The sequence below is a fragment of the Fundulus heteroclitus genome, chromosome 1 (genome assembly GCF_011125445.2).
Source record: "Fundulus heteroclitus isolate FHET01 chromosome 1, MU-UCD_Fhet_4.1, whole genome shotgun sequence".
Taxonomy (NCBI): domain Eukaryota; kingdom Metazoa; phylum Chordata; class Actinopteri; order Cyprinodontiformes; family Fundulidae; genus Fundulus; species Fundulus heteroclitus.
This window is the reverse complement of record NC_046361.1, coordinates 43373556-43495451: the sequence shown is the minus strand read 5'-3', so window position 1 is coordinate 43495451 and position 121896 is coordinate 43373556. Positions and strand designations below refer to the sequence as shown.

Genomic DNA, 121896 nt, shown 5'->3' with positions numbered 1-121896 from the left:
AGGAGCCAACGAGGAGCCTAACGAGCAGCCTAACGAGGAGCCTAACGAGGAGCCTAACGAGGAGCCTAACGACTCTCCATGGTTGGGGCGACCAGCTCCAGGTGAATCTACAGGTGAGTCTAAGCTCTAAGGAGGCCTGCAGGTCTATAAAGCTGGAACTTCTCACTACTGCAGACATTTTGGACTGAGAAAGTTTCCTGGATGGAAGAGAAACGTCTTCAGCTTCGGAACAGAAGTCCAGTTTTATTTTTTAACCTTTAGGATTTGTAAAGATATAGCTGTGCTTTGGTCTACAAATTTAAGTGATGTCCAACCAATTAGATCATAAAGAATGCAGTTATGGGTGAGGGATGTTGAATTTGTTATAAACTCTAGTGATGCATGATAAAGTGAATCAACATGACGTAAGATGGAAGATGCAGCATGCATGTACAACATAATCAATTACAGGCAGAAACGTAGCTCCACCAAGTTTCTTCTTAGCACTAAAAGTAAAACAAGATTTGTTTCTGAAATGAAAGTCAGGTTTGACTTTAAGTTTCTTAACCAAAGCAGTAATATGTCTATTGAAGGAGAGCTTATCATGTATCCATATCCTCAAGTACTTGTATGAAGAGACTGTCTCATTCTTTGTAGTCCAGGCTAAAGACGCTGGAAGTAGAAACTACTCCAGGGGCAGAAGAAGAGCTGTTGCCCAACAATAACAAGGAATTCAGACCAAAGTGTTGCTGTTCCACTTTAGACCAACAACTAGATGCTTTCAATGAGAAAAAGAAGAACTGATGTTGATCTGAAGCATGATATGTGTGTGACACTGACTGGTGCAAAGCCACAGGTTCCTACCTGGATGATTTAAAAGCTCTTTCCTCCGGACTCATTAAACAGGCTTTAACGCTCAGGAGGCTGATTTTTGGCATTAACGGCTTGCCATACCCACATCCAGCATTCACGTTCTGTCCTCCGCGCAGATCCCGTCCATGGTGACGTCAGCCCCTTACCCTAAATACCCCCCCCCCCCCAGCCATCGCACCGGCCCCGCCCACCGGAGGCGGGGCTCTACTACACACGTGCACGTTCTCACACGCATTACAGTCAGTGTAGTAAAGCCGCCACTGTACCTGCAGGCTACGCGCACGCGCGCGCACGCATGAGTGCTTTGGAAAAAAGACGTCCACACGCAGAGCTGAGGGCGCGCATGCGTGTGTGTGGTCTTCCACCTTTCAACGCTTTGCATTTTTTACCTGCAGTGGACAATTACGCACAGTCAGACGCGCACGCTGGCGCATGCACGCCGCAGCAGCAGCGCGCGGCAGCAGCAGAGGGAAGAGGAGGCGCGCGCATCCGGACCGCACGCGGCAGGCATTATGAAGGTAAGGAGCAGCTTTGTGTGTCTGTTTATCTGCTGCTTCTCTTTTTCACCTGTTCACCTGCTGTTTGTGCGGCACGCGGCGCCGCGGCGCGCGCTGCCGGCCGTTTTTTTTTTTTTGGTTTTTCCGCTGGTTCTCGTGCGCGAGGAAACGGCTCCGTCAGCAGATTTGTAGCCGACACATGCAGCCCGCAGCCCGGGCTGAGGGGGCAGCGGAGGGTCGGTCACCTCCTCCATCAGAGCATCGCGTGCGCGTGCGTTCCGACGTGGAACGGCAGCGCAGTGAGAAGCGCGTGCGCGTGTTTCCATGGTGTCCGTGCAGCAGCTGGATGTGCTGCTCTTTGTCTGCTGTGAGGTGAATGGCAGCAGGAGTAACAGGAGGAGGAGGAGGTGGTGCGTTCAGGTGTGTTCAGCCTCATCAGGCGCAGATAGGTAAGCACACCTGAGCGCCTGTCACGTGACTGTGAGGGAATAAAAGCGTGTATTTACCTCAGCAGGATAATTGTGCATCAGACACCTGGTCAGGTAGGTAAACCTACCTGAGGAGCTGCCTGATGGGTTATAGAATTTCAGCGGAGTCTGCAGACAGCAGGAGGTCTGCAGGTCTTCTGGTTGGTCACCAGAACCTCTGGCAGCCGCAGAACTTCCTGTCCTGGGAGATCCAAACCACAAAAGACCTTCAGCCCACGGATTAAAGCTGATGGAGATGGTGGGAAGAACTAACGCTGCTTTCCCTCCTGATCTCCATCCGCCTCAGAGTCAGAGTCATCAAAGTTCCCAGAACCTTCCAGGTAATCATCCGACCTCCAGAACCGACTCGTTTGAGCTTCAGTGGATATATCCAGCGCCAGTCCATCGCAGAGCTGCTTTACGTCTTTAAAGGAAATTCTGATATTCTCACCAAAAACAAGACGCTCCACCTGCTGCACCTGCTCCACCTGCTCCACCTGCTGCACCTGCTGCACCTGCTGGCGGTGGTCAGAGGTCCGGTGGCGCCGATGTCTGGCAGTCACAGGGCAGCTGTGGCTGCTAGCAGCTCACCACCGGCAGGGTGGGACTGATTCACCGTTTACGGTGATTTGTGCCGTCGTGCTTATCTTGTCCAACGTTGAAACGTTATAAATGAGGATCAGCTGATTTATAACTCTGTGATTCTGGTTCTGAGGAACTCTTTGGATTCTTCTTATTTCAGACGGATGTGGAATGAAATAAAACCATCAAACCCTAAAGAAACATGAGTGATAAACAAGTGAAGGTTCTGTTTGGGTCGGTCCTCCATGCTGCTGGTATCTGTGCTCTGAGGATCATATAAAATATGTGAAGTAATAACTAAACATGAGCACAAATAACTGAAGAAGATCCTTTAGAATATTCTCTAACTCTCAGGTCTCAGACACAGAGGTGGTTCTGGTTCCACAGAGTCTGAATCTGGACCGTGAGCTGCGGATTCTGTTGGACCTCCAAGGTGAAGCTAACTGGAGATGCTGCTGCTCCTCAGTTAGAAACAGAACCAGTGGGACTTCTGCTGCGGTTTATGAGCAGGAAACAGGAAGTGACGTCATTCCAAACTGCTGGTTGTCACCAACAGGACTCTGCAGAACCTCATGAAGAGGTGGAGAAGATCTTTGATCCGTGTGAGCTGGATGTGCCGACCCGGATCAGTGGTTAAAGACCCAGACCCAAACACCACGACGATCCACTAACATCAACCACTAGATTAGGAAAACATTGTTAAATCAGATTTTTTTATTGGTTCATAAAATATTTTCTGGTTGTGCTCCATCTGGACTTCATCGGGTCATTCAGAATAATCCAGTAAACGGTTCTGAGTAGAACCTACGTTCTCTCGTCCCCGGAGAACAGCAGCTCCTCGTTTCCTCCAGGAAATAATCTTAAATATGTCCCTCAGGCTTTCTGATCTTTATGCATTTTATGCTTCTCTTCCTGGTTATTATCTGTCTCTGACACCAAGCTGCCAGCAGGACGACAGACGCAAATCAGAGATTAGAAATGGGCTAAAGTCTCATTTACATCCTAATCTTCATTCATTTGGATGAGCTGCCGTCAAAATTCAGTTAAATTATATTTATATGGCACCAACTCTATCAAAAGGTGAACTTGGAGCCTGTGGCTGTCCAGACAGCAGGAGAAGCAGCAGAGCTCACCTGTTCAGGTAACAGTGAAGGGGCGGGGTCAGTACGAGTTCAGGGAGCTGCGGTTCTTTAGGGTCCTAGGTCCAGGGAGGGAAACACCTTGGTGGTCTGGCTGCTGACTCCCTGCTCCACTGATCTGGCTGGTGAGGAGGAGTCTGCCTCCTGCTGCTGACTTGAGGCTCACGCTGAGGTTCCCTGCATGGAGGATCCTGGAGAACAGCAGGAATGCTCACGTTCTCTGTGGCCAATAAGCTTTCACAGCTGCAGGCCACATGTTCCTGCCAGAAAGTCCACTCTTCTGTTTGAACCAACCAGCAGTTGAGCTCATATGTCCTTATCCATATATAGACGTGCTTCCTGTTCTAGAGGGCGTGGCTAGAAGCTCTTTATGGGTCACGGGGCTTTAAGTGAAACTTTGAATTAGTCACGTTTCAAACACTGGATTTAAAAGATGAAGATGATGATGATGATGACTACGTGTCCCTTTAAGATCCGTATGGAGCAGGTAGAGTCACCTGTGCAGGTGTCGGTTCCAGGATGATGTGCCCGTTAACTCTGCAGTGATGCTGCAGGACCACCCAGGTCTCAGGTTCATGACGTGGTTCTGATCCTCCGTCTCCATGGTAACCGATCCTGGATCAGCGTCCTCTGTGACCTCTGACCCCGCAGCTGAAGCCAGAATGCACCGACGACTCCATCTCCATGGCAACCGTTTGCTGATGAGGTCATCAGCGTGTGTCGGCGCAGGGCTGATGAGGTCATCAGCGTGTGCCGGCGCAGGGCTGATGAGGTCATCAGCGTGTGCCGGCGCAGGGCTGATGACATCATCAGCGTGTGCCGGCGCAGGGCTGATGAGGTCATCAGCGTGTGCCGGCGCAGGGCTGATGACATCATCAGCGTGTGCCGGCGCAGCGCTGCAGATTCAGACTGACGGCTCCTGTCAGAGTCGCTCTTTGTCTGCAGGGAGAGACGCTGAACCTCCTCCTCCTCCTCCTCCTCCTCCATGTTCTTCATCATCTGTAACCTTTCACCTAATTCCTGAAGGAGCAGTTTGACCCGGTAGAACCTGAACAGAACCTAGTGTGTCGTTCTGAGATCCAGTTTGCTTCCTAAAGACAAACTGAACACTGGAGGTTCTGGTTCTGGTTCTCTCTGACATCCTGATGTCAGTTTATTTCTGTAGAGATGAGCAGCGGGTTGGACCTGATGGTCGGTTCTGGTTCTGTGACCCGGTCCAGCCCTCTTAGTTTGTTCTTTAGAGGTCACTGCAGGTCGGGTCCGGTTGTTGGTTCTGGTTCTAGAGAACAGAACCAGTGGTGTTGATCAGGGGACGGGTCCATCACCTGGTGAGGGAACCGAACAGAATGAGCTTTAATGGGTCAGAGGAGGTCTTTACCATCAGAACAGAACTTTCTCTGATCAGAATGGGTCAGAGTGGCTTTCTGGATGAAAACATCTGGATGTTTGTTCTGCTGACAGAACGCCGTTAACGTCTGAGGATGAAGCAGAGCGAGCTGTCAGCAGGATGAAGATGAGAGGAGAGCTAGAGGCGCCGCTCTGCGTCTGTCAGCGCTCAGCATCCCGTTCCTGGAAGGACTACAGAGCTTTGATGCTAAAGACTACAACTCCCAGGAGGGAGCGAGGCTGGAGCTGAATGAGAGGAGGCAAACATCTGAAGGAGAGGAACGGGTTGTTCTGGTGTTCTGGTCCAGTCTGGGCTGACATCTGTAATGCCGGGTCAGTTCTGGAAAAGCAGCGGTTCTGGTTCTAGAAGGCAGGTTTAGTTCTGGGTACCGACCGTGGAGCGGCGCCTGAAGATGGATGGATCTGCTCCCAGCAGTGGTCAGAACCTGTGGAGGTCCCGCTGGTTCCCTTTGACCCGGTTCCTGCTGGTTCTGTGAAACCTGAGCTTTGGAGGTGAGGCTGTAACATCTCCATGATGGATAGCTGCTGGTTCCCAGCAGAACCAGCAGGAGAACCAGAGCAGATGGGTCTGTGCTGGTTCCCAGCAGAACCAGGGTAGACGGATCTGTGCTGGTTCCCAGCACCCGGCAGGAGAACCAGAGCAGACGGAGCAGGACAGAACCACAAGATGATGAGGCCACCGAGGAGAGGCGCTGACCCACTGGGCCACTCTCAGCGGGGGTTCTGAACCAGCCGTCCTCTGGGCTCCCTGGAGTTCTGTTAGAACCTGCTTTGCCTCTGAGCTGCGGATCATTCCAGCAGAGATTAAACTCGATGGATGAGCCAGCATCCGTCCACCTTTATCTCCTTGTTCCCTTTATTACTTCCTTATTTCCCCACCTTTACCTTTCTACGTCACATTTATGCGTTTATTAGGTTATTGTGAGAGGCAGAATCAGCCACATTTGGCCATAATTATTATTTGATTAGGTATAAATACACAAACATTATGTTTTTTTATGGAAAAACAATAAAGGAGGTGTGAGTTGTGCAAATTTACTTCCTTTGTCTCACAGCTGAGTAGCCGACCACTCAGGTGTCCATCGTGTTGACGGGCAGCTGAACGGGCCAATCAGAGGGCGGCGGGGTTTGTGTCAGTCCCGCCCTAAACACACATTGACTGAACTCTGACCGCCTTATCTGTGGGCGAGGGAAAGTGGAAGAGAGACCAGAGTAAGAACGGACATGACTGCTGCACACACACCGAGGAGAAGACTTCTTCTACAGGTAAGACACACCTGAGGCTCCTCCGGTAAGGTAAGACACACCTGAGGAGGCTCAGGTAAGGTAGGACACACCTGAGGCTCCTCAGGTAAGGTAGGACACACCTGAGGCTCCTCAGGTAAGGTAGGACACACCTGAGGCTCCTCAGGTAAGGTAAGACACACCTGAGGCTCCTCAGGTAAGGTAAGACACACCTGAGGAGCCTCAGGTAAGGTAGGACACACCTGAGGAGCCTCAGGTAAGGTAAGACACACCTGAGGAGCCTCAGTGCCTCCACACAGGAAGTGACAGCGACAGTCAGAGGAAACACGTTAACAGCTGAGACACTACAGCATCAGGAGAACCGCCTCCTGCTGGCCTCCTTCACCTCCTGCTGGCCTCCTACAGATGTTCTGCAGAGATGGTTGTGAGTTAAAATCCCGGTGACGCTGTCGTGAGGAGGAGTAAAGGGACGTGATCGGGTCTCTGGCCGTCTGAGGTGATAAATAGCGAGCAGAACCGGGCCAAGCGTGGAACCCTGTGGTACTCCATCACTGCTCTGGTTCAGGAGGATTTACCTTTAATCTGGGAGCGCTGAGTCCCGCTCTGCTCTCTGCGACGCCTCACAGCTTCCTGTCTCCTGCGGCCAGAAGCAGCCGAGCGCGTTCCCCGTGGGTTCTGTTTGTGTTCTCTCTGACTCCACATATGCTCGTCCATGCTGAGTGTGTGTCTGGGCTCACGCTGCCCACCATCTGCTGCGCCATGGAGCCACGGAGCTTCTGCCTCCTCACAGGAAGCTCCTCTCTACCAACCAACCCATCATGATGTCAGGAGCCCAGAATAAAATCCACCGTCAGCCACATTCACAGGAATCTCTGCTGGGCAGGAAGTGAGGAGGAAGCTAAGCCGTGTTTGTGGGAATTAAACATTTAAATGTTTTACAGAGCAGCCCTTCATGTGCTCTGACCCACAGACTGGTCCTGGTTCTGGCTCTGGTTCCTGTAACCTCACCTGGTCTGAGTCGTGATGCTTGAGGTGTCAGAGATGGATGAGATCCACCTGCAGAACGTTGTTCTCTTTGTTCTCTTTGTTCTCTTTGTTCTCGCTGTTAATGATCCAGAAGTAAACCTGCTGAGTCAACAGAACCTGAAGACTGATGGACGTGTTAAAGTTCAACAACAGCTCTGATGTTTACTCAAACACTCTGCTGGTTCTGTTTCTATGTTTGCATTCCTCCAGCCAGGTGAGGGCCCAGGTGAGGGCCCAGGTGAGGGGGACGTGTCAGTCAGTTGCTCCTCATACTAACAGGCATTCTGAATTAGAAACTGGATCAGAACCAGAACTGGAACTGGTTAAGGAGTCTGGCTGCGTTGATGTGACTCTAACTCAGGGATGGGCAACTTCCATGATAAAGAGGGCCACATTTTTTTCAGCACGACCATTGGAGGGCCACATGACCACGCACTTCAAATAATTGGATATGAAAGACGCTACAAATTATTCTCAATAAGAACAAATTTTAGATGAATTTATATCTGTATGTTTACTGCACCAACATATAACTATTTTCTGCATATAAATGCATTTTAATATGTCCTTAAGCAAAAGACAAACCATTTGCTTTAAAAAAAAATTGCAAAAAAGGAATTTAAACTCCATATCAATGCATTCAGGAGCATGGGTCATTTCAAATTTACAAGGAAAGAGGCATAAAACGGAACAGAACTTAACTCAAACAGTAATGGATTTATCCAGAAACAGTGTGGGCTTTCTTACAATACTGAATGCTCTATAATTGTATTTCTGTTACTTTTTGATTATGCACATCTGTTAGCTTTTTATTCTGAAAAATCTAATGTCCCATGCTCCTGAATGCACCATAGCTTTCTGACGCTCACGAATGCATCACACTGGTCTGTGAATGCTGTGCTGTGTAGATGCACGTCTGATCGTCCGCTTAAGACAAAGCTTTGCAGTTTCAAAACTCACGTCGGCTCTCGCTGTTTATTGTTGTGTCTGAATGACAAGAGACCAAAAAAAAATTCCCCATGTCCATACTTCTTCCCATTTTGTCTGAAAAATGTGACTTTCTCATCAAGTTTTCCCTTTATTCCACTGCTAGTGGCCAGGGCTCTTGACTTTCTTCCTCGCTGTTGCAAAGCGGCCCATGCACGCTATTGTTTGGGTACAGCCCCCTATCGGTCAAAAGTATAATTACAAGTTTTTTGTTTTTTTTTTTGTTTTTTTTTAATTATCATTATTAAATTATTATTGATCTATTCGCGGGCCGCACAGAGTGATGACGAGGGCCGTCTGCGGCCCCCGGGCCGCCAGTTGCCCATCCCTGCTCTAACTCTTACCTGTTGGATTCAGGCTCTGTGACACACCCACAGGTGAGGTGGAGGACAGGTGAACTCTTGGAACCGGTCACCTGGTCTGACCTGGAGATTTTAGACTTTTCACCTGCTGTTTGTATGTCAGTCTGAAGGTCCTAACTGAGCATGCTCAGTAACCACCTGCTCCTTTGTCTGCAGCACAGCGGCCATGTCTAAAGCCACGGTGAAGAAGCTGCACTGGCGCTCCAAGGTACGGACTCACCTGTGATCCCGGGCTCACCTGTGACCAGCCACATCATCAGAGCGTCCTGAGTAAAGCTCCTCCTTCCTGTTGTCTGCAGGTCCAGGAGAGCTTCGTCCCGCTGGGCGGCGGCACCGGCTCAGGAGAACTGGGTCTGGCCATTGGAGGCGGAGCTGATTATGGCGAGTTTCCATTCGTCACTGCAGCCCCAGGGGGCGGGGCTACGGTGGGTGACATCATCTTAGAGATCGGGGGGACGCCCGTGTTGGGGATGACGCTGGGTGACGTCAGAGGAGTCCTGAACTCCTGTCCTCATCCAATCAGGATCAAGACTGTGTCCCCAGGTGAGACGTGCATGCTCAGGTGCAGGTCAGGCCTAAAAGCCGTCGAACCAGCAACCCCAGACCATTTGTAGCATTGCTGAGGATCCCAGTCCATAAAGCCTCCAGGTTTCTGTTCTGTCTCCAGGTGTCCAGCCGTCTTCGTCCTGTGTTCAGTCCAGCGGTCAGGCAGGTTTACCTGTAGAACGTTTCAGTAACAAGACGCTCAAAGAGAGCAGAGATCTCAGAGGAACCTCAGTGGCATGAGGCAGGTCAGGCAAAGGTGGACTACAGACTTGATCTGATGATGCGTCCCTGTAGTTCCCAGCTATCAGCCTCCTGAAGAACCTCATGACTCCTCAGAACTTTAAAGCCGTCTCTCACTCAGACATGTCTGCACCCTCCTCTTCCTCAGCCAGGCCACTGGACTGTGTTTTTCCATTGTCTTGGTGAAGAATTCATGGAGGTCGCTGGAGAAGATGTGGTCCAGAAGCTAGCAGATGTTGCTCTAGGCTGACTGCTCCTTGTTCCACCATAAATCTGGAGAACCATCCATCTTCCTGCTGACCGGCGGTTCTTCCAGGCCTCTGAGCCAGAGAAGCTGATTCCTCCTCTGAGGGAACATCAGGCTTCTGCTCATTAAAGGCGCTGAACTCTGTACTGTAGAGCTGAACAAAGGTTCTCCTGAGTCCAACAAAGGTTCTTGATGCAGAACCATCTGAGGGATCATAGTTGGTGTGAAACTGGAGAACCTTTGAGCTTCAGAGCTTCACTGAGACTTCTTGAGGACCAGAGCAGGATCGCTGCTCCTAGAGAGTCAACCCTTCCTCAAAGTGTTGCAGACTGAAACAGAAACACAAAACCAAACTGAAACTAATGAACAGGAAGTGTTTTGGCTTTGTATGACATCACTGTGACATCATATCATGTGTCTGTGTGTCAGGTTCCTCTCTGTGTAAAGACCTCAGGTTGTACCTCAGCAAGTGTTTTACCCCGGGCTCCATGGACAGTCAGCTTCAGCAGCTCATCAGGGAGAACCTGTACCTGCGCGCCGTTCCGTGTAAGATGCACCTGAACGACCGTCAAACACATCTGGACACAGCTAAACACGTACCTGAACACATGAACACACCTGGACACACCTGAAAATGATCAAACACACCTAAACATGCAAGACAACACCTGGATACAGCACAACATCAATGTTTCCTGGTAAAAAGCCAGACATAGAGGATATTTTAAAATGTGTGAAGATTTCATGTGAATCAGACAGAGTCCACCATGACAGCAGCTCAGGGTTCCCCGTCTCTGACTGATGACATCATGCCGTCCTGTGGGCAGGTACGACCAGGCTGCCGCGGGACGGAGAGATTTCAGGTGTGGACTACAACTTTGTTTCTATCGAGGAGTTTTTCTCTCTGGAAGAGTCTGGAGCTCTGCTGGAGAGCGGCAAGTTCAAAGGTATGAAAATCTAACGCACCCACACCCTGTAATAGGTGTTAAAAAGGAGCGTACTGGCCCTTTAAGAACCCAGGTTCACCCAGCATGAATGATTTCTCACGGAGCGGGGGGGCCTTGTTGCTGCTGCTTCATTTCTTTTTAACTGCGTTCCAGTTAAATCACAAGAAGAAGATTTAGTCTCTAATCCTGCAAACCTGCAGAACCAAACCTGCCCCCCCCCCCCCCATCAGAACCACCACCGCTGCGTATTAATCTGTCAGGATTAAACAAACTAAAATAGAAACATAATTCACACACCAGGATTTACTGAGCTCAGAAATCTGAGGCAGAATCATTTCTTTTCATATGAGACTAAGCTGAGCTACTTTTATACCGGCGCTGTTAGGTGGCGCTGTCAGCACTGCAGCCGTTTTGTACTGAATAAAGAAGAACATCCAAGACATGACAGTTAAAACGTGTCCCGGGTTTTCCTGGTCCTGTCCAAAGAACTGGGGGTGGGAAACCCATCAATGAAAAACAATGAGATCACAGCTCAACTATGAAAGACAAACGGGTCCAGTTGAGTCGTGTTCAGTTTATTCCTAGAGCTCCAATTAACATCATCACATTGACCCAGGAGTACTTTCTATGGTAGATGGTAATAGAGGATGATCTGCCTCCCCTGATGATGTCACAGCTAACAGAACACCAGACCAGGTGTACCTTCTATGAAGAGAAAAATGACAGAGAGCAAAAAGTTAAAAGCTGAAATAACAACAATAAATGCAGATTGGAGAGCAGTAGGAGAACTCAGCAGAGAGAGAGAAATAGACCCTGATGTCCTCCAGCAGCCTAAGCCTATAGCAGCATAACTATAGAGGTAGCTCAGGGTAACATGAGCCACTCTGACTAGAAGCTTTGTCACAAAGGAAAGTTTTAAGATTAGTCTTAAAAGTAGACAGGGTGTCTGCCTCACGGACCAAAACTGGGAGTTGGTTCCACAGGAGAGGAGCCTGATAGCTAAAGGATCTGCCTCCCATTCTACTTTTAGAGACTCTAGGAACCACCAGCAGACCTGCAGTCTGAGAGCGAAGTGCTCTGTTAGGAACATACGGGGTAATCAGAGCTCTGATATATGATGGAGCTTGATTAATAAACCTAAACCCTGCCTGACGCCATAATTCACTTTGTTTTGGTCTGATCATAGGGAATTACTACGGAACGCCCCGCCCCGTCCACATCGGACCAGAGAGTCCACCAATCACGTACCAAGAGCACCGCAACCTGCTGAGGAACTTCAGGACAAGGAGCAAGTCTCTGAGTAACCTGGAGAAAGCCGTGGAGGAAGGGGACAACAGCGAGGAGGACAATGGGCCATCAGGTAGAAACCTTCTGCTCCACCCCTTACACCTGCTCAGGTGAGGTTGAGTCATAACGAGGCTGTTTTCTGCAGGTTCAGCCCCACCCACAACGCTGCCACTCAGCCAGTCATGGGACTTACCAGTCGGGAGTCGGGAGGGAATGGAGAACGGAGCAGGAGGCAGAGGAGCGGGTAGAGGAAGAGGAGGAGGTCCACTTCCTGAAAACTGGGAGTTGGCCTACAGTGACTCAGGGGAGCCGTACTACATCAAGTGAGAACTGAATTAATCAAACCTGGTTTTATAGGTACTGGCAGAATTAGACAGTTTGATTCTGACTGAAATCAGATTTATCTCAGATCTGAGACGGTTTACCTGAGCACACCTGAGCCTGAGGCTGCAGAACATTGATGTGGGTTCATTACTGGAACCAAACATGGCGGCTTCTACTAAACTGGGCAGAACAATGATGAAGGCGATAATGGAGCCCAGTCCCTCTTTTTGCTTTATCTGCTGCTAGTGTGCCCCCCCCCCCCATTGATGCCACCCTGGGCAATTGCCCATCTGGCCACATTTAACACCCTCAGGCTGGACATGCTGCCCCCCTAATATCACAGCAACCACCCATTAGAACATAAAACTGATTCTGTGGCTTTAAACTGTGGGTGTCAACCACTTGGGGGCGCTCCTGCGCCATCGGATCCTGTTTGGAGATAGTTGATCCTTAAAGGAGCATAGCCATGTTATTTGACTTTTTTTATTTAGACGTCAGCAGCTCACTCTGGTTGCATACAAAGTTTTTTATGAAAGATTATCACGTCCTGCAGGCGAATTATTGTTATTTTACACTTTGTTTTTGCTCAGTTTGTTGGCAAATAAAGCCGTTGTGTTTATTTATAATAACAATGGAAGTATGATACTGCGTGTGTGCAGCACGGGATAAACTAAGAAGCAGCTAACGGCTATTAGCGTCTCCCAGCCAAGTGTTGAAACAATGAACAAAGGTGTAAAAACCAGAGGGAAAATGCTGGAATGTCTCTGGGAATACAGTACGACCGGACTGCAGAGTTGACCTGAGTAAATGTTCTTATTAATATGGTGATAATGATAGCAATGCCTCTACAGTCTGACGTACAAACATTACACATAGATCGATTGATCGGTTCGTACCTTCATGCAGTGTCCCTGTTTATGTATTTCCGTAATGTTCTGATATGAGGCTCTTAGAGTTTCTGCAGATCGCTTTATTTAGTTAACGTTGGTCTTCATCACGCAGAGCTGCTGCTTTACTGCGAGGAGTTGCAGAGGGTCAGGCTCAGTCCGCCATTATTCAGAAGTAATTCATTAGTCGCCTTCGGCTTTCTAATAGTTCTGTGGTACTGCTGGTAGATGGCGCCACGTCTGTTTATATCGGCTCATTGCGCCCCCTGCTGGGGTTATTTTTAGCCTCAAAAAGGATCAAAACACTCTCAGGATGGACGCTTGTGTATGTAAGCTTATTTAATCATGATCAAACGGTTTTTGGTCTTTGTTATAAGCATATCCCGTGGCTTTGTACCTTTAAACCTGGACAACATCTAAATCCAGACGGTGGTGTGATGGCAGCAGTCCTGAGCCCAGCAAACTGTTCAGGGACCCAAAGCTCAGGCTGTAGACCTGTGAAACACATGTTTCAGTATCCCAGCACTCATGATGGTGAATAAAGTGACAGAGGCCTTAACATGGAATGATGCTGGAGATCTTTTTCTGTTTTTCAGTCACATCTCAAAGACGACCAGCTGGACGGATCCTCGAACGCAGAGCAAAGAGACGACGCCCTGCACTGAACGTAATCTAACTTCTCATGTTTCAGTCAACTGCCAGCAGGGGGCAGCGTTGTCCTAAAACCACTATTCTGCTGCTTCTATTTTTAGTTTCTCATTAGTCCACTTTCTGCCAGCAGAACGTTGTTTTCATCGTTATTAGTGGCAGGCAGAGTAGCCCTGTCAGCTGCTCATCAGCGTCTGCAGACGTTAAATCACGTCTGAATCAAAGCTTTCTGCTTCCTGGCAGTTCCAGAGTTCACGGACCAGCCGAGCCAGCTGAGGGGCTACTCCATCCACACCAGGCTCTCTAAAGGTCCTCGAGGTTTTGGCTTCAACATCGTCGGGGGAAGTCGCCCTCAAGAGTTTCTGCAGGTGTACAGCGTCACACCTGGAGGACCACCTACTCTGAGTACAGGTATGGATACAGAAATGGAATCAGGCTAAAAAAGGCCTTCCACAGATGTTCTGTGTGTTAAAACAGTACGAGCATTGTGGGTTCCTCAGCAGCTCCTCTGCTGATCAGTGATCATGCATCACTGTAACAGGACTTTCTGCAGTTTGCTCCTGCGCAGCGTTACAGGTGTGTCTTAACACCTCAGCAATCACCTCAGCAGCTGCTGCTGCACATCTACCTGGGTGAGGAGAACATCTCCCCAGCAGGAGAACATCTCCCCAGCAGGAGAACATCTCGCCAGCAGGAGAACATCTCCCCAGCAGCTGAACTGGGTCATCAACAGAACATTGATCCTAAACTCAGCAGCTGGTTTAGAACAGGGTGGCTGGAAGAGAAAAGGTATTTCAGTGGTCTAGTCAAAGTCCAGACCTCAGCTTGATTGAGATGTTGTAGTGTCTCCTTCAGGCAGCTGAGCAGGAACCTCATAGGCCTTTTCCACCAACGTGGCTCAGGGCCCATGGCGGTTCCACGGCGGATGTACCGGTGTTCACGCACAAGAGGGAATAAAGGTTTTGTTGACCTCAACACAAAGTGGCGTTCTCTCTGTGTTCACCTTGGAGCCAGAGGATGGAACCTAACCAGTTCCACCAACATCTGGAGATGGAAACGCTATGAAAGCTGGAGGAATGAAGTCAGTATTTGGACGAGAGTCACCAACCTGGAGAAGGAAGACCAGCTCTCTCCGTCCCCTGGTGCTATGCAGGAGAGCGAGACACGGCGCTGACAACCTGAATAAAGACGCTGGAACGGTGACGTTGCTGAATATGTTGATAATTTGCTCATCAAGATGCATTTCTGGGATTCAAGCTTCTGGAAACTTCATGCTTGGATGTGACAGGCAGGCAGTTAGCTTTAACAGCTAGCTCCCATGTGACATTCGAAGAGAACATTTGGTGCTGAGAAAGGATCAGCAGAGCACCAACCAGGAGTCAGTGTCTGCAGGACTCCACAATGCAGCCTGGAACCGGCCCACCGGACAGGTGTGGAGAACCAGCTAAATCCTGACCAGATGCCCGAGCCACCTCAACTGGCTCCTCTGGACGTGGAGGAGCAGCGGCTCTACTCTGAGTCCTCCCCGGATGACTGAGCTCCTCACCCTATCTCTAAGGGAGAGCCCAGACACACTACGGAGAAAACTCATTTCAGCCGCTTGTATCCAGGATCTCGTTCTTTCGGTCACGACCCAAAGCTCGTGACCATAGATGAGGGTAGGAACGTAGATCGACCGGTAAATCGAGAGCTTGGCCTTTTGGCTCAGCTCTCTCTTCACCACAACGGATCGGTACAGCGCCCGCTTCACAGCAGACGCTGCACCAATCCGCCTGTCGATCTCCCGCTCCATCTTCCCCTCATTCGTGAACAAGACCCCAAGATACTTGAACTCCTCCACTAGGGGCAGCACATCCTCCCCAACCCGGAGAAGGCACTCTACCCTTTTCCGGTTCAAGACCATGGTCTCGGATTTGGAGGCACTAATTTTCATCCCGGCCGCTTCACACTCGGCTGCGAACCGCTCCAGTGAGAGCTGTAGATCACGTCCTGATGAAGCCAATAGGACCACGTCATCCGCGAATAGCAGAGACGCAATCCTAAGGCCACCAAAACGGAGCCCCTCAACACCTTGGCTGCACCTAGAAATTCTGTCCATAAAAGTTATGAACAGAATCGGTGACAAAGGGCAACCTTGGCGGAGTCCAACTCTCACCGGAAACGAGTCCGACTTACTGCCGGCAATGCGGACCAGACTCTGACACCGGTCGTACAGAGACCTGACAGCCCTTATTAAAGGGTCCGGTACTCCATACTCCCGGAGTACCCCCCACAGGATCCCCCGGGGGACACGGTCGAATGCCTTCTCCAGATCCACAAAACACATGTAGACTGGTTGGGCAAACTCCCATGCCCCCTCCAGAATCCTGCTGAGGGTATAGAGCTGGTCCAGTGTTCCATGGCCAGGACCAAAACCACACTGCTCTTCCTGAATCCGAGATTCGACTATCCGACGGACCCTCCTTTCCAGAACCCCTGAATAGACCTTACCAGGGAGGCTTAAGAGTGTGATTCCTCTGTAGTTGGAACACACCCTCCGGTCCCCCTTTTTAAATATTGAGCTTTAATTTGTGAAATACAGTTATAACAGATTAATAAACAGAAAATTATGGTCCATCTGTTGGGCTTCTGCATTGTTCTCACCAAATAAAAACTAATCTGCACCACGTGATCTACTTTCAGTGGTTTCGCCGGTTATTATAACCATAGGCTGCAGATATAAATGAGGAGCTGCTCAGTTTGGGTCAGAAACGAGCTGGACCATGACCAGGTCCAGGTTCTGACCTGATTGGACCCGGTCATGGACCGGCAGTGAGCTCTTGGTGTAATGTGGTGTCCAAAGTAACTGGAACATGTGCAGCAGTGTTGGGTGGAGAGGAATAAAGCTGTTTAAACGGTCCGCTCCAACCAGCACCTGTAGTCAGAACATTTCACAGCTGCTTGTGTCTTCTGGTCCTGCAGCGGACATCCTGGTCTACATCAACGACTCCTGTGTGCTGGGCCGCTCTCACAAAGAGGTGGTGGAGATGCTGAAGTCGGTGCCGATGGGTCAGAGCGTGGATGTGGTGCTGAGGAGAGGATACCCGATGCTTTACAACCCAGACGGCTGTCCCAAACAGAACCTGGAGGTGGTACCACTAGAATTACTGAACTTTTTATGTTCCTGCAATAATCAGACCTTAGAAACATGATCGGTGCTAGCAGCAAATAATCCGTACCTGAATGCAACAGTCATCCAGCGCAGTGGCCTAGTGGTTAGGGAGCCGGCCAACCAGGTTGGTGGTTCAAAACTCAGCCTGAAATGTCCAGAAGCTTCACCAAAGGCTGGTGTGAAGAACAGGGTCTAGTAACAATATAAACATGTATTATCAACTGTACTTTATGTCATTACGACAGTCAGGCTCTTTCCCTGATCTCAGTTCAGCAGCAACAGAAAGAATATTGTGTCAAAAACAGAAACCAGAGAGAGGCTGAAAGAAGAAAACACCTGATCCTGGGTCTGTTGATGATGCTCTAACACCTTACCTGACCTCCTCATGCAGCCTCAGACTCCCAGCGAGTCCTCCATCCACACCAGAGCCCTGACGCACCTCACCTACAGCCGCACGCTGGACGCCAACGGCATCACGCCAGGTCAGAGCAGTCCACCCAGACTTTACGACCTCAGGACAAAAAACATCCGCTGATGCTGCGTTGCCTTTGCTCCGGAGCTGGAAATGGGGTACACCTGCGTAAAAGGCGTTTCCATTAACAGTCGGGATTATAAAATAAAAACAAATGGTCAGGATTCCAATAGGCGACAGCCAGGAAAGCTGTTATTTCCTTCATAATACCTCTTATAAATATCGTTTAAAGCTTTGCTTTCCACATCTATACACCACTTTGAATTTGTTGGGCTCAGAGCTGCAGCTGCTACATGTAACAGTGATTTTAGACGCACTCCTACAGCTGTGTCTTTTAAATTAAACATGTTTTATCACAGCTTCCTGTTGTTGATGCTAGGAGCCTCCATATTGGATCCGACAATCAGCCTTAAAAACGTTCTCCAACTTTCCAAAAGGGAAAGTCCGACTTTATCGGCCATTCCAGTTGATCTTTCTGATCCGAGTGCAACTGGAACGCAGCATTAGTTCTGGTTCTTTCCCAAGAAATGCTTAAACACCCAAACTGGGGAAAGAAAGATAACCAGAGATGGTGTCCATATAATCTGTGTGCGTTACTCCTCAGTTTCAGCTCTTAAAATCAACCCAGATACCTTCAATGAATCAGGTAATCATTTTATCCCTTCATTTTCTCAAGGTCCCACTCAAACCCCACCCTCCTACAACTCTCAGCCAATGACAAATGGTCTGACTGGACCTCCCACCCCCACATCCTCAGAGGTGTCGCAGCTCCCCCCTCCCTCTGCAGAGAGGACTCCAACCAGTCACAGCGACTCTGAGGGCGGCCAATCCAGCGCTGGAACCCGCAGGTCAGTCTGCGCTAGCTTAGGCCACACCATATCCCAGAGTGTTGTCATGGCGATAATATGGGTAAATATAGCGATGAAGATATTAATTGTGATATATTTTCTGATTTTCTGCTTTCCTCTTTTTCCCGCCTGTACTTCAGTCACTCTTTAACCGTCAGCAGATTTCATCTGCTGCCATTAGACTCAGTCCAACTGGAGAAACTTTATATTAACATAAAAATCCAAGTTCATAACATTTGAAATGGCCACAATTATTGCTCTCTAAACAGTTCTTCACAGTCCCTTAGTAAAAAGTTAATTTTAAGTATACTTAAGTATAAGCTTAAGTCTTAACACCTATTTATACTTTTCAATACAAGTCAAGTATAATAATAACTGCATTATACTACTGAGTATATTAAAAATAGTTTATTAAAAGTAGGGCTGAACGATTTTGTAAAATATTCTAATTGCGATTTTTTTTCTTAATATTGTGATTTAATGCGATTTTTTTTTTCCAGTTTAATTTATCATGTGTTTCAAAATATATACAAACAACAAATCAATTTGTTTCCTCGATGTGCAGATTAGTTGCTAAAAGACCCGCAGCATTTAAACTCGGAGCAGAAATGATTGCGTTCTAACTACAATATATTTCAATCAAAACTGCAATTTTGACTTTTCTCCGCATTAACCACAACAAAAATGGCCTCTAAATAAAGTTGTTTGTAAACAAGGACTATTTTAAATATGAACTTTTAATGTTTCTATTGATCAGAATATTATTCAAGAGAACAGCTTTTAATTTAATTAGACATCAATCCTTGTTGAAGATAAAGTCCAACCAACAAGCAAGTCTATGTATTAAACTGATTGACCAGTACTTAATGCTTTGTATGATTATACAAACTCTAAAACAAGTAATAAAATTAGATTATCTCACTGTTGCAACTGTCTTCCCTTCCATGTGGAGGCAAACCCACTTTAAAACATTTTACTGACACCTAATGGACGCGTCTGATTCCCTGATTGTTACATAGCCAAAAATTGCAGACCTCTGCGATTTGGAAATTGCGTTATTTTAAATCACGATTATATTGAAAATGCGATTAATAGTTCAGCCCTAATAAAAAGTTCTAGTACACTGCCTCATTTTAAGTATGAAATAAGTATACTAGTAGTACACTTGAATAAACTATGTTTTGCTAAGGGATACGAATGTTGCACACAGATATAATTGGCTGGACATTGTGCTTTTCAACTGCACTCCTGGGAAAGACTGCATGCTATTTTAACAGGACATTAATTATTTCTAATTTCCTCTTTCCTTCAATATTGCAATGATGATATATTTGTGATACATTCTGCAGCAACAGCAATGTTACCTAAGTAATGTCAGGTATTTCAGTTGTTGGCATTGCAGTGTTTAACAATAGCAATTTAGCTGTGTTATCATTAGCAGTGTTCTATAATAGCAGTTTTAGCAGTGTTATCATTAGCAGTGTTTAAAAATAGCAGAATTAGCAGTGCTGGTATTAGCAGTGTTGGTATTTGGAAATGTTTAAGCAGTGTTTGCTTTAACAGCTTCAGTGATTATCATCAATAGCAATGTTGCCATTAGCAGTTTCATTTGTTAGCATTAGTAACATTAGCAGTGTCAGCATCAAGAGCACAAGCAGTATTTACATTTTCAGTTTTTGCTTTAACAGTGTTAACATTAGTAACGTTGGCTAAATTAGCATTAGGGCTAACTATGTTTAGCCGTAGCAGTATTTGGTTACAGCACTTTTAGCATAAGTACTGTTCTACATAAGAATTGTTAGCATTAGCCTTGTTTGACATAACCAACATTTAGTTTTATCAGGGTTAGCATAAGAAATGTTAACAGAGCTAAGCACTAAGTGTTAACATAAGCCTTAGTTAGCATTAGCGGTTGTAGCATTAGTAGCTTCAACAACTAAGTGAGCACAACTAGAACTTGAATTAACCATGTAGCTTTAGCAGCATTGGGTGTAAGCGGTGTTATTAGTGTTTAGCAGGACTAGCAGTTATTCTTTGGAGCGTTAGCAGAGAAGGCTGGTGTTAGCTTTGTTAGCTAGCCTTGTTCAGTATTAATATTAGTTCATATTAGTAGTTGTATTAGACAAAGCATTGTCGGTGTTGTTATTTCCAGTGTTTGCACTAAAAGTGTCACAGATGAGGCCGTCTCTTTGTTTTCTCGGCTCCTCTTTTATATAATTAATCTAGTTCCTTCACTGCTGACTTGTTCTCTCTGTTCTTTTTCTTGCTCCTCCTGCTGTTTCTCACAGGTCTTCTTTGATTCGCTACAACAGTAGTACCCTCCCCGCCTTCTCCTCCTCCTCGCTCCTCCTTCATCAGAGCTCCAAGTCTTCAGAGAGCGACCTGTCCACATCCACACTCCCCAACGTGTCCTCGTCCTCCCATGTGTTGTCCAAACTGCCCCTCTCTCAGCTTGATATGGGCCGTGTCCAAAACCTCAGTGCCACCACCAGCGACAACCCCCCCGCCGCCGCCGCAGCCCCCCCTGCTGCCACGCAGCGCCAACCGATGCCTCAGACGTCTCTCGCTGCGACGCCACCCAGAGACATCCCTCCATGTGGCTTTAACGGGTGTCCAGCTAACCATGCGCTGACCCCTCTGTCCTCCAGAGGAACCGCAGGTCTGCTGCTGCCTCTTGGTGCCGGGTCACCAGGGGCGGCGCATGGAGGAGAGCTGGTCCCCGTGGCTCTGGGACACAGGGAGAGCGGCGGGTTGGGCTTCAGCATAACAGTGGGAGGACAGGGAGGCCAGCAGGCTGTGGTGAGGCGGGTTTGGGATCGGAGGCAGTGTCCTTCGCTGCAGGCTGGAGATGTTATTGTGAAGATCAACGGAGCCGACGTGCAGAGCCTCAGCTTCACTCAGGTGATGATACGCTTAGGTCAGACTTAGACTCAGTGTCCTAGTTCAAACCAGAGCCTGCTGGAAAAAAAGACCTTTTCAGGATTGATAGAGATGTGAGGAGATCTTATAGGAGATCTTACCAGATAGGTTACAGATCAGACACTGGGCCACAAAAACACCATCTGTGTTGTGCTTTTGATCTGCTTTTGATGGACGTAGAACCTACCAGAATGAGAACGGTTTAGATTGCCGGCTGCAGAGAAACTAGACATCGCCTCTCAAAGTAACCCTGGAACAACGTCCTGAGGAACCTGAGGAACCACGTTCTCTCCTCAGTTTTAGCTAATTGACAGAGCGCTATGATGCAGTCAAATAAAGCGCCGCCGCTCCAGAGAAACTAGTCTGAAAGTGATACGCATCCAAAGGATTATAGATCAGACTTGGCCTGAAGACTACTGGCCAGTTTTTAACAGAAGACACTAAGCTGTTGATGTAAATCCTCTGAGCAGGTTCCTCATCTGAACCTTTCCATCCCCCTGAAGACGTGTCCAGTAACCAGACCTACTTTGTTCCTCAGGTCCAGAGGGTCTTGCAGGAACACACCAAACAGGGAGAGGTGGTGCTGCTGGTGCACAGAGGAGGTAGGAGGAACTTCTAATGAAAACCTTGGTCCTGCACTATTAAAGGTGCAATGCGTGGTCCAGGGTCCTGATGCTGCTGCAGTGCACTCGTCCTGTAATAGTCTGTACCGTTGGCCCCGTGTCAGGACATCTGGGTCCCAGCTGTGTCTCTGTCCTCTTCAGGTCCGCTCTCCTCTCCGCTCGTCACGCCAAACCTCTACAAGCCCCTCTCCTCCCCTCACATCCTCACCACGCCTTCCTCCTCTTCCTCCACCGAACTGCCTTCCCCGTCCACGGATGCCTCTCTGGGGGGCGTCCCCCCGCTCAGCCAGGCTGGCGTGGCCCTGGAGGGGCCGCAGGAGGGCCAGCTGCCCTCTGCAGGGACCCATCAAGGTAAACGTTCCTCCATCCACAGCTCCCAGGTTCCAACGTTAAGCTGCAGAACATTTTAGAACCTGCAGAATTTGGGTGAAGCCGGTGTTTTGTTCTCCTCCTGCTCCTGCTGGGACCTCCTCCTCCTCAGTCTGACTCCTCCTTGTTCTCCAGGGACCCCTCCTGCTCAGACCCCTAACGGCCCCTCGGCCTCCAGCCTCATCCAGAGCACCAGCTTCCTGGATTCGGTTCCGGTGACGCTGACCTTGGAGCCCCGTGACCTGCAGGGCGTGGAGGACAGCGCCGGTCCGGTGCGTGGAGGCGGAGCTCTGGGAGCCGTCACCAAAGATGGAAGAGGGGGGGCGAAGACGGTGGAGGTGGAGCTGAGGAGGCGGCCGGGGGAAGGCTTTGGGTTCGTCATCGCCTCTCAGGAAGTGAGCGGAGGTGAGTGATGACCTAAAATCATTATCTGTTAAGAAAAGTGTCCAACGAGGCGTTTAAGATTCTGGAGAACCCAGAAATGAGGCTGGTGCTGAATAATGAGGATGTGGTGTTCAGATTTACTGACTGATGCTGGTTCCTACAGCTTAAAGGGTTCTGAACAGGGTTCTGTTTGTGGACCTGTGATGTTCTGAACTTCTTCAAACCTTGATTCTCAGAACATGGGATCTGGACTCCTGGAGCAGGACCTTTCAGCTGGTTCTGGCTTTGGGGATTTAAAATAAACTAAAATGTGTTAAAGCCAAATAAACCAGTAAATAGATTAGAATAAATGACAAAATGGAGCCGTTGGTTCTGGACCGTATCCTGAAGAACCTTTAAACCCGATCAGTTCCTCAGCGGCACTAGCCAGCGCGGCCACCAGGAGGCAGCGTTCTCACAGTCACAGCACCTGAACTCAGCAGTCACCTCCACTGCCCCTCTGGCTGTGGCTCCGCCCCCAGCTGCTGTGGCTCCGCCCCCAGCTGCTGTGGCTCCGCCCCCAGCTGCTGTGGCTCCGCCCCCAGCTGCTGTGGCCCCGCCCCCTCCGGCTGCCTCCGCTCTGCAGCTCAGGTCCGCCTCAGTGTGACTCCCACAGCTGGAGCTGCAGCCTGCCTCAGAGAGGCAGAGACGGCGCTCACGCAGGACGTGTCGGGTTGTTGGTTCTCCCTCCTGGCTGGGTTCTGGACTTTGGACCATGTTGGACCGGCTCCAGTTGGCTCTGAGGTCCATCAGAGACTCCAAACGTAAGTTGTGAACTGTTTCTCTGTAGGACAGCCTGCAGTTATCCAGACGGTTCAAAGTGCAGACGCCCTGCAGAGGGAAGCTGCAGCAGAACCACATGTGAGACGAGCTGCTGGGCTCAGTTGGACCCGGGTTCTTTTGGTTCTGTCTGTTCTAATGACAAAGTCCAGGATGTCTGGGTTGGTGTCTCAGCGAGTCCGGCTTCCTGTCAGGGTTCAGTACCAGGCAGGAACATCTGGAACTGCAGGAGGTTCTGCTCAGAACACAGGTGGTTCTGGTTCGTTAGAACCCAACGACCCACATCACTGAAAACCTCCCTGACCGAGACTGGCTGTGATGTCATTATTCTTCTTGGCTCGGCCTGTTCGTTCCTAAAGTGGGTTCTAAATAAAGTTTACAGAACTGGGCTCATCGCGTTTGGGTTCTGCTGCCATGATGATGATGATGATGATGATGATGATGATGGTGAGGATGATGATGGTGATGGTGAGGATGATGGTGATGATGATGATGATGATGATGATGATGATGGTGAGGATGATGATGATGATGATGACGGTAATGATGACGACGGTGGTGGTGAGGATGATGATGATGATGGTGGTGATGATGATGATGATGACGGTAATGATGCATCAAACAGCCTTTTTATGAACAGTTGATTTCTTTGAGCTTTCCTCTGATGCGGTCGGGCTCAGATGTTTACATACACGCCGGTGAAGTGGGTCAGCGTGGGAGTGGGTGGGTCATGGCGGGTCTGGGCGGGTCTGGAGCGCCGCTCCACCATGACGCTCAGCGTTTAGCCTCTAAACCAGTCTGGGTCTGTGTTCTGCTCATCCAGCTGGGTCTAAGCTTAGACTGACTGATGCCAGCGTTATAATGTTTTATGCTTCTGTTATAGTTTTGCCTTGATAGACATGAGAGAGGCTCGTTTAACCTGCAGGTGAGATGACTGGCCAATCATGATGAGCGTTGCTTCACGCCGGACCAATCAGAGCAGCCAGGCGCGCTAACGGCTAATGTTGTGCAGCTGTAGCCTCTTCAGGTAACGGAGGAGAAGAGATGAGCGCCCTGAAGGTCCATGACACGTTCTACCTTCTGGTGGAAGTTCACCTGATCCAGATCAGCCCTGCTGTCCACGTCTACCTGCTGGCTCCAGGTGAGCGCTGGAGGCTGGGCGGCCACACCTGAGAACCCGTGGGCAGACTTTGCCCAGGTGGACCAGGACCTGGACTCGGGCTGGAACACGATCAGGTCAAAACAGAACCAGGTTCAGAACCTTTCTGGGCTCAGTCAGACGTTCTGCTGGTCAGAGCCGTTCAGTTTTATTCATCTAGAGCCAGAGGTCCGGTCCATCGGATCATCCAGAACGGTTCTTCACTGTTCATCAGGAATGTTCTGGATCAATCCTAGAACCTCTCCTAGAACCTGTGTTCCTACGACAGGACCTCTGATCAAACATCTACTGATGGTTCTGGCTGGTTCCTCAGCTAGAACCAGCAGAACTCTCCAGGTTCAGTCTGGGAACCCGTTGACCTCCAGCTGCAGAGAAAACATTCTGGTTCTTCTTTCTTTCTAATCAGACTCCTCCCAGCCCCCCCTCCTCCTTCTCCTCCCCCTCCTCCTCCTCCTCTTCCTCCTCCTCCTCCTCCTCCTCCTCCTCCTCCTCCTCAGTCTTCATCAGCTCCCAGGAATGTATCCCTGAAGCAGCTCAGTGTGTGCTAGTCAGGCAGCTGCTCTCAGGTGTGTTCACCTGTGGTGCTGCTCTCAGGTGTGTTCACCTGTGGTGCTGCTCTCAGGTGTGTTCACCTGTGGTGCTGCTCTCAGGTGTGTTCACCTGTGGTGCTGCACCTGGTCTCACTGACACCGTGGCTCTGATCCGGCCTGACAGGACGGCCTGATGACCTGCAGACGGTCACCTGGAGCCGAGCGGTGAACACGCTAACTACACGTATGTTTGAGCGTGTGGGTGTGACCGCAGCAGCGGCTGCAGGTGAGGGTTACCTGAGCTCGCTGGTTCTGTGCTGGGTTTAAATGAAGAGCTGCAGCGTCATAAAGCCAGGGACCAGGGCTGGAGGAGAACCGCCTCCATTCTGGATGCTGAGCCTGGATCGGGTCAGAACACGTTTAATATTTCAGGGGTTCTGCTCTCACAGCAACAAACTGTTTCACCACATGTTCCTCTGCATGATTTATGGAGTCCTCTGCAGAGAACCGTGAAGGCTGAGCGCTGCAGCAAAAGTCCAGTAAGCTGCAGCCAGAACCAGCAGAACCCGACTCTCCTGCAGCACCACGGCTCAGAACTGTCTCTGATGGCTGTTGTAAAGAACCCGGTTCCATTCTGAGACTCGGTGTTGTCAGCAGAACCTCCTGCAGCAGAACCTCCTTCAGCAGAACCTCCTGCAGCAGAACCTCATCCTGGATCCTGCAGCAGAACCTCCTGCAGCAGAACCTCATCCTGGATCCTGCAGCAGAACCTTCTGCATCCTGCAGCAGAACCTCCTGCAGCAGAACCTCATCCTGGATCCTGCAGCAGAACCTCCTGCAGCAGAACCTCAAGGATCCTGCAGCAGAACCTCCTGCAGCAGAACCTCCTGCAGCAGAACCTCATCCTGGATCCTGCAGCAGAACCTCCTGCAGCAGAACCTCCTCCTGGATCCTGCAGCAGAACCTCCTGCAGCAGAACCTCATCCTGCCTCCTGCAGCAGAACCTCCTGCAGCAGAACCTCATCCTGCCTCCTGCAGCAGAACCTCCTGCAGCAGAACCTCCTGCCTCATGCAGCAGAACCTCATCCTGGATCCTGCAGCAGAACCTCCTGCAGCAGAACCTCATCCTGGATCCTGCAGCAGAACCTCCTGCCGGATGGATGAGACGTTGACACAGCTGCAGCTTTAGAACATTTCTAGGAGCAAGAAGGAAGCTTTATTGTTCTGCTGCATTTCCCTGGCAGTCGAGGATTGTCCACGTCGTAACGTTCTCATCTCCACCAGCACTGAGAAGACCTTCTGGTGCTGAGGTCACCGGATGGTGGAGCTGGACCAAGCTTCTAGAGAACAGTCCCTGCTTCATGAGGTTCTACCAGGTGGTGCTGGACGATGGTTCTGGGATCAGAGAACATGGCTGTCCAGCTGAAAGTCATCTAGACTTCTTCAATGGTTTCATGAAGTTCTGCTCTGCAGAGGGAGCAGAACTTCATGAAACCCAGACTGACCAGATCAGGAGTACTATCAGATGTTTGGAAACTCCCAGTTCTTCCCTCACTAATCAGTTCTGGCTTAGTTGTCCTGGAATGTGCTGGAGCCTGAAAGGTGGTGAGAAACCAGATGAAGCTGAGGAGATAAAACTTGGAGGTTTCAGACTGACTGCAGCAGAAGGAAGACGCGGTTTGTTCCTCAGATCTGACTGGTTGTTCTCCTGATTAAACTGCTTTCTGATTGTGGGGTTCTGTGTCACAGCTTTGTTATCTCAGCTGTCAGCAGGACAACCTGCTCCTCCTCCACTCGCTGTATCTTCATGCTTCCTCCTCCTCTGGCTGAACATGTTGATCTCACCGTCTTATCAGCGCTCTGCAGCCTCCCGCTGCTGTTTGAACAGCGCTGAACTCAGACTTTGGCTCTTTGAAAGCTTTAAAGCTGCTTTATTCTCTGCCTCGCTCTGTTCTCCATGGATCCTGTTTGTTCTGCAGACCTGCTGAGATGGTTTGTTTGCTCAGCCGCCGTCTCTCAGGACCACATGAGCTGCATCAACACACGTTTCCTCCCGTTTCCACGTCTGCGGCTGATTGAAGCTCGGTTCTGTTGCAGAACACCGGATCCAGTCGGTTCTTTGTGTTTTCCTTCTGTGCAGCCACATCTTCTGTAGTTGTCCCATTGCTTAAAGATCTTTGACTATTTTCAAAGGGTTTATTCAGCCGTTTGATTTATGAATCATTCAGGTGGAAAAGGGCCAAATAGAGAAAGCTAAATTTGCTTTATCTACTTTTTGCTGATCTAATCTTAGTATACTTTTCATCAGTTTGACAATAGATTTTTAGCTTACCTCTTTTTTATTTTATTATCAGTTTACTTTGTCTTAGCTTAACGCAGCTTACCCTTGTTAGCATACTGTTAGCTTAGCACATTTCCCCTTTCTTAAATTTCTTATTTATGTTTTGGTAGTCTAGTTTACCTTTGCTAACATCATCTTAATTTAGCTTAGCATGGTTAGATGTAGCTTTGTTTACCTTATTTTAGTTTATCTGGACTTACATTTGTTTGCTTGGTTTACCTTAGCATAGCGTACTTCAGGTTAGCCTAAAGCTAGGGTCTGCGATCTTTACACAAGTTTCCTAAAGTCCCTTTTTGTAAAGCGTGCATGCGTAGAGCGTCTGACCTCAGATTAAACTGCTGTGGGGCTTCAGGGCCTGACGCTGAGCGGCTCTGCAGATGAGCGCTGCTGGTTTCAGGCTCAGCTGCTGGTCATGTGACGCCGCTGCCCGCCGGAGCTCAAACACGCGCTCCTTTCTCCGCTTGGGCCTTTCTAGTTTCTTTGTTCTCAGCAGTTCAGAGATTAGCGTCTCTGAGGAAACGTTCCTCCCCGCTGGTCCGTCCAGGTTGGCCTGTCTGGATGTAAACCTGGTGTGAGGCAGGAAGCTGCACGCTGGAGTCAGGCTGGAAACGGACCCAAGATGATGAATGTCTGTGGGAACCTGCCAGCTTCGCTCAGAGGAACAAACTGCCAGAAATGTTTCTCTGAGCAGAAACAAGCCGATCAAACTGAACCCAGGAGGATTTACAGCTTGGTCCGAATCCAGGGGGTTAAAATGTTTCCCAGGATAAAGCAGAACATGTTTGTTTAAAACGCTGCAGCTAAGAGTCAGCTCCAGAACTCTGGATCCTTTATGTCCTGCAGACCAAGAGATGGCGTCTCCAAAGGTTAGATCACTGAGAATCTGACCAACAACCCTCAGTTTAAGGTTTAAACGTCCTGCACAACATTATGACCACCTGCTTAATATCAGTCCTCAACGATCCGTCCACCATGGACGCCTGACAGGACCTCGAGAAGAACGCCTCAACCAGGCTGCTGGAAGGCTGGAGGGGAAAGAACCAAGATGGAGGAACCATGATGGACAGAACCATGATGGACAGAACCATGATGGACTGAACCGTGATGGATAGAACCGTGATGGACAGAACCGTGATGGATAGAACCGTGATGGACAGAAACGTGATGGACAGAAACGTGATGGACAGAACCATGATGGACAGAACCATGGTGGACAGAACCAGGATGGAGGAACCCAAACACAGCGGATCTAAGACCTGGCATCAAGTGTCGGTGGCGGAGGGCTGATGTTGGCCGGGTATCTGTCCATCAGCTGAATCTTGGTCCAAACTGGGTCCAGACCAGAACCAGGATGGAGGAACCAGGATGAAGGAACCCAAACACAGCACTCAATCTGGAACAGCTGAAGTTTTTATGCTATCAAAATATTAAAGAATATTAATTTCTATTCTATTTAATAGAATATAATATGGTTATAATAGACATTTTCTATTCTAGCCACAGACTGCCAAGTGAAATCAAAACTAGCAGAGAGCGTTTTACAATAGGAAATGTTCTGGACCACAAATCTCTGCTAGTTTTACCATGTCTGAGTTATTGTGTGGAGCAATAAATACTAAACAAACCTGCAGAGAAAACAGAACGGTACATAAAGACGCATATGGGGAACATACAGATCTGCTGTTTTTAAAATCAAATATATTTATATTCCATGTCAAACTTAAAACTGCACTTCATGTTCAAAGTAAGAAATGATCAACCTTTAAAAGATGTTGAGTGATGGAGAACAGCCGAGTGTGAGGCTGATCTATGGAATGGATTAGACGATGGACTTCAACAAAATACGCCGTATAACAAATAAAAATATGTTCTGCAGTGTGGGACGCTCAAAGGACGTTAAATGCTGCTGCTGGTGTGTAAATGGAGATTATTTCAGGGTTTGACTGGTGCGGTTAGACCTGAATGACTGAGGCTCTAACCTTCTGCCTGCTCCTGTTTCTACAGTTTATGCTTAGTTCATTCTAATGTTTGAAATAAATAAACCAGGAAATAAGCGGTGCGGCTGTGGCCTAGTCAAAGTCCAAACGTCTACCTGACTGAAATGCTGGTGTTGGAGAGCTGAGCAGGAACCTCAATGAAATTCTGTGAGAATAAAGCTGAGAGCGTTTGGTTCTGTTGGGTTTGGACTTCAGCTGATTTCATGACAGCTCTGCAGTGTTTTGTTCTCCTGAGGTTATTTTAGAACCAGATGGTTTGATGAGGTTCTGGTGTCCCTGGATCCAGAAGATGAGGACCATCCTCCATCCATCAGTGGAGCAGAAGCCAGGCTGCTGATGGAGCGGCTGCTCCCGTTCAGCCGAGCAGACTGAACACGCCTCAATAATTAAAGTTCAGCTCATTTATTATTCAGCGTGTCACTTCTCACTTTAGCGCCGTTCTGTCAGACTTTAGCGGCTCTGTCCAGGACTGAGAACCTGCCACCTGTCTCTGCAGCCTCCTCCATGATGGCGCACCGCTTCGTGACGGTGCGGCGCGGCAGCCCGGCGGCGCGCAGCGGCCAGATCCAGCCCGGGGACCGGCTGGAGGCGGTGGAGGGCCGGGCGGTGGGGGGGCTGCAGCACCGGGACCTGTCCCAGATCCTGAGGAGGGCGGGGAACTCGCTGCGGCTCAGCATCGCCCCCAAACAGCGTGAGTACAGACACAGAGACACGGCCGGTCCAGCACCACCAGGCCTCACGCCTTCCCTCTGCTCCACAGGGCCCTGCTCAGACGGAGCCGACGCCGACGGACGCCTGGTCAAAGGGCCCAGAGGGGGGGCCAAGGTCAGCGTGGTTCTGTGATTACCTCAGCAGCAGAGAGTCAGAGCCCTGAGCTCAGAGAAATCTATAAAACACTGAATCAGGGAGGATAGTAGATGAAAATAGCCCGCAGGAATTCATCTGGCTCAATAAACACGAGATAATTTCATCAGAGCAGCTTTAATTTATCCTTAAGATCAGAAGATGTTCCAGAGTTTAAAGTATTACAGAGCAGGAAAAAGCCTTTAGTTGCTCTTCTTCTAGTTACATCAACAGGATGTTCCTGAGGGACGTCCTGGATGTTCTGCGTCTCAGCAGCGTCTTGGTTCTGTGTTCCAGGATGAGTCCCGGTTCTACAGCGTGGATCTGGAACGAGGTCCAACAGGGTTCGGTTTCTCCCTGAGGGGGGGCAGCGAGTACAACATGGGGCTGTACGTCCTGGGCCTGATGGAGGGGGGGCCGGCCCAGCGCAGCAACAAGATACAGGTATGCACACCCCTACCCATCACCACAACATCCTGACCCAGACTTAGTCCAGAACCCAGACCAGAACCCGACCAGGCTGTGTCCCTTTACGTTCTGAATGTCCCACAGCGGTTAGACACGTCCACCTCAGCTGGTCCCACTTCCACTGGAGACAGATAACAGGACCAGGTGCTGCTGAGACAGAGCTGCCTGTTGGGGCGACCCGACCCCCACCGTAAAGACAGGACCCCCCCCCCACCGTGAAGACCGGACCCCCACCGTGAAGACCGGACCCCCACCGTGGAGACAGGACCCCCACCGTGAAGACCCGACCCCCACCGTGAAGACCCGACCCCCACCGTGAAGAGAGGACCCCCACCGTGAAGACAGGACCCCCACCGTGAAGACCGGACCCCCACCGTGAAGACAGGACCCCCACCATGAAGAACTGACCCCCACCGTGAAGACCCGACCCCCACCGTGAAGAGAGGACCCCCACCGTGGAGACAGGACCCCCACCGTGAAGACCCGACCCCCACCGTGAAGACAGGACCCCCACCATGAAGACCCGACCCCCACCGTGAAGACCCGACCCCCACCGTGAAGAGAGGACCCCCACCGTGAAGACCGGACCCCCACCGTGGAGACAGGACCCCCACCGTGAAGACCCGACCCCCACCGTGAAGACCCGACCCCCACCGTGAAGACAGGACTCCCCCCCACCGTGAAGACAGGACCCCCACCATGAAGACCCGACCCCCACCGTGAAGACCCGACCCCCACCGTGGAGACAGGACCCCCACCATGAAGACCTGACCCCCACCGTGAAGACCCGACCCCCACCGTGGAGAGAGGACCCCCCCCCCACCGTGGAGCAATCCTGAGCCAAGATGGCGGCGCAGTCGACTGCTTGCTTGACGTTATCGCCGCTCTAAGCTCTGATTCATTGCTGTTGGATCTGAGATTGAACCCTGCAGTCTGCTACCGGCTGGTGAAACCGGACTTTATTCATCCTGATCTACAGCGTCCCTCTCCCTGAGGCCTGGACGGCGCCGTGTGTCAAAGGGAGACACGGCAGAGTGGGGGCCGGTGCACCCGCCTAAAGGCTAACGCACACAGACCGCCGCTGCAGAGCGACGTAACAAACTCCACCCGATCCAGCACACCCGAGGCGGGGGGGGGGGCAGCTGGCTGACCGCTCTTTGCTGTGGAGAGGAGAACCAGAGTTCTCCCCAGAGTCCACTTGTTGGCCACACGTAGCTCTGTGCTGGGACAGAACCTGAAGGAACCGGCAGAACCCACACTGTCCCTGTTTAGGCAGTCTGTAGGTTCCTGGCTGATGAGCTACTAGCTGCCAGCAGCTCCGCTCAGAAACCTGGAGAAACATCTAAACTGCTCCACAGGGAACGTTACGGCTGTAATGGAGAGGTAGTAAAAACAGGATTATATTAATACTGGATCCAGTCGGTTCTGTACTGATCCATTTATCAGGACGGTTGGAGCATAGATGGAGGCCCAGAGCTTTACCCCGTAAAGGTGTGCTCTGGATCTAAAGTCCACCTGTAGGTGAAGCTCCAGGTGCTCCAGCTGCTCCAGGAGCTCCAGGTGCTCCAGCTCAGATTATGGACCCTTTGACTTCTCAGATCCACCTGTTTCAGCCTGTGCCCGTTAACCAGGTGTGCTTACCTGTGCCGCAGGTGTCCGACCAGCTGGTGGAGATAAACGGAGACAGCACGGCGGGAATGACCCACAGTCAGGCTGTGGAGCAGATCCGGAGAGGAGGACACCGGATCCACCTGGTTCTGAAGAAGGGAAACGGATATGTTCCAGATTATGGTGAGACTTTAGGCTCTGCGCCGTACAGGTGACGCTCACCTGAGTCTGCTTCACCGACCGCCTTAAATAATGTTTATTTAGACTTGAAGCTGTAGGAGGACATCTGAGACCTTCTGCTGACTGGGTTAGACAGCAGGCAGGTCTTTGGGTCTGCTCTGAGCGGGACACGATGGCGCCACCTGCTGTCTGTTTACCAGCAGTACAGCCTCATGGCAGACTGCCCTGACAGGGAATCAAACCCGCAACCTCCTGGGGTGTTTCCTGTCAGCAGAACCTGGGAATGACTGGTATCATTTGCTGATATTCTGCAGCTCTGATCAAACGGCTTTTCTGTGCTGACACTGTGAGGTGACAGGAGGACGGCAGCAGGACACGGCGAGACGCAGCGGGAGGGGGGGGGGGGGGGGCGGGGGGGGGGGGGGGGGGACGTCTGCAGAAGGAGCGCCTCAGTAGATCCAGCCGCTGCCAAACATCAGTGGAGGCTGTAGACCTTCAGAGGAGCTGCAGCTCATCTCCTGCGTTACGCGTTATTTACAGCAGATAGCCTCCTGGGCCACGTCCCATTTCGGTGCTGCTGCAGCAGACTGACCTTTGCTGCTAACACGGTGATTATGGACCGTTTTAGAACCAAACAGAACCAAACAGAACCAAACAGAACCAACGGCTCACATTCTTCGTAGCTTTAGCGTGAAACTTCTTCAAAGCGTCGTCCTCCTGGTCTCAGCAAAACTAAACATGACCGCTTCTAATTACCTGGTTATCCCAGGTTAACGAGGTAATTATGCCGTAACCACGGCGACTGCTTGTAGCGGAGCGACCTCTGACCCCTACTGTTTCCGTGGTAACGTGTTTTTTACGAATCTTTCAGTTCCGGGTCGTTTCTGAGCCGGTGAACCTGTTCAGAACTCCTGCTTCTCTCTGACCGTTTGACTCTCTCTGCTCCTCTTCCTCCTCCTCCTCTTCCTCCTCCTCTTCCTCCTCCTCCTCCTCCTCCTCCTCAGTGGAGCTGTCCAGCCTGTCTCTCTGTATGACCAACTCCAAACAGGGCGAGCCCTGCTTCTACGTGATCGGACGCACGGAGAACTCGCGGTTGGTAGCTCTGTTTCTCCTCCCTCCCTCTGTCTTCATCCCTTCATCTCTCCCTCAGAGTCACCATCATCATCATCGAGCCACAGTCATGTGATCAGGTCACATGTGATCAGGTCACATGTTCACGTCGTGTTTTCGGTGTCAAAGCTGGTTTGAATGATAACGCTTCTGAACGTTGTTTCTGTGTGATCCAGCAGGCCCTGAGGAAGGAGCTCTCTCCCCCGCCTCCTCCCAGGAGCAGGAGACAGTAACCATGGCAACCGCTTCCCTCAGCAGGCAGTGGGGAGAAGGAGGCGCTGCTGGAGGAGGAGGAGAGAGAAAGAAGGAGAGGAAGGTGGAAACCAGACGGAGAACAGGAGGAGCGGGACCTCCTGACCTGGACCTGGACCTGGTGGAGGAAGAAGAGCAGATGAGATGGAAAAAGGAGGAAAAGGAGACTGAGAGTAGACGACAAGCAGAGGAGGAAGAGGAGACGTACAGGAGAAGAAGAAAGAAGAAGGTGGAGGAGGAGAGAAGTCGGACGGTTAGTCAGAAGAAGCTGGACAAGCAGGGGAGGAGGAGCAGGAGCTTACCGAGAAGCGGAGCTTCATCCGGGGGGTTCTCGTCACCAGAGGAGGAGGGCGGAAGCAGGAGGGAGAGGAGGAAGACCCACACCGTCGGCCGCCATGCAAAGCATCATGGGAGCTCAGCTGCAGCTCCGCAGGCGGCGTTCTCCTTCCTGATGCCGATGAGTGATGACAAGCCTCCATCTGACAGCGAATCAGCAGCCAGCTTCTCAGAGATCAGCCAATCAGCATCCAGCATGGCTCCTGCTGCCAGGGAGAACCCTGACAGCGGGCCGGGCCGCTGGCTGACACCGAGCCCTCAGAGGCTGACCCAGGTTCTGACGGGCAGCAGGCTCAGGGGGCGGGCCTTAGTGGACGGACTTTCTCTCTGATTGGCCAGCAGGGAGGACACGTTCTGTTTTCATTCACTGAACTTTTTTATTGGCTTAATAAGGGCTTATTTGGTTGGCCTGCTGAGAGAAGCCCCGCCTCTTACTGTTTCCTATTGGACGAGTGCTGATGAACCAGTCTCTGATTGGCCAGAGAACATCTGGCCATGGACCTGCTCGCTGAATCACGCCTGCACCTCATTACCCATCCTGCCTCATTCTCAGGCTCCATCCAAACACCCTTAATAACAGCTCCTAGCGCCTACCTCCTAGCTCCTGTTCCTACCTCCTAGCCCCTAGCTCCGGTTCCTAGTTCCTGTTCCTAACTCCTACCTCCTAGCTACTAGCCCCTAGCTACGGTTCCTAGCTCCTGTTCCTATCTCCTACCTCCTAGCCCCTAGCTCCGGTTGCTAGTTCCTGTTCCTATCTCCTACCTCCTAGCTACTAGCCCCTAGCTACGGTTCCTAGCTCCTGTTCCTATCTCCTACCTCCTAGCCCCTAGCTACAGTTCCTAGCTCCTGTTCCTGGCTCCTGTTCCTACCTCCTAGTCCCTAGCTCCGGTTCCTAGCTCCGGTTCCTAGCTCCTGTTCCTGGCTCCTGTTCCTACCTCCTAGTCCCTAGCTCCTGTTCCTATCTCCTACCTCCTGCTCCCTGACCTTTCCTGGGTCAGCAGAACTCCATCAGGGAGGAAAGGAGCTTCAGCTGCTGAGCTGATTCCAGACTTTAACTCTGATGGAAACATGGAGGATGGAGTCAGAAACATGGAGGATGGAGTCAGATCCTACAGCCTTCTGGACATGAGCTACAGAGACACTCTCTGCTCTACGCATGTTTTAGTTGGTTTATGTGAGGAGGCTGTGCTGATACATCATGGCACGCAAAGGATTGTGGGATACCTAAAGGGTTTTTAGCGTCGGTAAGGGACGTTGTGGGGTTCCTAGGCTAAACTAACCACGGGAGGAAGCATCCAGGCTCCTTTCCTCCTTCCTCACTGACTGACCTATTCAGACAGCATCATGGCGACCGCTGGCGCTCTTCCTCTTTGGCTAACGAGTCCCGGCTGTTTAAGGGTTTTCGGATTGAGCCTCAGCCCTCTAACCAGTCATGTCTCCACTTTGGGACCTCGGTAACCGTGGCATGTTTGGTTGAACTGCGCCCTGGTCCTCCAGCATCATCATGATCCTTTAAACTGTATGCAAATGCCAGCGCTGTCTTGTGACTGTATGTCCTCAGCATGTGAATACAACTGGAATGATTTTTTTTATTTTTCTAATGTGTAAATGATCCCTGACATGATTATTGATATTACTGATATATTATTATGATTAGAGATGAACAGAACCTGAGGGGTGATCTGCTTGCCTGCTTGTAAAAATGAAAATGATGATTTAACAGAGCCATACCCACACACACTGATGTCAGGTCCAGCTGTTATCCGGCATCCTCAGAGTCACCGTGGCAACCGCGTCATAGTGATGGGATGAACTGTAGCTCCGGATCAGAACAAGTGCCTCTGTTTTTTTGTCCTGCAATCATTTCCTGTCTTGTCTGTCCACCATGTTCTCCCACAATGCCAAGAGACCACGCCCAGTCACAAAACATCAGAAACAGGTTCCACACTGAGTTTTATATGAGATTCAAATAAAGACAGAGTAAATATGCAGTAGTTTGTCTCATCTGTGCATCAGAACTGTGATTACTAATGATTAACATTCAGGGTTCACATTAAAAGTGATCCCCTAAATGTAACCTTAATGCGTATTTAGATTATTGTGCTCAAAACATGCACAGACCTACTCACTCCTGTCTTCATACTCTGGACCTTGTGCCGAAACATTTAGTGTGAACAAATACTTCCTTATTACCCTGTCCTGTCTGACCAGTTTAACCTTCGAGGTTATTCTCACTACTCTGCCCCTCAGAGTAAATTATTTATAATTTACTATTTATATATATATTAGACAACGTAGCCCCCTTGAAAAAGGTGATTATTCAATACTGTTGTATAAAAAAGACTTCACAGAGTTAGAGCAGCATATTTTTCATCATTAATAGAGGAAAATAAATTATTTTTTTCCATATAATTTGATAAAGCAGCATACAAAAATCCAGCATGTAGGTTGGTCTATTGTCATTTGGTATTTTTAGGATTTTAGCTCAAACTGATAGCTGTCTGAAGTCTGCAGAGCTATGCAACCCTACAGAACGTGTTCTATTAGCGTTCTAACAGTAAACCCAGCGGATTTTCTCTGGGTTTCACGCGGAGCTGGTGGCCCAGTGGGTCAGACATCAGCTTATGATACAGGAAACTGTGAAATATGCACACATTTAGATGCAGACATACTGGGTTGATGGGCCACGGGACGTGCACTGCTGGGCTGGGCTTTGTAACTGCTTGCAGTTTTTGTTTCATCTGGTTTTCTAAGCTAGGATTGGTGATCAGGGTTAGAAGCCTTGTAACCTACAGAGCTTCACAAAAGACTTTTTTCTACTTGCCGGCGTCTGACGTGTGAAACAAAGGCTTCAGACCAAAAGGCTTCTGGAAAAAACACTTTATAAACGTATCAAAAGTACAAAACTCTCTTTCTGATAAAACAAACATTGAGAGGACAACATCAGTCCTTCCGGGCTGTCACTTCACCACCTGTCCTTCCTGCTTCAACCCCGAACAGGAGCTCAGGTCAGTAGTAAAAACACACTGAGGTAGAAACGTTTGGACGACAGCTGCTGGAGACTCCACTCAGAGCTGGGGACTCCATTACCCACAAGTCCTAGCTTAACCTGATGGTACTTTCATAACGCTGCATTTATTTAAATCTTTGCAAACTGTCCAGATCAGCAGTCTAACGACATGGTCCCATCTTCGTCCTCTGACTCCCCGTCCTCCTCTGACTCCTCTTCCAGCAGGCAGGGCAAGCAGGTGTGGAAGGGCCGAGCCACCAGCAGGTGGCAGCCTGCTGATCGCACCTGCTGCAGACCGGGGGGGACTTGAACCCTCAACCCTCGGCAGGTGGCGAGGCGCTCCAAATCCAGCAGCAGAGTGACCAGCTGAGAAGCACAACACACAGCTGTTAGCATCCTGCAGCTAGCGTTTAGCACCCAAACCTAAAGCTGTCTTTAAGCTCTAAATTTTCATAATTTCTGTCTCAACTCTGTTCCGTTGAGCAGAGGGTTAACAGAACAGCGGTGAACCTCTGAGTTCTTGGCTGGTTTCTGTTCCCGACCTCCTTTACTTGGATTAAACTCAGCTGTGTGTGCAAACTACCCTCCCAGATCCCTCAGTCTGGTTGTTTCAGTGACAGGAGGGAGGTCCAGAGTCCTGGTTCCTCCTGAAGCTCAGCCCAGTTTTCCTGCAGCATTGAGGTCTGGGGACTGAGACGGTGGCAGAAGGCTGACATCATGCTGAGCCAGGCTCTCTGAGTAGGAGAACCAGGCCCACAGCATCACAGACCCTCCACCGTACCGAGCAAAACTCCACGTTTCTCTTTGGGATGGTGGGACAGGAAAGGTTTTTTCCCAGCATGCAACCTGCTGGCGTTAGGTGTCTGGAGGGTCTCAAGCAGCGAGCTGTGGAGACGTCCTCCTTGGGTTCTGGTCCAGCCTGGTTTGACCCGGTTCCAGCTGAGTTATTGTTCTGACTGTGAGCCCGTTTGGGTCAGAACCTGCTTTCCTCACATGTTCTCTCGTGTTTCCCCTTTTGAAGAGTGACTATGGGAACCCTGACCCACTTTTTTATTGCAACAGGAAGTCACGGATTACTCATTAAATCTTCCTACAAATTGGGACAATTTTCATATTTCATCTGCAGACAAAATTCTGCCTGCAGGGATTCTGTTGAAAACAAACATTTCTTATTTTTTTGTTTCCAATTTGTAAAGGTTCTGATTAAACTTTGTTTTTACTGTTATATTGCTGCCATTAAGGTGACTTTAGCGGTGTAACTCGTCTCTACCAGAGGGGGTGCTGTAACATTCAGCCGCCGTTAAACAGTTCACTGGTTCCATTGCTCTGATAAACATGTTTAACCCGTTTCAGTAGTTCCAGATCAGGACATGTGACTGCGCTCTAAGTGGAATCATCCTTTAGAAGGACTGGCTCATTAAAGAGGAGGCGGACCCGCCCACCCTGCTGCTCCCCATGTTACCTGGCTCAGGTGAGCAACTCTGTGAGCGTGCTCCTTGTAGACTCGGTGAGAGTCCGGCAGCGGACGGGTCTGGACGCTGATGTAGAAGCTGCGGTCTGACTGGACGTGGACGATGGTGTCTGTCATGGAGGACAGCTGCAGGGACACAAGGACAGCGTGAGACGTCTGCAGCTCCATCACAACGAGTCTTTTTATAAATGTATAATGTGTGTTTTACAGAGAGAAACAAAGCTTGAAAAGATCAATATGATTCAATAAAATATGGAAACTGTAAAGTTTAAGGAAGATTAGGAATGGGGGAAGAGGAAGTGAAGAACGCAGTCTAGAGATTTCAGGAGAAATTACATTATTTATTTTTTAGAGATATTTTTGTCTCCAGACCCCAGCGTTACGGCTGATGGATTCTGGATGTTCTAGAGACGATTTAAAGGATCATTCCTGAAGGTTTTCTGGGTGTTCTAGAGATAATATAAAGGATCATTCCTGGAGGTTCTCTGGATGTTCTAGAAATGATTTAAAGGATCATTCCTGCAGGTTTTCTGGATGTTCCAGATAAGATTTTAAAGGATTATTCCTAAAGGTTTTTTGGATGTTCCAGATAAGATTTTAAAGGATCATTCCTGAAGGTTTTCTGGATGTTCTACAGATGATTTTAAATGATCATTCCTGAAGGTTTTCTGGATGCTCTAGAGATTATTTTAAAGGATCATTCCTGAAGGTTTTCTGGATGCTCTAGAGATTATTTTAAAGGATCATTCCTGAAGGTTTTTTGGATGTTCCAGATAAGATTTTAAAGGATCATTCCTGAAGGTTTTCTGGATGTTCTACAGATGATTTTAAATGATCATTCCTGAAGGTTTTCTGGATGTTCCAGATAAGATTTTAAAGGATCATTACTGAAGGTTTTCTGGATGTTCTACAGATGATTTTAAATGATCATTCCTGAAGGTTTTCTGGATGTTCCAGATAAGATTTTAAAGGATCATTACTGAAGGTTTTCTGGATGTTCTACAGATGATTTTAAATGATCATTCCTGAAGGTTTTCTGGATGCTCTAGAGATTATTTTAAAGGATCATTCCTGAAGGTTTTCTGGATGTTCTAGAGATAATATAAAGGATCATTCCTGAAGGTTTTCTGGGTGTTCTAGAGATAATATAAAGGATCATTCCTGGAGGTTCTCTGGATGTTCTAGAAATGATTTAAAGGATCATTCCTGCAGGTTTTCTGGATGTTCCAGATAAGATTTTAAAGGATTATTCCTAAAGGTTTTTTGGATGTTCCAGATAAGATTTTAAAGGATCATTCCTGAAGGTTTTCTGGATGTTCTACAGATGATTTTAAATGATCATTCCTGAAGGTTTTTTGGATGTTCCAGATAAGATTTTAAAGGATCATTCCTGAAGGTTTTCTGGATGTTCTACAGATGATTTTAAATGATCATTCCTGAAGGTTTTCTGGATGTTCCAGATAAGATTTTAAAGGATCATTACTGAAGGTTTTCTGGATGTTCTACAGATGATTTTAAATGATCATTCCTGAAGGTTTTCTGGATGCTCTAGAGATTATTTTAAAGGATCATTCCTGAAGGTTTTCTGGATGTTCTAGAGATAATATAAAGGATCATTCCTGAAGGTTTTCTGGATGTTCTAGATAAGATTTTAAAGGATTATTCCTAAAGGTTTTTTGGATGTTCTACAAATGATTTAAAGGATCATTCCTGAAGGTTTTCTGGATGTTCTAGAGATTATTTCAAAGGATTATTCCTGAAGGTTTTCTGGATGTTCTACAGATGATTTTAAATTATTATTCCTGAAGGTTTTCTGGATGTTCTAGAGATTATTTTAAAGGATCATTCCTGAAGGTTTTCTGGATGTTCTAGATAAGTTTTCAAAGGATCATTCCTGAAGGTTTTCTGGATGTTCTAGAGATTATTTTAAAGGATCATTCCTGAAGGTTTTCTGGATGTTCTAGATATGATTTTAAAGGATCATCCCTGAAGGTTTTCTGGATGTTCTACAGATGATTTTAAAGGATCATTCCTGAAGGTTTTCTGCATGTGCTAGAGATAATATAAAGGATCATTCCTGAAGGTTTTCTGGATGTTCTAGAGATGATTTAAAGGATCATTCCAGAAGGTTTTCTGGATGTTCCAGATAAGATTTTAAAGGATCATTCCTGAAGGTTTTCTGGATGTTCTACAGATGATTTTAAATGATCATTCCTGAAGGTTTTCTGGATGTTCTAGAGATTATTTTAAAGGATCATTCCTGAAGGTTTTCTGGATGTTCTAGAGATGATTTAAAGGATCATTCCTGAAGGTTTTCTGGATGTTCTGGATAAGATTTTAAAGGATCATTCCTGAAGGTTTTCTGGATATTCTAGATATGATTTTAAAGGATCATTCCTGAAGGTTTCTGGATGTTCTACAGATGATTTTAAATTATTATTCCTGAAGGTTTTCTGGATGTTCTAGAGATTATTTTAAAGGATCATTCCTGAAGGTTTTCTGGATGTTCTAGATAAGATTTCAAAGGATTATTCCTGAAGGTTTTCTGGATGTTCTAGATAAGATTTCAAAGGATCATTCCTGAAGGTTTTCTGGATGTTCTAGAGATTATTTTAAAGGATCATTCCTGAAGGTTTTCTGGATGTTCTAGATATGATTTTAAAGGATCATTCCTGAAGGTTTTCTGCATGTGCTAGAGATAATATAAAGGATCATTCCTGAAGGTTTTCTGGATGTTCTAGAGATGATTTAAAGGATCATTCCAGAAGGTTTTCTGGATGTTCCAGATAAGATTTTAAAGGATCATTCCTGAAGGTTTTCTGGATGTTCTACAGATGATTTTAAATGATCATTCCTGAAGGTTTTCTGGATGTTCTAGAGATTATTTTAAAGGATCATTCCTGAAGGTTTTCTGGATGTTCTAGAGATGATTTAAAGGATCATTCCTGAAGGTTTTCTGGATGTTCCAGATAAGATTTTAAAGGATCATTCCTGAAGGTTTTCTGGATGTTCTACAGATGATTTTAAATTATTATTCCTGAAGGTTTTCTGGATGTTCTAGAGATTATTTTAAAGGATCATTCCTGAAGGTTTTCTGGATGTTCTAGATAAGATTTCAAAGGATTATTCCTGAAGGTTTTCTGGATGTTCTAGAGATTATTTTAAAGGATCATTCCTGAAGGTTTTCTGGATGTTCTAGATAAGATTTCAAAGGATCATTCCTGAAGGTTTTCTGGATGTTCTAGAGATTATTTTAAAGGATCATTCCTGAAGGTTTTCTGGATGTTCTAGAGATAATATAAAGGATCATTCCTGAAGGTTTTCTGGATGTTCTAGAGATGATTTAAAGGATCATTCCAGAAGGTTTTCTGGATGTTCCAGATAAGATTTTAAAGGATCATTCCTGAAGGTTTTCTGCATGTGCTAGAGATAATATAAAGGATCATTCCTGAAGGTTTTCTGGATGTTCTAGATAAGATTTTAAAGGATCATTCCTGAAGGTTTTCTGCATGTTCTACAGATGATTTTATATTATTATTCCTGAAGGTTTTCTGGATGTTCTAGAGATTATTTTAAAGGATCATTCCTGAAGGTTTTCTGGATGTTCTACAGATGATTTAAGGGATCATTCCTGAAGGTTTTCTGGATGTTCTAGAGATGATTTAGAGATCATTTAAAGGATCGTCTCGGCCAGATGAGCTTCCTACCCTGGAGCACTGCAGCAGCTGCAGCTCCGGCCCGGCAGCCAGAACAGCCACCCAATGAGCCGGCAGCACCGTCCTCCTCAGCATCTTCAGCAGACGAAGCAAGCTCCGCCCCCCCACTACGGCGTTCCTGACGCCGCTCCTGAGGAGGCTGAAGCCCTCCGGGTTCTGAAAACAGGAGGAGCCGTTTAAAGACCAGACCAGCTGTGACTCACCGACAACGGACAGCTTCACTGACCAATGGGAGGAACTCTGGCCGTTCACAGGTGAGGTCACATGTGCTGGGAACCTCAGTGATGTCAGACGGCTCTGGAGACGCTGCCCTCACAGTCCTCTGATTGTAGTCGGGGCCCACCAGCTCCACCTCCACCTCGTAGTATTTTCCCATCTCTGATATGCCGGTCCACACCTCCTGCTCCGGCTCCTCCTGCTCCTCATAAGCTCCGCCCCTCCCATACTGCTCAATCCCCACAGGCTCCTCCTCCTCCTTCAGCTGCAGTGATTGGACGGCAGCGGCAGGAGGCGGGATAAAGGTGAGGCCTGTGGAAACATGGAGGACCGATCCCTCCTGGAGAGAGACCACAAGCTCAGCTGCTGTGCACCTTATGGTAACAGAGCACACCTGGACCTTTACCTGAGGCAGCAGTCCTGACAGACAGGTGAGGGCGGAGTCAGAGAGGATGCTGGAGGGCAGGTGGCCACTGTCCAGAGTCAGGTTCAGCTGTGACAAATTAACTCAGTTTCAGATGGAGACAAACATATTTGCTGTTGTGAACAAAAAGATTTTACCTGCACGTGTGTCCCAGTCAGAGGTCCTGATGGTCCTGATGGACCTGGAGGTCCTGAAGGTCCTGGAGGTCCTGAAGGTCCTGGAGGTCCTGGAGGTCCTGATGGTCCAGTGCTAACTGGAAGCTGAGGACACAGAGACTGATGATGGTCATGCTGCAGAGCTTCTGACTCCAGAGCGAAGCGAGTCCAGCAGCTTCCTCAGGACCAACCTGAGAGGGCTTCTCCTCCTCCTCCTCCTCCTTCATCAGCAGGCTGTCCCACTCCTTCCTGATCTTTGAGTCCGTGGCTGCTCTCGTTTGTCCCCACCTCCTCCTCCTCCTCTTCATCCAACTCCTCTTCCTCGCCTGCTGAGCACAAACACAACCCTCAGATGCTCTCCCAGCTCCATTGAGCTCCAGGTCTCTCACAGAACCCGAACTGACACGAGGCACCGAAAGGTTTGGCAGAGAAACTAAGAGGGTAAGTTAAACGGTTTATTTAGGTTTACGTAATGCATTACATGATGTTTTTACACACATGGAGCTGACAGACGTAGCTCCAGCTAGCTTCTTGGAACCATGCCATTGCTGATGTAATTAAAGTGTGTTTTATGGTTATAACTAATTTACCTCCACAAAGGTTTTATGCATTGATGGGATATTGGTGTCTGTGTTATCCGTTCCACTCATTATGACGAAAGTAGAGCCAAAGTTTTTAAAATTAGCACCAAATGTCCGCTAGCTTAAGGCTATTAGCTTCCAGTAACTTCCGCTCCTTCCGGATGCACGACAACGTTTCATGCATGAGGCTTGTTTCATTTGGCTCCACCTTCGTTCATTAGTGCTATGAGCATCTGAGGTCCCATCCTGATGGTGTGGGCAGAGGGTGCTCAGAAAGCTAATTACCCTTAAAGAAAGGTGAGGAGCATAAGCTGAAAACGCTAGTAATTCATAAGAAGGTCAAGGCTTGCTCTAAATGGCCGACTGTGGCTTGATGGGTTGAGCAGTCGTCTGACAATCAGAAGGTTGTGGGTTTGATTTCAGCTTCCCCTTGCCACATGTCGATGTGCCCCTGGGCAAGGCACTTAAACCCAAGCTGCCTAGCGAGCTGCGTCTCGGTGTATGAGTGTGTTAGTGAGAGCGACTGGGTGAATGTGGCTGTAGTGTACAGTGCTTTGGGTGGTCAGCATGACTGGAAAAGCGCTTTATGAGTTTAGTCCATTTACCATTTTTACCATTTAAATGCAAGTAATTCCTAAAGCTGGTGCTACAGAGCTAGTAATTCCTAAAGGTTTAGCATCGTAACACTGAAACCACAGTGTTGTCATAAGCCGCATGTTGAACGGTCAACTTGCACACCTGTTTCTACAAATAAGTATTTGCAAAATGTACCTTTAAAGATAAACGTACATAAACATAAAAAGCTTTTTAATAACTTGTTTGTTGTTTAGTGTTAGTTAGATGGAGCCAGAACGTCTCACATCTGAAGCTACAGCTGTGGGTGACCCAGCCGACATGGAGAGGCAGAAGGTTGTCGATGATCTCATCAACTCATCTGCAGAGGAGTGGAATAATTTAAATAGTTTTAACTAACTACTATCAGCAGAAGTCAAAACTAGAAGATGAAAAATGTTCTCAGTTCTCAAACTGTCCCTGCACAGAGTGAGCGCTGCCAGACGTGAGCGAGGATGGAGGAAGCTGACGCTCCTGATGTCAGGACCTGGAAATTTAAAACCTTTTTCCAGGCTTAAAAAAAACTGAATGTGGATATAAACAGAATGCAAAAATATACATGTATATATATGATTATATGTGTGAGAGCGTGAAAAAATTAACAATAAAACTTTATTCAAATGTAAAAATAGTATAACTTTTTATCTATCTGCGTACCATGTCTATCTTTGTTTAAGAGGCAAAAAAATATATTTTGGCATGAAATATTTATTTATTTACACATTTATTTACACAGTGTGTAAACATCAGGGCGTTATGATTATTGATTTAGTCATAATTGGCCAGAGTTTAACATTTTATGGCACCAGGATGTTTTCATTCCATTTCTGAAAAGTGCTTGAAAATGAAAAATAAAAATATTTTTTGTACAAGAATGTTTTTACTAGTGTCATTTATTGCAAAATTGCATATTAAAATGCTCAAACAGGCTTTTACTGTAATGATCCTGGCACTGGAGCTGATCATCTCTCTATCAGCTCCACCTGTCTCCACCTGCATGAAGGTCAGTCAGTTTCAGCCTCCAGTGCCAGATCGTCTCCAGCCTCACGGTGAGAACCTTCCAGCGTTATTTCACTAAGCCTGTTTTCTGAGTCTGCCTGGTCCCCTGTCTCCTGGAACTCCTACCCTTGGACTGCCTTCTTATTGTGCACTGGATTTGGATTTGGACCTGCCCCCCCGCTCGTATTCTTCCCCCCGTGCTTCGTTCGGGTCGCTGGATTCCCCGTTAGCGGTCTTGGACAAACATCTGTGGGAAAACCCCGTTCAGACTCACTGCCTCCCAGCAGCTCAACGGCTCCAGCCGTTAGATGAACTTTGGTTCTTTAACTCAGATCCGCTGTGAACTAAGATTCACTGAATCATTCTGATGAAGATCAAACATTTTATTTTGTCTTTTGGTTCTTTTCTGTGTAAATAGTTCCTTAGCTTCTTTTTATCTTCATGTTGTTTAGTAGTTTAGTTAAGTTTCACAGCCTAGTAGAGGATTTGTTGATTGAAATATAGTGTTAATTCAGATAAACAGCATTCTATAGTGATTTATTTCTGTTAATAATTCTTGAAGAGAAGTTGTTTCTCCTTTATTCTATGTGTGCAGAGTTTGCTGTTAAAATATCACCAGAGCTCGAATCATTGTTTTCACCTATTATCCTGATGTCAGCTGATTGGCTGATATTCACCTGACAATACCTGACAGAGTTATTTATTAAACATTAACTTTAAACATGTGTAACAGCACAACGGGACCAAAGGCGGCAGATCAAACGGACCTCTGGGTCTCCTGACCCCGGCTTCTTCTGCTCCTCCTGGTTCAGCAGGAGGCCGCGGTCGCTCATCAGCTTCAGGCGCTTCTCTCCCCACAGCGGCGTCCACCTGCCGCTCAGACAGGTGGGCTTCACCTGCATGAAACACGACAAGTTCTGACCACAGCTAAAGCCCGAGGGAGGGGGGGGGGGGCTGAGAGAGAGAAGTTCTGCTGAGAAGAACCTCAGAGCAGATGGTCACCAACCTCCTGGCCTCCTGCTGGATCCCTCTCATGTCTCCACCTCCTCCATCCTCTCCAGTGATTGGCTTCTGGCTGAGCGTCCGTGGATCCCCTCTCCTCTCCAGCCTGGAAGCGGTTCTGCTCTCTGGTCCACTTCTTCATGGCGTTCTGAGGAGGAACAGGCAGACAGCTGACAGCAGCTCTGAGCAGACCAGGACCACAAAGCTCGGTTCTGGAGGTTCTGGCTGAGCTGGACCGTGAAAACTGAGAAGGCCGTGACTGTTTAGCGGGTTCTGAACCGCGTTCTGGCTCGGTTCTGACTCACCACCACCAAGCAGCGCCTCATCACACACTTCTGCTTCAGGCGGCACGGCCCGCCGAACTTCCTCATGTCCAGGCAGAAGGCGCAGCGGCCGCAGTTCTTGCGGAGGCAGGCGTCGCAGCTCCCGCAGGCCTGCCGGCGCTGGGAGAACACAGGGAGAAGATCAGAGGAACGCCAGGAGAACCAGGAGAACCAGGAGAACCCACACATGCTGCCCGACGGGCCTCACTCTCTTCCGTCCCGATGCCGAGAGATCTTCTCCCTGCTTCTCCGTCGCCGTCTAGACAGCCAATCACAGGGCAGCAGCAGGTCACATGGTTTACTGGTCAAAGGCAGCAGCTGTGACCAGCTAATGAACCTGCATCAGTCTCACCTGGACCTCCTTCTCCTCCTTCTCCTCCTCCTCCTTCTCCTCTTCCTCCTCCTTCTCCTCCTCCTCTTCCTCCTTAACGGCTGCTCTGCCCAGAACCCACTGGTCCGCTGTGACCTGAGGGAGGACAGGAGGGCTGAGCTACCTGTGCCCAGGTGAGTTAGCTCACAGCTACAGACGCTAAAGACGCTTCTAAGCTACCGAAGCCTCGCAGAACTGTTCTCACAGCAGGAAACCTGATTTTAGAGTAAAGGAACATTTACCTAAGGCTGTTATTAGGTTTAAAATAGAGAAAGTAAATGGTGCATGGATGGTTTTACATGCCTTGGCATTAATATTAATTCCTCGTATGATCAAATTTACCCAAATAACATCATTAATTAATAAAAGCAGAGCTGGAACGATGGATAGATCTCCACTATCTTTGATTGGCAGAGTTAACTCAATTAAAATGTCCATATTACCTACATTTATTTACTTATTTCATTTTTTAAAGATTTCTATAAAGTGATATCTCTATTTTTATGGTCCTATGAGTTAAACTTGTTACTTTACAGGCTCTCTGTGCTAAAGGCGGATTAAAGCTTCAGAATTATATTAGCTAGCTTTCCGGTTCCAGACTCTATGGATGTGGACTTATTGAAAAGGCTTCGATGTGAGGAGGATCTCCAGAGAGCAACAAGAAATAAAATCCATGTCTCTGGTAATCATCTCCTACTGGAGTTTAAAAAAGCAACTTTCTACAATTACATTAAATGCTTTAATTTTAGCCACCTACAGTGCTTCAGTTTCACGCTCTATTAAACCTAAACATGCGACTGCTGGTTAACACTCACAGCCTTCCCGACCCACAGCAGATGATTTACTGCAGACGTGGGTCAGACATGCCATTAGATCAGCTGGAGATCTTTATACCAATAATTATATTATACCAATAATGTCTCCACCAGCTTCGTTAAACTCTCTGGATTTCATAACATGCATAGACACAATCATTTCAGATATCTGCAGATCAGACACTGGATTAAGAGCCAAACATCAGAGAGATTTCCAAATAAACCAGAGGAAACCCCGCTTGAATTATGTTTATTAGATCCTAAACGTACCACTACAAAAGGACTTATGTCTTATGTTTACAGAATTATTCTATTCACCAGATCATGACAAGTACTCGAATAAATCAAAATGGGAATTGGACTTAAACTGCAACTATGATGACAAAAGCTGGAACAGACTACTAAATTCATCTCAAACAATATTAATATCAACAAAACACAGACAAATTTAATTTAATATTTTCCACCGCATATATTATACCCATATAGGTTGAATAAGCTGAATGCCAGAAGTCTTCTTTAATGTAATTCTGATAACATCAGCAGTTTGTGAGCTTTCTTTAGACCCTGACCCAGAATTTTAATACTTGGAGATGTTATGTCCCTGAAATTAAATTCTTGCAAGAAATACTTTATTTCGTTAGCATCATCTGCAGTAAAAAAGTGTATCCTTAAAAACTGGAAATCTATGGAGCCTCCAAACCAGAAATATTGGATCAATGAACTGTTGTCATATTGCACTCCTGAAATAATTCTCCATTCGATGCGTGGGACATTGGCCAAGTTTGACCACATCTGGACTGATTAACCAGATTAGACCTGAGAGACGGATCTTTACTGTCTGGTTTAAATTCTTCTAATATTTTTGTTGTATCATGTTCTCTTAACTCTGGCCTTTCAAAAGTACGGGTAGTGCTAAATGTAATATTGCTACATAGAGAGAGTGGGTGGATTTTATTTTATTTATTTTTTTTTGTGGGGGGAGCAAAAAGAAAAAAGAATAATATTTTACATTGGATGTAGATTTTATATGGACATACGATCTGAATAAAAAAAAAATAAAAAAAATAAAAAAAAAAAAAATATATATATATATATATATATATATATATATATATATATATATTAGGTTTAGAAAAGTTTTGTTTTAAACATAAAAAAATATTCATTATGCTATTTCTGTAGAAACTGTTAAAGCTAACACTTATTTATTACATTTTTAAACATTGACTCAGTCTTTGTTATCTTTGGCTAAAATATTACGAGTGTAACTTTATCACGTTGATTCTGTTAAAATGTTTATAGAAATATTCTTCAGGTTAAAGTAAAAGATGGGCCAGGCCCCCAGGAACCCCGGCCGACTGCAGCCAGGCCCCCAGGAACCCTGGCCGACTGCAGCCAGGCCCCCAGGAACCCCAACTGACTGCAGCCAGGCCCCCAGGAACCCCGGCTGACTGCAGCCAGGCCCCCAGGAACCCCGGCTGACTGCAGCCAGGCCCCCAGGAACGCCGACTGACTGCAGCCAGGCCCCCAGGCCCCCAGGAACCCCGGCCGACTACAGCCAGGCCCCCAGGAACCCCGGCTGACTGCAGCCAGGCCCCCAGGAACGCCGACTGACTGCAGCCAGGCCCCCAGGCCCCCAGGAACCTCGGCTGACTGCAGCCAGGCCCCCAGGAACCCCGACTGACTGCAGCCAGACCCCCAGGAACCCCAGCCGACTGCAGCCAGGCCCCCAGGAACCCCAGCCGACTGCAGCCAGGCCCCCAGGAACCCCAGTCGACTGCAGCCAGGCCCCCAGGAACCCCGGTCGACTGCAGCCAGGCCCCCAGGCCCCCAGGAACCCCGGCTGACTGCAGCCAGGCCCCCAGGAACCCCGGCCGACTGCAGCAAGGCCCCCAGGAACCCCAGCCGACTGCAGCCAGACCCCCAGTAACCCCGGCTGACTGCAGCCAGACCCCCAGGAACCCCAGTCGACTGCAGCCAGGCCCCCAGGAACCCCAGTTGACTGCAGCCAGACCCCCAGGAACCCCAGCCGACTGCAGCCAGGCCCCCAGGAACCCCAGTTGACTGCAGCCAGGCCCCCAGGCCCCCAGGAACCCCGGCTGACTGCAGCCAGGCCCCCAGGAACCCCGGCCGACTGCAGCAAGGCCCCCAGGAACCCCAGCCGACTGCAGCCAGGCCCCCAGGAACCCCGGCTGACTGCAGCCAGGCCCCCAGGAACCCCAGCCGACTGCAGCCAGGCCCCAAGGAACCCCAGCCGACTGCAGCCAGACCCCCAGGAACCCCGGCCGACTGCAGCCAGGCCCCCAGGAACCCCGGCTGACTGCAGCCAGGCCCCCAGGAACCCCAGACGACTGCAGCCAGACCCCCAGGAACCCCAACTGACTGCAGCCAGGCCCCCAGGCCCCCAGGAACCTCGGCTGACTGCAGCCAGGCCCCCAGGAACCCCAAATGACTGCAGCCAGACCCCCAGGAACCCCAGCCGACTGCAGCCAGACCCCCAGGAACCCCAGCCGACTGCAGCCAGGCCCCCAGGAACCCCAGCCGACTGCAGCCAGGCCCCTAGGAACCCCGGCCGACTGCAGCCAGGCCCCCAGGAACCCCGGCCGACTGCAGCCAGGCCCCCAGGAACCCCGGCCGACTGCAGCCAGGCCCCCAGGAACCCCGGCCGACTGCAGCCAGGCCCCCAGGAACCCCGGCCGACTGCAGCCAGGCCCCCAGGAACCCCGGCCGACTGCAGCCAGGCCCCCAGGAACCCCAGCCGACTGCAGCCAGACCCCCAGGAACCCCGGCCGACTGCAGCCAGGCCCCCAGGATCCCCGGCTGACTGCAGCCAGGCCCCCAGGAACCCCGACTGACTGCAGCCAGGCCCCCAGGAACCCCGGCCGACTGCAGCCAGGCCCCCAGGCCCCCAGGAACCCCAGCCGACTGCAGCCAGGGCCCCAGGAACCCCAGCTGACTGCAGCCAGGCCCCCAGGAACGCCGACTGACTGCAGCCAGGCCCCCAGGCCCCCAGGAACCTCGGCTGACTGCAGCAAGGCCCCCAGGAACCCCGGCCGACTACAGCCAGGCCCCCAGGAACCCCGGCCGACTACAGCCAGGCCCCCAGGAACCCCGGCTGACTGCAGCCAGGCCCCCAGGAACGCCGACTGACTGCAGCCAGGCCCCCAGGCCCCCAGGAACCTCGGCTGACTGCAGCCAGGCCCCCAGGAACCCCGACTGACTGCAGCCAGACCCCCAGGAACCCCAGCCGACTGCAGCCAGGCCCCCAGGAACCCCAGCCGACTGCAGCCAGGCCCCCAGGAACCCCAGTTGACTGCAGCCAGGCCCCCAGGAACCCCGGTCGACTGCAGCCAGGCCCCCAGGCCCCCAGGAACCCCGGCCGACTGCAGCCAGGCCCCCAGGAACCCCGGCCGACTGCAGCAAGGCCCCCAGGAACCCCAGCCGACTGCAGCCAGGCCCCCAGGAACCTCGGCTGACTGCAGCCAGACCCCCAGTAACCCCAAATGACTGCAGCCAGACCCCCAGGAACCCCAGCCGACTGCAGCCAGACCCCCAGGAACCCCAGCCGACTGCAGCCAGGCCCCCAGGAACCCCAGCCGACTGCAGCCAGGCCCCTAGGAACCCCAGCCGACTGCAGCCAGGCCCCCAGGAACCCCGGCTGACTGCAGCCAGACCCCCAGGAACCCCAGCTGACTGCAGCCAGGCCCCCAGGAACCTCAGCCGACTGCAGCCAGACCCCCAGGAACCCCGGCTGACTGCAGCCAGGCCCCCAGGAACCCCGGCCGACTGCAGCCAGGCCCCCAGGAACCCCAGCCGACTGCAGCCAGGCCCCCAGGAACCCCGGCCGACTGCAGCCAGGCCCCCAGGAACCCCGGCCGACTGCAGCCAGGCCCCCAGGAACCCCGGCCGACTGCAGCCAGGCCCCCAGGCCCCCAGGAACCCCAGCCGACTGCAGCCAGGCCCCCAGGAACCCCAGCTGACTGCAGCCAGGCCCCCAGGAACGCCGACTGACTGCAGCCAGGCCCCCAGGCCCCCAGGAACCTCGGCTGACTGCAGCAAGGCCCCCAGGAACCCCGGCCGACTACAGCCAGGCCCCCAGGAACCCCGGCCGACTACAGCCAGGCCCCCAGGAACCCCGGCTGACTGCAGCCAGGCCCCCAGGAACGCCGACTGACTGCAGCCAGGCCCCCAGGAACCTCGGCTGACTGCAGCCAGGCCCCCAGGAACCCCGACTGACTGCAGCCAGACCCCCAGGAACCCCAGCCGACTGCAGCCAGGCCCCCAGGAACCCCAGCCGACTGCAGCCAGGCCCCCAGGAACCCCAGCCGACTGCAGCCAGGCCCCCAGGAACCCCAGTTGACTGCAGCCAGGCCCCCAGGAACCCCGGTCGACTGCAGCCAGGCCCCCAGGCCCCCAGGAACCCCGGCCGACTGCAGCCAGGCCCCCAGGAACCCCGGCCGACTGCAGCAAGGCCCCCAGGAACCCCAGCCGACTGCAGCCAGGCCCCCAGGAACCCCGGCTGACTGCAGCCAGACCCCCAGTAACCCCGGCTGACTGCAGCCAGACCCCCAGGAACCCCAGCCGACTGCAGCCAGGCCCCCAGGAACGCCGACTGACTGCAGCCAGGCCCCCAGGCCCCCAGGAACCTCGGCTGACTGCAGCCAGGCCCCCAGGAACCCCGACTGACTGCAGCCAGACCCCCAGGAACCCCAGCCGACTGCAGCCAGGCCCCCAGGAACCCCAGTCGACTGCAGCCAGGCCCCCAGGAACCCCAGTCGACTGCAGCCAGGCCCCCAGGCCCCCAGGAACCCCGGCTGACTGCAGCCAGGCCCCCAGGAACCCCGGCCGACTGCAGCCAGGCCCCCAGGAACCCCGGCTGACTGCAGCCAGACCCCCAGGAACCCCGGCTGACTGCAGCCAGACCCCCAGGAACCCCGGCTGACTGCAGCCAGGCCCCTAGGAACCCCGGCCGACTGCAGCCAGGCCCCCAGGAACCCCAGCCGACTGCAGCCAGGCCCCCAGGAACCTCGGCTGACTGCAGCAAGGCCCCCAGGAACCCCGGCCGACTACAGCCAGGCCCCCAGGAACCCCGGCTGACTGCAGCCAGGCCCCCAGGAACGCCGACTGACTGCAGCCAGGCCCCCAGGCCCCCAGGAACCTCGGCTGACTGCAGCCAGGCCCCCAGGAACCCCGACTGACTGCAGCCAGACCCCCAGGAACCCCAGCCGACTGCAGCCAGGCCCCCAGGAACCCCAGCCGACTGCAGCCAGGCCCCCAGGAACCCCAGTTGACTGCAGCCAGGCCCCCAGGAACCCCGGTCGACTGCAGCCAGGCCCCCAGGAACCCCAGTTGACTGCAGCCAGGCCCCCAGGAACCCCGGTCGACTGCAGCCAGGCCCCCAGGCCCCCAGGAACCCCGGCCGACTGCAGCCAGGCCCCCAGGAACCCCGGCCGACTGCAGCAAGGCCCCCAGGAACCCCAGCTGACTGCAGCCAGGCCCCCAGGAACCCCGGCTGACTGCAGCCAGACCCCCAGTAACCCCGGCTGACTGCAGCCAGACCCCCAGGAACCCCGGCTGACTGCAGCCAGGCCCCCAGGAACGCCGACTGACTGCAGCCAGGCCCCCAGGAACCCCAGCCGACTGCAGCCAGGCCCCCAGGAACCCCAGTCGACTGCAGCCAGGCCCCCAGGAACCCCAGTCGACTGCAGCCAGGCCCCCAGGAACGCCGACTGACTGCAGCCAGGCCCCCAGGCCCCCAGGAACCTCGGCTGACTGCAGCCAGGCCCCCAGGAACCCCGACTGACTGCAGCCAGACCCCCAGGAACCCCAGCCGACTGCAGCCAGGCCCCCAGGAACCCCAGTCGACTGCAGCCAGGCCCCCAGGAACCCCAGTCGACTGCAGCCAGGCCCCCAGGCCCCCAGGAACCCCGGCTGACTGCAGCCAGGCCCCCAGGAACCCCGGCCGACTGCAGCAAGGCCCCCAGGAACCTCGGCTGACTGCAGCCAGGCCCCCAGGAACCCCGACTGACTGCAGCCAGACCCCCAGGAACCCCAGCCGACTGCAGCCAGGCCCCCAGGAACCCCAGCCGACTGCAGCCAGGCCCCCAGGAACCCCAGCCGACTGCAGCCAGGCCCCCAGGAACCCCAGTTGACTGCAGCCAGGCCCCCAGGAACCCCGGTCGACTGCAGCCAGGCCCCCAGGCCCCCAGGAACCCCGGCCGACTGCAGCCAGGCCCCCAGGAACCCCGGCCGACTGCAGCAAGGCCCCCAGGAACCCCAGCCGACTGCAGCCAGGCCCCCAGGAACCCCGGCTGACTGCAGCCAGACCCCCAGTAACCCCGGCTGACTGCAGCCAGACCCCCAGGAACCCCAGCCGACTGCAGCCAGGCCCCCAGGAACGCCGACTGACTGCAGCCAGGCCCCCAGGCCCCCAGGAACCTCGGCTGACTGCAGCCAGGCCCCCAGGAACCCCGACTGACTGCAGCCAGACCCCCAGGAACCCCAGCCGACTGCAGCCAGGCCCCCAGGAACCCCAGTCGACTGCAGCCAGGCCCCCAGGAACCCCAGTCGACTGCAGCCAGGCCCCCAGGCCCCCAGGAACCCCGGCTGACTGCAGCCAGGCCCCCAGGAACCCCGGCCGACTGCAGCCAGGCCCCCAGGAACCCCGGCTGACTGCAGCCAGACCCCCAGGAACCCCGGCTGACTGCAGCCAGACCCCCAGGAACCCCGGCTGACTGCAGCCAGGCCCCTAGGAACCCCGGCCGACTGCAGCCAGGCCCCCAGGAACCCCAGCCGACTGCAGCCAGGCCCCCAGGAACCTCGGCTGACTGCAGCAAGGCCCCCAGGAACCCCGGCCGACTACAGCCAGGCCCCCAGGAACCCCGGCTGACTGCAGCCAGGCCCCCAGGAACGCCGACTGACTGCAGCCAGGCCCCCAGGCCCCCAGGAACCTCGGCTGACTGCAGCCAGGCCCCCAGGAACCCCGACTGACTGCAGCCAGACCCCCAGGAACCCCAGCCGACTGCAGCCAGGCCCCCAGGAACCCCAGCCGACTGCAGCCAGGCCCCCAGGAACCCCAGTTGACTGCAGCCAGGCCCCCAGGAACCCCGGTCGACTGCAGCCAGGCCCCCAGGAACCCCAGTTGACTGCAGCCAGGCCCCCAGGAACCCCGGTCGACTGCAGCCAGGCCCCCAGGCCCCCAGGAACCCCGGCCGACTGCAGCCAGGCCCCCAGGAACCCCGGCCGACTGCAGCAAGGCCCCCAGGAACCCCAGCTGACTGCAGCCAGGCCCCCAGGAACCCCGGCTGACTGCAGCCAGACCCCCAGTAACCCCGGCTGACTGCAGCCAGACCCCCAGGAACCCCGGCTGACTGCAGCCAGGCCCCCAGGAACGCCGACTGACTGCAGCCAGGCCCCCAGGAACCCCAGCCGACTGCAGCCAGGCCCCCAGGAACCCCAGTCGACTGCAGCCAGGCCCCCAGGAACCCCAGTCGACTGCAGCCAGGCCCCCAGGAACGCCGACTGACTGCAGCCAGGCCCCCAGGCCCCCAGGAACCTCGGCTGACTGCAGCCAGGCCCCCAGGAACCCCGACTGACTGCAGCCAGACCCCCAGGAACCCCAGCCGACTGCAGCCAGGCCCCCAGGAACCCCAGTCGACTGCAGCCAGGCCCCCAGGAACCCCAGTCGACTGCAGCCAGGCCCCCAGGCCCCCAGGAACCCCGGCTGACTGCAGCCAGGCCCCCAGGAACCCCGGCCGACTGCAGCAAGGCCCCCAGGAACCCCGGCCGACTGCAGCCAGGCCCCCAGGAACCCCGGCTGACTGCAGCCAGACCCCCAGGAACCCCGGCTGACTGCAGCCAGACCCCCAGGAACCCCGGCCGACTGCAGCCAGGCCCCCAGGAACCCCGGCTGACTGCAGCCAGGCCCCCAGGAACCCCAGCCGACTGCAGCCAGACCCCCAGGAACCCCAACTGACTGCAGCCAGGCCCCCAGGCCCCCAGGCCCCCAGGAACCTCGGCTGACTGCAGCCAGGCCCCCAGGAACCCCAAATGACTGCAGCCAGACCCCCAGGAACCCCAGCCGACTGCAGCCAGACCCCCAGGAACCCCAGCCGACTGCAGCCAGGCCCCCAGGAACCCCAGCCGACTGCAGCCAGGCCCCTAGGAACCCCAGCCGACTGCAGCCAGGCCCCCAGGCCCCCAGGAACCTCGGCTGACTGCAGCCAGGCCCCCAGGAACCCCAAATGACTGCAGCCAGACCCCCAGGAACCCCAGCCGACTGCAGCCAGACCCCCAGGAACCCCAGCCGACTGCAGCCAGGCCCCCAGGAACCCCAGCCGACTGCAGCCAGGCCCCTAGGAACCCCGGCCGACTGCAGCCAGGCCCCCAGGAACCCCAGCCGACTGCAGCCAGGCCCCCAGGAACCCCGGCCGACTGCAGCCAGGCCCCCAGGAACCCCAGCCGACTGCAGCCAGGCCCCCAGGAACCCCGGCTGACTGCAGCCAGGCCCCCAGGCCCCCAGGAACCCCAGCCGACTGCAGCCAGGCCCCCAGGAACCCCAGCCGACTGCAGCCAGGCCCCCAGGAACCCCAGCCGACTGCAGCCAGGCCCCCAGGAACCCCGGCTGACTGCAGCCAGACCCCTAGGAACCCCGGCTGACTGCAGCCAGGCCCCCAGGAACCCCGGCCGACTGCAGCCAGGCCCCCAGGAACCCCGGCTGACTGCAGCCAGGCCCCCAGGCCCCCAGGAACCCCGGCCGACTGCAGCCAGGCCCCCAGGAACCCCAGCCGACTGCAGCCAGGCCCCCAGGAACCCCAGCCGACTGCAGCCAGGCCCCCAGGAACCCCGGCTGACTGCAGCCAGGCCCCCAGGAACCCCAGCCGACTGCAGCCAGGCCCCTAGGAACCCCGACTGACTGCAGCCAGACCCCCAGGAACCTCAGCCGACTGCAGCCAGGCCCCCAGGAACCCCGGCCGACTGCAGCCAGGCCCCCAGGAACCCCAGCCGACTGCAGCCAGGCCCCCAGGAACCCCGGCTGACTGCAGCCAGGCCCCCAGGAGCCCGCTCTGAGCCACTCCTCACCAACTTATCCTGGTGAACCTCGACACGTTGTACTCTGGGGCTCGATGGTTTTGTTTCTGACTTGTTTGACGGACCAGAATCATGAAAGAAAACTCTTTAATATTCATTTTGACCATTTTTATTGAACATGGTAGATCGAGCTACGACTGTGAGATCTAGGAGTGAAGAGAAAGTTTCTGTCTCTCTTTAATTCACTTGGCTGACGAGTCTCTTTTTAGCCTCTGAGAGTTCAGTTCTAACTAAAAACCCGATGTAAACCCGCTTGTGTTCCTCTAACATGGCCCACTGAGGCTCCACCCACGGTGAGATGTTACCTTCCTCAGCACCATGCTGGGCACGTTCTTCCTCTCTGGAATCAGAAACAGAGAGTGAGTTACAGCCTTCCTGTGGCCTCCACCAGCAGACAGGAGGACAGGAGTGAGCTACCTGCAGACACGCAGCCGTCCTCCTCCGTGTGTCCACCGCTGGACGGCAGCCTGCAGAGAGACCGAGTCCATCAGCAACCACATTCCTGCCTGAACGTTAAAGATCTGTTGGTGTCCACTAAGTGGAGATAAATACTAGTTTCTGTTTATCTTTCTGTAGTAATAATAATAATAATAATAATAATAATAATAATAATAATAATAATAATAATAATAATAATAATAACAGAGATCTGCTGCAGAGTGAATCTTTTCAGCGTTGCATCATGGCTGCAGACGTCAGATGATCCAGACTTTCTGACTTCAGGGCCGTTTCAGGTGAAACTTCCCACTCAGAGATTCTGACTTCCGAGGACAAACGAAAGGTAGCATGAGGCCGCGCTATATTTCAGCTGTCCACTAGATGGCACTGCTTATTACACTGTGACCTTTTAATGGTTTTTAATTGGCTGTTATCTCCCAGGTGTCCACTAGGTGGCAGTGGTTGGGACAGCGCCTCCTGTGGTTGTCTGATGGGAAATAAAGAAAGTTTTCTGCTGTTTTGCTGCTATTTCAGATTCACTAAATGAGCAGAAACTCATGAAATTTCTTTGTGAAGCTGAACACGTCTAACTTTCCATGAGCAGCCGGATCTGGTTTTTAATTGGCTGTTATCTCCCAGGTGTCCACTAGGTGGCAGTGGTTGGGACAGCGCCTCCTGTGGTTGTCTGCCGCATGCTAAATGAACCTGAACTGTTTTAATCTCACTGGTGACACCTTCAGGTGACGGTGTCATTTCAATCATTTAGGAACTAAAACATCAGAGGATTCATGACTTGGCTCCTCCCACTCTCACCTGGCCTCTTCTGATTGGTTGTCCAGATCCAGGCAGTAGTTGTGGTCCCCCTGTTGCAGCTCCTTGGTAGAGGCAGCTTCTGAGCAGTGCGTCAGCCTCAGTCTCCTCTGGGGTTTCTCCGGCCCGTCTTCAGGGCCGGGCTCTTGGACCTCCACCTTCTTAACGAACCTCTTTGTTCTGCTGTCTCCGTTCTCAGGGTCCAGCGGCTCCATCCAGTCCCAGTCTGAAGTCACGTCCCGGGTCCTCACCCGCTTGCTTCTCCTTCTCTCCGTCCCTCTCAGGTTCCACACCTTCAGCGGGTCGGCACGAGGTCGGACGAGGACGATGGAGCACTTCCTGATGTCAGGGAACAGCCGCCTCCATCGCTCCTCCTCCTCCTCCACCTCCTCCACCCTCCTAGTCTCCATGGTGAACACAACATCCTCCCTGGTGGGTTCAGGGATAAGACAAAGCTCCTTCTCCTCACAACATCCTGGTTCCCCTGCAGAACCATCAGACACAAGCATTGGGAAAACAGAGAAACAAAGTTTATCCACATTAAGAGGTTCTGGTGCTCTGATCACCAGGTGATCTCCTCCATCACAGCTGGAGTGTCTCTGCTGCACACAGGTGAGTTCTAACACAAGGCCCGGCTGGAAGGACCTCAGCGAGGCTGTGGCGTCCTCCCCCTGGGATGAAGGTCAGAACATTCGCCTAACCTTCCCTGGAGCAGGAAGCTCAGAGGAATGAGCAGAAGAGCTCCACCCCAGCCTCTAAGGGCCTCTGGTTAAAGGTCAGGACAGGATAATTAAGGATTAACGTAGAAAGATGGGGCCATAATGCCTCACACTAACGGTAAAGTACGGTGGTGGAGGGATGGTGATGTGGGCTGGCCTTGCTGCCAGCGGTCAGAGAGGAAAGCTTAGACGATCCTCACACACCAAAACAGAAACGCTCATCTCACCTTCTACTTCAAGCCCCGCCCCTAAACTCAGCTCGTCCAATCGTTCCATCTCAGGATGTGACGCAATGCCGGCCCCTCTGCTACCATGGCCAATGAGGACGAGTCCTGCAGTCTGTGGGCGTGGCCTCAGAGTCCATGCTGCTCAAGATAAACGCAGATCAGCTGATGAGCCGCCAGTCATCAACAGGCAGGCCGGTCGTCTCAGGGAGTTCAGCAACCTGCAGGAAAACAGACGAATCACGTTAGAGGAGCCGTTGACTCACCTGGCAGCGTCTGAAGCAGCGACTGAAGCAGCTTCTGAAGCAGCTTCTGAAGCAGGAACTGAAGCTCGACTGAAGCAGCGACTGAAGCAGCATCTGAAGCAGCAACTGAAGCTCGACTGAAGCAGCGACTGAAGCAGCGACTGAAGCAGCATCTGAAGCAGCGACTGAAGCAGCGTCTGAAGCAGCGACTGAAGCAGCAACTGAAGCAGCTTCTGAAGCAGCTTCTGAAGCAGCGACTGAAGCAGGAACTGAAGCTCGACTGAAGCAGCGACTGAAGCAGCATCTGAAGCAGCAACTGAAGCTCGACTGAAGCAGCAACTGAAGCAGCATCTGAAGCAGCAACTGAAGCTCGACTGAAGCAGCGACTGAAGCAGCGACTGAAGCAGCGTCTGAAGCAGCGACTGAAGCAGCGACTGAAGCAGCTTCTGAAGCAGCGACTGAAGCAGGAACTGAAGCTCGACTGAAGCAGCAACTGAAGCAGCATCTGAAGCAGCGTCTGAAGCAGCGACTGAAGCAGCGTCTGAAGCAGCGACTGAAGCAGCGTCTGAAGCAGCGACTGAAGCAGCGACTGAAGCAGCGACTGAAGCAGCGTCTGAAGCAGCGTCTGAAGCAGGAACTGAAGCTCGACTGAAGCAGCGACTGAAGCAGCATCTGAAGCAGCAACTGAAGCTCGACTGAAGCAGCAACTGAAGCAGCATCTGAAGCAGCAACTGAAGCTCGACTGAAGCAGCGTCTGAAGCAGCGACTGAAGCAGCGTCTGAAGCAGCGACTGAAGCAGCGACTGAAGCAGCTTCTGAAGCAGCGACTGAAGCAGGAACTGAAGCTCGACTGAAGCAGCAACTGAAGCAGCATCTGAAGCAGCGTCTGAAGCAGCGACTGAAGCAGCGTCTGAAGCAGCGACTGAAGCAGCGTCTGAAGCAGCGACTGAAGCAGCGACTGAAGCAGCGACTGAAGCAGCGTCTGAAGCAGCGTCTGAAGCAGGAACTGAAGCTCGACTAAAGCAGCAACTGAAGCTCGACTGAAGCAGCATCTGAAGCAGGAACTGAAGCTCGACTGAAGCAGCAACTGAAGCAGCATCTGAAGCAGCGTCTGAAGCAGCGACTGAAGCAGCGTCTGAAGCAGCGTCTGAAGCAGCGTCTGAAGCAGCGTCTGAAGCAGCGTCTGAAGCAGCAACTGAAGCAGCGACTGAAGCAGCGTCTGAAGCAGCAACTGAAGCAGCGTCTGAAGCAGCGTCTGAAGCAGCAACTGAAGCAGCGACTGAAGCAGCGACTGAAGCAGCATCTGAAGCAGTGACTGAAGCAGCGACTGAAGCAGCGTCTGAAGCAGCGACTGAAGCAGCGACTGAAGCAGCGACTGAAGCAGCGACTGAAGCAGGAACTGAAGCTCGACTGAAGCAGCGACTGAAGCAGCATCTGAAGCAGCAACTGAAGCAGCGACTGAAGCAGCGACTGAAGCAGCGTCTGAAGCAGCGACTGAAGCAGCGACTGAAGCAGCGTCTGAAGCAGCGTCTGAAGCAGGAACTGAAGCTCGACTAAAGCAGCAACTGAAGCTCGACTGAAGCAGCATCTGAAGCAGCAACTGAAGCTCGACTGAAGCAGCAACTGAAGCTCGACTGAAGCAGTGACTGAAGCAGCGACTGAAGCAGCGACTGAAGCAGCGTCTGAAGCAGCGACTGAAGCAGGAACTGAAGCTCGACTGAAGCAGCGACTGAAGCAGCATCTGAAGCAGCAACTGAAGCAGCGACTGAAGCAGCGACTGAAGCAGCGTCTGAAGCAGCGACTGAAGCAGCGTCTGAAGCAGCGTCTGAAGCAGCAACTGAAGCTCGACTAAAGCAGCAACTGAAGCTCGACTGAAGCAGCATCTGAAGCAGCAACTGAAGCTCGACTGAAGCAGCAACTGAAGCTCGACTGAAGCAGCGACTGAAGCTCGACTGAAGCAGCGACTGAAGCAGCAACTGAAGCTCGACTGAAGCAGCATCTGAAGCTCGACTGAAGCAGCGACTGAAGCAGCAACTGAAGCTCGACTGAAGCAGCAACTGAAGCTCGACTAAAGCAGCAACTGAAGCTCGACTGAAGCAGCATCTGAAGCAGCAACTGAAGCTAGACTGAAGCAGCGACTGAAGCAGCATCTGAAGCAGCGACTGAAGCAGCAACTGAAGCAGCGTCTGAAGCAGCAGAAACTGAAGCAGCAACTGAAGCTCGACTGAAGCAGCGACTGAAGCAGGATCTGAAGCAGCGACTGAAGCAGCAACTGAAGCAGCGTCTGAAGCAGCAGAAACTGAAGCAGCGACTGAAGCAGCGACTGAAGCAGCAACTGAAGCTCGACTGAAGCAGCGTCTGAAGCAGTGACTGAAGCAGCGACTGAAGCAGCTTCTGAAGCAGCGACTGAAGCAGGAACTGAAGCTCGACTGAAGCAGCGACTGAAGCAGCAACTGAAGCAGCAACTGAAGTTCGACTGAAGCAGCAACTGAAGCAGCATCTGAAGCAGTGACTGAAGCAGCATCTGAAGCAGCAACTGAAGCAGTGACTGAAGCAGCATCTGAAGCAGCAACTGAAGCAGTGACTGAAGCAGCATCTGAAGCAGCAACTGAAGTTCGACTGAAGCAGCAACTGAAGTTTGACTGAAGCAGCAACTGAAGCAGTGACTGAAGCAGCAACTGAAGCAGCGACTGAAGCAGCAACTGAAGCAGCGACTGAAGCAGCGACTGAAGCAGCGTCTGAAGCAGCGACTGAAGCAGCGTCTGAAGCAGCGACTGAAGCAGCGTCTGAAGCAGCGACTGAAGCAGCGACTGAAGCAGTGACTGAAGCAGCATCTGAAGCAGCAACTGAAGTTCGACTGAAGCAGCAACTGAAGTTCGACTGAAGCGCGACTGAAGCAGCGACTGAAGCAGCGACTGAAGCAGCGTCTGAAGCAGCGACCGAAGCTTGACTGAAGCTTGACTGAAGCAGCGACTGAAACAGCGTCTGAAGCAGCGACTGAAGCTCGACTGAAGCAGCAACTGAAGCAGTGACTGAAGCAGCATCTGAAGCAGCAACTGAAGCAGTGACTGAAGCAGCATCTGAAGCAGCAACTGAAGTTCGACTGAAGCAGCAACTGAAGTCCGACTGAAGCAGTGACTGAAGCAGTGACTGAAGCAGCGTCTGAAGCAGCGTCTGAAGCAGCATCTGAAGCAGCGACTGAAGCAGCAACTGAAGCAGTGACTGAAGCAGCAGAAACTGAAGCAGCGACTGAAGCAGCAGCGTCTGAAGCAGCAACTGAAGCAGCATCTGAAGCAGCATCTGAAGCAGAATCTGAAGCAGCTTCTGAAGCAGTGACTGAAGCAGCGACTGAAGCAGCAACTGAAGCAGCAACTGAAGCAGCATCTGAAGCAGCATCTGAAGCAGAATCTGAAGCAGCTTCTGAAGCAGTGACTGAAGCAGCGACTGAAGCAGCAACTGAAGCAGCGACTGAAGCAGCGACTGAAGCAGCATCTGAAGCAGTGACTGAAGCAGCGACTGAAGCAGCGTCTGAAGCAGCGACTGAAGCAGCGACTGAAGCAGCGACTGAAGCAGGAACTGAAGCTCGACTGAAGCAGCGACTGAAGCAGCATCTGAAGCAGCAACTGAAGCAGCGACTGAAGCAGCGACTGAAGCAGCGTCTGAAGCAGCGACTGAAGCAGCGACTGAAGCAGCGACTGAAGCAGCGTCTGAAGCAGCGACTGAAGCAGCGTCTGAAGCAGCGTCTGAAGCTCGACTAAAGCAGCAACTGAAGCTCGACTGAAGCAGCATCTGAAGCAGCAACTGAAGCTCGACTGAAGCAGCAACTGAAGCTCGACTGAAGCAGCGACTGAAGCTCGACTGAAGCAGCGACTGAAGCAGCAACTGAAGCTCGACTGAAGCAGCATCTGAAGCTCGACTGAAGCAGCGACTGAAGCAGCAACTGAAGCTCGACTGAAGCAGCAACTGAAGCTCGACTAAAGCAGCAACTGAAGCTCGACTGAAGCAGCATCTGAAGCAGCAACTGAAGCTAGACTGAAGCAGCGACTGAAGCAGCATCTGAAGCAGCGACTGAAGCAGCAACTGAAGCAGCGTCTGAAGCAGCAGAAACTGAAGCAGCAACTGAAGCTCGACTGAAGCAGCGACTGAAGCAGGATCTGAAGCAGCGACTGAAGCAGCAACTGAAGCAGCGTCTGAAGCAGCAGAAACTGAAGCAGCGACTGAAGCAGCGACTGAAGCAGCAACTGAAGCTCGACTGAAGCAGCGTCTGAAGCAGTGACTGAAGCAGCGACTGAAGCAGCTTCTGAAGCAGCGACTGAAGCAGGAACTGAAGCTCGACTGAAGCAGCGACTGAAGCAGCAACTGAAGCAGCAACTGAAGTTCGACTGAAGCAGCAACTGAAGCAGCATCTGAAGCAGTGACTGAAGCAGCATCTGAAGCAGCAACTGAAGCAGTGACTGAAGCAGCATCTGAAGCAGCAACTGAAGCAGTGACTGAAGCAGCATCTGAAGCAGCAACTGAAGTTCGACTGAAGCAGCAACTGAAGTTTGACTGAAGCAGCAACTGAAGCAGTGACTGAAGCAGCAACTGAAGCAGCGACTGAAGCAGCAACTGAAGCAGCGACTGAAGCAGCGACTGAAGCAGCGTCTGAAGCAGCGACTGAAGCAGCGTCTGAAGCAGCGACTGAAGCAGCGTCTGAAGCAGCGACTGAAGCAGCGACTGAAGCAGTGACTGAAGCAGCATCTGAAGCAGCAACTGAAGTTCGACTGAAGCAGCAACTGAAGTTCGACTGAAGCGCGACTGAAGCAGCGACTGAAGCAGCGACTGAAGCAGCGTCTGAAGCAGCGACCGAAGCTTGACTGAAGCTTGACTGAAGCAGCGACTGAAACAGCGTCTGAAGCAGCGACTGAAGCTCGACTGAAGCAGCAACTGAAGCAGTGACTGAAGCAGCATCTGAAGCAGCAACTGAAGCAGTGACTGAAGCAGCATCTGAAGCAGCAACTGAAGTTCGACTGAAGCAGCAACTGAAGTCCGACTGAAGCAGTGACTGAAGCAGTGACTGAAGCAGCGTCTGAAGCAGCGTCTGAAGCAGCATCTGAAGCAGCGACTGAAGCAGCAACTGAAGCAGTGACTGAAGCAGCAGAAACTGAAGCAGCGACTGAAGCAGCAGCGTCTGAAGCAGCAACTGAAGCAGCATCTGAAGCAGCATCTGAAGCAGAATCTGAAGCAGCTTCTGAAGCAGTGACTGAAGCAGCGACTGAAGCAGCAACTGAAGCAGCAACTGAAGCAGCATCTGAAGCAGCATCTGAAGCAGAATCTGAAGCAGCTTCTGAAGCAGTGACTGAAGCAGCGACTGAAGCAGCAACTGAAGCAGAAACTGAAGCAGCGACTGAAGCAGCAGCGTCTGAAGCAGCAACTGAAGCAGCATCTGAAGCAGCATCTGAAGCAGAATCTGAAGCAGCTTCTGAAGCAGTGACTGAAGCAGCGACTGAAGCAGCAACTGAAGCAGCAACTGAAGCACTGACTGAAGCAGCAACTGAAGCAGCAACTGAAGCAGCGACTGAAGCAGCGACTGAAGCAGCAACTGAAGCAGCTTCTGAAGCAGCGACTGAAGCGGCTACTGAAGCGGCTACTGAAGCAGCTACTGCCCTCAACTTCATCACGTATGCAGATGACGCGGTTCTATTTGCTCAACGGCGTCTGGCTGCAGCTAAACGCACGGGAGCAATGAATCCAACATGGCTGCCGGAGCCTGACGCTGAACGCCTCCAACCAGCCGCCATGTTGTTGAGCAGCACCAACAGCCATCATCCTGATGAATGGGTTGCTGGTGAAAAACCCCGACTGTTCACCGGTATCTGAGGCTATCGATCCCTTCCTGTAAAACTCACGTCAACAGGGTGTGGAAAATAGTCGAGCTAAATCTGCTGGGAATTAAATGTCTGCTGATGTTTTTTAGCCGCGTTAATTATTGTCTAATTATTGTTTAACTGCTCAACCACGGCCTCTACCAGTACAAGACCAGACCCGATATTATGCTAGCAGGCCGTCAAGGCTCTGGATGAAATCCATCACGGTGGTGCATTAAAGGACCTTCACAGATCAGCAGCCCTGAGGCGTTTATCCCCAGACCCTCTCTGAGGAAGACGCCTTCAGGCAGCCAGCCTGGTCTGGTAGGGGCCCCGGGAATGGAACCCACAACCCGATGAGCAACACATGAGGCTTTCACTAAAGGTTGGGACGTTGTCTACGCCTGTTCACACTGAAGGAAGCTGGATCTGTGCTGCTGGTCTCGGTTCTGCTGCGTTGCTCATTAGTGGGCCAGGTTCTGTTGGGTCCAAACGTTGGTTCTAGTGACTTTAGTCGCTCTTAAGCGTCAGAGCTGCAGGCTACTGGCCATCTACCACCAGAACCAGAGGACTACAGATGGACTAGTTCTGGACTGGAAACTCCAGGACTTTACAGGAAGTTCTGATCACAGGAGGGACTGAGCGGAACCGTCTGGGTCAGACATGCGGTCCAAATGGGTCCAGAGAGAAGAGCTCCTTCAGGGTCTGATACAGGACCCAGAAAATCTTCCCTACATTCCACCAATGCATGCTGGGAAATGTAGTCAGCCGACGGACCGGGCCGCTGTAGGACCCTGCAGACTGAATCTGCAGCTAAACCGAACCCCGAGATCACCGGGCCTGGGCCGAACCAGGTGTGCACGCCGTCTACCTGTCACTGATTCACCTGCACGCGCACAGGAAGGCGTTTAAAGGCGCGCGCAGCCCCGCAGCAGACATGTTTAGCTGCGCTCCGGAGCCCCTCGGCGGTGGTCTCAGCCTGCTGCTGCGGCCTCAGGGCTTCTGTTTCCGCGCTGTTCGCTCACATGTGTCCGGCCGGACCGGCGCCAGCCTCGGAGCGCATAAAGCAGAGAAGTAAAGCGAAATAAAGCGTTTTAATGTGACTCACCGCTCCAGGAGACCCTCAGCTGCTCCGCCTGCTCATATGCTGCCTTCAGGGCCCGCACCGACAGTTGGAATTCACAGAATCACCCGCGCCACTTCGCTACAATCTGATGAAATGCTGAATCCTGCGGACAGAGTGAGAGTCTGCAGCATTAAAAGGTGATTAAGAGCCATCAGTTGAGTCTATAAAAGTATTAGTCTGATTAATAAATGACTCAGCATGAACGCAGAGGAGCCTTATCACGTTCACTCTTCATTATTATTGTCATCAACGTCTGACTGACTGACTCGGAACATTTAAGCTGAACTCAGAGTGAGTTTCACTTATTCAGCAGATCTGTTTCCAGTTTCCTGAAACACCTGGACAGGTGGGTCTGAGGAGCAAAACTTTGTATCTGTGCGGCATCTCTGGCAGGACGTTCAATGCAGTATGTGATTTATAATATTTCCGAAGCGTCCCTGAAATCACCATCCCCGTGGCGCTCACAGCCTCGTCTGAGCATGCGCACTGTGGGTCGAGCTGTTGGCTAAGTTTGCCGGACGGCAGAGGGACCTGCTGGTCAGGAGAACCATACAGGGCCGGCCCGAGGCATAAGCGAACTAAGCGGCCGCTTGGGGTCCCCAATTTTTATTTTAGTTTTTACAATTAACAATTCAATAACTTAAGTGATATAAATTAATCAATGATGATGAAAATGTATTTAATATGTTTTGTGACAGTTTGTATTCAAAAGTTTAAAGAAAGATTCAAGTATTTTTTGTATCATCTATTAATTTATTTTAAATTAATACATAACCTCACTGTATTTGTTTATAATATTCGCTACAGTCACAGACTATGATTTCGGTGACCCTTAAGAAAAATAAAGATCCACTTAAATGCGAATAATTTCGTCTAGTGAGTCGACTCAGATGTGATTATAGGATATTGACCAAAGTACTAGCAGCAAGGATTGAGCCTGTTATAAGTAATATAAAACATCCTGACCAGACAGGACTTGTTGCTGGTTAACAACGCCCAGTAATCACCGTCACCTTTTTAATGTGATATAAACTGCTGATGATAACATTGATCAAGAGATTGTAATATCTCTGATTGATAAATGACTGGTAATAGAGGATGATCTGCCTCCCCTGATGATGTCACAGCTAACAGAACACCAGACCAGGTGTACCTTCTATGAAGAGAAAAATGACAGAGAACAAAAAGTTAAAAGCTGAAATAACAACAAAGAATGCAGATTGGAGAGCAGTAGGAGAACTCAGCAGAGAGAGAGAAATAGTGTCTCTGCTCTGTCTTCTCTACCATAGAAAGTACTCCTGGGTCAATGTGAGCTTCTGCGCTTTCTGTGTCTCTGCTCTGTCTTCTCTAACATAGAAAGTACTCCTGGGTCAATGTGAGCTTCTGAGCTTTCTGTGTCTCTGCTCTGTCTTCTCTAACATAGAAAGTACTCCTGGGTCAATGTGAGCTTCTGTGCTTTCTGTGTCTCTGCTCTGTCTTCTCTAACATAGAAAGTACACCTGGGTCAATGTGAGCTTCTGTGCTTTCTGTGTCTCTGCTCTGTCTTCTCTAAGCCCCAGTGGGTGGAGGCAGATGAGCGTTCACACTGAGCCTGGTTCTGGTTCTGCTGGAGGTTCTCCTCCCTGTTAAAGGGGAGTTTTCCTCTCCACTGTCGCTTCATGCATGCTCAGTATGAGGGATTGCTGCAAAGCCATCAACAATGCAGACGACTGTCCACTGTGGCTCTACGCTCTTTCAGGAGGAGTGAATGCTGCTTGGAGAGACTTGATGCAACCTGCTGGGTTTCCTTAGAGAGGAAACTTTCTCACCAACCTGGAGGATCTGATGGAGGCTGACTTTGGAAAGAGCCTTGATGATGACATGTGTCATGAATTAGCGCAATATAATTAAAATTAAATTGAATTTCCAAAACTTGAACCTCCTTCTGGCAAAGTCGTTGTTCTCTTTGGATGAATACTTTGCCGTCCTGCTGAACGATAAAGATCTTCTGTGTCTCTGCTGTCCTGCAGAGACCTGAAGGCTTTAAATCCACACTGACTGGTCTTTGGAGCTGCTCAGTTTTCTCCACCTAGATTATGGTTGTAGATCCAGCGGTTGTGTTGGTTGATGCTCACATGTCCTTCTGATGTGGGTCCAAACAGGGCAGTCTTGATTTGGTCAGAGCAGAGACTTTGCATGTGTTTCAGTCCTAACTTGCATGTTTTATGAGGCCACAAAGCTCAGACAGTGCTCATCGTTTTCACGTGTCGTGTTGGAGGTTCCTGCAGATCTTCAGTCTTGGTCTTCTCATCTGTTTTTATCTTAGCTGGACTTCCAGTTCTGCCTAATGTCTACTGATGCTTCTCCTTACTTAGACAGTCAGACCCTCTGATGCTCCAGAACCTCTGCAGACCAAAGCGGGTTAATCGTGTGCCGTTACTTAAATAACCGCACTTATGCAACCATACGGGTTTACTTCTGTCTTTTAGAGACTTCAGTTTGTTTTCTGTTCAGGTGTCCAGGATCAAATCCACCTTGGAGGAGAAAAACTGACATGTTCTCATCATCTCCTCACAGGCCGTCAGCAGCGGTGTGTCACAGGGGCTGACATACGACCAGGAAGGCCCGCAGCGTCTGCTCGGTGCTGGTTCTGTTCTACGGCCTGCAGCAACCAAAGAGCTCAAAGACAGGAACCTTCTCCTCCAGGCCCGGCTGGACTGCTCTAGAACCGTTTGGAACAGCAATTAGAACCTCTGAGAACCTCAAACCCACAGTGAGACACGGTGGTGGCAGCATCATGCTAAGCTGAAGGCGAGGAAGAATCGGATCTTTTCAGAACCACAGTGAGTCGGAGCCTGTAACCGGCCCGGCGTTCAGAACCGGTCCTGGTGCTGCTGACCCCGCTCCGTCAGGTAGAGCCAGTGCAGCGGTGGAGGAGCTGCTGAGCGACGGTTGAACGCCTGATGGCTGTGGTTGCTGATGTGCCGTTGGTGCCTGACGCAGTCTGGCCGGCCTCAGACCACTAACCGCTCTCTCTTCATATCCCTTTCCCTTTCTTGGCCTTTTTTTATGATTCCGGAAAACCAGAAGCCTCCTGCGTTGCACAACATCGGCCTCCTGCAGGCACCAGCAGCAGGCTCTGGGTGGGGGGGGGGGGGGGGGGGCTGCCTTCACTGTCTGCTTCAACACAGGAGGGTCCCGCTGCGGCTGGAACCGCACACAGCCGGCCCGTTACAGTGGGTCGGACCCACAGGTACCAGAGCCGGCCCCGGGCCCCTGGGGGCCTCAGGGCCCGGGGGGCTGGGGGGGGAGGGGGGGCTCACGCTCAGAGCTCCATTCAAAACAAACTAATTTCAGCTGACAGCACTGAGAGAATCTGTTCTAGATTAGCTGATCTGTCTGGATCCTGGTTCTGTTGACGACCCGGTCCGCTCCAAGTCAGCTGCTGGACAGACGGACTCACAGACGGGGGGGTTCCTCAGTGCTGCTCTCTTCACCATGTTTCCACCGGTTCTGATCCGACCAGAACCTGCTGGTGTGTATCTTCCTGATTCGTCGTTCTGTTCTGTCAGGTTCTACGGGCCTTGGCTCCTCAGGACGGGTTCTCGCTGCTGGAACTGTTCCAGCGTCTCGTTGTGTCTGGGGGATTCTGCTGCGTCAGCAGAAGTCCCATGAAGATTCCTGACTGTGGAGGTGCAGACAGGTTAAAGCATCCTGCACCACAGGAACCGATGGGTTCTCTGGGTCTGGGGGGTTCTGGTCGTTTTTAAACAAGGAAGAGGCTCTTCATCTGGGAACGGCACCACAGACGGTGCAGCTCAGCGTAAAGAACACGTCGTAACATCGTTTAAGAATCCGCTGTTTAGCTGAAGCTTTTAAAGCTTCCTGACCGGCGACCATCAGCCCTGCTGTGTGTCCTCTGGTCTGCTGCTGGTTAGAAATAAAAACCCGGTTCCTCTGGACCTCTGAGTCGTCACTGATCAGAACCTTTTAAAAGCTAATCAGACATTTTCTGATTGGGCTTTTAGAGCCACACTGCAAAAACGCAACTAAAAATAAGTCAAATTTTCTTATAATGAGTATTTCTGTCCTTGATTTGAGCGGATAAATAAGATTATCTGCCAATGGAATAAGATGTTTGCACTTAAAATGGGAACAATTCATCTCCATTATCTTACTACAAGTGCAGGATGTCTAATTATCTTATTTTAGGGGTCAAAATACTCATTCTATTGGCAGATCATCTTGTTTATATGCTCAAATTTAGGACAAAAACACACATTTTAAGATCATTTTACTTATTTTTAGGTCCGTTTTTGCAGTGCAGCAGCTGTCCTGCGTGGCTCCAGGTTCTGACAGAGAAACTCTGGACCGACCCGACTGGACCGCTGACGGGTTAATATGAGCTCTACAGATAAACGGATGTTTTTAGCTCATTGTTTTAACTGATGTGGTCTCATCGGCTGCTGGAGGCCAGCGGACCCTAAACCCGACAGGCCAGTGGAACCGGTTTGGGTTCTGGTGCCGTACCTGCTGAGGTCTGAACGGACCACTGACTGTGGTCTCTACGGCATTTAACCCATAAATGACATTTTTCATTGGATCGCGTTAAAAGGTCAGATTAAGGTCAGCAGCGGTTTCTATACTTCAGATTAATAAATATCGCATTTCTTCTTCCTCATCCAGACCAGAACCAGCTGGGTCCAAACGGTTCAGGGCAGCAGTGATTAACAGAACCAAACACATGAACCGTTCAGCGTTCTCAGCATTTTATTGACACAAACCAAACGCAAAGTTTATGAAGGACAGAGAGAACGGTCCAGTTTCTGGGATCCAGAACCGCAACCCGGTCAGTCTGATCCAAAGAACCGGGTTCAATGATCATCTCCGGACCACAGCGACAACCAGAACCAGAACCCCCAGCAGAACCCGTGGGTTTACTGCAGGAGGGAGGAGCAGGAGGCCCTGATGGAAGGGATGAAGCTCCCTGATTGGTCAGCTCTCTTCCTGCAGGTCCTCCTATTGGCCACCTTCCTCCTCCGGGTTTGGATCTCTTCTTTCTTCAGAACCAGAGGCCGCTGGATCTGCAGACAGGAGGTGAGAGGTCAGAGAGGTTCTGCTGCACCAGGCGGCCCGGTCTGTAGGAAGCAGAACCAGATATTTCTAACAGAACCAACAGAACCTCTTCTCTCAGTCTGAGGTCAGTCAGGATCAACAACTTTATTTCTCCATCTCCTCCCAACAGAACCAGGAACTGGGTCAGGACCTCCAGAACATGGACTGGGTCAGGACCTCCAGAACACGGACTGGGTCAGGACCTCCAGAACCAGGAACTGGGTCAGGACCTCCAGAACACGGACTGGGTTGTGCTTCAGTTGGTAGAAATGATGCTGTTGATCCTGCTGAGCTCCACAGGGAGGATTTGCTGGGAGTGAATTTGATTTTATAAAGAGCCTCATGATGACATGTTTCATGAACTGCCGCTATATAAATAAAATAGAATTTCCGGTCAGATTCAGTTTTTACTGCATGTAAAGATCTGGTTCCTGGCGTAGACGTTGCAGAACCTGGTGCAGCTTGTAGTAGAGGCCACAGGCGTTGCAGACGGGTTCTCCTGCAGCGTTCCTCCTCCACAGAGACGTAGTTTCAGTCTCACAGTTGGAGCAGCGGGTTCCTTTCCTGGCCGCCGCCGTCTGGAACCAGAAACACACAGAGAGCTGCAGCAGAGAACCCAGAACCCTGCAGCACAGCAGCAGAACCTGCCAACCGGGTCCCAGCGCACAGGTAAGAGCTGCCCCTGGTGGCCGCGCACCTGGGCAGGTCCGGTTCTGTGACGTAATCCCTGAGCCGCAGCAGAACGTCTCACTGCGAGCTACAGGAAGACGGGAGTTTATCTGGGTCTGCCGTTGTGTCCTTGAGCAAGACGAGTCCAGGACTTTTACCGTCCACTCTGTTCGCTCACAGTTAGGACCCTTAAAGACCCAACTGGGCCTCCAGGGTTCAGTTTCTCAGGTTTCTCAGGTTTCTCAGGTTCTAAAGAACCATTTTATTTAGACTTTGATGAACTTTCCAGTTTAGCTTTTAAAGAACAAATATTCTCACGCTTTACGCTTTTAATAGTTTTAATTTTAGGATCTGTTCCGGGTCTGATGCTGTCTCATCACCTGCTGCCTCTGACTCCGCCCCTAATGTGGGTGGGTGGAGCCTGCTAACCTGCGCTAGCATGCATGGTCTTCCTCATCAGGGACTTACCCGCCTCCTCTTCGGCCTCAGCAGCGGCGTGTTCCGGTCCCTGCTGCCGTCTTCCTGGCCGAGGCTGCAGGTGTAACACAGGTGTTTACCTGCTGCGGCTCTCCTCCACAGGAGGGCGCTGTTCGCCCCGCAGCTCTCACACTCGCGCTGCTCTGCACACAGAAAGAGTCAAAGCGGGTGTGGCAGCTCCTGTCAGTAGTGGGAGGGGCTTACGCTTTAGCCAATCACAGGCTTTGGTGCATCAGGTCCATGCTCACCTGGGTCACTCCAGTCAGGTGAAGAAGGGGAGGGACCGAGCAGATTGCTGTTCCACCGGGGGGGCGGAGTCAGAGTGGGATGCCCAGAACAGGTGGAGTACAGAGGAGGGGGGCGGTACCAGCAGCTGAATGGCTCATCGTCCAATGGGTGAGGCCGCCTCAGGAGGCCTTCATCAGAGAGCCACCGTGATTGGACGAGAGGGTCTGAGGGGGCGGGGTCACACTAAGAAAGAAATATAGATGTTAAAACAGTTTCTAGACTTTAATCTGAATGTTGGGTTTGTTAACCAGTCTGTTTAAACCGAGGCGACCAAACGAGCTTCAGGACACCTGAGACAACGAGATCCAGAAAAACTGAACAAATTACAGCAGAAATACAGAATATGAGAATCTAAAGTCAGAGCTGAGAGTTTAGTTTTCAGCAAACACCTCCAGGAAGTGAGCGGTGGGTCCACAGAGGTCTCACTGCCGTCAGTAGGACCAGGATGGTGCGTTCAGGGCACCTAGAGCCAGTTAGACACCGCAGCATCCTGGCTGTCTGCAGGACAGACGACCCAAACACACGGTTCCCCGGTTCCTGATGGTAGAACAGCTGGAAGGAGCCAAAGAGGCCAGACAGAGAAGCTCTCACCATCATCACTGCTCAGTGAAACCTCAGCAGGTCTCCTGGTTCCAGTGGTTCCTGCAGCCAACAGCACATCTCAGCTGCAAAGAACTGAAAATAGATAACACCACGACCAGGGGCCCATGATGGACCCCTGAGGAACCCCACAACTGACAGCAGGTAGAACCCAGCTGGTGTGAAAGTAATGAGTTACCAGCTGCTGTGCTGCGACGGTCCAGGCAGACAGAGCTGGGCTCAGGACTAAAGAAGAAAACACGAGAAAAGCACTAAATGTTCCTCCAGATGTGCTCCTCTGCAGATCTGACACCAGGACCAACGTCTCCACTTCAGAAACTTAAGGTTCTCTAAGAGAACTGATGCATAAATCCGGTTCTACTGCCATACGTGAGGAGAAAGCTTCAGCCTAAATGACTTTCTGAAGCCTGAGGTTGTTTTTAACCATGACAGGAAGACAGGATGTTCACGTCTGATCAGATTAAATCAGTTCATCTCAAACACAACAGGAACCGAACAGAACAGCAGCTCAGTTATGGGATGTTGAGGACAGACTCATTTCAGGCCAAAATGTGGCCAAACATCAAAGGCAAACGTTGAAACAAGAACGTCCGTAATGAATCGCTGAGGTCCTGGTTCTGTCTGTAGAACTGGTTCTAAAGGGAACCCTGCTGATTTGGGTCCTGGAACAGAACATTAAAGTGCGATGGGTCGGTTGGTTCTGACCTTCACGCTGAAGCCTGGTGACCCGTCCCATCCGGGGGCTGAAGGAGCCGAGGACCAAGCGGCTGATGGAGGCAAACCTGACATCATCTCTGTTCTCCTGAGAGGAAACGGGCAGAGTGAGAGCTCTGTCGGATCTTGGAGGATCTCTGGTCCAACAGGAGCATCCATCAGAGAGGAGATCCTAACTGGGCCCAGGAGCTGCTGTGGCGCCGCTCGGTCTCTCAGGTTTCCTCTCTCTGGGGGTGAGGCTGCAGCAGCCACAGGAGGCGGAGCAACCTCTGGCTCCGCCCACAAAGCCACAGCTAATGGTTTCTGGTTTTACCTGATGAAACTGGGTCATTCTGCACCGTCAGAACACGACACTGAGCCATCAGTGGAAATACCCGAGGAAACAGAACAGCCGAAATATGAAGAAGCAGAAAGAAAGTCCAGGCCCGGTCCAGAAGTTCTGCATTAAATCCTGGGATCAGAACCTGCAGGACTGGGATTCTCACACTGGGAACCGGATCACTGCAGACTTAATTTTTAAGTTCATTTTAAACCAGAACCATCATCCTGATGGTCTGGAACCAGAAAGGTTCTGTCAGTCTGGTTCTCCCAGTGAGAACCAGTGGTATGATGTAGAATCTACCGGTCTCCTCAGTAACAGCCCCAGGTCTTTCCCACCGGGCTGCAGGTCATGGAGCGTCTGCAGGGTCTGGACCTTCAGCTGATCCATTATGGTCTTGGAGATGCATGAGATTCTGCAGCTTCTGGCTGGAACCACTAAAACCAGGTCGCAGATATTTTCCTCTGGTACTGAGGTTCTGATTCCAGCTCCAGATTAAATCTAAAATATCAAACATCTGCATGAAGGTGGAATCAGGACAACAGTTCAGAAACGGGTCAGTGACTCAAAGCTGAACCAGACGTAAGAAGAACAAACCAAACAGCAGGTCAGACTGTTCAGACATGCTTCATTCCCTCTGAGTTCAGTTCAGATACACTTCAGTTACAGTTCAGTAAAAGTTCAGTTCAGTTCAGTAGGATTCAGTGCAGTTTAGTTTGAATCCCTCTGAGTTCAGTTCAGTAAAAGTTCAGTTCAGTAGGATTCAGTTCAGTTTAGTTTGGATCACTTTGATTCAGTTCAGTTAAGTTACAGTTCAGTTACAGTTGAATTCAGTTCAGTTACACTTCAGTTACAGTCCAGTTCAGTTACAGTTCAGTTCAGTAGGATTCAGTTCAGTTTAGTTTGAATCACTTTGATTCAGTTCAGTTACAGTTCAGTTCAATTAAGCTACAGTTCAGTTCAATGCAGTTCAGTTACAGTTTAGTTCAGTTCAGTTGAGTAGGATTCAGTTCAGTTTGAATCACTTTGATTCAGTTCAGTTACAGTTCAGTTCAATTAACTTCAGTGACAGTTCAGTTACAGTTTAGTTCAGTTCAGTTGAGTAGGATTCAGTTCAGTTTAGTTTGAATCACTTTGATCCAGTTCAGTTACAGTTCAATTCAGTTACAGTTCAATTCAGTTAGTTTAGTTTGAATCACTTTGATCCAGTTCAGTTACAGTTCAGTTCAGTTACAGTTCAATTCAGTTAGTTTAGTTTGAATCACTTTGATTCAGTTCAGTTACAGTTCAGTTCAGTTACAGTTCAGTAGGATTCAGTTCAGTTCAGTTAGATTCAGTTCAGTTCAGTTTAGTTAATGTTCATTTGGATTCACTTTGATTCAGTTCAGTTTGAATCACTTTGATTCCGTTCAGTAGGATTAAGTTCAGCTGGACTGAGTTTGACTCAGTTCGCCTCGGTTCAGTTCGGTTCAGTTCTGTCCACAAAGAGGCTGCGTCTCTTCACAGGCAGGAGGCGTGAGGCCGCAGGAGGGCGGGGTTCACCACGCTGTTCTCCTTGGGCAGGTCTACAGAGAAGTCAGGGGGCGGAGCCTGGAGGCGCTGGCGGGGGGGGAAACCCCCCCTTTGGGGGATCGGCAGCTCCGAGTGGTGAGCAGGAAGAGGAGTGGAGAAGAAGTAGGGATGGATGAGAGCCTTCAGGGAGGAGAACACCATCAGTAAATGTATTGGTCAATAAATAGGCTATAGGTTATAACCCCCCCCCCCCCCCCCCCCCCCCCAGCAGTGGTAGTAGAACCAAACAGAGCAGACCCGGTTCTCTGGGACCAGTGAGGCTCCACAGAAAGACAGAAATAATTCTTAGATTTCAAGACCTTAAAGCTGCAGCAGGTAACTTTTAGAACATATTTTAGACTCAATCATCACTAAAGGTCTAAACATTTCTCAGGTCAATGTAACTGATGTTGCCTTATCTGATCACTTCTCCGTTACCTTTGAATGTATCATTACCAGCGACTCATTTAGCCAAAGGGACATCGTAAGAAAACGCACCTTTAAGGACAATGCCACAGAAACTTTTATTCAAGCTTACTCTGATACTTCAACCTTGGGCTGCAACTCAGTAGATGAGCTAGTAGATAACTTTCATTCTAAAGTCTCAGACATCATTGACTGCATTGCTCCAGTTAAAGTGAAAGTTGTTTCCGGGAAGAAAAAATCTCCTTGGAGAAATGCTCCATCAGTTAGAGATGAAAAAAGGGAATGTGGAAAAGCTGAACGCAGGTGGAGAAAAAATAGACTCCAGGTTCACTATGACATCTATAAAGAGAGACTTTACAGATATAACTTACAACTGAAAAATGCAAGAGAATCTTTCTTCTCTGAGATCATTAAGAAAAACATTAATAATGCTCGTGTCTTATTTGCCACAGTCGACAGGTTAACAAACCCTCCTGTGTCCGTGGCTTCAGAACTCCACCAGGGCCTGCAATGAATTTGCTAACTTCTTTACTGAGAAAATCCTAAAGATTAGAGGATCAGTTTGTACATCCACACCAACTCTAGAACCAAAGCTTTATTCAGCTGGAACTATTTCTGACAAAATGTCCCAATTCAGTCAAATAAACCACAAAAGCTTAGACCAGATCACTCAGCAGCTAAGTTCCTCCTCCTGCTGCCTTGATGTTCTCCCCACAGCGTTCTTTTAGAACGTTCTGCCTGTCATAGCGTCTGATCTGACTCAGATAATAAACACATTCCTTCTGTCAGGAGTTTTCCTCCAGTCCCTAAAAACAGCAATTATCAAACCACTGCTGAAAAAGAACAATTTAGACAAACTTCTACTCCAGAACTTCAGGCCCATCTCAAACCTCCTTTATCAGTAAGATCATTGAAAAAGTTGTATTTCAACAATTAAACACCTTCTTAACAACGACCAGCCGCTTTGATCTTTTCCAGTCAGGTTTCCTCACCACAGTACAGAGACCGCCCTGATCAAGGTGCTGGTTCTGTTGGACCTCAGAACATCAGTGCTGGTTCTATTGGACCTCAGAACCTCAGTGGTTCTGTTGGACCTCAGTGCTGGTTCTGGTGGACCTGTTGGTTCTGTTGAACCTCAGTGCTGGTTCTGATGGACCTCAGAACATCAGTGCTGGTTCTGTTGGACATCAGAACCTCAGTGCTGGTTCTGATGGACCTCAGAACCTCAGTGCTGGTTCTGATGGACCTCAGTGCTGGTTCTGTTGGACCTCAGAACCTCAGTGCTGGTTCTGATGGACCTCAGTGCAGCATTGATACTGTCGATCACTCCATCCTGGTAGAACATCTGGAGAACTGGGTCGGCCTCTCTGCTGCAGCTCTCCACTGGTTTAAATCCTACTTAAAGGACTTTTAGTGTCAGCAGGTAACTTTACATCAGAGACGACATAAATCACATGTGGGGTTCTCCAAGGTTCCATCCTGGTTCCTCCTGTTCTAGATCTACATGCTCCTCTAGCTCAGATCATAAACATCATCAGCTACCATCACTATGCAGACGACACACAGCTCTACATCACCATGTCACCAGGTGACTATGAACCAGTTCAGCCTCTGAGGAAATAGAAGAAATCAATGCAGGAGGAGACAAAATGTTCTTTAACTGAATAAAAACTAAACTGAAGGAATAATTTCTGGACCAATAGAGGAGAGATCCAGAGTTAGCTCACAGCTTCAGCTGCTTCAGCTAGGAACCACTGATCAGGCCTGAAACCTGGGAGTAGTGATGGACTCACACCTGAACCTCCATCTGAAGACAAAGTGGACCTTCTAGAACCTGGAGAACATTTCCAGGATTAAAGGACTGATGTCTCAGCAGGATCTGGAGAAACTAATCCATGTTTATCTTTAGTAGAATCTGCTCTGCAGAACCAGAACCAGAACCAGAACCAGACATGGAGAAGCAGCATTTAGTTCCTATGATCTGGAACAAACTGTAAAAGTGCTGAAAGCCTGAGTTCCTTTAAATTAAAGTTAAAAACATGTTTGTTCAGGAAAGTTAAACTGAAACATTATTAGTTTAAGTTTATAGTCCAGCTGTTTTTAATGATTGCTTTTACTTTGTATTTTTCCCATGTTTTATTTTGTTTCTACATTTTATTCCTACTTGCTTTTATTTTGTTTTATCTTCCTATATTTTAATCAGAAATGTGCTTTACAGATAAATGTGTCTAGCCTTTTTCACATTAGTTAAAACTACGTCCTGACTGTAAAACAGGAGACAGCTAAGAGCGCGGCTCCTCCAGCGCCCCCTGGTGGTCCTGCTGCCATCTGCAGACATGCAGCGCCTCGGTCCCCTAAAGTCAGCAGAAACGCTCACACTGAGCTGCTGACCTGCTGCTGAGCGCCAGCAGCAGGTCAGCAGCTCACTTCCTGTCTCTTACCTGTGTGGCAGAGCAGCGCTGCCTGGACGGGTACACCAGGAAGTGGTAGAGCAGGTCGATGGCCTGAGGAGACGTGTCAGGGACGATCTCCTCCAATGGGATGGCGGGGTTCTCCTTGAAGGTGATCTTGTTGTAATCTGGTAAATCGACCATTTCCTGACGACAGAGAGCACAAAGTTCCTGACTTTAGTCTCACCTGGAAACGCTGCCGTCATTTGCTGTTCATGTCTGAACACTTGGCTCACATCATGATGGTACAGGTGTTCAGGTTACCTGACCTGCTGCTGTAACACCTGTCTGCATTAAACTCACCTGTCTGCATTTAACCCACCTGTCTGCATTTAACCCACCTGTCTGCATTAAACTCACCTGACCTGCTGCTGTAACACCTGTCTGCATTAAACTCACCTGACCTGCTGCTGTAACACCTGTCTGCATTAAACCCACCTGTCTGCATTTAACCCACCTGTCTGCATTAAACTCACCTGACCTGCTGCTGTAACACCTGACTGCATTAAACTCACCTGACCTGCTGCTGTAACACCTGTCTGCATTAAACCCACCTGTCTGCATTTAACCCACCTGTCTGCATTAAACTCACCTGACCTGCTGCTGTAACACCTGTCTGCATTAAACTCACCTGACCTGCTGCTGTAACACCTGTCTGCATTAAACCCACCTGTCTGCATTTAACCCACCTGTCTGCATTAAACTCACCTGACCTGCTGCTGTAACACCTGTCTGCATTAAACCCACCTGTCTGCATTTAACTCACCTGTCTGCATTAAACCCACCTGTCTGCATTAAACTCACCTGTCTGCATTTAACTCACCTGTCTGCATTAAACTCACCTGGTCACCTGGTCATTTCCCCTCAGCTAAGTCTTAAGGGGTATTTTTAATCTTTAATCTCCTTTAATCTAACAGAGATTCTAGTTATTTTTTTATTTCTACTACAACTCTTCACAAAATTCTGAAAATGTATTTATTTATTTAGAACCTCAGCATCAGAGGAACGCGACACTTCTTCTGTCTGCATAGTTCAAACCTTCCCTGTTATTAGCCCAGATACTGCTCAGCCAACGTCATCTAGAACCTCCTCTCTCCCCATAAAGGTTCCTTTAACTCTAGAACCTCCTCTCTCCCCCTAAAGGTTCCTTTAACTCTAGAACCTTCTCTCTCCCCATAAAGGTTCCTTTAACTCTAGAACCTCCTCTCTCCCCCTAAAGGTTCCTTTAACTCTAGAACCTCCTCTCTCCCCCTAAAGGTTCCTTTAACTCTAGAACCTCCTCTCTCCCCATAAATGTTCCTTTAACTCTAGAACCTCCTCTACTGCTCAGCCAACGTCCTCTAGAACCTCCTCTCTCCCCATAAAGGTTCCTTTAACTCTAGAACCTCCTCTACTGCTCAGCCAACGTCATCTAGAACCTCCTCTCTCCCCTAAAGGTTCCTTTAACTCTAGAACCTTCTCTCTCCCCATAAAGGTTCCTTTAACTCTAGAACCTCCTCTCTCCCCCTAAAGGTTCCTTTAACTCTAGAACCTCCTCTCTCCCTCCAAAGGTTCCTTTAACTCTAGAACCTCCTCTACTGCTCAGCCAACGTCCTCTAGAACCTCCTCTCTCCCCATAAAGGTTCCTTTAACTCTAGAACCTCCTCTCTCCCCCTAAAGGTTCCTTTAACTCTAGAACCTCCTCTCTCCCCCTAAAGGTTCCTTTAACTCTAGAACCTCCTCTCTCCCCATAAATGTTCCTTTAACTCTAGAACCTCCTCTACTGCTCAGCCAACGTCCTCTAGAACCTCCTCTCTCCCCATAAAGGTTCCTTTAACTCTAGAACCTCCTCTACTGCTCAGCCAACGTCCTCTAGAACCTCCTCTCTCCCCCTAAAGGTTCCTTTAACTCTAGAACCTCCTCTCTCCCCCTAAAGGTTCCTTTAACTCTAGAACCTCCTCTCTCCCCATAAATGTTCCTTTAACTCTAGAACCTCCTCTACTGCTCAGCCAACGTCCTCTAGAACCTCCTCTCTCCCCATAAAGGTTCCTTTAACTCTAGAACCTCCTCTACTGCTCAGCCAACGTCCTCTAGAACCTCCTCTCTCCCCCTAAAGGTTCCTTTAACTCTAGAACCTTCTCTCTCCCCATAAAGGTTCCTTTAACTCTAGAACCTCCTCTCTCCCCCTAAAGGTTCCTTTAACTCTAGAACCTCCTCTCTCCCTCCAAAGGTTCCTTTAACTCTAGAACCTCCTCTCTCCCCATAAAGGTTCCTTTAACTCTAGAACCTCCTCTCTCCCCCTAAAGGTTCCTTTAACTCTAGAGCCTTCTCTCTCCCCCTAAAGGTTCCTTTAACTCTAGAACCTCCTCTCTCCCCCTAAAGGTTCCTTTAACTCTAGAACCTCCTCTCTCCCCCTAAAGGTTCCTTTAACTCTAGAACCTCCTCTCTCCCTCCAAAGGTTCCTTTAACTCTAGAACCTCCTCTCTCCCCATAAAGGTTCCTTTAACTCTAGAACCTCCTCTCTCCCCCTAAAGGTTCCTTTAACTCTAGAACCTCCTCTCCCCCTAAAGGTTCCTTTAACTCTAGAACCTCCCAGAGAAACAAAACAGCCCAAACTCTGAAGCTGAACATTAAAATCCTGCCTAGAACGTTCTGAAAACTCAACAACCTGTTCTGAACTTTCACTGGAACCAAGACACCAGCAGCTTCGTGCACCGTGATTACAGCTGCAGAACCCGACCTAGAACCCAGTCAGAACCAGGAGACGCTGCTTTCCTGACCGGCGCATAACTTAACGTGTTGTCTGTGGGTGTAAATGTGTGGGGGGGGGTTCTGCTGCGTGTGCGGTTCTGCTCACAGGCCAGGTGTCCCGTGTAGGCGTGCCCAGGACTCTGAGGACGCAGCAGAGCTGTTCTATGTCGTTTTCTCCGGGGAACAGAGGAGAGGAGTTGAGCAGCTCTCCAAAGATGCAGCCCACCGCCCTGAGAGGCAGAGAGCAGACGAGACGCTCAGTCGCTGCTCAGTCGCTGCTCACCCTGCAGCTTTACAGGTGCGTCACGGAGCGTGGGTTCTAACGCCAGACGTTCCCCGTTAGATTCCCACGGCTCGTTCTGCTCATCTCTGGGTTCCACTTTGTCTCTGCTGCAGGTTAGCGAGCGGCGCTGTGAATGCACCGCAGCACGCCGCCTGAGCTACGCTAACGCTAAAACAGAAGCAGAGGAGCCATTTATACCCGGCCCAGACGCCTCAGGTGATCTCAGGTGATCATGTGATCACCTGTGATCACATGATCACCTGAGATCACCTGAGGCGTTACAGCCTGGTGGCAGGTCGCCGCCATGTTGGAGGTGGCATGGTGGAGCGACCCAGCAGAGGAACCGGCAGACCGGGTCAGTCTGGGTCGGTCTGGGACTCTGACATCTCTCTGAAAGCGCCGCGGTTCTGCTGGAGGTTCTGTTCAGGCTCACCAGAACGTATTTGGATTTACGTGAAGATGAATAGGCGGTTTTTGTGTTTTCATGGTCAGAATACGTGACGAGGCACCTTTAAAGACTGCAGGAAAGCTGCTTTTTCTGGAGTCAGAACAAAGGCCGGTCCAGTTCATGGGAACCAGAACCAGGCGGCAGCAGAACCGGCCGGTCCACCTTACCACAGGTCAACTCCCTCGTCGTATTTGCGAGCTCCGTACAGCAGCTCTGGAGCTCGGTACCACCTGAACACAGAAGAGACGACACTCTGTGGGAGGCAGCAGGTTCACAGCAGACATGCCTCTGAGAGCTTCATGTTCTTTGCCACCTGGACAACAGGTGAAGGAGCCGCACAAAGGGGCGGAGCTTCTGCTTACCTGGTGGCTACCTGGTGGCTGTACAGCCTTTCCCCCTGATTACTGAACAGCCTGGCCAGACCAAAGTCTGCCACCTTCAGATGACCTGAGGAGCTGATGAGGAGGTTGGCGGGCTTCAGGTCCTTCTCCAGACACCCAGAACAAAAGATCAGAGTTTGTTCTTTAGAAACAGTTTCTACAAACACAGCAGACAGATACATAAAGTGATGAATGGATCCATATATAGGCGGGTTAGAGTGGCTCATGTTACCCTGAGCTACCTCTACAGTTATGCTGCTATAGGCTTAGGCTGCTGGAGGACATCAGGGTCTATTTCTCTCTCTCTGCTGAGTTCTCCTACTGCTCTCCAATCTGCATTATTTGTTGTTATTTCAGCTTTTAACTTTTTGCTCTCTGTCATTTTCTCTTCATAGAAGGTACACCTGGTCTGGCGTTCTGTTAGCTGTGACATCATCAGGGGAGGCAGATCATCCTCTATTATCATCTAACACAGAAAGTACTCCTGGGTCAATGTGAGCTTCTGAGCTTTCTGTGTCTCTGCTCTGTCTTCTCTAACATAGAAAGTACTCCTGGGTCAATGTGAGCTTCTGAGCTTTCTGTGTCTCTGCTCTGTCTTCTCTAACATAGAAAGTACTCCTGGGTCAATGTGAGCTTCTGAGCTTTCTGTGTCTCTGCTCTGTCTTCTCTAACATAGAAAGTACTCCTGGGTCAATGTGAGCTTCTGAGCTTTCTGTGTCTCTGCTCTGTCTTCTCTAACATAGAAAGTACTCCTGGGTCAATGTGAGCTTCTGTGCTTTCTGTGTCTCTGCTCTGTCTTCTCTAAGCCCCAGTGGGTGGAGGCAGATGAGCGTTCACACTGAGCCTGGTTCTGGTTCTGCTGGAGGTTCTCCTCCCTGTTAAAGGGGAGTTTTCCTCTCCACTGTCGCTTCATGCATGCTCAGTATGAGGGATTGCTGCAAAGCCATCAACAATGCAGACGACTGTCCACTGTGGCTCTACGCTCTTTCAGGAGGAGTGAATGCTGCTTGGAGAGACTTGATGCAACCTGCTGGGTTTCCTTAGAGAGGAAACTTTCTCACCAACCTGGAGGATCTGATGGAGGCTGACTTTGGAAAGAACCTTGATGATGTGATGTTAATTGGTGCTATATGAATAAAATAGAATTGAATCTATGCAGATGACAGAGAATTTATATTTCAGCTCATTTTCTGCTACTGAACTTTATTTTTAATCCAACAGAAGCTTCCCTCTGTCTGATCACAGACGGTTCACGGTTCTGGTACCGGCCCGTAAGGTTCTGGTACTGGCCCGTAAGGTCCCCTCAGCAGGTCCAGCTGAGGGGGCTGGGAGGACTCACCCGGTGCATGATGTTGTTGTGATGCAGGAAGGCTACGCCCTGCAGCAGCATCATCATGTAGCCCTTCACCTGAGCCGGGCTCAGGGGCCGCTGGTAGTTCCTGATGACCTCAGAGAGGTCCGACAGCATGAAGTCAAAGACCAGAACGAAGCCGGTACCGTGGGGGAAGAAGTCCTTCAGCTTCACCACCTGAGGAGACCAGCAGAGGAGCTTTGAGATGCAGTCTGTCCAGCAGCTACATCAGCTTCAGGTCAGCTCGCTGTGGAACGCTCTGACGTCTGAAGGTGAGCAGCTGATTGGCTGATTGTCACCATCTGAGGATTAATAAAGTATTATTGATTGAATTAATAGTCTTCAGGGATCCAGAGTTACTGTTGCTGTGTAAACATGATCTTTGGTGACACACTAAACAGGCGTGATGTCCTGACAGGCCAGAAGTCCCCAGGATCTGCTCAGACTGAACCGCTCCTGTCAAAACCACGGTGACTTTACAGAAGCAGGAGACCTACAACAGCATGAAGGTCCAGAGAGACGCCCTGAGGACCTGGACGTGTGCAGATACCCATCAGCAGGTCAGAGACGGCCTGATGGTTCTGGTCGGATCAGAACCTGTGGAACCAGCAGCACGTAGGAAATGTAGCAGAACCTCCCTGTCAGGCTGACACGCAAAACGCTTTCTATTGTAGCTCTGTAGAAGTTTTTGAGCAGCTCAGAGGGAAGTCCAGACCGGTTCAGGTTCCTGAGGAAGAGGAGCCGTGGTTGGGCCTTCTTCACCAGGTGGAGGTGTTCTCAGTCCAGGAGGTCTGAGGAGATGTGGAGGTCCAGGAACCTGATGCTGTCCACGCCTCCACCACCTAAGCTTCTCAGCACCTGACTCCATGTCTGGACCTGCAGCCTGGTTGGTGGTGACCTTCTTCAGGGAGGAGGTCCCCTGGTGTAGCTGCAGGAGAGGCTGATGGTTCTCCTCTGGCAGGGGGAGATGTTCAGGCTCCCTGTCACAGACTCTGGTTTTCCCTCGGTTATCACATGGATGGTCCTCCGTTAACAGATAACAGCAGGAAGATGATCTACGCTCGTCTTTGCTTGTTTCTCCTCCACCGACAGCAGGTCTTCATGTAGGAGACGGAGAGGACAGACTTTGATGCTGTGCTCTGATTGGACAATATGAATGATGTAGAAAGACGACCCGTCGTCTGCTGGGAAGGAGCCGGGTTTGGTTCTGGTCTACAGACCGAGCTCCACAGCGCCACCTAGCGGTGAGACACCCTCACTGCTCCTTTAACTGAGCTCAGTACCAACGGGCCGTGTAACTCCATCACGCCCGTATTTCCCTCCTGTGGGACAATAACGGGGTTTCTGTTCTAATGACACATTTCATTCACACGGTTTAGGTCAGAACCAGGCCAGAACCAGGCCAGAACCACACCAGAACCGGCAGCAGCACCAGAGGCCTCGGACCCGGACGCTCTCCCACACTCACATGCTGGTTGTCCTGGATCTCCTGCAGGGCCTTGATCTCCCTCAGGGCCTGGTTGGGGATGCCCTCCTCCAGCTTCCTCAGAGCCACCTTCTTCAGAGCCACGGTCTCTCCTGTCTGACACACAGAGTCCAGTTCAGCACCTGTAGAACCAGAACCAGAACCAGAACCCCCAACACACCACCTGGCTGGAGATACCTCTATGTGCTTGGCCTTGAAAACGATGCCATGTGCTCCTTCGCCGATCCGACCCAGGATGCTGTACTGCTCCATGTTTGCAGGAGCGGGTCAGTCAGTCTGTGGGTCAGTCAGTCTGTGGGTCAGTCAGTATGTGGGTCAGTCTGTGGGTCAGGAGTGGATCAGTCACTTTGTGGGTCAGTCAGTGGGTCAGGAGTGGGTCGGTCTGTCTGTGGGTCAGTCAGTCTGCGGGTCAGGAGTGGGTCGGTCTGTCTGTGGGTCTGCGGGTCAGTCAGTCTGTGGGTCAGTTACTCTGTGGGTCAGTTACTCTGTGGGTCAGTCAGTCAGTGGGTCAGTCACTCTGTGGGTCAGTCAGTGGGTCAGGAGTGGATCAGTCAGTCTGTGGGTCAGTTACTCTGTGGGTCAGTCGGTCTGCGGGTCAGTCAGTCTGTGGGTCAGTTACTCTGTGGGTCAGTTACTCTGTGGGTCAGTCAGTCTGTGGGTCAGTTACTCTGTGGGTCAGTCAGTCTGTGGGTCAGTCAGTGGGTCAGGAGTGGATCAGTCAGTCTGTGGGTCAGTCAGTCTGTGGGTCAGTCAGTGGGTCAGGAGTGGATCAGTCAGTCTGTGGGTCAGTCACTCTGTGGGTCAGTCTGTGGGTCTCTGCAGCGTCGCTGTCAGAACTGAAGCTCCTCTTTAGTCCCTTGAGAACCCAGGTGGAGAGGAAGACTGCTCTGAACAAGAGAAGAACCAGAACACCATCAGAACCAGCCTGACGTTCTAAGTGAGCAGCAGGAGGAGAACCTGTGAGCTCCTCCAGGAAGAGAAAGGCAGCTGTTTCAGGAAGCTGTGGGTTTCTCCTCGGTTAAACCTCCACATAATCCTCCATTCCTCTGACGCTCGCTCTAACTCAACCTCTCTGACGTTAAAAAGCAGATAAAATGCCACAAAATGCCACGGTGACGGTAAGTTAGCGGCGCTAAAACGGAACCTGGTGACGTAGCGTCAGCCTCACCAACCGTTAACAGAGGCGTAGCCATGGTAACGGAGCGGCTATGCTAGCCCTGAGCAGCTAGCCTTGTGACGTCACACCGACCTTCTGCCGCCGGTCAGAGAGGAGGAAAGATCCATCATTTTCTGACCCACCTAATCCCTCATCCAGCGTTCACCTGGCGAGAGGCGGGGTTCACCTGGACAGGTCGCCAGTGTGAAGAACTACCTGTCTGTTCCTCCTGTTCTTGTTCTAAGGGATTTTACTGACGGTTAGCGAAAACCTTAAAACGCGCATTACCGCCACCAGCTGGTATGGAGTGTTCATGATTTAACTCCCCAGATGTATCAGAATCAGAATCAGAATCAAGTTTATCCCCAAGTAGGTTTGCACTCACAAGGAATTTGACTTGGTGTCGATGGTGCAGACAAAAAAATAAGAATACAGTAAAATAAAAGGTAAAATGTAAAAAGGACCTATATACAGAAGCTGTATACACTCAGTAAACTGTGTGTTAATGTAACGCAGAAGCTTGTAGTCCTGAACGGGGGAGAGAGGCAGTGTCCAGAGTCACAGGCGGCTCTGGGCCTTGTTCATAAGGCTGGTAGCAGATGGGAAAAAACTGTTGTTGTGGCGTGACGTTGTGGTCCTGATGGAGCGCAGCCTCCTGCCAGAGGGAAGTGACTGAAATAGTCCATGACTGGGGTGAAGGGATCAGCCACAATCTTCCTGCACAGAGTCCTGGAGGCGTACAGGTCCTGGAGAGATGGAAGATTGCAGCCAATCAGCTTCTCTGCAGACCTGATGACACGCTGCAGTCTGCTCTGGTCCTTAGCGGTGGCACCAGCGTACCAGATGGTGATGGAGGAGGTGAGGATGGACTCAATGATGCACCAATCAATTTGTTTTCTTAAAAAGTTGAAATATTAATTTGCATAGGATTGCTCTCTAAGCTCATTTACAATGTGTCTATTATATTAAACTTTTCTTTAATGATTCTTTCTTATTCCTATTTCTGACATTTTAACTTAACATGTTCTGTTGATTCCTGCTCCCTGCAGTATTCACATTTCCCTGTACTGTGATTTTGCATTCTAACCAGTGTAGTCCTGTGTGTCCGCATCGTGTAATTAGTCAGTCCTCCTTTCTGCTCTGTTTTCCACTTCCTTTTTAATGGTTTTGTCTTCCACCTAAGAAAATGCCAACATTGCTCCTGTCTATACACATAATCCATTTGTGATGCTATTTTTTATTTAAATTCTGGTATTTTTACTGCATCTGAATAATCTGATCGTACTAATAGTTGTTTACAAGTTATTGTATAATGTTTGAGTCTAAACTATTATTTCTTATTGGTTTTCTTTTCTATTTGTGCCATGTCTACTTTTTATTCCAGTAAAATTCCAGGGGATTTTAACTACTAGACGTAACATTTAACTTATTTCGAAAGTACCTACTTGAATTTCTTCTGTTATTTTATTAATAACTCACCCAAAAATTTTAGTCTGTTATTTTCCTTTCTCCCAACATGGATTCAAAATGTCATGTTTTGGATGATCTGGTTTATTGCCTTGTAGATTAACCAGTAATTTATTGCTAATTGTATTCTTAGATTTAACGCATTTCTCCCATTTCCACCTGCAGTGCTGCTGTTAGGATGGTTCTGAATGCTCCAGCACAATTCTTAATGCTTGATGTTGTATAATATCTAGTTTTTCAAGGTGTGTTTGTGCTGCTGAAACATCAGTTTTACTTGAGTAATCAATGTTCAACTTTTTCAGCAATTAAATCCGCTTTCTAGTCACTGCTTGCCAAACATCTCATATTATTAATATTTTCTTGCATTTATCTATACCTCTCTGTCTATGTATTCTCCATATGATTTTTGTATTTGTGTTTAATGGTATTTAGCCCATTCCAGCAAAACTGCTTCATTCACACGGGACTTCCTGTTTGAAGGTGTGCAGAAGGAACTGCTTAGAGGCGCAATATAGAATGGTTGCCTTTCCAGGAATATGATGAATTGGGTCATTTCTTGGGTCAGATTTTCTGGTATAAAATATCAAATGCAAAACAGAAATGACACAAAATGTAATTGTAGCTATTTCCTTTTCCGGGCACTGAAATAAAAACCGGCTCATATTCTAAATGAACGTTTTGTAATTTAAAACAAATAGCGGTTCGCTATTTGTTAGAAAACTGGTGCATGAACAGAATTGAGCTCAGCGCTTCTGACCAGCAGGTGGCGGTATTTACCGGAAAATGCTTTACCAACATCAATGGGTACAGAGAAGAAGAGCCGTTTCCGGTGTGAGGTGTTGACGTTGAGCTAGCAGCATGCTAGCTGTGCTGACGGGTTTGGGTTGTAGAAACGGTGAACTAATCTTCAGGCAGAGAGTCTGAACCTTTAATTTTTGTTTTTTCAAGAGAAAACGGTGAAACAAAGTATGGTTCCTCCTGCTGGTGTGGATCAGAAGGTTCTGCAGTATGAAGCCTTCATTAACGACGTCCTGAGGAGAGATCTGCAGTAAGAGACGCCGATAACATGTTGCTGACAGTAGGAGACATTATGATGGCCTGGACTGGCAGACAGCATGGTGGTCTACAGTTAGAGACATTAAGGTGGTCTACAGTTAGAGACATTAAGGTGGTCTACAGTTAGAGACATTAAGGTGGTCTACAGTTAGAGACATTAAGGTGGTCTACAGTTAGAGTCATTAAGGTGGTCTACAGTTAGAGACATTAAGGTGGCTACAGTTAGAGACATTAAGGTGGTCTACAGTTAGAGACATTATGATAGTCTACAGTTAGAGACATTATGATAGTCTACAGTTAGAGACATTAAGGTGGTCTACAGTTAGAAACATTAAGGTTGTCTACAGTTAGAGACATTAAGGTTGTCTACAGTTAGAAACATTAAGGTGGTCTACAGTTAGAGACATTATGATAGTCTACAGTTAGAGACATTATGATAGTCTACAGTTAGAGACATTATGATAGTCTACAGTTAGAGACATTAAGGTGGTCTACAGTTAGAAACATTAAGGTTGTCTACAGTTAGAGACATTAAGGTTGTCTACAGTTAGAAACATTAAGGTGGTCTACAGTTAGAGACATTATGATAGTCTACAGTTAGAGACATTATCATGGTCTACAGTTAGAGACATTAAGGTGGTCTACAGTTAGAGACATTATGGTGGTCTACAGTTAGAGACATTATGATGGTCTACAGTTAGAGACATTAAGGTGGTCTACAGTTAGAGACATTATGATGGTCTACAGTTAGAGACATTAAGGTGGTCTACAGTTAGTTACATTATGATGGTCTACAGTTAGAGACATTAAGGTGGTCTACAGTTAGAGACATTATGATGGTCTACAGTTAGATATATTAAGGTGGTCTACAGTTAGTTACATTATGATGGTCTACAGTTAGAAACATTAAGGTTGTCTACAGTTAGAAACATTAAGGTGGTCTACAGTTAGAGACATTAAGGTGGTCTACAGTTAGTTACATTATGATAGTCTACAGTTAGAGACATTATCATGGTCTACAGTTAGAGACATTAAGGTGGTCTACAGTTAGAGACATTATGGTGGTCTACAGTTAGAGACATTATGATGGTCTACAGTTAGAGACATTAAGGTGGTCTACAGTTAGAGACATTATGATGGTCTACAGTTAGAGACATTAAGGTGGTCTACAGTTAGTTACATTATGATGGTCTACAGTTAGAGACATTAAGGTGGTCTACAGTTAGAGACATTATGATGGTCTACAGTTAGAGACATTAAGGTGGTCTACAGTTAGAGACATTATGATGGTCTACAGTTAGAGACATTAAGGTGGTCTACAGTTAGAGACATTAAGGTGGTCTACAGTTAGTTACATTATGATGGTCTACAGTTAGAGACATTAAGGTGGTCTACAGTTAGAGACATTATGATGGTCTACAGTTAGAGACATTAAGGTGGTCTACAGTTAGTTACATTATGATGGTCTACAGTTAGAGACATTAAGGTGGTCTACAGTTAGAGACATTATGATGGTCTACAGTTAGAGACATTATGGTGGTCTACAGTTAGTTACATTAAGGTTGTCTACACTCAGACACCTTGAGGTGGTCTACAGTCAGAGCAATTCTTACCTTTTAGACAGGGGTTGCCATGATGGTTCTTCCTTCGTCTTTAAGATTCCACAGAGCAACACTGCAGTTTCTCCTGGTTAGAATCAAACCAGATTGTTTAGTTTTTCCAGAAATGTTGTAGTGAGAACCGTCCTTGGAGTTTCTCTGGACCAGAACATTGTCAGAACCTTCCTTTCGTTTTCTGAATTTACAAAGAAAACTAAACATTGGGGTGTGTTTATTTAAAGACAAACACTTTCTTTAAAACAAGTTTAAACGTTGTCATGTGAAGTTACAACCAGGTTTTGCTGCAGCGCTGCGATGTGAAATCAGTTGGTTTGTGCTGCGCAGCTCCATGACTACATGCCCAGGCTGACTGTTGGTCCTGTTGGGAGTTGGAGCCAGCAGAGCTCTGATGAAACCATCTGCTGGTGTTTGGCAGGAAGGTGCTGGAGCAGAGGGACCAGGTCTATGAGAAGATCTCTCAGTACCTGCAGCTGAAGAACACCATCCAGAGTCTGCAGGTACCAGCACTGAGGACACCTCACCTGGCACAAAATGTTCCTCCTTTCCTGCAGCAGGTGGCGCTGTGGGCACCGCTGACATAGATGTAGTAAACAGAGCAGAGGTCAGGAGGTAGAAACCCGGGTCAGAAGATGAAAACACTCCCTGAACCGAGTTCAGAAACTTCTTTTAGTTTAAATTCTTCCCGTTTAATTGGGTTTTAGTCTTAAAAAACATCTGAAACTTTAGCCGATTTAGCCGAAATTTATCAGAATTAAGATGTTTTCTGGATTCCTGGTTCCTTTTTATGTCAGATTTATTTTTTGATCAAGAAATATTACTTAGAACTGTACTTGTATATTTCTAAAAATACAAGTATAGTTATAAGCAATATTAAAACATAACTATATATTATGAAATATTATGATATAATTTATTTCCACAGTTATTTTATTTTGGGACATTTTATTCAAGTCATTGAAAGACTTAGATTTAAATAAACACTTTGTGCACTTTTAATGAACATTTAGTGTAAATTTGATTATTTTTAAGGTTATGCATCTAAAATTATATTTTTCACTTTTGCTTATATTTCTTTAGCAGATTTGTAGGATCATTTGTTTTATTGCTCTATTTTCACACTCATATTGTTTCAGGTGGAGTTATTATTATGCATATGTTGAAGCTGCAATAAGATCAGACCTGTCACTGCTTTAGTGATGTCACCGTGATGTCATTGTGATGTCACCATGTGTTCCTGCAGGAGGCGGGCTCTCAGCAGCTAAAGGCCGACGTGGACCTCGGCTGTAACTTCTTCGTTCAGGCACACGTGTGAGTTCCTCTACAGCTGCGGTGAAATGCGTCCGCTGGGTCCTGAACGCTGTAGATCCTGGTACCGGACCTCGGTTCTGGTTCTGACTCTCGTTTTTCTTCCTCTCAGCAACGACTCGTCTAGGGTCTTCGTGGCGGTCGGGTTCGGGTTCTTCGTTGAGATGACCCACGATGAGGCGCTGCGATTCATCGACAAGAAGACGACTCAGCTGACAGTGTGGGTTCATCACCACCATGGCGACAGCAGTACAGGAAGCTGAAAATGCTAAAGATATTCTACAAAGTTTACTTTTTGAGCTTTTTTGTCTGAAATGTTTCAAACTTCATATTTGAAACAAATTCTAATAGTTTATAGTTCAACCAACAAAATTAATCTTTCTATGCTGCTTTTTTTACTAAAACCGTATTTTTTTCTGTCAAACTATTTTTTCCATTTATTTCTGCGGCTTCTTTTGGAAAAATTGTTATTTGACATTTTAGTATTTCATAAATGTTTTAAAAACTTTTCAGATTTTTTTAATGTAAATATTTATACTTTTTAACATTTTAATAGTAATTTTAAAAACTGAAAATTCTATTTAGTTTTTTTCTGCCATAAATTCTACTTTAAGATTCTAGAATGTTTTTATTTTTACATAAATTATCCAACATTGAATTTAAAATATATTTCTATAATAGAAGATAAATAAGATAGATGTGATAAAATAATTTGTAACATTTTTTTAGGAATCAGTTGCTGAATGTTGAACAAAAAGTAACATTTTTGTGACGCTGCTTCAGTTGGGTTAGCTCGATGCTAGTCGTATCCATTCTTACTAATGAGAGATGCTAGTCACGCTAACTCTGTGTTTGTTTGTTTGCAGCTTCACTGAGCAGCTCACCAAAGACTCCGCCAAAATAAAAGCCCATATCCGCATGGTGCTGGAGGTCAGTGTCTCCTGTTCTCCAGAACTTCAGATCAGGTCCAGTTCGGTCCAGATTACAGTCAGTTTAACTTGTAGCTAAGAGGAACAGCTCTCAGGACGCATCAGCTTTTAAAGCCGTCTGCCGGACAGAGTCCAGAGCTGCGGCGTAGCAGGTTGCTGTGCAGATGTGGAATCTGACTGGCTGCTCTCTTCTTCTTCTCTCCAGGGTCTGCGGGAGCTGCAGGGGCTGAGTGACCTCCCAGAGAGCCAGAGACGAGATGTTTTCTAGGCTTTCCACATGATGGACATCTGCAGCGGTTCCTGCAGAAAATGACATGTACGGCTGCTGCTGCTGCTGCTGCTGCTGCTGCTCAGGTCTGATCTGAGGAAGAGGAGGAGGAGGAGGAGGAAGGAGCCTCCTCATTAGGAGAGCAAGTATCCTGACCACTTAGCGGGACCGACTTCTCCTCAGGAAGGACACCATGATGCTACCTGTGACATCCACTTCCTGTTGGTGGTGCTCCAGAGGAACTCCTCCACATCAGAGACTTTTCAAAATAAAGAGACTGGAGGGTTTTCTCTGTTAGAAAGGCAGTTTGCTGACGAACGTCTGCGATCCGGAGAAGCAGCTGAAACAACGATGTGAACATCCTGAACTGTTTCTCACGGTTCCTAATTTCTTTTAGTTTTTGTCTTTTCTGTCTGTTTTTTTCTATTCTTGTTTTCCTTTTATTGTAAGTTGAATAAAGAATCTGAGAATATCTGAGTTTTTTCTTCTTTCAGATTTTTTGTGAAGTCTGGCTGTTTGAAAATGCTCCTTATTTCATAGTATTTTAGTGACCGTTTGTGATCATTTACAGGAAGTTACAAGAAGATGATCTCCAGTTTGATCCCGGTTAGAAAACGCTGCAGTCAGATTTAGAGTTAGTAAAAATATTCTCCTCTTTCAGAATCCAAGATTTCTTCTTTTTAAGAATTCAGATTGAGAATATAAAGATGTTTTCTTTTTTGTATATTTAAACCTGATATTTCAGTAAGTTTGAGTTGTATTTGTTATTTAGGGTAACACCTTTTTCCAGATGCATACTACTGGATAATCTTGATTTGCAGAGGTCCAGCCGGTTAGATTCAGGTATGACTTGTTTGGTTTTCCAGGCGAACAGAACTGGTACCGGTTCTGTGTGTGGTCCAACATTTGGACCAGAGCACAGCAGCAGAGGCGACTGTTGAGCCTGCGCCGCTCTCAGAAAGATGCTGGATGCCATGGAGCCTGTTTCCCTGGGAACGGCTCGCTGAATGAGACCCTGAGAGGCGCTGAGGAGAAGAAAGGAGCAGCTTTTATTTTCTGTTGGCCTCTCAGATTAATTAACATGAAAATGGAAGTGCTGAAGCTGGGTGACGTGTCTGAATTAGTTTGGATCATTTCCATCACTGGAAGCTGCTCCAACCTGGCAGATTTTATTCTCTTGGATTTTTACTGTAATTGACATGAATTTGAGGTTCTACTCCTTTTTTTTTAAGGTGTTTATTGCAGGAGCTGCTGATCTTGATCAAATGTTCCTGTATTTTTCTGTCTAACTCCTGCCTTCTGGACCAAAATATTTCATTATATAGCGCCAGTTCACAACAGATGTCATGTCAAGGCACTTTACAAACGTCCAGATATGGATTTATATTCTCAGTTTTCTGGCACGTTTATACAATCTTGATGAATGAAAGTTATCCTTCATTCTGAGGATCGTCTTCATTTGTTTTTGAGCTCCCTTTATTTGAAAGAGAATCGTTCATTTATCTCGGTATTAAAGTATTATTTCCGCTCTAACGTGTTTCTGCCCTTTATTTTCCAGTCTTGTATGTTTCTGTGGTCTGAAGTGAGCAGCATAAATTAACAGTCTGGGATGTTTCCTGCCCGCCATGGTTAAAACTGGGAGTGATCCGCGTTGGAGTTAAACACCAGGAGCTTTCTCCTTCACTGCCTTGCTCTGCGGCTCCTCGGCGACCGCAGCAAAGCAGCTCCTGATGATGTCTTCATCCTGTTGCTGCAAAGCAGCGCTGCATCAGCTGCAACGTACCGGAAATGAGTTCGAGGTGCCTGGGCCTCCTTTCAAATTAAAGGTCCATATCTTCCGCTGTGCTTAAATTCAATTAAACAACAGTTCACTTCACGTCTTAAGGCTCTTTATTCAAGTCCAATCAGGTCCTCCAGACAGGTTGGCCAGAGTTTCTCTCAGGAAACCAGCAGGTTGCATCCAGCCGCTGACCTGCAGCGTTCTCTGGACGGGTTCTGGCATTCTGCTGGCATTCTGAGCATGCATGCAGCGACAGTGGAGAGGAAAACTCCCCTTTAACAGGAAGAAACCTCCAGCAGCACCAGAACCAGGCTCAGTGTGAATGCTCATCTGGGGCTTTCAGAAGACTTATGGACTTATGTCCTCGGTAGTCACAATTTCCAACCTCCAAGTCGGACATTTTAACTGAACCAACATTAAAGTTGGAATTACGAGTTGGAAAGTCGGTGCAACAGAGTCACCCCTGATGTCTGCATTCATGACGGCTTCTACTTGCAGCTACACTGAGTAAAAACGTTGCTCTCTGGTTTTAGCAGTTCTCTATTATTTCCACAATTGTTTCAGCGATGTTTATCTGCACAGAACAGTGTTATTGTTTGAACATTAGTGACCAGCAAATACCGCTTAGAGCTCCATTTCCACCAAACCTTCACGGCTCTATTGTTTAACGTTTCAGGTTCAGATGAACAAGTAAAAAAAGACAAAGATTTAGCATTAATTTGTGACTTTAAAAGCAGTAACTTTACACATTCTAGAACCATTCAGTTAAAAAACATTTATATTGAATAACATTTTGGATTTCGTAGGATACATTTTAAAATAATGTACAGCTCTGTTCAACTGTTATAATGATAGTAATAATAAGAATAATAATGATAAAAAATTATGCTAATTAAAATAATAATAAATTAAGAAAAAGATGAGTATCATGTAAGTTCTTAGTTGGAATCAGGTAACCACTTAGAGTACAACGGCTGTTTCTGTAATTACTGAGTTTAAATCCGTTTTAAAGTGTAATTTAAACACCTTCATAATTGACAGCAAAATCTGCCTGAATCTCGGGAGCTTTTGTTTTGAAAGTCTCCACCGGAAAAGCACTCTTGTGCCGCGGTTACCATGACTGAGATGAGTAGCTGGGAGGCGTAAACAGGAACAAAGTGGGGAAAGTCTGCAGAGTTCGGTCGTTTTTCCCCAACATTTTCCCGCTCCACTGACTGGACCTTGCCAACTACTTCCCCTTCGTATTGGAGGAGCGTGGACGTTCCCGGGACACTCTGTGGATGTTTCGGCTCTGACAGCCCGAGAAGCGGAGTGGGGGAAATGAACTACAATAGACCAAGCTAAGCTAAGCTAAGAGCTTTCATTAAAACAGGCGGAGGCTAGGCTAAGCTAACAGCTTCTGACTAAAGCAAAGGCTAAGCTAAGCTAAGAGCTTCTGTTAAAACGGAGGAGGCTTGGCTAGGCTAACATTTTCTTACGACAGCAAAGGCTAGGCTAAGATAGGCTAACGGCTTTCATTGAAACAGGGGGAGGCTAGGCTAGGCTAAGCTAAGCTAAGAGCTTCAGTTAAAACGGGGGAGGCTAGGCTAGGCTAACAGTTTCTTACTAAAGCAAAGGATAGGCTAACATAGGCTAACGGCTTCTGTTCTTACTGGACCTTCAACTTACGTAAACTTTTATAAAACCAGTCGTAGTTCGATTTTAAATGTAATAACTGTTAATAGGTGAGAAAATACAACATTTCATTTAGTATATATTTTCCGTTAAAGCATTTATTTTTGGGGGTGGCAGGTTCGTTAGCCACAGAAAACAGAGTTCCGCTCAGCCGGAGCGCGGATTCACCCACTACCGCCATCTGCGAGCTCTGCTGGGCTTGGGGAGCTGAGAAAGACTCGGGGGTTGCGGTGGAGCTCTCCGAGGGTCGTTAGTATGGAGGCTGTGGAGCCTGGCCGCGGCAGCTTGGAGCGGTTACATAACGCCTGCAGGTCGGCAGAGAAGCTACTGAACATCTCCTCCTCCTCTTCCTCCTCCTCCTCCTCCTCCTCCCCACTGTGACTCCTGCTCACCGACAGACCCGCAGCACAGCAGCACCAGGCCGGCGGCGGCATGGAGGAGGTGTGAGCTCGCTGGGAGGCAGGAGGCTGAACCCGCGCTGAAGATGGAGTCCAACCCGCTGATAAACGGTGAGGTCCGCAGCTTCTGGCTGTTTCTGAGCAGTCTGCAGGTGAGCAACAGGTGAGGAGCGGCTGCGGCCTGCGGCGGCTCTCAGGTGCTGGTCTGAGCCTGACTTAAGAGGAGAAACCCAGTTATCTGGTTAAAAAGGAGGAAGAAAGCTTTGATTTGGTGTCAGAACAGCGAACAAAGCTGTAGTGTCTTGTTAAAATGCTTTATTCTGGTTCATGAGAACACGTCTGGCTACAAGGAGAATAAAAAGAGTTTAAACAGAAAACCTGGTCCCACCGAGGGACGCAGAGCTGCCGCGAGGGTTCCAGAACCAGAACCAACCAGAACCAAGAGAGCAAAGCCTCCAGGAAGCTGTTCAGGGTCACTAAGCAGCAGCTCTGGGCCGACCCGCGCATCGGACCCGACCGCCTGGCAGAACTCCTGCTGGTCCGGGTCACCCAGACGCCGTGTTCCTTCATCAGGCTGGAAGCCCAACGCACGGTCCTCATGCTGCTCTGATGAAGCGTCCGGTCCAGTTGGCCCGGACCTGGTTCTGCTGTGTTCTGGTCCGAAGTACCAGCAGCTTGTTGTTTGACTCGGTGTGAAGCATCTGTTCAGTTAGCTGAACCGGGTCCCGGTGCCGCGGGTCGGTCCAGGTCAGCCGGGTCCGGTTCCTCCTGGATCCGGGCTGTGGCCGTTTTCACCGTTTTAGCAGTAAAGTTCTGCTCTGAGGTACCGCCTGCCTGCTCCTGGTGTTCTGAGGTCCGGTTCAGACCAGAGGCTCCGTGGCAGCCGGTCCTCCTCTGGGACAGCAGGACCAGAGACAGACGCAGCTTTCCTCCATAAACGGCGTTTTAAATCCCTAAGAACCAACCGGCTGAGGAGCAGATTCCTGAATCCTGATGAGCCCGCGTGTTTCTGACAGGACGCCGTCTCTAGGGTCCGGTCACCACGGCGCTGACGGCGCTGACGGCGTGGTGGAGGAGTGGATATGAAGAGGTCAGAGGTTTCCATGTGATTGATGGTTTACGACGTTAAACTGAACAGATTCACTAACCTGCAGCATCTCTGGTCGCTTGTGTCCACCTCTTACTTCTGCACTCAAAGCATTTCCTGTTTTCCCCTCAGCGTGGAGCCTTGGAGGTAAAACATGGAACGTTCTAAAGGTTCTAGCTCAGAGCAGTACAGAGAGAATCCTCAGTTTATCTGCTCCAACACGTTGAGGTGCAAAGGAGAAAAAGCGCTCGGAGGTCGGCTGTATTACAGCTGCAGGGCTTTTATTTTGAAGGACTCTGGCACATGGCTGTTCTCCTGTTGATTGGTTCTGGACCAGTCTGGTCACTGCGTGTGCGTGACGTAGTTCCTCCTCGTTTAGGTGAAGCGTTTCTGTTCCAGCTTCAATGTCCATGAAACAGCAAACGAGCTCAAAGTGATTATTTAGTTCCGTTTCAGCCGTGGCTAGAACCTTCGTTTGCTTCTTCTTCTGTGGTTTTTAGAGAAATGAAGGCGGGTGCTTAGAAACGCACTTCATGGTGAGGTTACTGCGCTCAGACAGACGTTTCTGAACACGGTTCCGTCTGATCGGGAACCATCAGGAACCATCAGGAACGTGTGATCGTAGCCCAGACGGCAGAGGACTGTCTGGAGGTTCTGGCTGGTTCTGGAGGAACCCAGAGATGACCCGGGCCGAGCTGAAAGGCGCCGCGCCGCCATCAGATGTGTCTGCCCATCAAACTCAGACCTTCCTGTAAACGGACCGGCCCAATGTGGCCGAGGCCCGGTTCTGCTCAGAGGCCCGGTTCTGCTCAGAGGCCCGGTTCTGCTCAGAGGCGCCGTCTGACCTGGGCTCTGCTCCTCCCTCCAGCCTTGGACCCGTCCATCACCCTGTGGCAGTTCCTGCTCCACCTCCTGGAGGACCAGCGCCAGCGCCACCTGATCTCCTGGACGGGCGAGGACGGCGAGTTCAAGCTGCTGGACGCCGAGGAGGTGGCCCGGCTGTGGGGGCTGCGCAAGAACAAGCACAACATGAACTACGACAAGCTGAGCCGGGCGCTGCGCTACTACTACGACAAGGTGCCCGCCTCAGAACCTCTGCTTGGTTCTGATAGTCAGTTGATGCGCTGTACTGGTTCTGTAGGTTCTGTAGGGTCTGTGATCCGTTGGTCTTCTTTCAGAACATCATCAAGAAGGTCAGCGGCCAGAAGTTTGTCTACAAGTTCGTCAGTCAGCCGGACCCGTCCCTGCCCGACGGGACGCGCGGCGCCGAGGACGGCCCCAAGAAGGACGCCTGTGACCTCAGCGGCCAGGGGGGCGTGGCCTCCGCCTGCCCGTCCAAGGCCTTCCCCCCGGTAAGGCGCCTTCCTGCTGTAAGCCAAGGTGTGACGGCCCGGTTCTGACCCGGTTCTGACCCGGTTCTGACCCGCAGCGCTCCTCGCCCAGCGGCGGCCAGAAGAGCTCCAGAAACGACTACATGAAGTCGGGCCTCTACTCCACCTTCACCATCCAGTCTCTGCAGACGCCTCCCAACCCTCGGCCAATCAAGTCCGAGCTGCTGCTGCCGCTAGACCCCGCCCTCAAGGCTGACCGCCTGGCCAGAGAGGTGAGTGGTGGTCAGGTGAGGCGGCGCCGCCAGACGTTTGGTTCTGTCTGATGAACATTTGTTCTCCTCAGGTCTGCTTGGTGCCTGAGAGTCAGACGTCTGGGTCAGTGGGTGGCGCCGCTGACCCGGCCCTCCAGGTGATCGTCACCCAGACGTCTCCCTGTGCCACGCCGGCCCTCAGCCCGCAGATACCTGCCAACCCCAGCAGCCAATCACAGGTCAGAAGCAGGCTCCGCCCCCTGCTCAGTCCGGCCTCTTCATTAATGCTTACGCTGACGTTAACAGAACCGCCTGCTGCACAGCTGCACCTTGGTTGCTTCAGAACCACCGTAGTTCTTAGGTCCACCGGGTCAGAACCATCCCTCAGAGGTGTTGGTCCATGTAGACATGATGGCTTCTCAGCTTTTTGTGAGGTTCTTCATCACTGTTGGTCCAGAGGGACCCTGCATCAAGAACGATGGCTCTGGTCCAGGAAACATGGATCAAACGGGTCCAACAGAACCATTTATTGTGTCAGCGGTGCTGAGGGGGAAGGGCCACAACAGACAGAGTGAGACTCTGGCATTTTACGAAGCTTTGACCGGGTTCCTTCAGAACACGGTCTGCTCTGGTAGCTCCAGAACCGGACCCACTCTCTGGTGGACCCACAGTGGCGCCGTTGTTCTGTTCAGTAGAATCCTGGTCCGCCGTGTGGAGCAGCGGAGAGAAGCTCCTCCTGTGGCTGCAGTCATGGCGGCGCAGTCTGAGCCTCTTAGCGTCATGTTTTAGTTTAAATTAACTTAATTAATTCATAAACCAGAGGTTTACATACGCTGAACAGATTAAACTAGTTTTAGTTCTGATGATAGAGTTTGACTCTCTGCAGCAGCAGCACCAACTAGTGGCGAGACCAGGGCACTGCGGTTGTTCTGACGGACCTCTCTGTCCTCCACAGAACCCCCCCGGGGCCCCTCTGAGCGAGCCGCCCCAGATTTACCTCACCAACGTGGGGGACCCGTCCTCCCTCACTCCCCTCCTCCCTCTGGCTCCTGCCGGCGGGTCGGGAGGTTCTGCTGCCGCTCCTCACCTGTCTGTGGGCCCCCAGGTTCCCCAGCAGGACGACTGCGGGGGGGCCCCTCAGCCCCAGACCGGGCCCCACCCGCCTCATCCCGTCTTCGTCATCATCAACCCCTCCCCTCCCCAGCAGCAGGCTCCGCCCCCTGCCCAGGCTCCGCCCCCTGCTCGCCCCCCTCCCCCCATCGTCATCAAGGAGGAGAACCTGCCGTCGGAGCAGGAGCTGCTGGAGATGGTCTCTCTGGACAAGGAGGAGGTGAGCCGACCGGTACCGGGCCGGAGTCGCTGCTGGACTCGGTTCTGACACGTATCCCTGTGTGCTCATCTGTTCAGGTTCCTCAGCTGGTCCACGGCCCAGCAGAACCAGAACCGCCCCTCACCATCGTGGAGAGCCCACCTCCTGCCGGGATGGAGGTGCAGCAGGAAGGGGAGGAGGGGGAGGCCAAGGACTCTCCAACAGGTGACTGTATGCTCCTCATGGTGGATCAGAACCGGTACAAGGTCATAGAACCTGTTTTTCCAGACCCAGATCGATGTTCTGGTTTTGTTGAAGGTAAAAGACGGAGAAATGTCCACATTATTTATCAAAGCTGGTTCTGTTCCCCATGACGGGTTCTGTTGGTGTCATTCTTGGTTTTCTCCTCGTTTTGCTCCGGGCTTCACGGTTCCGTCTGTTCTCCCGTCAGAACCTTCGTCCTCGGCAGTGACCTCGCCGTCCGGCGCCGGTCCCCCCAAACCCAAGAAGCCACGGATCCTGGAGCTGCCGTCGTCCCCCTCGCTGCCGCCGGGCCTTTCCCTGGACAAGGTTCTGCTGACGGTTCTGCCAGTAGCAGCTTAGCGTTGTCTGTCAGAGCTGTGACATCACTTCCTGTTCCTGTAGCTGTGACATCACTTCCTGTTCCTGTAGCTGTGACGTCACTTCCTGTTCCCGTAGCGGCGTCTGTCAGCACTGTGATGTCACTTCCTGTTCCTGTAGCTGTGACGTCACTTCCTGTTCCCGTAGCTGTGACGTCACTTCCTGTTCCCGTAGCTGTGACATCACTTCCTGTTCCCGTAGCAGCGTCTGTCACTTCCTGTTCTCGTAGTGCTGTCTGTCAGAGCTGTGACGTCACTTCCTGTTCCCTTAGCGCTGTCTGTCAGAGCTGTGACGTCACTTCCTGTTCCCGTAGCTGTGACATCACTTCCTGTTCCCATAGCGTTGTCTGTCAGAACTGTGACATCACTTCCTGTTCCCTTAGCGGTGCCTGTCAGAGCTGTGACGTCACTTCCTGTTCCTGTAGCTGTGACATCACTTCCTGTTCTCTTAGCACTGTCTGTCAGAGCTGTGATGTCACTTCCTGTTCCTTTAGCTGTGACGTCACTTCCTGTTCCTGTAGCTGTGACATCACTTCCTGTTCCCTTAGCACTGTCTGTCAGAGCTGTGATGTCACTTCCTGTTCCTTTAGCTGTGACGTCACTTCCTGTTCCTGTAGCTGTGACGTCACTTCCTGTTCCCTTAGCGCTGACGTCACTTCCTGTTCCCTTAGCGCTGTCTGTCAGAGCTGTGACATCACTTCCTGTTCCCTTAGCACTGTCTGTCAGAGCTGTGACATCACTTCCTGTTCCTGTAGCTGTGACATCACTTCCTGTTCCCTTAGCACTGTCTGTCAGAGCTGTGACATCACTTCCTGTTCCTGTAGCTGTGACATCACTTCCTGTTCCCTTAGCGCTGTCTGTCAGAGCTGTGACGTCACTTCCTGTTCCTGTAGCGTTGTCTGTCAGTGCTGTGACATCACTTCCTGTTCCTGTAGCTGTGATGTCACTTCCTGTTCCCTTAGCGCTGTCTGTCAGAGCTGTGATGTCACTTCCTGTCCCCATGCAGGTGAACGCAGCCGTCAACAGCCTGCTAGCTCCGGGCTCCGCCACCAACACGCTCACACCCACCGTCATCACCTCCCACGCTCTGGTAAGCCGCTGGTTCTGGTCAGCAGCACAGAGAGCCGGACCCGGTTGGTTCTGACCTCTGATGCAGAACCAGCTGAGCAGCTGCTTGACCCTGAAGACTGACCCAAACTGCTACAAAGGTTCTGCTGGTTCCTGAAAGGCTGCTGGAGTCGGTCTGGTGCCGTCAGGCCCAAACAGCTCCAGGCCAGCCCAGGAGGGTTCTGCTCCTCGGACCCAGTCGGACCTCGGCTCGGGTCCAAGGAGTAATGACTCGCCTTGGGTTCTGAGAGATGTTGGACCAGATCCGCTCCTCTAGAACCTCTGCAGGTTCTTGCTCTGACTGAGACCTTGTGAGTTCAGTTCTGTTGGACTGGTTCTGCTCTTTGGGTCTCGGGTCAACATGGTCCTGCGTTTCACACCAGCTTGGTGACTTTGGGTCAGAACTGCAGGTTCAGGGCTGCCGTGGTTCTGCGTCTCCATCCAGTGTCCTGGTTCTGGTGCGGCTCTGCTGCAGTACTGCTGCCTCTACACGGTGTCTCATGCCTCGTGCTGCCGGGTCAGAACCAAACCCAGTTGTCTTCTGTGTTGCAGACTCCCGTCCTGCTGACGCCCAGCGCGCTGCCCTCCACCATCCACTTCTGGAGCACGCTCAGTCCCATCGCACCGCGCTCCCCCGCCAAGCTGTCCTTCCAGGTAACGCCCGCTGATGAGCTCAGGGGTTCTGGTTCCGAGCGGTTCCGAGTGTCGTCAGTGGGTCAGCGGTTCAAAGCTCGTCTGAGAGGCTCAGCTGTGATCTGTGACTCTGCACAGCAGCGAGAAAAAGAGGCTGAAGGCAAAAACACTGGAAAGCTCCCGTCACTTATAACAATTATAATGATAATAATGATGATAATAATAATAATGATAATATAATTATCATCAGTTATGTGCTGCGTACTGATGTCTGGTTCCTGGTGCAGGGGGGGGGGTGCATGGAGAAAGGAAACAGGAAGCTGTGTTAGGCACCAGCCATATGTGCGGTGAGTGGGAGGACTCTGGCTGACATGCTCCTCCATCTGGTAGCTGGAGATGTTGGTGAAGCTTCAGCTGATGGAGATGTTGGTGAAGCTTCAGCTGATGGAGATGTTGGTGAAGCTTCAGCTGATGGAGATGTTGGTGAAGCTTCAGCTGATGGAGATGTTGGTGAAGCTTCAGCTGATGGAGATGTTGGTGAAGCTTCAGCTGACATCCAGCCTGGCCAGCAGATATCTGGACCTCCTTAGGAACGGCTGCAGTCATCATGTCACGGTGGAGCGCCGTCAGCTTCAGGGACCACGTCCTGCTGAAGGTCTGAGGCGGGACCTGTCAGGCTTTACCGTCACGCCGCCTAGAGGCTGACGCCTCAGCACTGGAGGCACCACAGCGCCTCCTGCTGGTGTTTCTGCAAAATGCAGCTCTGACTTCCAGCTTTGCCTCTCCTATCTTTTTATTAAATTATTCTTTAATGTTTGTTTAACAACTCAACTAATTGATTTTCTTCAAATGAAATAAAAACTTATTCTAAGACGAAATGTAAACTAATCTATTTATCTTCATATTAACTTTATCTCTGAATAGACAAATTAGTGAAATGTTGCTCTGGTCAGTGGCGCTACACATTTCTAAAAATCTGTATTTCCCTTTCTATGAGGCACTTTTGTAAAAACCTCCACATTTAAAACTATCAGCTTTATTCTTTATGTTAACCATGAATCTCAGGTGTAACATTATGGCTCAGTAGTTCACACTGATTTTGTTTTATTTTTCACTGCAGGAGACATCTTCTGATCTGACTGATGTTTCCTGCTCTTTTTTATTAACGTTGGAAATTCATGACTTTTCCTCTAAAAATGAAACATTAACTGCAGTGATGTGCTTCTCCTCCTCCTGGGGTCCATACGGTCAATAGAAACAGAATTACACAACAAATACAGACAACACATATAAATACAGGTCAAATCCAAACCAGTAGGCAAGAAGAAAATATTTTATTAAAAAGTACATTAAGACATGGTTACCTTACAGATAAAATATAAATACATAGAGAAATACATTATGCAGTAACTCTCCTTGGACAGCATGTCTGGCTGGATAATTATGTCCATTAGTGCTGAAAGTAGTTTGGTACGTATGGTTCTGGATGGCGGCGCTAGTTTACGCCGTTTCCATAGCCACGCCCCTCTGGTGGTCCATCCTGCCTAACCCAATGCCCCCCCCCCCCCCCCCCCCATCTGCTCTGCTCGCCACCTGAGCCTGGAACGCCCAGAGAACGACGCCCACGGCGCCGTTTCTGGACTCCAGCTCAGCGTTCTTCACCTTATGTAGCCCTGGTCTGTTAGCATGTTGCCCGTACTGATACAATTATTATTATAGTAATAATAATTCTATCAGTACGCTGCTTGGTTATTTTGCTGGTTGTAGGTAACGGTCGGCCGGTTGGGCCTGAAAACGGACCGCTGGTGTTCTGGACCTGTTCCCCTCACAGACTGCAGGAGGAACCAGACATGAAGTCCAAAGCAAAGCAGCTTAACCTGCGTGTCTCTGTTTCCTCTGCAGTTCCCGGCTAATGGCAGTAATCAGATCCACATCCCGGCGCTGAGCGTGGACGGACTCTCTACCCCCGTGGTTCTCTCCCCCGGCCCCCAGAAGCCCTGAGCCTGGCCCACCTTCATCTGAAGTCCCTTCTCTCTCTGGAGGAGCAGAGGAGCGAACCATGAGGTGTTTACATGGCGCCACCTGCTGGAGAGTCAGAGGATCTCCACGCAGACGCCAGGTGGACGGCCTTCTCCTCACAGCTGGCCCCCGGCCTTCATCAAAGGCTTTTAGCAGCACTCTGAGGGCTGATGTGGGGAAGTCCAGCGCTCCTCTGGACTTTAAGCTTTCGGACCAAAAGGCCGATGGAGCTTCACTAACTCTGAACTCTGAGGATTATCTTCTCAGATTGATGATCAGCTGAAACTGCTCTCTGTGCCCATTGAGGACAAAGGTGGGAGCAGCTGGACGTCAGAGGTTGTTCTGCCTCTCTTTGGGTTTTAAACTGTTTATTTATTTCACTTTCTGGAAGTCAGAGTCTGATCCGCTTTTAAGAGGTTCCACTTTGCTCTGATTGGCCACGCTTAAGGCCACGCCCCCCTGGAGAGATGACGACCTGTTGTCGATCTGGGCGGACCAATCAGGGCGTTGTGCTGCGTAAGGCTCACATTCCTCTGTTCTTGTTATTATGGGCTGCTTTTCTACCCACAGCTGCAGCGGATGTCAAACCTGTACATATTTCACTGAGGGCCTGCAGAGATGCTGCCACAGGCTGGTTCTGGTGAGACGGAGGTTCCCTACAAATCACCGGATCATCGGGGAAGAACCGTTTCAGAGGACCCGGGTGGATCTTTAAAAGAACTGATTAAAAGAACTGATCCGAGTAAAGGAGCTGGATGATCCTGAGCTGGTTTAACAACACGATTAAAACGTTTGTTTCACATGATTGGATCAGAACCTTAAACCGGCTGTTGTAGAACGGACTAAACATCTGGATCCTCTGGGTTTACAAAGCGGTGTCAGACGTTTGAGGCTGTGATCCGTGTGATTTTGGGCCTTTTCTGTCCTCATTCCTTCTTTTTTCAGACGCGGTGGCGAAAGCTGGACTGATGAGGCTTTCAGGCTCCGCCAACGGTGGAGGGAGCGCTTTGGTTTCAGGCTCTGAGCCGGGAGATCCGGCTCCTAGGGGCAACGTGATAAATATTCTAGTTTGGCTTTGCAAAGGAAAATATATATATATTTTTTATCAAAAGTAAAAAAAAATATTTTAAGTACTTAAAATGAAAAAGCTTAAGATAAATTATTCCTAAAAATGTTCATCTGATGAATTTTGGAAAAAAATTGTCCTGCAGAATCCTGCAGCGGGCCAGACGGTCCGTTTGGTCCGATTCTCAACAGACACTTTACTGATGATGATGATGATGATGATAATGATGATGGCGTGGTCTCTCAGCTGGCTGGTGGGCGTGGCTTAGCCGTTCTCACCATGTTTGTTTCCAGGTTAAAAAAGAATCGAGACAATCAGGAAGCCTGATGGAAACAATAATCCACAAAAGACTCGTTACCTGTGGTTGCCTCAGTAACCTGACATGACTGTTGTTGCTGCTGTAAAAGTGTTTCTGTGCTTTCTGTGGAACGCTGAGGCTGCCCACTCCCACACCTGGACTTGTTGCTGACACACCTGGACTTGTTGCTGACGCACCTGGACTGGCCCTGACACACCTGGACTTGTTGCTGACGCACCTGAACTTGTTGCTGACGCACCTGAACTTGTTGCTGACGCACCTGGACGGCCCTGACGCACCTGAACTTGTTGCTGACGCACCTGGACCTGTTGCTGGCACACCTGGACTTGTCGCTGACGCACCTGGACTTGTCGCTGACGCACCTGGACTGGCCCTGACACACCTGGATCTGTCGCTGACACACCTGGATCTGTCGCTGACGCACCTGGACTTGTCGCTGACGCACCTGGACCTGTTCCCGACGCACCTGGACCTGTTCCCGACGCACCTGTACCTGTTCCCGACACACCTGGACCTGTTGCTGACGCACCTGGACTTGTTTCTGACGCACCTGGACAGCCCTGACGCACCTGAACTTGTTGCTGGCACACCTGGACTTGTCGCTGACGCACCTGGACCTGTCGCTGACGCACCTGGGCTTGTCGCTGACGCACCTGGACTTGTCGCTGACGCACCTGGACTTGTCGCTGACGCACCTGGACTTGTCGCTGACGCACCTGGACCTGTTCCCGACGCACCTGGACTTGTCGCTGACGCACCTGGACTTGTCGCTGACACACCTGAACTTGTCGCTGACGCACCTGGACCTGTTCCCGACGCACCTGGACTTGTCGCTGACGCACCTGGACTTGTCGCTGACACACCTGAACTTGTCGCTGACGCACCTGGACCTGTTCCCGACGCACCTGGACTTGTCGCTGACGCACCTGGACTTGTCGCTGACACACCTGGACTTGTTGCTGACACACCTGAACTTGTCGCTGACGCACCTGGACCTGTTCCCGACGCACCTGGACTTGTCGCTGACGCACCTGGACTTGTCGCTGACACACCTGGACCTGTCGCTGACGCACCTGGACCTGTTCCCGACGCACCTGGACTTGTTGCTGATGCACCTGGACTTGTTGCTGATGCACCTGGACTTGTTGCTGACGCACCTGAACCTGTTCCCAACTCACCTGAACCTGTTCCCGACTCACCTGGACCTGTCGCTGACACACCTGGACCTGTCGCTGACGCACCTGGACCTGTTGCTGACGCACCTGGACTTGTTGCTGACGCACCTGGACTTGTTGCTGACGCACCTGGACTTGTTGCTGACTCACCTGGACTTGTTGCTGACTCACCTGAACTTGTCGCTGACTCATCTGGACCTGTTCCCGACTCACCTGGACTTGTTGCTGATGCACCTGGACTTGTTGCTGATGCACCTGGACTTGTTGCTGACGCACCTGAACCTGTTCCCGACTCACCTGGACCTGTCGCTGACACACCTGGACTTGTTGCTGACGCACCTGGACTTGTTGCTGACGCACCTGGACTTGTTGCTGACTCACCTGAACTTGTCGCTGACTCACCTGGACCTGTCGCTGACTCACCTGGACCTTCACACACAGACGTACTCGAACTTGGACCGACACATTAGGACAGTAACTCAAACAGACTCAGACACACCTGGATCACCTTACCTGGCCACAGACACATTTGGAGCTTCTGACTCCTTCACGGAGTCGGGCTCACGAACCCGAGTGTTGGTCCGGTTCCTGCAGCCTGAGCTCCAGGTGTGGTTCTGACGGTGGGTTTTCCCAGCCTCGGCGGGTCCCTGAACGCAGCGTCTTGCTGGCGACTGTTGACTCTATTTTCCTACCAGAGATCCTGAGTTTATTTTGTGCCGTCTCAAAGAAGCCTTAAAGAGTTCCTCTGAGGTTCTGGCGCCGTCCATCTTTCAGGCCAAGAAGCCATTTCTGTGGATCAGAACTTTTCTCTCACCAGCAGAACACGAAGAATGTCTGCCTCTCTGTAACAGCGCCGCTCTGTGTTGCTCTGCATGTGGGGAACTGGACCTGACGGTACCTGCAGAACCTGAAGCTCCGCTCAGGCTGGGTCGGGTGTCACTGAGAGGTTTTGGGTTGAAGGTTCGGTTCTGGACTCGCTGGTTTAAATTGTCTCAGTGGGTCAGGAGCGGTTCTGGTCACCTCTCCCAGGTTGTCGGTCCAGGATCCAGTCTCAGGTGCTGGTTCTGGTGCAGCGGTCTGAACGAGGCTTCAGCAGAACCTCAGTCTGTTTACCCGGTTCCTTTGGGCCAGAACCTGAAACTTTGTAAAACTTTTTAAAAATGCTGAGTCACTTTTCATGTTTTACACGGCGGGTCTTAAAGGTCCGAAGAATCGTCCTCAGACGACACTAAAGTCTTTAAATGTGACTCGTGGTCACCTGGGTCCACCGGGCGGGTCAGGTGGAACCGAGCTCCGCCTCCTGGTGCACCTGGGTCCGATGTTCTGGAGCTTTCTGTCTGACCCGAGGTTCTTGTTGGAGGTTCTGGGCTCTTTTATTCCTGCGGTGGGAGGGGCTTCAGGGTGTGGGGGCGGGGCTATGTCCCATGATGCTTTGCAGAGAGGAAGCTCCAGAACCTTCTCTGTACATACATGATACACCTGTATATTCTGTACCATGTGACTGGGCCGACCAATGACGCGTCTATTCTGTGGCCACGGCCCCGCCCCTCCTCGGCTGTCATTGGTCGTAGGGTTGATTGATGTAAGGGGGCGGGGCCTGCTTTTACTTTCTGGGTCAGAACATGTTCCTGCAAACTTTAAACCAGAACCTATTTTTATGGATTCCAACTTTCATTGATGGAAATGTTGTTTTCTACGATTTCGTCGGGAAATTAAAGATTCATCCACCAGGCTGTGCGGGTTCTCCTCATTCTTTGGTTTCAGAACCATAATTAATAGAAACAATTAAGCTTTAAATGTTAGAGATGAAGCTCCTTCCACTGAAGCAATGAAACTAGTTAAAGCTGGACAACATTACTTTAGATGAGAAATCTCTAACAATGTACCCAGCTCATTTATTAGCAGAAAAAGACTTTCTGTTTAATGTATGAAACGGTGAAGGATTTACTGGTTAATGCAGCGTTTGTCTTTTCCTCTGTAATGTTTTCTGATCATCGTCCTGCTACTGAAAAGTGCTTTAGAAATAAACTTCAGCTTTAAACGCTGTACCCAGTTATCATGTTGATGCATTTTCCAGTTTTTCCATGATTTAAATTTGAGGATTGTTTCAGGTTTTTCTCCAGTGTTCACCTTCTGGACGCAGGTATCTGTCTCCTCCCGCTGCCAGAGGACTTCCTGCTTTCTGTCCAATCAGAGTGCAGAGACACGCCCACTCTCTCATCCACCTCCAGGGTGTTCTGGATGAGCCTGGCAGGTCTGCAGACCCAAAAGGAGGATCAGGACACCAGAAGGTTCTGGTCCTGTCGGTTGGACTCTGGAGCGCGTCAAACCTGAACCGGGTCAGCAGCTCCTGAGGAATGCTGGGAGATGATCCCAGGAGACCTCCAGGCAGACCCAGGTTCTAACGTCTGGACCGGTACCGCCTCAGAGAACCCAGCAGTAGCTGCCAGGAAGCTGCAGGGCGGTACCGCTGACCCAGTGACCCGGATCAGGGGTAGAACACGGACAGATGGGTCAGCTGATGGGAGGAAGGTTTAATCCAGGAGGATTTTATTAAATCCTGAGCTGAGGCCCGGCGAGACCGACCCACACACAAACCCATCTGTTGGAGAGCTGCAGTTTGGACCGAACGTCTCCCTCTGCTCTGGGTTTGGGTCGGCCGGAACCGCAGGGCCGAAGCTCAGACTGGACCCAGGAGAACCAGCTGCCTGTAGAACCGCATCAGAACCTGAGGCCTCAGCAGAACACGACGCTTCCCAGCTCCTCGTCCTGGTCCATCAGCTCGGTCCTGTTGGGTCAGAACCTTTTCCTGGTCCATCAGCTCGGTCCTGTTGGGTCAGAACCTTTTCCTGGTCCATCAGCTCGGTCCTGTTGGGTCAGAACCTTTTCCTGGTCCATCAGCCCGGTCCTGTTTGGGTCAGAACCTTTTCCTGGTCCATCAGCTCGGTCCTGTTGGGTCAGAACCTTTTCCTGGTCCATCAGCTCGGTCCTGTTGGGTCAGAACCTTTTCCTGGTCCATCAGCCCGGTCCTGTTGGGTCAGAACCTTTTCCAGTCCATCAGCCCGGTCCTGTTGGGTCAGAACCTTTTCCTGGTCCATCAGCTCGGTCCTGTTGGGTCAGAACCTTTTCCTGGTCCATCAGCCCGGTCCTGTTGGGTCAGAACCTTTTCCTGGTCCATCAGCTCGGTCCTGTTGGGTCAGAACCTTTTCCTGGTCCATCAGCTCGGTCCTGTTGGGTCAGAACCTTTTCCTGGTCCATCAGCTCGGTCCTGTTGGGTCAGAACCTTTTCCAGTCCATCAGCTCGGTCCTGTTGGGTCAGAACCTTTTCCTGGTCCATCAGCCCGGTCCTGTTGGGTCAGAACCTTTTCCTGGTCCATCAGCTCGGTCCTGTTGGGTCAGAACCTTTTCCTGGTCCATCAGCTCGGTCCTGTTGGGTCAGAACCTTTTCCTGGTCCATCAGCTCGGTCCTGTTGGGTCAGAACCTTTTCCAGTCCATCAGCCCGGTCCTGTTGGGTCAGAACCTTTTCCTGGTCCATCAGCCCGGTCCTGTTGGGTCAGAACCTTTTCCTGGTCCATCAGCCCGGTCCTGTTGGGTCAGAACCTTTTCCAGTCCATCAGCCCGGTCCTGTTGGGTCAGAACCTTTTCCTGGTCTATCAGCTCGGTCCTGTTGGGTCAGAACCTTTTCCTGGTCCATCAGCTCGGTCCTGTTGGGTCAGAACCTTTTCCTGGTCCATCAGCTCGGTCCTGTTGGGTCAGAACCTTTTCCTGGTCCATCAGCCCGGTCCTGTTGGGTCAGAACCTTTTCCAGTCCATCAGCCCGGTCCTGTTGGGTCAGAACCTTTTCCTGGTCCATCAGCCCGGTCCTGTTGGGTCAGAACCTTTTCCTGGTCCATCAGCTCGGTCCTGTTGGGTCAGAACCTTTTCCTGGTCCATCAGCTCGGTCCTGTTTGGGTCAGAACCTTTTCCAGTCCATCAGCCCGGTCCTGTTGGGTCAGAACCTTTTCCTGGTCCATCAGCTCGGTCCTGTTGGGTCAGAACCTTTTCCTGGTCCATCAGCTCGGTCCTGTTGGGTCAGAACCTTTTCCTGGTCCATCAGCCCGGTCCTGTTGGGTCAGAACCTTTTCCTGGTCCATCAGCTCGGTCCTGTTGGGTCAGAACCTTTTCCTGGTCCATCAGCCCGGTCCTGTTGGGTCAGAACCTTTTCCTGGTCCATCAGCCCGGTCCTGTTGGGTCAGAACCTTTTCCTGGTCCATCAGCCCGGTCCTGTTGGGTCAGAACCTTTTCCAGTCCATCAGCCCGGTCCTGTTTGGGTCAGAACCTTTTCCTGGTCCATCAGCTCGGTCCTGTTTGGGTCAGAACCTTTTCCTGGTCCATCAGCCCGGTCCTGTTGGGTCAGAACCTTTTCCTGGTCCATCAGCTCGGTCCTGTTGGGTCAGAACCTTTTCCTGGTCCATCAGCTCGGTCCTGTTTGGGTCAGAACCTTTTCCTGGTCCATCAGCTCGGTCCTGTTTGGGTCAGAACCTTTTCCTGGTCCATCAGCCCGGTCCTGTTTGGGTCAGAACCTTTTCCAGTCCATCAGCCCGGTCCTGTTGGGTCAGAACCTTTTCCTGGTCCATCAGCTCGGTCCTGTTTGGGTCAGAACCTTTTCCTGGTCCATCAGCCCGGTCCTGTTGGGTCAGAACCTTTTCCTGGTCCATCAGCTCGGTCCTGTTGGGTCAGAACCTTTTCCTGGTCCATCAGCCCGGTCCTGTTGGGTCAGAACCTTTTCCTGGTCCATCAGCTCGGTCCTGTTGGGTCAGAACCTTTTCCTGGTCCATCAGCCCGGTCCTGTTGGGTCAGAACCTTTTCCTGGTCCATCAGCTCGGTCCTGTTGGGTCAGAACCTTTTCCAGTCCATCAGCCCGGTCCTGTTGGGTCAGAACCTTTTCCTGGTCCATCAGCTCGGTCCTGTTGGGTCAGAACCTTTTCCTGGTCCATCAGCTCGGTCCTGTTGGGTCAGAACCTTTTCCTGGTCCATCAGCCCGGTCCTGTTGGGTCAGAACCTTTTCCTGGTCCATCAGCTCGGTCCTGTTTGGGTCAGAACCTTTTCCTGGTCCATCAGCTCGGTCCTGTTTGGGTCAGAACCTTTTCCTGGTCCATCAGCCCGGTCCTGTTGGGTCAGAACCTTTTCCTGGTCCATCAGCTCGGTCCTGTTTGGGTCAGAACCTTTTCCTGGTCCATCAGCCCGGTCCTGTTGGGTCAGAACCTTTTCCTGGTCCATCAGCCCGGTCCTGTTGGGTCAGAACCTTTTCCTGGTCCATCAGCTCGGTCCTGTTTGGGTCAGAACCTTTTCCTGGTCCATCAGCTCGGTCCTGTTTGGGTCAGAACCTTTTCCTGGTCCATCAGCTCGGTCCTGTTTGGGTCAGAACCTTTTCCTGGTCCATCAGCCCGGTCCTGTTGGGTCAGAACCTTTTCCAGTCCATCAGCCCGGTCCTGTTGGGTCAGAACCTTTTCCTGGTCCATCAGCTCGGTCCTGTTGGGTCAGAACCTTTTCCTGGTCCATCAGCCCGGTCCTGTTGGGTCAGAACCTTTTCCTGGTCCATCAGCTCGGTCCTGTTTGGGTCAGAACCTTTTCCTGGTCCATCAGCTCGGTCCTGTTTGGGTCAGAACCTTTTCCTGGTCCATCAGCCCGGTCCTGTTGGGTCAGAACCTTTTCCTGGTCCATCAGCTCGGTCCTGTTGGGTCAGAACCTTTTCCTGGTCCATCAGCTCGGTCCTGTTTGGGTCAGAACCTTTTCCTGGTCCATCAGCTCGGTCCTGTTTGGGTCAGAACCTTTTCCAGTCCATCAGCCCGGTCCTGTTGGGTCAGAACCTTTTCCTGGTCCATCAGCTCGGTCCTGTTTGGGTCAGAACCTTTTCCTGGTCCATCAGCCCGGTCCTGTTGGGTCAGAACCTTTTCCTGGTCCATCAGCCCGGTCCTGTTGGGTCAGAACCTTTTCCTGGTCCATCAGCTCGGTCCTGTTGGGTCAGAACCTTTTCCTGGTCCATCAGCCCGGTCCTGTTGGGTCAGAACCTTTTCCTGGTCCATCAGCTCGGTCCTGTTTGGGTCAGAACCTTTTCCTGGTCCATCAGCCCGGTCCTGTTGGGTCAGAACCTTTTCCTGGTCCATCAGCTCGGTCCTGTTTGGGTCAGAACCTTTTCCTGGTCCATCAGCTCGGTCCTGTTTGGGTCAGAACCTTTTCCTGGTCCATCAGCCCGGTCCTGTTGGGTCAGAACCTTTTCCTGGTCCATCAGCTCGGTCCTGTTGGGTCAGAACCTTTTCCTGGTCCATCAGCCCGGTCCTGTTGGGTCAGAACCTTTTCCTGGTCCATCAGCCCGGTCCTGTTGGGTCAGAACCTTTTCCAGTCCATCAGCCCGGTCCTGTTGGGTCAGAACCTTTTCCTGGTCCATCAGCTCGGTCCTGTTGGGTCAGAACCTTTTCCTGGTCCATCAGCTCGGTCCTGTTGGGTCAGAACCTTTTCCTGGTCCATCAGCCCGGTCCTGTTGGGTCAGAACCTTTTCCTGGTCCATCAGCCCGGTCCTGTTGGGTCAGAACCTTTTCCTGGTCCATCAGCTCGGTCCTGTTGGGTCAGAACCTTTTCCTGGTCCATTAGCCCGGTCCTGTTGGGTCAGAACCTTTTCCTGGTCCATCAGCTCGGTCCTGTTTGGGTCAGAACCTTTTCCTGGTCCATCAGCCCGGTCCTGTTGGGTCAGAACCTTTTCCTGGTCCATCAGCCCGGTCCTGTTGGGTCAGAACCTTTTCCTGGTCCATCAGCTCGGTCCTGTTGGGTCAGAACCTTTTCCTGGTCCATCAGCCCGGTCCTGTTTGGGTCAGAACCTTTTCCTGGTCCATCAGCTCCTCTGAATTCTTTTCTGTGTTTCCTGTCTGGCAGCGTTAAGAATTATTGTCTTAAAGGTTTAACTTTCACCAGTGGAGCCTTACTGCTTTCTCCATAGAGCTCTGCTTGATTTATTTATCCAGGAAGCTTTATTATCATTTATTCTGGGAATATTTTATGTTCTATGGACACAGAAACAGGTAGAAGAGGAAAAAGGAGAGAAAGAGACAAAATGCTAAAAGGAGAAAGAGGAGAAGAAAGGGAGAGAGCGATATAACATCCTCTGAGTCTGCTTCTACACCTGCAGAGAGAAATATAAAGAACAGCAGAACCAGCTGATAAAGAATTACAGGAACAACCAACACCTTGATACCATCACTGAAGAATATACAGGATTAATTAATACATGTAGAAAGTGACAGCTGGAGGTAATAACAGGATTATGGATAGAAGTGAGTCTGTATCACCTGGATCACCTGGAGGTGTCGGCCCAGAGAAAGCTCCATCAGGATCAGGTTCAGCTCCTGACGGGAAAAGGTTCTGAAGAACGGACCTTCCAGCAGAGCTGTCGTCACGGATCGATGACCTTCTTCCTGGGAACGCTGACTCATGTTCCCTGAAGCGATGATGTCATCACCTGTCTCAGATTACACCTGAGCTCACCACCGTTTGGGCTTGGAGCTAAACGGAACCAGCTGGATGGAGATCCAGATGTCTTTAATGGTCCATCAGGCAGAACTCTGCCCAGATTTCCTCCAGACCTGCAGGTTCTGTTCTCTCACTGATCCAGTCCTTTGGGTTCTGATGGTGAATGCTGGAGGTTCTGACAGGTAGCCACAGGTTCCCTCCTGTTCTCAGGGTGGCGCGGGCCCGGTTCTGACTGAACCAGAACTTTAGAGGAAAAGTTGCTGATACCTTTTGTGAATGTTCTGGACCGGTATGATGGTGGGTTGACATCAGAACTAGACCCAACAAACTGCATCAAAGTGTTCAGGTCCATGTTCTGGTGGAACCGCCTGGTCCAACCAGGTTCTGCAGCACAGGAGCCACCTGATCATCCAAGCATTAAAACCTTCGGAACTCACTAGCGCCACCTGGTTCTGGACCTGCCGCTGGTCCAGAACCTCCGCAGAAAGAGCCTCCAGACACCAGCAGGCGGTTCTGGATCCTGCTGAGCAGACGGAACCCAGTAGAACTTCTTGTTCCAGGAGGCGGAAAGCCATCCTGTGATCGTGTGAAACACTCACTTTTTCATTTACTAATTTATTCATATCTAAAATAAGATCAAGCTGCGCGCGCCCTGCTCGGTTTTCTGTGATTGCGCACGCGCATTAAGGCACGCGCGCGTAATGCTGATGACTTATTTACCCAAACTTTATTGACCTCATCTCTAAAAGACACACAGATAAGATGAGATCATCATTGAGTTGTGGTTCTGGGCAGGTTCGGTTTTGGCCTCTTTATGCATTTAACTTTATAAAATATTTACACGGAGCCAAAATCCACCAAGAACCGCAAAAAGTTCTGGAGGAATCCAACGAACCGTAGTGGATGTAAAACGTTCCCACAGCAGCTTAGATGATGATGATGATGATGATGATGATGAGTGTCAGGTGAATCTGGAGCATGACGTCATAGCGTCATTCAGCATCCACACCCGCGTGGAGCATCCTCGCTCTCTGATTGGACCGTGAGGCAGATGCCTGTGCCGCCGATTGGCTGATCCCAGGTCAGATGACCATAATCAGGGCAGGGAGCAGCAGCACTGAGAGGGAGATGCTCCAGATAAAAGCAGCTCCGCGCTCCACCGGACCACCAGAACCGAGCCAGAACCGGACCACCCGAGGGACCAGGAGCAACTCTGCCGCCGGAGTGTGAGAGCCTGAGAGCGGCCTGAAGACCTGCGGCGGCTCGGAGCGTCCGGAGCAGAGGTGAGGGAGGTCCATGGTTACTGCGGTCCGGTTCGGTTTGATGCGGACAAATGTGTTCTGGTTCATGCAGCGGCCAGATGTTCTGTTCGGTGTGACGGTGGCAGCAGCGCCCCCTGTGGCTACAGCGGTAACTGCAGTGTCTGCTGTGACGCGTTCACTGGCAGCTGGGAAACTTTTTTCTGTTTATTTTTTTTTTTTTTACGTAAAGCTGATTTCTGCTGAGATGATTCCCCTCCTCACTCAGGTGGTTTGATGCTGGAAGCGAGAAAGGAAGCATTGAGCCACTTTAAAACATGGAGACAAGCTGGAGAAATCTGAAATCTTTTAGTTTCCCCAGAAACATTTAAAAACTGCAGGTGTTTCAAAATCTTGGAAAATAAATCCCAACCTGAATTTCACAAAAACCTCCAAGTAGTACATTAGCGGCCACGCTGCTGCATTCAGTGACCTCTGTAAAAACAAGCATCCCTCGCTTGGCTCAGGGAAAATCATTTTGTCCCACTTGACTTTAACTTTTCTCAGAGAGGTAATATTAAATGTTGTCAACAGTTAAGAAAGCAAGAAGTTTTCTTCTTTTCCTGACTGGGGATTTGTTCTGCAGGGTGTCGTTAGAACCGGGCCACAGGAGAGTCATCCAGTCTCAAAAGCCTCTTTTTTACACGGGCTCTGTTGGCCGGGTTCTACTCGACTCCGTCTGCTTTATGAGCTTTTCAATCGCAGTGATTTTTCTACCAGGCTGGCTTCTACCTAACATACAGGTAGAAGGTTTAGATGAAGCTAAAATTTTAGATAGCTCAGAAAGCTCTACTGCTTCTAAACAGTTCAAACACTGCGCAGGTTCTAAAGATTCCTCCAACGCTGCCTCACTTACTGAGGACGAGGTAATCATGTTTGGGAGGATGCCAATTATTTTATTTTTAATGGAATAAATTTTATTTATGAAGAATCCCATAAAGTCATTACTGCTAAGGGAATGGCTGGATCAACAGAGCTGTGGCTCTGGGTAAGTTTGGCAACTGTACTGAAGAGAAATCTAGGATTATTTTTATTCTCCTCAATTAATGATGGAAAATATGCTGCTCTAACTCTGCGAAGGGTCTTGTTATACAACAATAGACTGTCCCTCTAGATTAGGTGGGATTCCTCTTGGTATGTAGAACGCCATTTTCTCTCCAATTTCCTAACATTGTGCTTCAAGGAACGCAGCTCTGAATTAAACCAGGGAGCCAGCTTCCTGTGAATAATCACCTTCTTTTTCAAGGGTGCTATGTTGTCTAAGGGGGGTGGTGGCCTAGTGGTTAGAGCAGTGTGCTTGCACTATGAGAAGGATACAAGTACCCGATTCGATCCCCACAGCCTGCACTCTGGGTCCCTGAGCAAGACCCTTAACCCCAGATTATTCCCACAGATGCCGCACAGTGGCAGCCCACTGCTCCCCAAGGGGCTGGGTTAGATGCAGAAGTGAATTTCTTCATTGTGAGATCAATCATGTTCAATTATTATCATTAATGCAAAACGCAATTAGGAAGTGACACCGTCAACAAAAGCGTCTATTTGTGAATGGAAAGAAACAACATTGCTGTATCTGCAGGGTATTTCTGCAATACTGAGGATATTAAAAGGGGGACAGACTTTAAGTTTTGATACAGCATTATCCGATAAAGATCTACTATAATGGAACCCTCTTTTGGGGGTGGAGAACTCAGTTAGATTAAACTCAAATGTTATTAAAAAATGATCAGACAGGACAGGGATGTGAGGAAATACTGTTAATTCTTCACAATCAATGCCATATGTCAGCACAAGGTCTAAAGTATGAAGCCAAGAGTGCGTCGGTTTATGCACATTTTGAGCAAAACCAATTGAATCTAGGATAGTTTTAAAGGCTACACTAAGGTTATCACATTCTGTGTCAACATGAATGTTAAAATCACCCACTATAATAACCTTGTCAGTGTTTATCACCAAACCAGATAAGAAATCTGACAACTCATCCAAAAACTGAGAGTAAGGGCCTGGTGGACGATACAAAACAACAAACAGAAGAGGTTTTATTGCTTTGCAGCTTGGATGAGGGAAACTGAGGGTTAAATGTTCAAAAGAACTGTAGTTATTAGTCGGCCTGGGACTAATTAATAAATCAGACTGAAAGATAGTTGCCACTCCTCCTCCTCTTCCCACAGATCTGGGAATGTGGAAATTTAAATAATTGGAGGGAGTTGACTCATTTATACTAACATAGTCCTCTTGTAGCCAAGGATAGGGGAGTAAGCCATTGTGAGGCTAAAGCTGGGCTAGGCTAAAGCTAAGCTAGGCTAAAGCTAGGCTAAAGCTAGGCTAAAGCTAGGCTAGCGACATCTTACTATGCAGAGAAAAGCAAACCGTGTGAAACATGAGTTCCCAAACGTGAAGTGCAGCAACAGAGAATGTTTTAAATGTGTTAGAAACAGAGAGATGTCACAGCAAAGAGATTTAACCACATGACAAACAGGCAGCTGTATCCTGCCACAAATCAAGATGGAGACCGCACAACTGTTTTTTCTCTAGATCAAGCTGCAAGGAAAAGAAGGCATGCGATGAACCGAGAACATCTTCAGAAGACAGCAACAACTTTTAGACGCCCGGAAGATTGAGGAGATAAAAGTGAATAAGATGGATTCTACTCTTGTTTATATCTGGGGGTTGGGGTCTCGCCGTGTTTCCCCTGCTGAGCGACTGCAGTGCTTTGCCCACTTGGCTGGCTGTTTGAAAGTCCTACATGAATTAATAAAGGTTTGTCAGTCGTTTGCCACATTGTGCAGAAAAGACCGGCAGACAGAAATGACAGCAGCAGGACGGGTCAGAACCAGGCTGGCACTCCTGGGAGACGGGTCAGAACCAGGCTGGCACTCCTGGGAGACGGGTCTGCAGATGGACCATCCCCTGGTGTGACGAGGTTCTGAGGGAGTCCACAGAGAGGAGGGTTCAAAACCGATCCAGAACCCGTTCAGGAAAAACTAAGACGGGTTTAAGAGGATGAAACTTCCTTCAGACATCTGCCGTGATGGATCTTCAGCTCCTCCTCCTCCTCCCGGGGCGATGAAGAGGCGCTGACTGGGTCTAATGAGTTCTGCGGACTGAAACTGGGTCACAGTTTGTTTGCTCCTGCAGCTCTAACTGGGTTTCATGGACTGAAGGTTCTGCAGCGTTCGGTTCTGCTGGTAAACTCAGCCCGGTCCAGATGATCCAAGCAGGTCTAAGCTGTTGGACCCGTTCCAGTTCTGAAGGCTCCCTGGCGGTCCCCTTTACTCGGACCTCTGAATGGTTCAGGCTTAACAACTCCTAAACTCCACAGAACCAGATCAGAACCGGGTCTGATCCAGGTCAGGAACCAATCAGCTGCTGGGCGCTGATCCGATCCGTTTCCCCCGTGAGGATCTCAGTCCTGACAGCACAGAGAGCCGCTCAGAGGGCGGTGATCAACGTCACCTCATCCATATCCATCTGCTGAGGAGGAGGAAGAGGAAGAGGAGGAGGAGGAAGAGGAGGAGGAGGAGGAAGAGGAAGAGCAGAGGCTGGACCAGCTCCATCTGTCACTGGTACAGCCTCTGCTCTTCCAGGAGGACGTCTAGAGAACCTTTAAATGGAGACATTCTGGACCTCCTCCTCCTCCCCCTGGAAGATGGCGCTCCGGGCCATCCTACAGAGAAAGCTGATTGGTTCTTTTGGTTCAGACTCTCTGCTGGGAACTGTTCACGGTGAACTGAACTATTCTTCAAGTCAGGATCAATGAACTGATCTGGAATGCTCTGAACTGATTCTCTCTGCTGATTCCTTCAGAGTTCCTCTTCTTCTCTGAATGATCCTGCTGCGCGACCCGGGTTCCTGTCATCAATCTGATAACAAGCTGACCGGTTCTGACTGGTTATTTCTGGTTCTGACAGGTTCTGACTGGTTATTTCTGGTTCTGACTGGTTATTTCTGGTTCTGACCGGTTCTGACTGGTTATTTCTGGTTCTGATCGGTTCTGACTGGGTCTGACTGGGAGTGGGAGGATATTTTGTGTCTGTGATGAAACTGATCCAAACTTCTCTGTTTTTCGCTAATTGTCTCAGATCGTCTCCCTGTCACCCAGTGCATCATGGGATCTGCAGTCCTCCCTGCTCTTCTTCTCTGCCTCCTGGCGTCGTGGCTGTGTTGTGGCGTGGCCAGCCCAGGTAAAGCAGAGTTGTGTGTTTTATGGGCGGCGGCGGTGCGCGGCCTGTTTAAACGGCGTGTGTCCTGCAGGTGGCGCTGTGGCGTGCCCGCTGCAGTGTGTGTGTGAGACCCGGCCCTGGTACACCTCGCAGTCCGTGTACCACCAGGCCCGCACGGTGGACTGCAATGAGCTGCACCTGCGCAGGGTTCCAGCCGACATCTCGTCAGACACTCAGGTGACTCCCGCTCCGACCCGGAAGCAGCCGGAGAACCTTTGGGAACACGGTTCTAATGTCTTCATGAACCTGTCTGTGGTCCAGGTGCTGCTGCTGCAGAGCAACAACATCTCCTCCATCACCACCGAGCTGCAGAGCATGAGCAACCTGACGGAACTGGACCTGTCCCAGAACCGCTTCACTCAGGTAAAGCTGGACCCTGACACGGTCCTCACCAGAACAGTAAGTGGTTCTGCTCAGCACTAGTACCTGTCTGACCCTGTCCAGGTGAGCTCCATGGGCCTCTCCTCTCTGACCCACCTGGTCACTCTCTACGTGGAGGAGAACCTGGTTGAAGAGCTGGAGGACTTTGGTCTGAGGAACCTCTCCAGCCTGGAGGAGCTCTACATCAACCACAACCACATCTCCTCCATCGGACCCAAAGCCTTCGCTGGTCTCACCAACCTGCTCAGGTAATCAGAGACCAGTGCTTCTACAACTCTGTGGTTCTGTTACAACAGCTGGACCCACTGAGCCGGATCAGTGACCCGGTTCATTCTAACCTCAGGAGAACTGTCTGAGGTTCACAT

The 121896-nt window shown here is 50.4% G+C and overlaps 7 protein-coding genes and 2 long non-coding RNA genes across 21 annotated transcripts in view; 5 read left to right on the top strand and 4 right to left on the bottom strand.

The window, feature by feature from the left end:
• Window positions 1–1094: 1094 nt before the first annotated feature.
• LOC105920543 (membrane-associated guanylate kinase, WW and PDZ domain-containing protein 3) lies at window positions 1095–36090 on the top strand. 2 transcript variants are annotated; one of them, XM_036143656.1, is made up of 21 exons: window positions 1095–1370; window positions 8721–8772; window positions 8864–9107; window positions 10027–10143; window positions 10425–10544; window positions 11731–11904; window positions 11977–12154; window positions 13639–13709; window positions 13934–14101; window positions 16652–16818; window positions 17233–17323; window positions 17990–18161; window positions 20450–21062; window positions 21619–21682; window positions 21845–22054; window positions 22208–22477; window positions 29799–29993; window positions 30063–30127; window positions 30443–30589; window positions 32266–32404; window positions 33688–36090. In XM_036143656.1, the coding sequence occupies exons 2-21, from the start codon at window positions 8731–8733 to the stop codon at window positions 34428–34430; spliced, it is 3990 nt and encodes a 1329-aa protein (XP_035999549.1). In that variant the 5' UTR covers window positions 1095–1370; window positions 8721–8730; the 3' UTR covers window positions 34431–36090. The 2 variants fall into 2 exon arrangements, with proteins under 2 accessions (XP_035999549.1, XP_035999551.1); XM_036143658.1 differs by lacking the exons at window positions 1095–1370; window positions 8721–8772 and having other exon boundaries at window positions 8902–8989.
• Window positions 36091–36964: 874 nt separating this feature from the next.
• mbd1a (methyl-CpG binding domain protein 1a) lies at window positions 36965–66400 on the bottom strand. 5 transcript variants are annotated; one of them, XM_036143674.1, is made up of 18 exons: window positions 66276–66400; window positions 59081–59298; window positions 58138–58618; window positions 57304–57353; window positions 57192–57226; window positions 46961–47074; window positions 46817–46867; window positions 46591–46728; window positions 46290–46433; window positions 46051–46179; window positions 43283–43420; window positions 43133–43196; window positions 43074–43096; window positions 42919–43005; window positions 42523–42852; window positions 42288–42452; window positions 38572–38706; window positions 36965–37475 (listed from the first exon to the last, which is right to left on the bottom strand). In XM_036143674.1, the coding sequence occupies exons 2-18, from the start codon at window positions 59127–59129 to the stop codon at window positions 37263–37265; spliced, it is 2346 nt and encodes a 781-aa protein (XP_035999567.1). In that variant the 5' UTR covers window positions 59130–59298; window positions 66276–66400; the 3' UTR covers window positions 36965–37262. The 5 variants fall into 5 exon arrangements, with proteins under 5 accessions (XP_035999567.1, XP_035999563.1, XP_021168338.2 ...); XM_036143670.1 differs by having other exon boundaries at window positions 43074–43099; window positions 43136–43196; XM_021312663.2 differs by having other exon boundaries at window positions 43074–43196.
• Window positions 66401–71169: 4769 nt separating this feature from the next.
• gata1b (GATA binding protein 1b) lies at window positions 71170–74945 on the bottom strand. The gene is made up of 5 exons (XM_021312662.2): window positions 74127–74945; window positions 72782–73004; window positions 72525–72676; window positions 71840–71965; window positions 71170–71356 (listed from the first exon to the last, which is right to left on the bottom strand). Exons 1-5 carry the CDS (start codon window positions 74292–74294, stop codon window positions 71210–71212), a joined length of 816 nt encoding a protein of 271 aa, XP_021168337.2. The 5' UTR covers window positions 74295–74945; the 3' UTR covers window positions 71170–71209.
• A 120-nt stretch (window positions 74946–75065) lies between these two features.
• On the bottom strand, window positions 75066–86993 carry cdk20 (cyclin-dependent kinase 20). 7 transcript variants are annotated; one of them, XM_036143622.1, is made up of 9 exons: window positions 86859–86993; window positions 85884–86446; window positions 85542–85851; window positions 84062–84250; window positions 82705–82826; window positions 82510–82572; window positions 81718–81841; window positions 78873–79028; window positions 75066–76146 (listed from the first exon to the last, which is right to left on the bottom strand). In XM_036143622.1, exons 3-9 carry the CDS (start codon window positions 85809–85811, stop codon window positions 75955–75957), a joined length of 1116 nt encoding a protein of 371 aa, XP_035999515.1. In that variant the 5' UTR covers window positions 85812–85851; window positions 85884–86446; window positions 86859–86993; the 3' UTR covers window positions 75066–75954. The 7 variants fall into 7 exon arrangements, with proteins under 7 accessions (XP_035999515.1, XP_035999519.1, XP_035999509.1 ...); XM_036143626.1 differs by having other exon boundaries at window positions 85966–86446; XM_036143635.1 differs by having other exon boundaries at window positions 75337–76146; window positions 85542–85655; window positions 85737–86446.
• On the bottom strand, window positions 79462–80694 carry LOC118564754. Of its 2 annotated transcripts, none has more exons than XR_004932023.1 (3): window positions 80451–80694; window positions 79590–80412; window positions 79462–79551 (listed from the first exon to the last, which is right to left on the bottom strand). It is a non-coding gene; the product is annotated as an uncharacterized LOC118564754 (long non-coding RNA). The 2 variants fall into 2 exon arrangements; XR_004932024.1 differs by having other exon boundaries at window positions 79463–79532; window positions 79571–80412.
• Window positions 84255–85535, top strand: LOC118564756. The gene is made up of 3 exons (XR_004932026.1): window positions 84255–84345; window positions 84492–84633; window positions 84748–85535. It is a non-coding gene; the product is annotated as an uncharacterized LOC118564756 (long non-coding RNA).
• Window positions 86994–88991: 1998 nt separating the features above from the next.
• Window positions 88992–93832, top strand: uxt (ubiquitously-expressed, prefoldin-like chaperone). Its single transcript, XM_012856155.3, has 6 exons — window positions 88992–89230; window positions 91273–91354; window positions 92098–92165; window positions 92275–92382; window positions 93029–93092; window positions 93297–93832. The coding sequence occupies exons 1-6, from the start codon at window positions 89151–89153 to the stop codon at window positions 93357–93359; spliced, it is 465 nt and encodes a 154-aa protein (XP_012711609.1). The 5' UTR covers window positions 88992–89150; the 3' UTR covers window positions 93360–93832.
• A 2409-nt stretch (window positions 93833–96241) lies between these two features.
• On the top strand, window positions 96242–106346 carry elk1 (ETS transcription factor ELK1). Its single transcript, XM_012856151.3, has 11 exons — window positions 96242–97322; window positions 99167–99375; window positions 99477–99650; window positions 99728–99901; window positions 99973–100119; window positions 100836–101210; window positions 101288–101414; window positions 101641–101759; window positions 102816–102899; window positions 103469–103570; window positions 105452–106346. Exons 1-11 carry the CDS (start codon window positions 97298–97300, stop codon window positions 105548–105550), a joined length of 1635 nt encoding a protein of 544 aa, XP_012711605.2. The 5' UTR covers window positions 96242–97297; the 3' UTR covers window positions 105551–106346.
• Window positions 106347–116677: 10331 nt separating this feature from the next.
• Window positions 116678–121896, top strand: part of si:ch211-180f4.1 (uncharacterized protein LOC100144405 homolog) — a 12656-nt gene continuing 7437 nt past the window's right edge. Inside the window, exons 1-5 of the mRNA XM_021312660.2 lie at window positions 116678–116915; window positions 121010–121111; window positions 121182–121327; window positions 121412–121513; window positions 121595–121779. Of these exons, the coding sequence (XP_021168335.2) occupies window positions 121036–121111; window positions 121182–121327; window positions 121412–121513; window positions 121595–121779 (509 nt within the window). The 5' untranslated portion in view covers window positions 116678–116915; window positions 121010–121035. The remainder of the gene's footprint in view (window positions 116916–121009; window positions 121112–121181; window positions 121328–121411; window positions 121514–121594; window positions 121780–121896) is intronic.

Coding starts and splice junctions, on each gene's coding strand:
- mbd1a (XM_021312663.2), bottom strand. CDS start 59,129: ATGGAACGATTGGACGAGCTGAGTTTAGGGGCGGGGCTTGAAGTAGAA. Junction 46,868..46,960: donor AGGAGGAGAAGGAGGTCCAG/GTGAGACTGATG, acceptor TTGGCTGTCTAG/ACGGCGACGGAGAAGCAGGG. Junction 46,434..46,590: donor TGAGGCGCTGCTTGGTGGTG/GTGAGTCAGAAC, acceptor GTTCCTCCTCAG/AACGCCATGAAGAAGTGGAC.
- elk1 (XM_012856151.3), top strand. CDS start 97,298: ATGGAGTCCAACCCGCTGATAAACG. Junction 97,323..99,166: donor GTCCAACCCGCTGATAAACG/GTGAGGTCCGCA, acceptor TCCTCCCTCCAG/CCTTGGACCCGTCCATCACC. Junction 103,571..105,451: donor CCGCCAAGCTGTCCTTCCAG/GTAACGCCCGCT, acceptor TTTCCTCTGCAG/TTCCCGGCTAATGGCAGTAA.
- LOC105920543 (XM_036143656.1), top strand. CDS start 8,731: ATGTCTAAAGCCACGGTGAAGAAGCTGCACTGGCGCTCCAAG. Junction 16,819..17,232: donor GTCCCAAACAGAACCTGGAG/GTGGTACCACTA, acceptor CTCCTCATGCAG/CCTCAGACTCCCAGCGAGTC. Junction 17,324..17,989: donor CGCCAACGGCATCACGCCAG/GTCAGAGCAGTC, acceptor CATTTTCTCAAG/GTCCCACTCAAACCCCACCC.
- uxt (XM_012856155.3), top strand. CDS start 89,151: ATGGTTCCTCCTGCTGGTGTGGATCAGAAGGTTCTGCAGTATGAAGCC. Junction 92,166..92,274: donor TTCTTCGTTCAGGCACACGT/GTGAGTTCCTCT, acceptor TCTTCCTCTCAG/CAACGACTCGTCTAGGGTCT. Junction 92,383..93,028: donor AAGACGACTCAGCTGACAGT/GTGGGTTCATCA, acceptor GTTTGTTTGCAG/CTTCACTGAGCAGCTCACCA.
- cdk20 (XM_036143616.1), bottom strand. CDS start 85,811: ATGGAGCAGTACAGCATCCTGGGTCGGATCGGCGAAGGAGCACATGGC. Junction 84,251..85,541: donor AGATCCAGGACAACCAGCAT/GTGAGTGTGGGA, acceptor TGGTCTCCTCAG/GTGGTGAAGCTGAAGGACTT. Junction 82,827..84,061: donor ACAACAACATCATGCACCGG/GTGAGTCCTCCC, acceptor TGTCTGGAGAAG/GACCTGAAGCCCGCCAACCT.
- gata1b (XM_021312662.2), bottom strand. CDS start 74,294: ATGGATGCTCCTGTTGGACCAGAGATCCTCCAAGATCCGACAGAGCTC. Junction 71,966..72,524: donor TGAGGCCGAAGAGGAGGCGG/GTAAGTCCCTGA, acceptor TTCTGGTTCCAG/ACGGCGGCGGCCAGGAAAGG. Junction 71,357..71,839: donor TCTACTACAAGCTGCACCAG/GTTCTGCAACGT, acceptor TCCTGTCTGCAG/ATCCAGCGGCCTCTGGTTCT.